Raw genomic sequence first — 144,179 nt, forward strand, 5'->3', positions numbered from 1 at the left:
CCAATTTCCCATATATATATATGCATATATATGATTAATTTGACATTTAAAGTCCATCACCTATTTTTCTAGCCTATCTTTCAAAATGTTCGCATTATTAGCTTCTCTATACTCTAAATCAGTGACTCCCAAACTTTTTTGGCCTACCACCCCCTTTCCAGAAAAAATATTACTTAGCCACCTGGAAATTAAATTTTTTAAAATTTTAATAGCAATTAATAGGAAAGATAAATGCACCTGTGGCCATCACCGTTCCCCTGGATCACTGCAGCACACACCAGGTGGCAGTAGTGCCTACTTTGGGAATCACTGCTCTATATTCTAGTCAAACATCTTTGACCATTTGTACATACTGTTTCAATACCTGGAATGCTCAATCTCTTTAACTCTGCTTGCTTAAACCCTTCAACATTTAGCTCAAGTGATACTATATGAGGCTTCATCTAATTGTCCTAGGTATTATTGCTCCATACCTCCAAATTACTTTGTATTAATATAGTATTAACTTACTTATGACCATGTTATTTACTCAGAGTAGAAGTGGAAATCAACTTAAATATATCAATTTGAATGCATATCTTGTAAATTGATTATTTAAGTTATTTTTCATTATCACTCAACTTCTGTCCATTATATTAAAATTGATGTTTAGCTTATATTTTTTAAATTATCTAAGGAAGATAGCATCATTCCATCTTTAGACATCTCCTGAGATACTCCTTCACAGGCTGACTCAAAAATACATTGTCTCTTGTATCCAAGGTTCCTTCAGGTACCACAGGTTAAGCTCTTTCCATTTATTTGATTTTTATTTTAAGAACCTTTTTATTATCTTTCTGTTTTAAGTCCATCATATACTTAAAGATCATCATTAAAATTTTTTCTTAGCCTTTTACTATAAAGGCTAACTGAGCAAAGTTAAAAGAGTGTCTATTTGATCTTTTTTTTCTTTTTTATTTCCTTTGTGTTCTCAGCATTTGGCACAGCTCTTAGCACCTACTAGACCTTTAATAAATGCTTGATAAGTAATGCTGAATCTATTGTACATCAGTGATATATGTTAAATTAGTACATGACTATATAAAGAAAATTGTTTCTTAAAAGAATGGCTTACTTTTAAATTGTATGTTAAAGAACACATAAAAACAAAAAGACATATTCTGAACAATTTTTTTCTTTGAATGAGATCATTGAATAAAAACCAAATTAAAAAAATACCTTTAGTTTAGCAGGGTTTATTGCTAAGAGAAATTATTGGTAATATTCAACTTGATATACTAAAACACTTTTCAGACTTCCAGGAGGCAAGATGGTGGTTTAGAAGCAAAGCCTAGTCCTCTGTGAAAACCCTTCCATACCAATCAAAAACAAAACACTTTGAGTGGCACACAAAAACAAATTCAACAGCAGGACAGAGCCCAGGGACCCTCCAGCTTGATTCAACTTAAAAGGTACACAGAGAAGGTTGAATTTGTGACTTTAAGGAAAAGAAAGAAGGAGAGTCCTAGGACCCTTCCCCACCTACTGTGTTAAGACAACGGCAGTTGCTGGGGTCTCTGGGCAAAGGCTGTAGCCCAGAGGGAGTGCTTTGTTGCCTCAGCCAAACTCAGCTCAGTGCTCTGACCACATCTGGCAGGGAGGCAGCTGGAGGAGAGGGAAAGAAGGGAAAGCATCCAGATTGCTCAGGCTTCAGCCACTGCTCCTCCATCCTGGGCTTCTGACTCTGGAGGCTTTGGTCTCAGGGCACATCCAGCTCTGGGGCCAGGCTAATCCAATCTAGCAATAGTGCAGATAAGAAGCCTTCCAAAAACAGGGAAGTCTCCAACTCCCCTCCTCCATCTACTGTGTTCAAATCTGCAGTAAGAATCCAGCTGATTGGGATCCCAGGGTGAAGCCTACAACTGGGACAGAGTACCTTAGTACCAGGACTGGAAACTCAGGGCTCTGACTAGGCACAGGGCAGGGAGGTGACTGGCAAAATGGAAGAGAGGAGCATGAAAGCAACTACTGTTCTGCGTCCACACCTTCACCTTTACCTTCAGCTTCTGCTGATAGCTAAGGATGATCTGGCCTCAGAGCTCATTAATACAACAGACCAGCTGTACCAACCTAATCTAATTAGTTAACTGATCAGAGAAGAAGTGCCTACAGAACAGAAGAGCCCAAACCCACAGATCCAGCAAAAAAAAAAACAAAAACAGAGAAGCAAGAATACAGCCAATGACCAGGGGAAAGAAGGAAAAAATATGAGCAAACAACAGAAAAAGAAAAAAGAAATTACAATCCACAGCATCTATCCAGGTAATGAACAAAAAGCAAATGGAACAGAGGAGGAACAAGAAACACCAAACAGAAATGCAAAAAACTCCAGTGAATTGGACACAAGTTTCAGAAGAGCTCAAAACATAATTTAAAAAAAAAAGAAAACTGGGAAAAAGACTTAAAAAGCAAAATAGGCCACCTGGAAACAGAGGAATATGAATTATATAACAAGAAAATAGTGCCCTTAAAGCCAGAATTGACCAGTTTGAAAACAAGGCAAATAATGTGAAAGATGACCTACAAAAAAAGAAAAACAGATGAAAAGGAAAAAGATGACCAAAAAGCCAGGGATGAAATTCAGTCTTTAAAAATTAGAATAAGACAACTTAGAAGCAAATGACTTCACAAGGCAGGAAGAGTCTATAAAACAAAATCAAAAGAATGAAAAAATTGAGGAAAATATGAAATACTTCATTGATAAAACAACAGATCTAGAAAATAAATCCAGGAGAGACAATTAAAGAATTACTGGACTATGAGAAAATCATGACAAAAGAAAAAGCCTGGACCTCATTCTACAAGAAATTATCCAAGAAAAATTCCCTGATATTCTTGAACAACAGGGTAAAGTAGAGATTGAAAGAATCCACAGATCACCTCCTCTATTAAATCTCAAATTGACAATTCCTAGGAATGTTATAGCCAAGTTCAATAACTTCCAGATCAAGGAAAATATTTTACAAGCTGCTAAAAAGAAACCATTTAGATATCATGGAGTCACTTAGGATAACACAGTACCTGGCTGTATCCACACTGAAGGACCTGAAGGCATGGAACATGATATTCTGGAAAGCAAGGGAACTGGCTCTACAACCAAGAATTAACTACCCAGCAAAATTGATTATATTTTTGCAGGGGAAAGTATGGTCATTTAATAAAATAGAAGACTTCCAAGCATTCGTAAAGACCTGACATAAACAGAAAATGTGATGCTCAAACACAGAACTCAAGAGAATCACCAAAAAGTAATTAAGAAAGGGGAAAAAAATTTTAAGGGACCCAATAAGAGCAAATGATTTGTATTCCTGTAAGAAAAGATAATATTGGTAACTCTTAAAAATGGTATTATCAACAGGATAACTAGAAGAAGTATATTTAAAGGGTACAGGGACAAACTGTATGGGATAATATGTCAAAAAATATATAGAAAACTAAGGGCAAAACACTTTTGAATTCAATAAAAAAATCTACTAGGGATCACTATTATGCTAGTTGTTAGTGATATAAATAAGAGATTCTGCCCTTGGGGACCTTAAAATCTAATGAAAGAAGACAACATACAATAGTAAACTGAAAATCAAAAGTATGGGAATGAAAGGGAGGCCACCAATGACTAGAGGCATATTGTTTTTCTGGAACTGAAGCCAAAGAGAGAAAATGATAGAAAAGAGCAAAGAGAAATTTTGTGAGCTCTTCATAAAAGAAGAGATCTGAGAGGAGTTTAGTGCTCTGCCCTCCAGCCCTTTAATCAAAGGGGAGAATATCATATGATGTTTGAAATTTCAAAAGGGTCTATATAATTATATTCTAGCATATCTGGTTCTTAGAAGTATTAGAGAAATTCTTTGATAAGGCTGAAGTGTACTAAAATATTTGGACAATAATCACCTATAATTAATTTCCTTTAAAAAGTTTTGTTTAATTCATAAGTAGTAAGTTATCATAAAGATAATTTCTATAGGAAATATCCTATTGAGTACTATATGTTTCTTTTGTTTTAAGAAGATAAATGTGGATTTGTCATATAGACATCCTGAGTGATGTGTGTGCACACATCTATGTACATATAATATATATGGGAAATGTTTATTTTAATTTATATTCTTTATCCACATGATGCTAAATAGATGTTTACCATCTTTAGAGAAATTAATATATATGTATGTATATACATACATATATATATATATTCTCCTTGTGTTTCTACCTTCATAAAAATCATTAAGTTCAGGGTTTAGAAGGGATCCTAGAAATGATTCAATGAAAAACTTATTCAAGATTTCAATCTTTTCTGCATCTGACAAAGAGATGCTCCTACCTCTACTTGAAGGGCATATGAAGGCAGAGAGAGGCATTTTAATGTTGAACATCATGCATAAAATAAATAAGAAATTTATCATCTGTTACATGTATCATTGAAGAAACTCTTTATCACTTTGCCTACTAGAGCTCGACACATGAGAACTAGGAGGAATTTGAAGAAGGATGAAAGCCTTAGTGATGTTTAAGTGGTTAGAAAATATAATTTAACATAAAAAGCACTTGGTTGAGTCAACTTCTTGAGAAAAAGGCTAGAGAAAAACTTACTGATGGCTAGATAATTGAAGTTCCCCATCACTACTATATTATGCTTTTTTCTGAGTTATTCTGTTCAGAAATTTTGTATTATACTCCAATGATAAAATCACTTCTATCTCTTCATTTTTTTTACCTTTGCTAAAATGCTCTCTTTTGTTGTTTTCCCTTCTTATTCCTGGATTTTCTTATATGAACACACCTTCTTATTATATAATGCCAACCCACTCTCATTCAAATGGATTGTCTAATCGTGAGCCTCATGTCACAAAGTTTAAGCAAAACATATGAGAAGAGGCACATGGAGGACTTAACAGAGTTATGCTCCATATGTAATGAGGAGTAAAGAAAAGGAAAGAGCTTAACCTGTAACTCATGGGCAACTAAGGATATAAAGAATAATGTTATATTAATTTGGCTTTGGAGGATAATTTTGAAACATATTTAAATAGAGAATGACATATGATCTGTCTCAGATGGTTGAAGGAAGTTAGTCTCCAGACTTAAATTCTCTGACAAAGAGTTTCATAAAAGTGGACAATGGTTTCAAAATAATGAAAAAGGAACTAGGAAGATATATTTTATATGAGTTCTACATATATACATATATATGTATATATATTCATTCAAACAAGTTGTTATGGGATTATCACTATTCTTTAGAAAAGGATGGGGAAATATTTTGAAAGGATTCATAGAAGTTGAACAAATCATTGCTTTGGCACTGAGTTTCCTAATCTATAAAATGAAGGTGAAAATAGTACTTGTAAAATATATTTCACAAAGTTCTTATAAGGATTAAATTCAGTAATGTTGACAAAATACTTTGCAATGTGTTTTCTATATAAATATCAGGTATTATAATTCACGTAGTCAGAAAGACCTGATTAGTAAAAAGGTTGTTATTAAGTTCTTTAAGTTGAATGACATGCTTTTTAGATTTAATACATATAAGAGCCACATTTAAATTAAAAAAATGTTAATAACTATTGCTATGAAGGGGGAAAAAACTTGCCATCTACAAGATAATACATAGCTAGAATACTGAAGATGAGGGGAAAAAAGGGTCATCTTAACTTTTGAAACATTCATTTAAGCTTATTACAAAATCATTATCATAAAATGTTCAAACAGGTATGTAAAATTTGACTTTCTTCATCAAATTCTACAATGAGAGAGGGATATATATATATATATATATATATATATATATATATATATATAGAGAGAGAGAGAGAGAGAGAGAGAGAGAGAGAGAGAGAAAGGGAGGGAGGGAGAGGGTGAGAGAGCGAGATAGAGAGGCAGAGAAAAAGTATTGAATGGGTACTTCAAGTGTGCATGGAAGAGTGGCCCTCATTGAAAAAATATTGAACTCTAATAAATATACTTATGCATTGAAAAGCAAACTTGTTATGTGATTATAGAAGTCCCAAATGTGTGTGGAAAATTGAAATATGGCCATGTACTATGGCAAATATCACAAAAAAGGTAAGAAATATAACCAAAATAAAAAAATAAATAAACATACTTTAATGGCCTGGGAACTCACTTGATTTAAATCTCATTTAAAATCTATTAGTCATCATTGAAGCTGAATTTGGGAAATATAACATTTGTCAAAGTTATGCTTAATATCCAGTGTGATATATAGATTTTTGATGAATAATTAACAGTGCATATGCAATTAATATTAGAAGGTCTGGTGGCAATTATTTGTCAGTTCGTGGTGTTCCCTGTCCTCCCTCTCCCCACTATTATTTCCTGTTTCATTATTGGCTTGAATGTTCTTTGAAAGCCTTAAATTCCTCACACCAAAAGTATTTGCAAACAGGCACCAAAGTAAGCTCTTTAAGAGCTATCACTTTTATTGCTTTCCTTAGAGTAATGTCCAAAAAATCCCTAAGAAACCAAAAACTTAAAAAGACAGCAAAAGAGATGAATAAAACATTTGTGTAGGCAAGATCCACAACTCAAATGAAAGGAAACTAACTCAAAAAACCAGATTATTCTGATCGCATTAGGTGAATGTAAAATGTAATGAGCCAGTTCAATATCCATTTCTTTGACAAATTTAAAACTAGTCAGTTACTCAATAAATATTTATCAAGTGCCTACTATGTGCCAGACACTGTGCTATGTGCTAGGAATATAAAAGGAGGCAAAATCAAAAGCATATCAGGATTATTGCTTGTCCTAAGCAGTCTTCATAGAACTGAATCTAATACATGATTTTGTAATGAAAAAAAAAAAACAGATGATTTCGCTCTGTGAGATTTGAAGAGTAAGCTATTAATGGATGAAAAACAACAGCTTCTTGTAGAATGTAGCATTGGGATGGGCTCTAAAGAATATTTAGAAATTTTGCAGGTGAATATGTGGAGTGAATATATTCCACATTCAGAGAATGTCTCAATAAAGTAAAAAAGCAAGACATGTGAAGAGTAGTTGGGACAGAAGATTATGCAATTTAATGGAGTATATAGAGTAGAATAACAGGTGATACCAAATTATAAAAGCTCTTCAGGGCTGAAGAAGTCGTAATTTTTTCCTGGCTATAAAATTTAAAATAAGCCTTCCAAACTCAAATGGAAACAACATACTGAGCACAAGGGTACTTCAAAAGAAAACATGAAGATGAGAAAAAGATTGAGAGTTTCACTCTGAAGAATGAAAGATATAAGTGTAAAAACAAGAAAAGGTGGAACATCTTTTTGAATGACTAAACATCACAATTTTTTTCATTAAAAGAATCAAAAATCCAAACAATTTTAATAAAACTTTGCAGTGATATTATAGTCCCTTACTTTTGAAAATGAAAACTTTTCAACCTAAAATATTTTCTAAGATAAATGACAACATTAATATTTTCCATTTTCTGAAAAAGTCAAGGAGGCAATTTAGAGTACAAATGTCGGACAGAACCAAATTTTACTACTGGCAGTTATGTTGCAAATAACCCAAGTTGACATTTACTTTCCCAAAATTACTGAGTAGTATTTTCATAAGGATAAATTGTTCTTCAGAAAATTTCTAAAGCACTATTCACAACAATAAATAGACATGTTGTTTTCAAATGCTATAGCCATCAAAAATGTTTTCTATTATTGTATGTCAAAAGAAAAAAAAATCAGGAAACATTTCTGCTTGATCAATGTTGCTTTTTTTATGCCAGGAAAGGGGAAGAAAAGCATGCATTCATAGAATCTTAAAGCTGTAAAGGACATTAGAGACTATCCACTTCACACTTTTCATTTTACATGGAGAAATGGGCCTTCTCTCATCCTTGGATCTTCAGAAATCTAGCCCAAGATCTAGATACAATACTTGGTGCATTCATCTGAATACTTTCCAAATAATAATTCAAGAGACTCCACCAATTCATACTTCTAGAAGAGAAATTCATAGAGATCATACCTAGGATATGCATATGTAGAAAATATATAGTGACAGATATCATGCATACAGGAACATATACCTAAATAATGTATGTGTTTAGGGAACATTCATGGAGAGGAAACTCATGCCTCTGATGGTGTACAGCTTCCAATATTTTCTGGTTATATATATATTTTTTTTCTATTCAAAAGTATATGAATTCATTCAGAGATGGTTAAATATTTATCTTTGTTTTCTGGTGTCTAGCATCCATTCTCTAAGGATAAATGAATGAAAAAAAAATTCCGCACTTATCTTAAGCAAAGCATTATTCTAAGCACTATAAAATCTTTGTTGGTTTTTTTTTCCTGGCTTCAAATCACTTATATATTAATAAAAGAGACAATGAAACTGGGGGAGAAGTGGCCAGAGAAGAACACTTTTGTCTGACTCTCTATGTTCAACTCTTATTTGACTTATAGACAGGAATCCATTTTAACTTCCAATTCTTATATCATTTCTGATTATGGAAAGTATTCCAGAGTCAAAACTTTCCTAGATGGCAAAAATATGCTGTGATTTTTCAGTGTCTCCTCATCATGCTCCTTTTTTTTAACAGTTGAGAAATATTACTATCTAGCCTGATTGGAGAAAACATTAATAGCTGGTGACTTTTGTATTTTTCCCAACTAGAAATCATACTCTGATATCTATCTGGTTTTTCTTCATATAAAAGAGGAAACTGAAGCCTACCTAAGGCACAGAAAAGAGTATTTGAAGGGCAAAAGTTTCCAGACACAATGGTCCTAATTCATTCAAATTTCTTATCTTTAATTGCTAATGTGGACAATATTTTCTAAATATTAGTCTATGTGTATGAATATGGGGAAAAGAGTGACATATGATCAAGATGAGGATAACTGGGCTATGGGAATATGGAAGGGTAGATGAGTAGGTTAGTTTTTAGTATTCTGAGTCTCCTCTTGTTCTTTGTTAGATAGTTCCTACTTTCATTTTTGGGGGATAGACATGTAACACCACTTGAACTGTTAACAAATTTTCCTGGATCATCAACACTATCAAAATCTCCATTTTCTATGTTCTATATCCTCAGGGCTTCCTTCCTGCAGACCATCCTCCATACTTGAAACATACTCCATTTAACTACCTGCTAAAACCATTTTTCTTTCCAGGCTAAGATTATGTGACTTGTAGGATTAAAAATTTATTTCTGGAGAGATATCATCAAGTAGATATGATCAAGCACACCTCCTTTATTTTTCCAGATAGAAAAACCAGGGGCAGCTGGGTAGCTCAGTGGATTGAGAGTCAGGCCTAGAGACGGGAGGTCCTAGGTTCAAATCCGGCCTCAGACACTTACCAGCTGCTGTGTGACCCTGGGCAAGTCACTTGACCCCCATTGCCCACCCTTACCACTCTTCCACCAAAGAGCCAATACACAGAAGTTAAGGGTTTGAAAAAAAAATGAAAAAAAGAAAAACCAAAGTCTGGAGAAGCAACATGACTTGCTCAGAATTGTATAGCTTCTGAGTGTTTAAAGTGGATTTTCCTTGTCTTCCTGCTATGAAGTCTAACACTCTATCCACTATGTCTGATTATCTCTTGGGGAAATAAAAATAATATTCAATAGACTTCATGAGAAATTAATGTCAAGAAACACATGCTTATAATGTATGGGCTGGCAATCAAACCTGACCCTCAAGGATTCCACCCCTGAATACCCTTTCTTTCTTTTTTTATCTTTTTTAAATTTAATTAATTAATTTCGAATATTTTTTCATAGTTACAAGATTCATGTTCTTTCCCTCCCCTCCCCCCAACCACCTTCCATGGCCAACATGCAATTTTCCTGGGTTTTACATGTGTCATTGATCAGGACCTGTTTCCATATTATTAATATTTACAATAGGGTGATCATTTAGTGTCTATATCCCCAATCATATCCTCATCAACCCATGTGATCTAGCATTTATTTTTCTTCTGTGTTTCTACTCCCACAGTTCTTCCTCTAAATGTGGATAGCATCTTTCTCATCAGTCCCTCAGAATTGTCTTGGATCTTGACATTGCTGCTAGTAGAAAAGTCCATTACATTGGATTGTGCCACATTGTATCAATCTCTGTACATAATGTTCTCCTGGTTCTATTCCTTTCACTCTGCATCAATTCCTGAAGGTCGTTCCAGTTCACATGGAATTCCTCCAGTTCATTATTCCTTTGAGAACAATAGCATTCCATCACCAGCAGATACCACAATTTGTTAGCCATTCCCCAATTGAAGGGCATCCCCTCATTTTCCAATTTTTTTGCCACCATGAAGAGCACAGCTATAAATATTTTTGTACATGTCTTTTTCCTTATGATGTCTTTGGGGTACAAACCCAGCAGTGGTATGGCTGGATCAAAGGGCAGGCAGTCTTTTAGCACTCTTTGGGCATAGTTCCAAATTGCCATCCAGAATGGTTGGATCAACTGAGTATCCTTTCAAGAAGCATTTATTAATCACTTCCTATGTTCAAGGAAACAGGCTGAGAAAGGTAGAGTTATGACAGAAACAGAGAGAAAAAGATATGATAGACACACACAGACAGGGACAGGAACAGGGATAAGTACAGGGACAGAGAGACAGAAAAATAGAGACAGGGAGAGAAAGAGAAGAGAGGAGAGGAAGAATACAGTTTTAATGTTTTTGGCCTTCATGAAACCTTTCCTGATATACCCAAGCTAAAAGAGATATCTCCTTAGCCTTTCTTTTTTGTCCTATCACATCTTCCTTTAATAATTTTATTTCATTTGTGTAGTTTATGAAATTCTACTAATATAGGGCAAGCTAGTTAAAGGAAAGGACTGTATTATTTTATGGCTTCTTTATATCACTGCCTAGCACAGGACAATGTATATATTTAGATTTTAATAGTGTATGTTGAAAATTTTATCATTTCTGTCAAAAATTAGATCCATACTTAAACTTCCTTCTACTACTAATAGGCTAATTTTTTCACTACCACTCTCCTTGAAAGACTATAAAATTTTTACAGTTAAGAAGTTCTTCACTATTTTTTTTCAAGTGATAGATTATTATCCTGTTAACCTAGAACAGAGTTGGGCACTGGAGGACAACATAGAATTTACTGATTTCCAATAAACTTAAGATTTAGTGCTGTGATTTTATAATGATGCTTTCTCCTGCTAATTACTTGTTCTTTCAACCACTAATGACCCATTGCATGAAGACATTTCTCATGAACTCCCTTAGTGTACTATCTTTTCTTAGCTTTGGTTCATGGCCTCTTGTTTTTCAGTTCATTAGCTCCTCAAATCATTTGTGGCTTATACTTTCTCTTTGACCTTCAAAATGGAATTCTTCTCAATTACAATTTTTAAGATTAGCAAATTGGCTTTTTATTTAATTGAATGTTTTTCTATGTTTTCATAATTATGATTTCCCCAATTCTCTCTGATTTTTCATTGAATTATCTAAATCCTATGTGATCCAAAAAATATCATAATTTAGTACAAGCTTGACTAACATGTTCTCTGTAAGACATTAAAATGTGTTGAGTTATACAAAAATTGTAATGGGGATAATTTGGGAAAGGTGTGTGGTAAAAGGAGATTTTGAAGGGAGGTTGTCAGGGACTTGCTAGGTAAGTAATATGGGTTACAGGTAGACTGGAATAGGGAGATTCAGGATATAATATGGGGCTGAAGTCAGGGAGTATAGCACTGAAGGGAACAAAGATCTTCAGGGAGAGGATGAATTAATCTAAATAGGCAAAAACAGCAGGGTTTATAGACTAGGACTTAGACTAAAGACAAACTGAGGGAAATAGACTGAACTGAAATTAACTACAGGCTTTAGTTAATTTCACAGGAAGGGACTTGTTTTGAAGTTACACCTTCCTTCAAGATGGATACCCCGGCTTCCCTTCAAGCCCAGAGTATGTTGGTTCTTTCCCTCTTCTTCCCTCTCTTACTAATTAACTAACAAAGTAACTAACAGGTCTGTTGAAATACAAAAGGGTTTATTGTCTTTAAGGATGATTTGTCAAGAAAAGTGGATTGAGGAAGCCCTAACAGTTGTTTAAAGAAACCTCAGGTGGGGGAAGGGAGGCAGAGATGGAGTCTGAGCAAGGTCCTGCCTTAGCTCAACTCTCAAGGTGCTCTTGATGTCTAAAGGGAATAAAATGATGACTAACTAACCTTTCTAGATAAGATACTGCCAAATTATAGTTAAACCCCTCACAGATTTGACCTACTCTCTGATTTACTCTCCTTATTCACTTCACAGACATTTAAGGTAAGGGAAGGAAGGTAGGAAATGAGGTAGGGTATGGGGATACAAAGGGTTTATCTAAATTAACAATTCTTAAATAAAAATTCCAAAACTAGACTCAATTTTCAATTCTACAGATAGGCAAAGAAGCAGCTCAGCTGGTCTGACTCTCTCTCCACGAGATCCCCAAACCAACTGAAACTCTCCTTCAAGATTCTAAACTCCTAACTGATTTCAGAACTCAGCCAAAGCTTGAAAAAACTGTCATGACCCCCCTCTCTCTGTACTACAAGTGCCCCTTTTCTTTTCAAAATGTGCAACTAGCACCATTTTAATAGTTACTAAAGTCTAAGGGATTACTACTCTTATACTAAGCTAAATTCTAACTAAGCTCTTATCCCTAACTAAGTTTGCAAAATAATAAAAGGTTGCTATCTCCTAAACTATGCTAAAACTAAACTAAGCTAAAACTAAGACGGGTTAAGGTAAAAGCATAGGAAAGGAATGGGGATTTCAGTTTTGCAAAAAAAATTTTGAACAGAAAGGAAACCAAATTACATTTTAAACATTCACAAATATTCTTAAGGCTAATTTTTGCTAACTAGAACAAAGTAATGAATCCTATCTATGCATCTATCTAATTTTATGAACTAATCAGAAAATATTAACGAAGAAAAGTTTTGCAAATATTTTTGCAAATATGTTTCTAAATTCTAGTTCTCTTGCTAAAGTTAGTGTATGAATAAGTTAGTACACTTATGCCTATGTTAGAAATGTTAGTAATAATAAGTAAGACTATATTTTTGTAAGTCTATTGGTTAAACCATAGACCTTTGCTATGTACAATATTTACAAATAAAATATAGGAAAATCTGTACCTGTACTAACTTACTAAACTAACTAAACTGTCCCTGTGTGTTAGTAAAACTTATTGCTAATGGTTAGTAAGCAAAATTACATATTTACATGACATGTCAGGTGATTTGAGTAGAAGGTGTCTGAACCAGAGTAAGAGACATTCTTTACTAAGGTAGATATACCCTTCTCTCTTAAGTGTAAGTTTTTTGTTTCACATGTAAATGTGAAGTCAGGAAAATGTTTTATGTGTTGACTAATGACTTATCTGTGTAATGAGGTGTTACATACTTACTCCTCCGGAATTCTTTTGCAAATAGCATGTACTGCTTGGATGGAATCTAGGGTTGGGTGCAGTGAGAATTTTGTTGGGTGTAAGTTCTCTCTTTCCAAATACATGTGTCCAACACTGATCCGATGTTCCTCTTCACAGTGTGGATGTCCTTCTTACAATAGATGTATTTGGTCATGGATGTCTTTGTAGTTCTCAGGTTTGCTGTCCTCGTGAAGATCTGCAAAGTCAGCAATGCCTCACTTGTGTTTGATGCACCAGCACTTGTCAACTTCTACTTGTGTTTTTTGATGCACCAGCGCTTGTCACCTTCTGACTTGGGTCAAGAACAAATTTTTAAATGTCTATCATATATGATTATTTTCTCTTCTTCTTTCCTTTTGTGATTTTAATAAAGATGATTATTATAGGTAACAAAAAAAAAGTTCATGATTAAGTCTTTGTGCTTTCATTCATTCGTCGTCATCAGTTTCTAGATCTGGTATTGATTGCAAATCAAATGCTGTGTCTTCTTCTTTCATTGATTCTTCTCCATTGTCATAATTGTTTACAGATGATTCTTCTAAGTGATTGAGATTGGGATAATCATTTGGGAGTAAAATTTGATTGTTTACTGGCTCTTGATCTACTTCTGATTCTGACTCATGCTCTGATTGTTGTTCTGATTGCTGCTCCGTCTCAATGGTCTTATGTATAGATTTTGGATTTTCTGAGGACTTGATTGATCAGTTGGTGCTAATTGATCTTTGTGTTGTATAGTTTCTGGTTCTTGTGGTTGTTGTTTGGACATGTCTTTTGCTGGCGTGACATGAGTGACATGGAACCACAGATCCTTTCCTTCAATTTTAATTGCACTTGGAGTTGTTAAAATTATTTGGAAAGGTCCAAGCCACTTGGGTTCTAACACAGACTTCCTAGCGAAGTTTCTGGTGTAAACATAATCTCCGGGTTGAAAGTTGTGTAGATAAAAATCAAAAGGTACTCTTTGATGTATCAAGCCTAATTTGTGAAGTTGATTTAATCGTTGCTTGAGCAATTTGATATATTCGTATAGTTTGCATTCCATACCTGGGTATGATAATTTGTGAATGCTTTGAGGTGCTTTGCCATGGAATGGTGGATGTCCATACAGCATTTCAAATGGTGAAATATGTGTGATGCTGTTGGGTTGGCTTCTTGGGTGGAATAGTGCTAATGGCAATGCATCAGGCCATTTCATGTGAGATTCTGCACATAATTTTACCACGAGATTTTTCAGAGATTTATTAACTCGTTCAATCTGTCCGTTGGACTGAGGTCTAAATATTGAGTGAAGATGTCTCTTAATTACTGATGTTTCATAAACTGTAGCTAGAATCTTATTTGTGAAATGGGACCCAGAATCTGATGCAATATGTAATGGTATAGAGAATCTAGGTATTAATTCTCTTAGTAAGATTTTCACAACAAAAGCTGAGGTGTTACACTTTGCTGGAAAAGCTTCTGGCCATTTAGTTAATCTATCCACTATTACTAAAGCATATCTATAATCTTTACTCCTTGGCATTGTGATGTAATCAATTTGTAAGCATTCAAATGGTGTGTAAGCTAAAGGTTTTCCTCCTAGACTATGAACTTTTGTGATTGTCTGGTTGTAATGCATACAAATTTTGCACCTCTGTGAAATTCTCATAGCAACTTCATATATGCCCCTTGCATTCCAATATCTATTTATAGAATCTGCCATGCTCAGACTTCCATAATGCCCTTTCTGGTGTAGTTCATTGCAAAAGATGTAATATAAGGATTTAGGTAACATAGGTTTTCCATTTGCTCCTTACCAAACTCCATTAACAAGGTATGCACCGTGATGTTTCTTCCAATCCTTCACTTCCTTTGGGGAGTATGCATTTTTGAGATCTTCTTCCTCCACCAAAGATAAGTTCAGAATTGTAAGAGGTCCATACTTTGCTGCGTATTTGGCTGTGATGTTGGCATGTTTATTCCCTAATTCCACTGGTCCTTGGGTTTTTGTATTAGCTTTGCAATGGATAACTGACACTTGGGCTGGTAATTGGATTGCATCCAACAACTGATTAATTAAATTGCCATTCGCTATTTGTTTGCCATTTGATGTAATGAAACCTTGATTTTTCCATATTCTAGCAGAATGATGGACACTCAGAAAAGCATAACGAGAATTGGTAAAAATGTTAGATTTGAGATTCTCTGAAATTTTTAGAGCGTAAATCAGACCCACCAATTCTGCTCCTTGAGCACTCATGCTAGATGGTAATGATAAGTACCAAAGGGTCTCAGAGGCTGTCACTACGGCTGCTCTGGTATATCTCTGATTGTCTACTATATATGACGATCCATCTGTGAATAAGGTAATATCGGGGTCTTTCATTGGCTTATTGTCTAAATCAGGTCTTGTTTTATGCATAATGTTAAGTGCATCTTCACAGATGTGTAGACTTTCTCCTTCCAGAGGTAAATCTGGAATCAGAGTAGCAGGATTTAAGTTTCTGCACCGGTGAAAAGTTATATTTTCACTAGCCAACATGATTGCTTGGTATCTTGATAATCTCTGAGAAGTGAATGCCTGCAAGTTGGTGTTTCTTAAAGTAGATTCCACTTGGTGTTGGGAAAATACTTTCAGTTTACTCCCTAATACCAAGGATGAAGACTTTCTAATCATGATGGCTACAGCAGCTATGGCTTTTAAACAACTAGGCATACCCGAAGTCACTGAATCTAACTTAGAGCTGAAGTAAGCAACTGGTCTAAGTCTATTCCCTATTTTTTGTGTGAGAACACTGGAGGCTATCCCTTTGTCTTCATGCACATAAAGTAGGAATGGTTTGTCATGATCAGAGATACCTAGGGCTGGAGCTGATAGAGTAAGTGATTTCAATTTCTCTAATGCATGGATATGTTCTTTAATCAGCTTTAATAGTTCTGGAACTTCCTTCTTGGTTAGCTCTTTCAGAGGTCTTTCGATGTGATCGTAACCTGGAATCCAGTTTCTACAGAAGCTCATTATTCCTATGATTGCCCTGAGTTGCTTTTTGGTCTTAGGCAAACTCAAATTTTGTATATCTTGTGTTCTCTTTGGGGGAATTTTTCTGGAGCCTTTCTCTAGGATGAATCCTAAATAATTTACTTTTCCTTCACAAATTGAAGTTTCGATTTGGAAATTTTATGGTCCCCTTTGCCTAGCTCTTTGATCAAGTGTATGCTATCAGTGTAACAGACTTCAGCAGACAGTGACATTGGACTGGCTTCATAAGTGCATTATGTAATTTGCATGGGTTTTTTTGTTAGAGTAGAATGAAAAAATGTATAAGCAACATGTATCTTCTTTCACAATATGAGAAACATGGAAATTTATGTTATATGATAACACATGCACAACTTATATTATACTATCTGCAATACTGTAAAACATCAGGGAGAGAGAGAACATGGCCACAAAGTATCAAAAAATGATTATTAAAAATTGTATTAACCTGTAATCAGGAAAAAATACAAAATAAACCAAAAAAAAAGTATAAGGAGTGGGATGGGGGAAGAAGGGAAAATTTTGGGAGGGAAGAAAAAGCATCTTTGAACTGACATGTCTAGACAATTCCCAGGAGTTAGTCACAGAAGTACTCATGGATTCATTAGACATAGAAAGTCTGTGAGAAATGATTGGCTCAAACCTCTTCCGATCTACCCTATGACTGAGATATGACTGAGCACCATTTGTGTTGATACAACTGTAGAAACTTGGAATCAGAAGTTGAAAGTTTCCAGGATAAAATATTGTCAAAATGTGGGCAAGCCATCTACATACTCACAACCATAGTATTCCCTAGATTTCAAAAGTAATAGAATTCGGTTAATTTAATTTATATATCATGACAAATCTATAATTTGTAGTACAGAGAGGAGGGGCATAACAGTTTTGCAGGCTTTGTCTGAGTTCTTATGTCAGTTAGGAGTTTAGAATCTTGGGAAAAAGTTTTAGTTGGACGTGGGAACTCGTGGAGGGAACCAGGGTCCAGCTGAGCTCCTTCTTCTCCTTCTTGATATTGAAAACCGAGCCTAGCTTTGGAGTGTTTTTTGAGATTTGTTAATTTAGATAAACCCTTTGAATTTCTCTACCCTACCTCACTTCCTACCTTAATTTCCCTTACTCAAATGTCTGAAAGGAGTGAATAAGAAGAGTGAATCAGAGAGTTAGTTCAAATCTGTGAGAGTTTAGCCCTACCCTTGCAATACTTTATCTAGAGAGGTTTTATATCTATCATCCTAATCCCTTTTGATTTCAAAATCACCTTGAGAGCTGAGTAAAGCAGAACCTTTCTCAGACTCCATTCCTGCTTCCCTTCCCCCACCTGAGGTTTCTCTAAGCAGCTATTAGGGCTTCCTTGATCCTTTTACCCTGACAATCTAAACTGAGAAGATAATAAACCCCTTTGTGTTTAAACAGAACTTTTGGTTACTTCATTAGTTAATTAGTAAGAAAGGGAAGAAGAGGAATAGAATCAACATACTCTGAGTTTGAGGGAAGCTGGGGTATCCATCTTGAAGGAAGTGTAACTTCAAAACAAGTCCCTTCCTGTGATATTAACTAAAGCCTGTAGTTAATTTCATTCTATTTCCCTTCAATGTTTGTCTTTAGCCTAAATCCTATTCTGTATTCCCTACTAACTAGTCTATTCACTTGATTACCTCCAGCCTTGGATCCCTTGTCTTGTCTTATTCCCTGATCCTACCAGTTATTACCCCTAGCTTCAGCCTCATATTATATCCTGCATCTCCCTATTACAGCCTACCTAATCCCCATATTATCTCCCTTCCAAATCCCCAATAACAACTTATAATTTCAAAACTCCAGTATTTATATAACACTAGGAAGTACTTTACACACTGATTTTTTTTATTAAATTGGTGATATAATCATATATGCAAGGAAAACAAAATAATATTAAACAGATGTGTATTTAGTTGCATTTGTTTGTGTTTGTATATACACATATACATTACATATTTTTGTTGTTGTTTATCTTTTGTTTTCCAAGAGGATGTATGAAGGGGATCCTCTCCCAGGATCACGTGTCCCTGTGTTCCTGGAGTTAGGTCACAGGACATGATTGAATTTGACCTGGGTGGGAGAGGGAAGTTAAAAGGTTCAAGGTAAGGTAGTAGGCTATCTATCTTAGGTGACCACAGTGGGGGAGTTGCTGCAGTGACCAGGCTGAGACCACCCATGTGGTAGTTTAGATTAGGCTATTTTATTTTTATCCTTTTATCTAATTCTGATCTTTTACCTCTCAAAGTAATCCCAAATCCTTTAAATTTAACTCTTACAAGGACCAATGTCAATATGGGGTGATGCTGACTTGCATACAAATTGGATTTAAAGTGAGGCAGAGTTGCAAAAATTTGTACTTTCCCATCCAAAGTACCTGAATTCCAGCAGCAAGTCAAAAGTCAGAACTACTGTCAATAGCCCAAGATGCAGAAGATGACCTTGGTGTCTTTGTTGCCTGAGCAAGCTACAAGTGCTGCACAGGTGCTTCCTTCATGGCTTTTGGAACAAATTTCTCTCATCAGTCCCTTAAACCAGGAGAAATTTTTGCATGCTTGAGGAAAAACATTTCCCTTACTCACCTTTGGATTTGAGACCTGCCAGTTACCTTCAACCTGAGACTACTAGTCTTAGCCTCCTGCTTTAATAATTTACAAACTGATACTTGTAATATCAAGTGAAAATATATAAAATATGTATTTGTATATCAGTAACTATTGCTTTACTTTGGTTGAAGCATAATAGATTCTGCTCCAAATTCTTCCTTTTATCTTATTTTACCCCATTTACCCTTTCTCTTTTTCTTTTTGACTTTTCCATATTCACAAAAGTTTTGCTTCTAAACACTGCCTTCTCCATTTCACCTTCCTTATTTCTCTACTTCCTCCACCTCTTATTTCTTTTTCCTTCCTACTTCCCTATAGGATAAGGTAAATTTCTACAGCTGGTCAGAACTATGTGTTATTTCCACTTCGTACTAATTTTGATGAGAGTAAAATTTAAGCATTGCTTGTCTCATCTTCCTTCTTCTTCTCCACTGTACTGATCTTAGATACCCCTTCATATAAAATAATTTAACACTTTCTATCTTTCTTTTTCTCTTTTCCCCAGATTGTCTTCTTTCCTGTTCCTTGATTTTTTTTGCTCCTATTCAGCTTACTTCCTTCTTTCTTTCTATGTATAATCCTTTTTATTCTCCTAATAATGATAAAATTCTTAATTATTTTAAGTACTTTATTTATCTTGATTACATTAAGCACCTTAAATATCTGAAGTATCATAGATATCTTAAGTATCTTAATCATCACCTTCCCATATATAAATGTTTTCAGTTCAGCCTCATGAAAACCCTCAAGTTTCCTCTTCCTGTTTACTTTTCTATGCTTCTTTTGAGGAGTGAATTGGGTCATTGTTTCTTTTGTGATTTTTTTAATAGGATAACTGAAGTCCTCAATTTCATTAAATATCTCTTTTTTTCTCCTGCAAGATTATTCTTAATGTAGTTGAGTACGTGATTCTTGGTTATATATGCTTTGTCTTTCAGAATATTATATTCCACATCTTCCAAGCTCATAGATCTTGTGTAAACCTTACTGGGGCTCCACAAGTTTTGATTTGTTTCCTTCTGGCTGCTTGAAATTCTTTTCATTGGTCTGGAAGTTTGTTTTTTTTATATTTTGCTATGTTAGTCATGGGATATTTTATTTTAGGGTCTCTTTCAGGAGGCAATTTGTTAATTTGTTCAATTTCTATTTCCTCTCTTTGAGGATATCAGAACATTTTCCCCGGATGATTTCTTGTAATGTGATATCTAAATTCTTTCTTTGTTCATAGATTTCAGGTATTCTGATGATGCTTAGCGTAGCTATTTTGGATCTATTTTCCAGGAAATTTGTTTTTTTTAGGGAGGTAGTTAATTTTTTCTTTTATTTTCTCATCTTTTGATTTTGCATTATTGTTTCTTGATGCCTTATGGAATCAGTAACTTTAATTTTCTTTATTCTAATTTTAGGTAGTTATTTACTTCCTCAACCTGTGTATTAACAATAAACAGAGCCAATAACCAATGTTATGATAGAAGGCAGAGAGAGAAAGTCTATGTCGTGAGACTCTCTTCTAGCTCTCCCCTCCCACTGAATATACACTGGGAGACTTTGAGGGGGTATCACCCCAAAACTGGGGACCCAGATGGTCATGCTGCCCCACAGGAGGTGGGGGCAAGGCTTCCCTATAAGATGAGGTATGTGTTACCCCCAATCCGATTCTGAATGAGGGCAGGGTTCACACAAGCCTCCCCTGAGGTGAGTCAACTTCCCAGCGGGTGGTCTGGCTCCAAGATGGAGGCAGCCAGACCAAGCTGTGGTTCCCCTCTCCCTTGTTGTCTCTCAGGCACTCTGGAATTCTATCTGACTAATGAATGGCTTTTATTATTTCACAATTTAGGAATTGGGGAAAGGGGTGAAGGGCAGAGGGATATTGGGTGTCCTCTTCTCTGTTCCTATGGAGTCCATCGCTTACGTGGGAACCTTATTGATTCCCACTCCTAAGCTTCTCCTCTCGCTCCTTCTCCTTCTGTTTCTATTTCTTTCCCTTTCTATAATTTTAAGTTTTGACTGAAAGAGGGTCTCTCAGCAAGGTTGGTAATGGGGGAAGGAGACTAAGAGATCACTACCAAAATGGACTCCAAAAACTTAACTGACTTGATGATTGAAGTCTTGCAGGGTGAGATGCAATGGAATTTTTGACCAGAAAATCGGGGTTTCAATGTCCAAAGAAAGATCCTCAGGAAGCCCTCAGGACTAGACCCTAGCTGGGTTGTTCTCCCTCCTCAATCCTCCATTGGATGCCCTTCCCTCCTTCCTCCTCCTCAGGAGCCTTCCCAGAATTCTCTCTGATCTCAACTGCCAGCCACCCCTTCTCTGGCTCATTTTGTACCCTCCCCCTTGCACAATTCCCATCCTTACACCTGTTGTGTTTCCTTATCCATTTGGCCCATTCTAATCTTTAAGGAATTATTTTCTTCATTGGTTTTTCTTTATTATTGAATTGTTTTCTTCAGTTTTCATTTATTTATTTATTTTTGTTGACATTTTCATTTGATCCATTCTAGTTTCCAAGTTGTTGAATTTTCCTATTATTTTTAATTTAATTGTTAAACTTCTATTCAAGTTCTTCCAAGAGTTCTTTTGGCTTGATATCCTATCTCATTCACATTTCCTTTTTGCCATTGTTGTCCTCTTCTGAATTTATACTTTATTTTTACTTTCACTAAATCAACTTTCCCAAGTTACATTTTTCTATGACTTTTGTTTATTTCTATACTTATTATTATTATCCCTCTTCCCGTTGGGGGTCTACTCTGCTCCTGGGGTGAAGGGAGTGATATTCCAAGCTTGCAGTGTTACCTTCTGTGGTGTTTGGGTTCTTGACTATTTATGAATCCCTCTTTTTGCACTTTGAGGATGTTGGGACTGGCTAGCTTCTTTTGGGGAGGCTTGCATCTGTTTTGTCTAGCTAGATTATGCTCCCCCAGCTATTGATTTCTCTGTTATCTCTTCTGCTGGGCTGGTCATAGCTCTTCAGCTATTTGTCCATTATTTGTTAGAGCAAGATTTGGTAGAAAAGGCTTTCCTTCAATAAAACATTACTCATGCATGTGTTAAAATAATACATAAACATTTGAAACAACAAAAGAGCTAACTTTGTGTGATATTATATTAATGATTAGCATTTAAGGAAGGCAGAAGACAGAGGAATGTATACATGCTCAGCCAAAGGAATTTGGCTTTTTCATGGAGGTTATCAAATATGGATTCCAAATCAATAGTGTAAAGCAAAAATTGCAATTAAATGGCTTCTGATCATTCTTGTTAATTAATCTGTTCAGTTGTAACTATTGGAACTAACAGTAACTGGTAGATCTTATTATTAGTTGACTAAATAACAAAGCATAAGAATTAAGAATTAGTGATCATGTTATAAATTCTAGGAATAAAATTACATTTCTTGTAAATAACATTTTAGTTCCTTTATAGCATGCTCTTGACACAGAACACTTTTGTATCAATCTCCAGGGACCTGTCACAAGAGAAAACCTGATATAAAGTACCTGACTATAGATCTGAAATAAAGATACCTAACCACAAACCACAAACCTGGTACAGTGGCATTTGATGTCAAAATTAGACCCTTTTCTGTTCTGTTTCTTGTCTTGCCCTCATATAAGGTATCTCAATATTAAATTCCTTTGCATAAAATATAAATATCTATAAGTTGTAATGTTCAGTGTCAGATTATGTTGAGTGTGTCTGTAGACCCTGGCTTTTGTGACTTGTGGTTCTCACAATGAAGTCAGTTTGCTCAGGAGAATTTATTCCAAGTCTTTTTATTTTGTAGTAGATATTTTTCACAAATGGAGAGGTTCTTTGCTGTCATTTGTGAGCAAATAACCTTACAAAACCATTTGAATGAGATCTAAAAAGACTCAAAAAATTAGACTACTTATAAACAGTGGACAAAAGATATTATAAGCATGGCTATTGTCTAGATCAATAATCTAAAAACATTTCTGGTGCTACATATTATCTGTAACAACAAAAATGAGCAGTAAACCCCAACAAATATTCATTTACAAGTTGCATACAGGTGTTTATTATTATAAGAATTATAAAATGAATACATTTAAAACAATAATGTAAAGATGAAATAAAAATATTAAATTTTATTTAATTAATTAATTATTCAAAATTTTTCTGTGTCATTAATGGTACTATTTTAATGACTGAAACATTGGAAAAGCTGAATTATTATTTTTTGTAATCTTTGTGTAAATCTTGTGAGATGAAAACTTTTGTAATAACTTTTAACAATTATTCAGTTGATATCATCAGTGAAGTTGACCAAGCATATCAATTGCTTAACAACAGCTTAATTGAAGGACTCATAATTCAACATTCACATAATAGATCATAACAGTGAATATGGCAGTTTTCCAGACAAAATCTTTTTTTCTGCATGTAGGAGGAAAAAAGGAGAAAGAAGATGGGGAGAGGAAGAAGTGGAAAGAGTGAGAGAGGAAAAGGGAAAGACAGATGAGGTAGTAGAGGAGAAGAAAGAGAGGAGAGGAAGGAGGGAAAGGAGGGAGAAGAAGTGGAAGGTAAAAATGACTGACCAGATTTCATGTTCTAATTGTTGTGTTTTGGCTGGTCAAATTTTTCTCTTCTCAGTGTTCTATGTAACTTAGAGTGGCATAGATAAATAGATAGAAAGACAGAGATAGATAGATAGATAGATAGATAGATAGATAGATAGATAGATAGATAGACAGACAGGAAGTCAGAAAATAGACATAGATAGATAACTTGTGTGTTATTATGTGTCTTTTTTGCATGTGCTTTTTCTGAAAAAAAAAAACAAGTTAAAAGATTGAGAAATCCACAAATAAAACTAATTTTATTCAGACAATTCAGCGGTATGGTTTTTAATATTTTTCTGATATGTTCTAAAAGAAGTGGTCCTTCATCTTTTCAATAGTAAAGTACAGAGAACATGTGATAATTTCACATTTCTTTTTTATAATATTCATAAATAAAGTATGTAGTAGTCATAGAATGAAAATTTGAGGGAAATGACTATTCCTAGATTATTTATGTGCATGTTAGTGTGTATTTTTTTTAAACCCTTACCTTCCATCTTGGAGTCAATACTGTGTATTGGCTCCAAGGCAGAAGAGTGGTAAGGGGAAGCAATGAGAGTCAAGTGACTTGCCCAAGGTCACACAGCTAGGAAGTGGCTGAGGCCAGATTTGAACCTAGGACCTCCCGTCTCTAGCCTGGCTCTCAATCCACTGAGCAACGCAGGTGCCCCCTGTGTATTTTTTTAAAGGTGACATCTCTCAAGAAAGTGATTTTTCTCATTTTATGATGTGTGTGTGTATATATATATATATATATATATATATATAATTTTTTTACTTGCCCTTGGTCCTCATTCTTGCTTTGGGATTTTCTTTTCTTGCTGCCTCTCACCTTGTATCTCTGTCTCTGTTTTGTATGTGTTAGTATGTGTGTCTATCTGTCTGTCTATATGACTATTCTACATATGTTTCTTTCTCTTATTCTATCGGGTCATAGTATATAGATTTCTTCTGGCCTAGAATGACAGTGTATATATTTAGAATATGATTATAATTTGTTGGCTTATGGGTTAATTCACACTTGGCAAAGTAGATTTCCCTGTTCTTAAGGATTATGAAGAAACGATTCCAAAGATTTCAAAAAAGGAATTAAGTATAAACGAATCAGTAAAAAAAAAAAAAAAAAAGGCATATTTTCCCAGAGTAGTGTCAGAAATCCAGCTAAGAAAAGGAAATGGGAAACTTCAAAAATAAAATTCCCACATTTTTCCTTATTTGCTAAACTAACTTTCCTCTTGATAGATCCTCTGAATCTTATTTATAGGTTACTAATTACATAACTGGGGCCTTATGTATTAATTAATCCTCCTAAGCTCTAGCATCATAATTATCCAAACTATTCAGTGATTTCCAGTAATTACATAATTTCCAATGATTTCTATGTTTGCCAAAAGTGAGTCATAGATTTAGAACTTAAAGGACTATCCAAGTCCATTCCTTTCAATTTCCAGATGAGAAAACGAAGGCTCGTGAACATTTCGTGACTTTTGGTGTCCATCAGAGGTTGTATTTGAAGCTAGGCCTCTGACTTCAAAGCCAGTGCTCTTTTTCAGTAGCTTCAAAGCCACTGTACCCCACTATATATTGCAGAAAATGTGAAGAGGCTAGCTTATTTTTTTTCCTTAAAACCAAGCAAAATAATAGGAAATGATCATGTGAATTTCATGGATAAAATACTCATTGAAGAATAAACCATCCCTTGGCAAGCCTGCTGACAAGAAGGTTATTAGTGGTGCCCACCCACTAGTAAGATTTATTTCAAGCCAGCTACCTGATACTAAATTGTCCATGACTGAAAAGTGCACTATTGCAGAGCCAGCAGGAATGGGATTTGAGAGGGTAGGCTAAAAGCCAGTTGAGCCTCATGAGTCAGCAAGAAAATAGGGCAAGAATTGAATAAGAAAGAATATCTATATGGTTAGTGTAAACTCAAGACCAGAGTAGCCCCAAATGGATTTGGCTACTTGGGTGAGTTAGCTCATATATTTTTAAAGGTCTAGCACTCACTAGATATTGATCCTAACCTCAAAAAAATTTTCCCAAGTCCCAGGGGATATAAAGCTTTATATAAAGGGTAAAGCTTCACACTGATGTAGCTCATAAATACAGCTAGTTGAGCCTCTCTCATTTCTGTCACTTCTATGCAATAGAAGGCAAAAAGGTTGCTAGCTAACACAATGTTTTTTTAGATTATGCTAAGGTAGACCTGTACATATCCAAAAACAATATAAATAGGAGGAGATGGAGCTTTACTCATGGTAATCCATGCTATAGCTCTCTTAAATTAATTTCTTTATTTAAGGCTTAAATAAATGTTGAGAAGAAAAAACTAATTAGATGAAAATGTCTGCCTCTTTCCTATAAGAATATCAGCTTTTTGGGGCATCTGGGTACCTCAGTGGAGTGAGAGTCAGGCCTAGAGACAGGAGGTCCTAGGTTCAAACCCGGCCTCAGCCACTTCCCAGCTGTGTGACCCTGGGCAAGTCACTTGACCCCCATTGCCCACCCTTACCAGTCTTCCACCTATGAGACAATACACTGAAGTACAAGGGTTAAAAAAAAAAGAATATCAGCTTTTTGAGGGCAAAAAGACTGTTTTAGCTTCATCAGAATTCTTTTTCATCTTAAATGTTAAATAATATAATCACTAGACAATCCAGATAAGTTTCTATTTTTACAGGAGAGATTAAATTCCAAACATTTAAAATTGGAACATTTTTCAAGAGGCTTTTTTAAAAGTTTAAAAAATGTAATTTGGCATTATTTTATAGCAGAATAAATTATAACTTAGAATCAAAATTAGTTGTTTTTGCCAACTAGACTTTCTTGAAAAACTTAGTCTTCTTAACTAAGAAGGAGTTCAAGCTACAAACCCACAAATGGGAATTTCCAAGACAATCTGAAAGAAAATCTCAAAATCCAGGTACTGGAAAATAATTGCTAAGCATAAATTATGAACATAGTGTAAGAGAGAAGAAATGTATAAGGGGTAAAAATAAAAGTTTGGACTAAATTTTTCAGAGTAGGGTCACCAGGAATGAAGTACTTAATTCAAAATGAAAGCCTCAAGTCAGAATGACTTTTATGATAGTTTACTTACAAATAGGAAGAGAGAGTGAAAGTAAGAAAATCAGAGAGAGGATATGGCAAGATATCTACTTAACACACTAAGTATTTTGTTCCTGCCCCTGACTCAACCAACACAGGCAGGGCTAATTATTGTGCTGAGGGCCCGGTGATGAATAAAGCAAGGGCTTCAACCATAAAGCCTTTCATAAGAGGGAAGGCCTCTCCTGAGGATAGTCCCTTCAGAAAATCCATGAAGGAGTCAGTCTTTTTCACTCACCATGTGGTAGTTCAAAAAGAAAGCAGTGCAAGGTCATCAGCTAGAGCTCCTCCAGGGTCTAGTTCAAGGTGAAAGAGAGCATCCCAGGAAGTTCTGGCCACTTTTAAAAACCATTCCTTTCATCACTTCATGTGCCTTCCTTCTATTTTACGTGCACCAATTATAGCTAAAGCTTTGCTTAGGACTGCTTAGGGGGCAGTCAGTCAATTTTGATTCATCAAAATTGTGTCACAGACTGTGTCACAGACGTTCCCCACTTAGGATAAGTGGGGTGTGTACACTTTTGGTGATTAAATTTTAAAAAGGGCAGGGGGAGAGTTAATCTCATTTTCACAATAGGAAATAAGTTTTTTATACTCATAAATTGTAAATTATATGGAAATGTATAATTTTGTGTTATTAATGATGGAAATATTGATATAATAATCATTTTATTGCTTTGACTCTTGAAAGATCCAAACCATGTTTTCTAACAAAAGTACATTTTAATGACTTGGAAATCCAACTAATCCAAATAATCCAAGGCATGTATGTGTGTGCTTATTTAAAATTTCTGCCAAAATGATATGGAAGAATCAATAACTTAAAAGTTCTATGCTAATCTGAAACCTATTTCCAAATAATAGACTAGTGTATTGTTGAAAGAATAGGTATATTGCTTACTCTGAAAAAGATATGTAATTTGAATAATAAATAGGATTACTTTGAAAGTAATGTTTGTTTTTATTCTTTTCATGGGATGTGGGGGAGAGAGATTAGGGTTGAAAAAGAGAAGGGAAATAATAGGGTTACCAAGAAAAACAGATAACAGAAAGGGATCATTATAAAGTATTATAAAATACACAGAAAGAACAGAATTTCCAGAGGAAATATGTTGTTGTTACTATATAACTGTTTTTATGGTTTTTCTGAAGTTGCTCTGTATTACTTCACAATGTTTCTCTAAAATAGTCCCTTTCAGTATCTATGACATCATAATATTCTGTTGCCTTCATATACTACAATTTGCTTATTTATTACTCAAATAAGGGGCATTTTTTGTTTCCAGTTCTTTGATCATAAGGGCAAAAAAAAAGATGACATAAGTATTTTTGCACTGTCTTCATCCTATGAGTTATAGGGATGCTATGCAAAGTGCTAGGCACATAAATACTAAGAAAAAGAAAGATGGTCTGGGACATCAAGGATGTGGAATTTTAAGAGGAATGTTCAAAAAGAAATGGAAAGGTTTAAAGAAAAAGCTGGAAGGCCAATGTGGAATGTCCATCCTGTGACCTTTCAAAAAATTGATTACCTGGGAAGAGCTCATTAATAGTAAAAAAAGTATCTGAGAGGTAGAGAGATATTCTCATGAGAGAAGGTCCAGGCACTGACAGAATTTCTAGGATAGCAAGAAAACTGAGGCATGGAAGTAAAGTTAGCCTAATCAGAAAAGGCCAGAAAGAAGAATGCATGGCTTACCACATCCTCACCCCATTGTGCCAATCCCCTCTCCCCCATGCCCATCTCACTAAACAATAGAAACCCTTAAAGAAAACAGGCATTGAAGGAAGTTCTAGATTAAATAGGAGCGTAAATTTCTAGATTTATCTCCACTACATATTTTTCTTTGATCTCTCTGAGTTTCCTTTTTTAGAAACATCCTCTCTTTTCTATTTCAATTAATGGAAGCTAGATAGAGACAGAGAAGAGAATGACCACCATTACCTTCATCAATGCACACAGGGCAACTCCTCTATAATCTACAGTCTTATAGAGTTACCCCAAGCATAGAGAAGTAAAATAACAATAATAAAATAATTACCAGTGACTCCACAACAAGTATTTTTCAGAGGCAGAATTTGACCCCAAATTTTCCTGACTGTAAGATCAGTCCTTTACCTACCATGTCTTGAATCCTCTTGGATTAGAGGTCAATAGGCTACAAACTCACAACCCCAACACCATCCTTCTTTTCCTCCTCCTCATCTATTCTCCAAAGGAAGTGAAACAAGGAGGATAAGTCGTTTCCAAGACAAGAAAAAAAGGAAAAAACAAAGAAAAATATGGAGACCAGAAGAATTTATAACAGTTGGATGTACATATTAACCTTCAGACTCCCAAGGAAAATGAACTGGACACCTGCTGTCTCCTAGGCTGTGGCAGTAAGAGAGGAAGATTGAGGAAGGAGTGCACAACAGTGAGTGTGGTTACAGAGGGCCTGGTACTTCATCAACTGTGGTCACTACCCGGAGAGTAGAATCCCTGGTTGCAGTCATAGAGGGATCTGTACTGGCTGCTTGCAGTAGCAGTGGCAGAACTGCCCACAGATTCTGGTGACAAAAACTAAGGTCAGTCATTGCCTGGGGCTTGAATAGGAAACCAAGGATTACATCAGACCTTACATTATAAAAACTGGAAAAACTAAACAGGACTCATGTAAAAATAAATGTTATTTGGTTTTTCTACTATATAATCTTATTCTCAAGTTTTTATGATTCATAAGCCAAATTATGCAAACATTGAATGATATCTTCTAAAGTTCTTAATTCTTAAAGCCTGGGGTTGACCAAGAGACATTGAGTACTATAGTGCAAATTGCATTGTATTTAGAGTAAAAGTGTGGGTTCAAATCTTTGCACTTTCTCTTTTGACCTATGCCACAGCATCTCTGGAGACCTTTTGACTTCTCAACTATGACACAAGAGTTGGGCTTAATGTCCTCTAGGACTCTTGAGTTCTAAATAAATGCTGCTTTAATTTACTATGAAGCCATTGCAATTATGTTGTTTGAAAAAGAGGCTCCACTAATCACTCCTTAGGCACCAGAAAAAAAAAAAAGCTCTAAATATTGTTAGAATTTTTAACCAAAATGCAGGATGATAAGGAAACCTCAAATATTTTATCTATAATTTTCATACCTTATACTAAGAAAATAGTGATCTATGTTGATATTTAATGCTAAACAAAGCAAATAAATGTCTCTAAACAAGATTCTATAAAATTAAAAATGATAAAACAGTTTCAAGAAAATGGTATTAATGATGGAGGAAAATAACATAAAATTTGTTATTTATGCATAAATATTCTTGTTCCATGATCTGTAATAGATGTGGGATAATGGATGTGATTCAAAAGAGAGATATTTAAATTCCATGGGGTTACATACAGAATCTACTAGAGGTATTACATTTAAGCCATATAATTAGACTTTTTAAAAACAAAATTAAACAGGTAAAAATCAGAGAACAGAAGCATTTAATAGTCAGTATTCGAGTCTCCATAGCATTGTATACAAGAAATAATAAGATGAGGAACCCTTTATAACGTTGTAAATTCAATCACCCAAGATCGAGGTACCCACATGGGAGTTGAAAGAACAAAGGCATGGTTGTTTATATTTAATAATCAGCTCTCCCCAATAAAATAATAATAATAATAATTATATATAATTTAAAAATTATTTTTCAATATTAACACTTTCTTCATCACTTTCTTCAACCTATAGAACCAATAAAACAAAAATTATTTTTCAATATTAACACTTTCTTCATCACTTTCTTCAATTGATAGAACCAATAAAACAATCAGTCAACTGTATAAGTGGAGATTTTGTACCTTTGAACCACATAAGAATTTCATTGTATTTCCCAGAATTCCTTTTGATCTCTCCACCACATTGCATGGTCATGTTTTGTATATAGTTTGCTGTAAGTGCTTCCTCTTCCTCTCTTCTCTCACAACCCAGGCTGAGTTAGCTAACTTTTTTACTTTAGTTGTTAGTAAACTTTAGAAAATATAATAGTTATTGTATGTTAATTTTAATCTTTATACAACCTTGCCAACATTTTGAGATTTGGTGGGTATAAACTCGATAAAATTTAACATTTTATTCTCAAAAGCCAATATATTACTTTTCCAGGAAACTGATTCTAGGTGAAGATATTCTTTACTGGCCTACCAAGTAGATGGGAGAAGCCTCTTCTCACTGGTTATGTAGCTTTAACTGCTTGCATCTTTAAATCTACATGAGATGAAGTTGCTCTCTTTCTGGTAGCATCCAGGTATAAAGAACTCATTCACACAAATTAGGGGCACCATGCAGTAAGCTGTAGAGGGAAAAGCAACATTCCCCTTTTTCTTAGTGCCCGCCAAACTGAGAAATGTGTATAGAGTTTTGGTCTTGTTTTATTTATCCTTTTATCATTTCTAAGTTCAGAAAGGGAACTACAAGCTTGGAAGCTTGAGCTATGGGGATTTTGAATTCCAATTCTCCAGTCTATGTATTTTTATCAATGAAAATTGTGACTGACATGATTTGTGGGAGCTTAAGTAAGAGAAAGAGATGAAAGACCTCCCATGATAATGAGAAATTATGAAGGAAAGTTGAAACTTTTGCATACCTGATTTTCAGGCAATAAGAGACAGAATAATAACTGTCATTTTGGGAAAAATGTACAATAATGTACTAGGGTAGCTAGGTGGTACAGTGGATAGAGTGCCAGAACTGAAGTCAGAAAGATTCATCTTGCTGAGTTCAAACTGGCCTCTATACTTATTAGGTATGTACTATGTGATTCTGGGAAAGTCATTTAACCCTAATTTCCTCAGTACCTCATCTGTTAAGTGAGCTGGAGAAAATCTTAGAGATAACTATCTTTATCAAGAAAACCCAAAATAGAATTACAGGCAATCAGATATGACTGAAATGACTCAATAAGGGACAATAAAGAATTTCTCTTATCTGTCTTGGAATTATCTGCTCTCCTTGTTAATACTTGTAAAAAATTTGTTTGAGGTTTTTTTTTTCTTTTTTGAATTTGAAACATTCCCTTCTTCACTAAATGAACTTAAAAATCTAGACTTTTCACATTTTTAGATTTTTTTTTATGGAACTCTTTTAAATTCCCAAAAAAAATTATGAAAAGCTCAGAATCCTGAAAAAGGGCTAGAGAAGAAAAGACCAAAAATTAATTTGAAATCAAATAATCTTATATTAAAGAATGAATAGCTCAAAGAACAAATCATAAAAACTCTCAACAATCTCATTAAAGATAATAACAAGCATTAAATATCTCAAAATTTGGGGATGCAGCCAAAGTAACACTTAGGCAACAATTTATATCTCAGAATACTTTTATCAATAAAACAGAGAAATCATAGATTAATGAATTGGGTGTGCAAGTAAAAAAATAAACAAATTAAAAACCCCCAATTAAACACCAAAATCAGAGGAGAGATTAATAAAATTGAAAGTAAGAAAACACTGAATTAATTAATAAGACAAGAAGTTGGTTTTATGAAAAATCAATAAAATATATTCATTTGATCAAAAAAGAAAAAAGAAACCAAATTAACAATATTAAAAATGAAAAGGATGAAATGACAACCAACAAAATGAAAATTAAAGCAATTATTAAAACCAAATTTTCTTAATTATATGCCAATTGGATAATCTAAATGAAATAGACAGGTATTTAAAGATATACAAATTGCCCAGATTAACAGAAGAGGAAATAGAATACTTAATCTCATATGAAAAAAATAAATTAAACAAGCCTCAATGAATACTCTAAGAAAATGCCTAAGGATCAGGTGAATTCACAACTGATTTCTGCCAAACACTTGAAGAAAAGTTAATTCCAGTACTATATAAACTATTTNACTGATTTCTGCCAAACACTTGAAGAAAAGTTAATTCCAGTACTATATAAACTATTTTGAAAAATAGCTTAAGAAGGAACTCTACAAAATTCCCTTTATGGCACAAATATAGTTTTGATACCTAAACCAGGAAAAAAACAAAAACAGAGAAAGATAATTATAGACTAATTTGTATAATGAATATTGATGAAAAATATTAAACAAAATATTAGCAAGGAGACTACAGCAATATTTTCATGAAGATCATATACAATGACCAGGGAGGCTTTATATTCAGAATGAAGGGAGGGTTCAATATTAGGAAAACTATCAGCATTATTAACAATATCAGTAATAAAATCATTAGAAACTCTACGATTATTTCCATGGATGCATAAAAATAGGTTTAGACAAAATGACACTGCCCCTTTCCTATTATAAAAAAAACCTAGATAAAATTGGAAATGAACATTCCTCAAAATAATAAGTAGAATCTATCTAAAACCATCAAAACACATACACACACACATATATGTGTGGGTATTTGTGATAAGCTAGAAGTCTTTAACTAGAAATGCTAGCTATAGCAATAAAAGAAGAAATTGAAAGAAGTAAAGTTATAACTCTTTGCAGATGATATGATGGTCTACCTAGAGGAGTTATGGCAAATATTTTAGAGATGGAGTGCCAGGCCCTGCCCCTATTTCACCCTCTAGATCAAGTGTCGACCCCACCCATTGGTGGGCTCCCATTGGGCTGCTGGGCAGAGAGGCAGGTGATGAGAGGTGAGTGTGGAGAGAGGGTGGGAGGTGGCCCAAGTGCTCTGCTCCTCTTCAGCTCTGCTGCCTGTGAGCCTCCTACCTTAACCCCTGTGTACATCCATTGAGCTTCAGACAAGAGGGGTGGGTAACGTGAAATAATGTCCTCAAGCACAGTGGATGGGGGGGAGGGGTAAGCAGCTCTACCAGAGCCCCTCTGCCTACCTAGTAACAAACTTCAGGGAGGGAGTGTGTGGGGAGGGTGGCCTGTGTGCCCATAGAGAGAGCTGTGTGCCATCTTTGGCTTCATACCATAGGTTCACCATCACTGACCTAGAACATCAAAGAAAAACAACTGAAACAATCAACAACTTTAACAAAGTTGTAGAATAAAAAAATGAGCCTATAGAAATGATCAGCAATTCTCTATACTACTAGTAAAACCCAACAGCAAGATATAGGAAGAAAAATCCCAATTAAAACAACAATGTAAACATTATAAAATATGTGGGAATCTACCTGCCAGAAAAAACCCAGGAACTACATGATTATAACTACAAAAAATTTTCACATAAATAAATCAGACTTAATAACTGGAAAAACAATAATTGCTCATAGGTAGGTCAAACCCATATAAGAAAAAGACAAATTTGTTTAAAATTTATTTTTCATTAAGTAATTTTATTTATTCAGTGCCTTGCCAATGAAGCTATCCAAATTTTTTGCCATAGAGGTAGAAAAAATAATAACAAAAGACATGGAATATCAAGGGATTTAATGAAAAAATATAAGGAAGTGGTTTAGCTGTACTAGAACTCAAACTATATTATAAAGTGGCAACTATCAAAACAATCAATCTGTCACTGACTAAGAAGTAGAGTGGAGGATTAATGGAATAGATAGATCACTCAACACACAATGCTAAATGATTACATTAACTTATTGTATGAAAACCCAAAGATCCAAGCTTTTGGAAGAATAACTCCTTATCTGACAAAAATTGTTGGGGAAACTGGAAAACAGTATAGCAAAAATGATTCATAAACAAACACCACATATATGACAAGGAAAAGTCAAAATGAATACATAAACGAAGTGGGGGAGCAAAAATAGTTTCTCTATCAGATATATAGATAAGGGACGAATTTAGGTCAAAATAAGACAGAGAACATTAGGAGATGTAAAATAGATCTGACTACATTAACTTTTTAAAGTTCTGAACAAATGAAATCAATGTGACTAAGATTAAAATGCAAACAATAAGCCAAAAAAAAATGTTTATAGCAAATCTCTCTGATAAAGGCTCTATTTCTAAAATATTTAGAGAACTGAATCAAATTTATAAGAATGCGAAGCACTTCTCAATGGACAAATGGTTGAAGGATTTGAATAGGTAATTCTCAGATAAAGAAATTGTTATCTTTAGTCATATAAAAAATTCCAAAATGATTATTAGAGAAATGCAAATTAAAACAATTCTGAAGTACTGCCTCATACCCAGCAGATTGGCTAACATGACAAATAGAAAATTATAAATACTTTAGGGGATATGGAAATATTGAGACATAAAGAGACTGTTATTGGAGTGCTGAAATGATATAAACATTCTTGAGGATAATCTGGGACCATGCTCAAAGGACCATCAAACTGTACATGCCCTTTGAACCAACAATACCCCTACTAGCTTTGTGTCCCAAAGAGACTAATGGTAGGGGAAAATATTTATAGCAGGTCTTTTTATGGTTTCAAAAGGAACCTGGAAACTGAAGGGATAGCCATCAACTGGAGAATGCTGGATCAAGTTTTATATCCTTATACTAGAATACAATTATGCCATTAAAAATGGCAAAAAAATGATAAAAAAAAAAAACTGAAACCAAACCTGGAAATCCTTATATGAATGATGCAAAGTGAAGTGAACAAAAAGAGAATAGTGTATGTACCTACAAAAATAATGTATTATGATCAAATATGAATGACTTAACTATTATTAATAAGACAAGGATCTAGTACTACTCCAAGGGACTGATGACAAGAAAGGATATTCACTGTTATAGAAGAAACAAAAGTAGTCCAAATACAGATTGAAGCTTATCATTCTCTACTTTTTTGCTCAATTAATTTTTCTTTAGTGTAAGCAATATGTTCTTGTTTCACAAAATAACAAACATGTACATACAATGTGTATCATATTACCTGCCTTCTTGAGGAGGAAGAGAGAGAACTTGAATTGCAAAATTTCAGAAAATGAATAGCAAAAATTCCATTTATATGTAATCTTGAAAAACATTATTATTTTTAAAAGCTTAGCATCCTGGACTGTTTTTTTGACATGACAATATCATAATGGACAGATTATCAAAATGGATTTTACTAAGAAGGTAAAACCCAGGTGGTTGATATTGATTAACAGCAAAATCAAAATTTTTTCAAGGTGGATATTGATTGCATGGAGAAATTATCATAGATCCCTTTCAGTTTATTTTTGAATCCTTCAAGTGTATTTCTCAAACTAAAATATGTTACATATACATGAGCCAATATTTGCAAACAGAATAGCTACTGACAATTTCATTAATTAGAAATATATTTTCTTATTTTATTAAAACATTTTGTTTAAAATGAAGATTTGAAGTCCCTCTTGCTTTTAACATTCATTTTCTGCCTATCTCATATAATTTCATAAGTATTCATAAATTAATTTATTTGCATTTTCATGGTAGGAATTCAGAATAATTCAAGATTTAAAGAAAATATATTTTCCTAACATTTATTCTTATGTGCATGTTACTCTCCTCTGATATTGTAAGCTTCTTACCTTTAGCATAATGCCTTAATTAAAAATGACTCAATAAAAAATTTAAATTAAAATTAATTAAATTTTTCAATAGAATAACTTTTCAAGAAGGATCAAAATATTACTTTAAATTAATATATGGTCCTCCTTGGGTAGCTAGGTGGCACAGTAGATATTGTGCTGGATCTATAGTAAGAGAGACCTGTGTTCAAATCTGAACTCAGAAACTTACTAGTATAAGGAAATACTCTTTTACAGTCTTACCTGGCTGGCCAAATTTGTAATAAAAATTGATTCAGATGGGAGATGGTAGAAGGGAGAGAGAGACTGGACAGTGTGGTAACTCTCTCTTCTCCATACCCCTGGGGCCAAAAATTACTGAGGATACTTTAAGGGAGTATCACCCCAATATAGGACCACCTAGATGAATGTGCCAGCACCTAGATGAATGTGCCAGCCCTCAAGAGTTTAGGGGAAAGCTTCCCTACAAGAGGAAGTAGGTGGTACCCCAATCCAGTCTTGAATAAGATCCGGGCTCATATAAGCCTCCCCCTATGTTAGCTACCTCCACAGTGGATGGTCTGGCTCAAAGATGGAGTCAGCCAGACCAAGCTATGTTTTTTTGCTTCCTTGTTTTCCCCCAGGTACTCAAGAATGCTATCTGCCTGCTAGTTGTATTTTATTATTAACAATCAAGGTATTTTGGCAAGAGGTCAGAGGCAGGGGGATTGGGGGTGCAGTCTCTAATTACCCTATGGAGTCCATCACTTAGGGAGGAACCAAGACAGTTCCAACCACTAAGCTTCTCCCCCCCTTCCCCTTCTATTCTTATTCCTAATCATCTAATATGATTATAGTTTTTGTCAAAAAGGGTCTCTCTGAAAGGCCAGGTAAAGAATGAGGGAGTTTGAGAGATTTGCTCCCAGTGGAGTCCAAATCTCAGTTAACAGGATGAAATAGTCTTGAAGGAAGAGCAATGTCTCACTGGCTGTGATATCAGAATCAGGATTTCAATCTCCAAGGGAAAGATCCCCCTGAAAGGCCTTCAGTTAGATCAGAGCTCTTTTTTCTGTCTCCTCTCTCCCCCCCCAAACTGAAGACCTCTCTTCCTCCTCCTGCTGGGGTAAAAAACCCAGCATCCCCCCACTGGTTCCAACTACCATCAACTGTCTTCTCCTCCTTTGTTTCAATATTCTCTCTCCTCAAAATTCCATCCTTACAGTAGCTATCTGACCCTGAGCAAGTCACTTAACTTTGCTTCAGATTCTTCATTTTTAAAAGGAATTGGATAAGGAAGTGAAAAAAACACTCCAATGTCTCTGCTAAGAAAATCACAAATGGGTTATTAAGACATTCACAGGACTGAAAATAAAATGACTGAGAGCCTGAAATGGTAATCTTTGAAGCTATTACAACAAACAAGATCTAACTTCAATAGAAAAAAAAGAACAGAATTGCAATTTTCCTAGGAAAATTATAAAATGTGATGAAGTTGTAATGACCTCCTGGAGTTTCTCTGTTATAATCATATATAGAGCACAATGTGTTTGAATGCATTTATAAAAGCCAAAATAAAATAATGGCACAATTACATTCCTGTTGCTGCTTTAAAATCTTTTTCTATTGATAATTTTTAGTTTCCAGCTGACTGGATGAGTTTCATTCATTCATCACTAATCATCTCACTCAGTATAATTTAATGGTTTTATTTACTTCTGTAGTGAGTGATTGACTTTTCCTCATTTGCTGTCTAAAGACCCAAGTTGCACAGGTGCATGTATTCTTTCAAATCATTATAGAAATAGAAATTAAAAGAACTGACATGCCACCTCATACCTGTGGGCCTGGCTAATATGACAAAAAAAGAGGAAACCAGTAAATATTGGAGGGAATGTGAAAAAACTGGGACACAAATACACTGTTGATGGATCTGTGAACTTTAACCATTCTGAAGAGCAATTTGGAACCATGATCAAAAAGCCATCAAACTGGGGATACTCTATGATCCAGCAATACAATTACAAGTTCTGTAACTCAAAGTCATCAAAGGTAGGGAAAAAAGGACCTATGTGTAATAAAGTACTTATAGTAGCTCATTTTGTGGTGACAAAGAACTGGAAACTGAAGGAATGTTTATAAATGGGGAATGGCTGAATAAATTGTGGTTTATAATTGTAATGGCATACTATTGTGCCCAAAGAAATGACAAATGAGCTGACCACAAAAGGAAAACTGGAATCACTTACATAATTTTGTAGAAAGTGGAGATCAGAAACATTAGAACACTGTACATAGTAAAAACAATAAAGTGTGATGATCACTGTGAATCATTTAACTATTATCAGAAATTCAAGGAATCAGGACAGCTTGAAGGGACTCATAAGTAAAAAGGCTATCTAATACCATACAAGGAATGGAGTCTAAATGCAGACTGAAGTATACCATTGGTCATTTTATTTCTCCTATGAATTTTTCTCTATGGGGAAAGATACATGTCTTCTTTCACATTAATATGTATTATATGGTACTACATGGACAATCCATATCACATTACCTGTTTTCTTTAGGAGAGGAGATGGGTGAAAGGAAGAGAGAGAGAGAACATGGATTACAAATTTACATATAATCTGTGAAAAAAATTAAGAAAAACAATCCCTGTCTTTAAGAAGCTTACATTTTGTTGAGAGAAATACAAAAACAAATATAAATATATACAAAATGACAAGGTGAATTTTTGGTGTGACAATAGATTAAGTAGTGAAAAGAGGGAGGGACAGACAACCTATACAAAGTCTCAGAAATGGGAGATAAAGTGTCATGTATGAGAAGCAGCAAAAAGAGAGCTTAAAAGAAGTGTAGAGATCACAAGTAAATTCTAATAAGTCTGGAAAGGTGGATTGGAGCCAGATTGCAAAGGTCTTTAAGTATTTTTTAAAAAAGAAAAAAGAGATCATATAATTTGAATTAAATTTCAAAAGATCTAAAACTTTTCTGAAAAATGAATTCCTTTGTTTTGGTAAGGAAAAAACAAACATAGTAAAGCTTAACATATCCTAACACCTCGGTTTCTAAGTAACAACACAAAAATATTGCTAATAAGTTTTCCACTCCAAAGGCTTCCTCTGAATCTGTGTTTCTAAGATATAGCATCTCAAAAAATCTGGGATACTTAACAAAAGTTTCTTATACTATACTTATTTTAGAAAAAAAAAGTAGAGTACTTTGGAAAAGGGATTAGAGGTTGAAGCATAAATAAATATGTTATAAATATGACTATATGCATACATACATATATGTATGAACATAGACACAAGCTCATATGTACATGTTATATATATATATATATATTTGTGTCATTTTTATTTCTATATGTTCAAATGCATCCACTTCAACTCTCACCTGAAAAAAAATTTATTTAACATGCATTTTTTGATATCTAGAAACTAAATTCAGTTGTTTAATTAATTTAAGAGTTTTCAATGGTAGTAATTAAAATGTAAATAAACCATATGCTACAATAATTTTAATAAGAGAAACTCATTTACAAAACAAAATGGAAAGTCATTTCAATATTTCAAAGCTTTATTATTTTGTGCAGTGAAATAGAATTTGTTGTGCAAATGGGTGTTAAATATTTTAATTATTGTGATTATGAAATGAGTCATTAACTAATTTTCCTCCAGAAAGGATTTTTGATTCATACCTGAGATTATCTTTTCAGATCTATGTGCACTAATTTGGATCTCCAAATGTTGAAGAAATTATTAATATGCTCAATATATCGTGTTGGATAAATTTCCTCTCTATTTTTAGGCATTTTGAAATTCATGCTGTTTTAAGAACCTTGTTTTAGTTTGATTTAAAAGTCAAAGTAAAATGTTGATTGTTCCAGAGCAATACAAACTAGCTCCTTCACCCTTGTTTTTAAGATACAAACATACAGTTTGATATTGCATTATTTTGATTAAAAATGAATTTATTCTAGTAGTATTAAGATCTTTTTCCATTCAAGTGAACAATAAAAGGTGTATGATGATTTTATCTTGCAAACAACAATTTTGTTAGGGAAGTCAAAAGGATGGGAAATTTTCAAGAAGGAAATTCTGAAGTCATTCCCCACAAGAAAATCCAGTGAAATGGAGAATAAAAGAAGGAATTATCAATAACGATGTTTTCTATAGCTACCTTTAGATCACGAGCTCTGAATTTTATTGCTCTTGCAATATTTTTCCTTGTTTTTATGTCTAGTTCTTCATAAGATGATAGATTTGGCACTGAAAGAGATCTTAAAAGATATTTAGTCCAACCATTCACTTTCTAGTTGAGGAAATTTTTATCCAGAGAAGCTAAATGAGCTATCCATCATAGCATTGCCAGTAAGAGTCAGAGGTTATCTTTCTCACTCAATATCTAATGATTTATTCACTACCTCATGCTGTCTTTTTAATTTGTGGTTGTACATTTATTATGCCAAAAGTATTCTTCCCATTAAACTTTGAATTTAAGATACCTATCCTCTAACATACTCACCCTCAGTTTGTTTTTTTAATGCTTAATATTTCTTCATTGGAGGAGATTAAGATGTTTATAGGTATCATTTCCATCCGCCGTTTTAATCTGACTTCCAGATTAAACTTCATAGTTTTAGTTTTTGTTATTTTTTGTCACACATTAAAAATTTTACATCTATTAAATCTAAAAAAAACTTCCACAAGATGACTTACTTAAAGATTTTACTGTTTTCCAGCAGATCTATATAACACGATATCATCCATGTACAACAAGTGATTAATAATGATGCTTTCATACATCTCTCTCTTGTACTTGAAGGTCAACTCCCCCTCCTCTTCCTCTTATTTCACCACCACTACTACTACTTCTACTACTACTTCTACTACTACTACTACTACTACTACTNTACTACTACTACTACTACTACTACTACTACTACTACTACTACTACTACTACTACTACACTACTACCACTACTACCACTACTACCACTGCTACTACTGCTGCTAAGAAACATTATATTTTTCCTGCTATGTGTTAGGTGCTGTGATAGGCACTTCACAAATATTTCACTTAATATTTATAAATAAATCCACAAAGTTGGCATGATTATTATGCTCTTTTTATAGAGGAGGAAACTGAGATGAAACAATTTGCCCAAGGATTTCAGAGCTAGTCATAAGTATCTGAACAAAGCAGGTTGGTGGTAGAGTGGGCAGAGTACTGGCCCCGAACTTAGGAAGATTAATTTTCCTTATTAATTAATTAATTGATTAATTAAATTTAGTAATTGTCTTTATACTCTTACTATCTGTGTGACCCTTGACACTTAATCATGTTTGCCTCAGTTTCCCTTTTTATAAAATGAGCTTGAGTAGGAAATAGCAAACCACTCCATTTTCTTTGCCATAAAAACCCTCACTAGGGTCACAGGGAGTCATAGGTGACTAAAAATGACTCAACCTCAACAACAAACACAAGTGTCTGAGCTAGATTGCAACTTAGTGGCTCCAGCCTCCACATAATAACAATAGCTCTATGTTATATTGCTCTTTGAAGTTTACAAAGTGCCTTAGACATATTTTCTTAGTTTATCCTCAGAAAAATACTGGGAGATCAGTGCTATTATTACACCCCCGGGCACCTTGCCCAGATCATAGCTAATGTCAGAAGACCTTGTTTCCCAGCTACTGTACTGAATTCTATTCAAAAGTGATCATCAACTTAGAAAAAGGACTTATACTGTGGCCCTGAAATATATTCAGTTTTGTATCATTTGCCTTCATGTTGTTAGTAGTTGTGTTTTAAATAAAAAATTGGTTTTGTGTGTTTTTTTGTTATGTTTTGTTATGTTTATGTTATGTATGGTTTATAGGTGGAGATAAAATACTATATTGTTCTCATTATGACTGATTCTTTTGTTTTATGTTTCAAGTACATGACTAAGTCATGAAATAAATTGGTTTTATGATAATCAATGAAAATGTTAATTATTTTATGTGGCTGGTTCAATAATTAATGCATTGATAATGGATCGTATCCTCTTAACCCAGAGATTTTTGGAATATCCTTTTTGTCCCTCAATAGCTGTAATGTTTTGATTTCATTTTTAAGGATTTGTCGTTTTGTTTTTTTTTAATTATCAGAAGCTCTGAATGCTTCAAAAGAATAAAGACATATCCTTTACTTTAAGAGCAGTTGCTGATAGTCTCATATTTTGTTCATAAGTAAATCATAACTTTTACTTAGAAAGATGAAATTAAATTTATATCATAAAAAACTTTATATTATTTGATATAAATTCTGCCACCATTATGATTTTTTTTGAAATAATTTCAAATCTTATTTGGACCCATCACTTTCTAATTTTAAGGAAAACCCAAAGTTTTAGTCACCTCCCTTTGCCATCTATACGAATAAAGTTCTGCTGATAAAAGTTGAGAATGTTAATGGTTTTATTGTGTAATGATCACAATAATAATAATAATATATGATCTCTTATAGTTTACAAAGTAATTTCTTACAATGCCCTAAGTAGATAATATATATTACAATTGTTATTGTTGTTTTTGGTAGTGATATTTAGTACATTTGGAAAATGAAACTGAGAGTTCAAGGGACTTTATTTTGGTGACAGAGCTATTAAAAAGCACAGTTGAGATTCAAACCTAGATCTCTGAACTAAACACTATTCCCAGTTCTTTTCACTGAATCTCTTGGATTCATCTACCTTGACTTTTTAAATAAAAGACTTTTCTTATACTCTCATCTTGAACCTACACTGTGATTTCACTATATTAACACTATTGGATTCCTATAGTCACTGAAGTCCTTTCCACCATTCTTTTGTTAATATTTTGGTACAAAAAAAAACTAATTTCTAATTTCAAAACCCATTTTCCCCCTATTTTCTTCTATGTATTCCTAAAACATTAAAACAATCATTTGCCCTTCAAACATTGAAAAAATTAATAAAGTAAAATTTTAAATATTCTCATTCCATTTCTTGCAAAGGTCCATCTCTAGTATGAAAAGCAAGGGAAAAGTCAGGGCGACTTCTATTAATGGGGTGGGCTGGGCTGGGAGCTTCCTTTTGATTTGTAGAAGGATTACATGTTTTCTAATGCACCAGGAAGTAAGTATTGGACCTTTTTTTTGTCTCCTTTATTATTCCTTTCAGAAAGGGTGAGTGATGGAGATATCTCAACAACTCTGATATCCACTGGGAAATTTCCTTATGAGCAGACTGTGAAAGCAGAAGTGCCAAATATGATTCCAGAAGTACCTGCAGTCAGAGCTGAGAGGTATGTTGACAAAAAGAAGGGTATTGATAGAAAAGTTATGCGCAAAAATAAAAGGAGAGAAGGACTCTTTACCTAAGAGCTCGAGGTTAAAAGAGAAAAAGGACTGAAAATGACATCAATTAAGAGTAAGGGAGGAAAAAAACAATCTGAATATATTCTAGGACTTCCAGTGGGCTTAATGCTACTCTAAAAGCCTATCATGGTGTTTGTATACATTATTGAGGATCATTAAAGTGTATTGGTTGGAATATTGGGCTTATGGTGAAAAAAAGAAGCCTTTTTATTTAATTGAGCCACTGTTACTAGGTGCATGTCCATGGTCAAGAAGTTTAATTCTTATGGATCTCACTTTTTTCACTTGTAAAATATAGCTATTGAAAGATACTTATTAGGGTCATTAAGTAGTTCACCTGTGATAACATATGAAAGATGGATCTTGTTAGATAAATGTCATAAGATCATAGATCTAGACATATATGGGAGATTTTTAAGAAGTCTTTTAGTGCTTCTTTAATTTTACAACTGAGGAAACTAAAGACCAGGGAAGTGAAGGATTTTGACCAAGGTATAAAGTTATTACAAGAGGCAGGATTTGACCCCAGCTCCTTTGACATTACATCCAATTCTCTTTTCATTTGCTGTTGCTATTTTAAAGAACTTTTAATCAAAGATATCGTTGAAATCTGTGGTTTTAAATATACATGAATCAAGACTACAGCAAAGATCTGTTATCTTTCAACTCAAGAAAAAATATATATCCCAAAAATATGTGCACTTGTTATTCGCTCAGAGTTTTTGCAAATTTTAAGGGTGATTGTTAAGAGGTGAATAAAGATTTTGAGGAATGGACTAAAAAAATCAAATATCATTGTCTTGTGTGAGAATTAAACTGTCTCCTCATGTGACATTAAGTTCAAGTCTGGGTGGGCATATAGATAAATAGATAGAATTAGAGTTATATCTATCCATGTTTATCTGTACACATATCTATTTAAATTTAGAGAGTACTATGCCCTTCAAAAATGAACATTGGGGGGGGGTAATTGGGTAGCTCAGTGGATTGAGAGCCAGGCGTAGAGATGGGAGGTCCTAGGCTTAAATCTGGCCTCAGGCACTTCCTAGCTATATGACCCTGGGCAAGTCACTTAACCCCCATTGCCTAGCCCTTACCACCCTTCTGCTTGGAGTCAATATGCAGTACTGACTCCAAGATGGAAGGTAAGGGTTTAAAATTTTTTTAAAAAAGAACATTTCCCCAGAAAAAGAGAACAGACGATTATACATAAAACCTTAAATATATATTATTTACAGTTAAACTTTTTATAGAATATAATATATTCAACATATTATTTTCAGTTTTCCTAATTATGTATTTCCTTCTGAACTTAATTCTCTTCTTTTCTATGAATATTAAATATACTTCAGTGAATCTTTTCTTCATTTTTATTGTCAATACTATTATTAGGTTTACCCCAGCCTCCTTACTCAACACAAAATAAAATGACACAAGTCTTGTAATAAATAAACATAAGTAAACAGAATAAATTAATACACTTACCATGTCCAAAACATGTATCATTCTACACTTTGTGCTAAACCTCCTCTATCAGGAGAGAGTAGCATGTTTTGTATTCAGGCCTCTGTAATCATGAACATGAAGTCATTGCATAGATCAGAGTTCTTAATTATTTGACAACTATTTTTCTTTATACTGTTGTAGTTAATATATTCTTGTTGATTAGTTCTCCTATAGTTCTACTTCCATACTTCATTATGCTTTGAAGACTACTTGGGGCTCTTGAAGGTTATGCCAGAATATGTCTTCTATCCCCTGACAAGCTGGCAAAACATTGAGTATGGGATGAATAAAAAGATTTTCCTACCTTGAAAATATTAATAAATACCAATTAATAATAATAATATTAAAAGAGTAATAGATGAAATAATTTAAAACTCAGATGAAGAAAAGATGATTTCTCTTTAGGATATATACCATTTTTAAGGCTGCTTTTGCTGACAAAAAAGGATAAACAAATAGAAAAAACTGATTGTGAATGAATCTGATTTCTAATACTAGACGGATGACTCATTTCATCCAGAATTTCATTTTCTTTTCTTTTTAATTTTTATTTAGAATATTTTTCATAGTTACATGATTCATGATCCTCCTCCCCACAGCCCTCGCTTCCTGTTCCTCCCTCCCAAAGCTGACAAGCAATTCCACTGGGTTTTACATGTATCATTGTTCAAAACCTATTTCCATGTTATTTGTATTTGCAGTAGAGCCATCCTTTAACATCAAAATCCTGGTCACATCTGTATTGCACTATGTGGTTGACCATATACTTTTCTAATGCATTTCTGGTTCCACAGTTCTTTCTCTGGATATGGATTGCATTCTTTCTCCTAAGTTCTTCTGTCCTGCATCATTGCATTGCTGGTAGTAGAAAAGTCTATTATATTCGATTGTACCACAGTGTATCTGTCTCTGTGAATAATGTTCTCCTGGTTCTGCTCCTTTCACTCTGCATCAATTCATGGAAGTTGTTCCAATTCACATGGAATTCCTCCATTTCTTTATTCCTTTCAGCACACTAATATTTCATCACCAACAGATACCACAATTTATTCAGCTCTCCCCAGTTGATAGAAACCCTCTATGTGGTGAGCTTGGCTATGAATATTTTTGTACAGGTCTTTTTTCCTTATTATCTCTTTGGGGTACAAACCCAGCAGTGGTAGAACTGGACCAAAGGGCAGGCATTCATTTAAAGCCCTTTGTGTATAGTTCCAAATTGCCCTCCAGAATGGTTGGACCGACAGAATTTCCTTTTCTAATTAAAAAATGTGTAAATTTTAAAATATAAATAAAATATAAATATAAAAAACATAAATTTTAAAAACTACGTAGGTATTCAAATCATGTTTAATACACAGTCTTCATCTTCCTTTAAAGAACTAACACACATTACTAATCACATTTCCATGGAGCTTTTTTGAAATAATTTTTACTTTTGAAATAGCATTTAATACAATTCTAAGCACATTGTAGATGCCTAATAAATGTTTACTGAAAGAGTAAGATAGGGATAAGTTAATATATTTGAATAGTAGGAAGAAGTACACAACTGAACTCTCCCCAACAATCCTTTCCACAAAGATATATATATTTCTTTATTTGTTTGTTTGTTTGTTTGTTTGTTTACACCTAGATTGTCAACATAGCTAGATAAACAGGTCTGAATACATGGGGAAGGAGAACTAGCCAGGAGTGCACTTTGTAGTGTCTTCTACCATAGAGGTTGAATGAGGGGTTGTCCTAGAGATATAAACTAAGGATATAAGTCCCAGACCTACATATAAGTTCCTTGTTCAGGGAAGAGAAACAAGGAAAAACTGACAGCTCTGTTGCACAATACTCAAAGGAGAGTTAAAGATCCTATAGAAAGTGAAGAGTGAATCTAGGCTTAAGGCTTTGCTCTAGTGCAACGGTAGGCAACCTTTTTGGCCATGAGAGCCATAAACACCTGTGGAAGGAGGAGGATGGAGGCAGAAGCCACTGGAATATGGGGGGGGGGAGCTGAAGGACTCCCTGGGGCACATCCTGGGGCTCTGCTGGGACTGGTCTGTCAGGAGGTGGAGCCAGATATGGCTAGAGAGCCATACCTAGAGGACCCCTGCTCTAGGGCAAGGAGTGGTCACATCTCCTAGCCTGGGTACTGAGCAATGAAAATGTGTTTAGAAAGTAGCAACTATTTGGTGCTAACCTGGAAGCCAGAGCAGAGCCTACTCTTGTCCATCCCCAGTCAGTTTGAATACTGTTATAATAGGCCAATGAACTCAAACAAGAAAAAACTTCACTTCTGCTGCTCTGAAAATTCAATTCTTTTCATTTGGCAGAAAGTTCAGCAGTCATTTACTGGAACTCTAACTTAGAGCAAGCCCACTGTTCTATTGTACAGACACAAACACTGATAACATATTTGAGGAGCTAACACCAATAGTGAAGCTCTCAAATTTCATACTGTATCAGAAGACTTTGGGGTAATGAAAGCTTACAGATCCCTAACATGAATTGTCCTTTATATACTAAAATAACACAAGATTCAATAACCCCTAAAAAGCAGTAACAAAACTTATTAGGTCACAAGTTTTGACTAGATCTTCCCTACAGAAGTGCAGAGAAATTGACTTAAGGGAGTCATAAAGACCCAAATGAGGAAGTAGCCTAGAAGAATGAACAAACAAAAATCCCATGATAAACAGCAGTTATAGTGCCAAGGACACTGAAGACACAAAACCAGTAGAAGAGAATGCCTCCGATGCACTTATGAGCAAAATCTCTAAGAAAAAAAAAGTTTGAACAAAAAATTAATTACAATTCCTAAAAGACTGAGAAGAGCTTTAAAATCTTTAAATAATTCTTTTATAAAAGAAATTAAAATGTTAGAAGAAAAATGTAAAATTAATGTTATAGAAGAACTGAAAAGGTAAATTAAACCCCAATATGAGTTAAAAACCTCCCCAAACAATAGAATTATTTAAAAAATAAATTGAATACAACTGAAGTTAATGACTCCATGAAACGAAAAGGAATTCTGAAACAAAGCCCCAAAGATTGAAGAAAATAGATATGACATTTCATAACAAAGTTAACCTATCTAGAAAGAAATCAAAGCAAAATCATTTAGGAAACACTGGCATATTTTGAATTCCAGAAACCATCACTCCCTCACCCAAGTTCCAACATATTATTAAGGAGCAGCAGGCAAAATGAGAATATTAAGAATCTAATGATCCCTTAATGAAAGTAGTCATAAGGCAGAAAGCTAGGATAAACTGTTTTTGTCCTTGCACAAAGAAATGAAAAGTATGCCTTCTCAGAAACCTCTCATTAAAAGGGAGAATGGATGGAATTAAACAATGTCCCTTTTGTTGTTGTTGTTATATTTTGATCATCATAAAAAAAAACCAAAGAGATATGAAAAGTAATATGAGACTGGAAAGGGAGAGGAAGGCTGGGAAAATTACAGCACATAGGTAAAGCATACAAGTTGAAGATTACTATTTTGAGATCTTGTTTACAACACCGATTTTTTTTGTGACCACTCACTGGCATAAAATAACCCCTCTAAGGAACATGTAGGGTTCAACTATAGATCCTTGATTTCTATAACTGGGCTTGAAGTTCCATCCTCTCCCATTGTAAGTGTGACTGTCAATAGGTTTAGTCCATGTTACTATATCCAGTTTATGTCTAAGGAAAGGCCCATGGATTGGTCATAGATATCAGGGAAAGCTGCTTCTTGATGGATTCAAGTGCTGATAATAAAATGCAAACTAATAGGAACCAGTTAAATACAATTTTTTTTTACAAGGAGAGGAATTAGTGAAGGAGGAAGAGAGGAAAAGGGTACTCAACAAAAACTGGGACATATACAGTAATATAGAGTATAATTCACATAAGGATAGTGCTGCATTGGAGAACACAGAGACATGAAATCAATTTAGCCAGAAAGGAGTACTTCTGCTGTAGGGGAAGGTAGGCTTCAATCTACCTTTCTAAAAGTAGGATTTTTATATCATGATTTTAGATGGTCTCCCTGGAGTTGACTGAATTACTTATCAGAGGTCAGGGCAAACAATTATTTTTGGAAGGTTATCATTAGAGAGAAAATCAACCTGGTGGCAGACAAAATATTATTTGGGAGACACAGCTGTAACAATCTTCAAAAATATTGTCAGTAATTTTCCAGGAATATGTGAAGTGGAAGAGCAATGGAATAGCTTAAGCATTCAATATGTAATGGTAAATGACCTTGGTAACCTAATATTTTCCAAAGCCAAGACAAAGATTTAAACTTTGGGGAGAACTGTTTATCTGACAAAACTGCTGGGAATACTGGAAAATAGCATGTCAGCAACGACACACAGACCAATACCCCACTCCATATACCAAGGTAAATCAAAATGGATACATAATTTAGAAATAAAGTGTAGTACCACAAACAAATTAGGGAAGGCAAAATAGTTTAACTGTCAGGCTTATGGATAAGTAGAGAATCAAGGTGAAAACAATACACAAAGGACAATATGAGATATAAAACAGATAACTTTGACTACATTAAATTAAAAAATTTTTTCACAGACAAAATCAACTCAACCAACGTTAAAATGCAAACAACTAACTGAGTAAAAAAAAAGTTTATAGTGAGTGTGGCTTAATTCCTCAAATATTTAGGAACCAAGTGAAATTTATGGTCAAGGCATATGAAGAAGCAATTTTCAGATGAAGAAATCAAAACTATCTTTTACCATATAATAAAATGTTCCAAATCACTATTAAATAAATTCAAGTTAAAACAATCCTGAAGTACTACTTCACACCCATCAGACTGGCTAACATAACAAAAATAGAAAAAGACAAATTTTGGAAGAGGTGTGGAAAAATTGTGACATTAACACACTATTGGTGGAGCTATTCGTGATACAATTGTTCTGGAAAGTATTCTGGAATCATTTCCAAAAGGGCATAAAACTGTGCATGCTCTTTAATCCAGTAATACTGGATCCATTACTAGATCTGTATCCGAAAGAGATCAAAGATAGTAGGGAAAGACTCTTTTTACAAAAAAAAAAAAAAAAAAAAAAAAAAAAAAAAAAAAAAAAAAAAAAACAATAACAACAAAAAAAAACGGTTTTTGTTTTGTGGGGTTTTTTTGTGGCAAAGAACTGGAAACTGAATGGATGTCCATCAATTGGGGAATGGTGGAATAAATTGTGTTATATGTTTTTAATGGAACATACTATTGTGCTGAAAGAAATTACGAACAGGATGATCACAAAAAATCTGGAAGAAATATATGAAGTGGTGCAAAGTGCAGACCTAGGATAACATCAAAGAGAGTAATAGAGTAACAATAACAATAATGTATGATGTTCAACGTTCAACTGAGTATGACTTAATATTATCCACAAGGCAAGGATCCAGGAAGCCTAGAGATCTATGAAGAAAAATGATATCTACTACCATATGGAGTTTGAAAGCACATTAAAACAGTTCATTTTTCCCTTTATTTCCTCCACTAAATTTTCTCTAGTGTTAGCAATATATGCCTTGTTTACAATAAAACGAACATGGAAATATGTATATATGATAATATATGTACAGCCTTCTAGGGAAGGGCTTGAGGGAAGAGAGAGAGGGAGAGAAGACTGATGCAAAATATCAGAAAATGAATATTAAAAACTGTATCAGCTTATAATCTGGAAAAAATAAGATGGCAATTGAAATTTAAATAATTAAATCCTAAAGACTAGTTAGATAAAAGTCAAATAGAAATATATTACTTCATTCGAGTTGTCTTCATGTTTAGTTCAGTGTCTGGTACAACATTACTTTTTATCATACTACAAGTATTATATCCTCAGCTCTAATTTTGTACTCATCAAGGGCCCACAATATGCCAGGCACTGCACTAAGTACTGAAGATACAAAGAAAAAGTAACAGTCTTTGCTGTCAAAGTATTCACAATATAATGGGGGAAACAACAAGCAAATGACTATATACAATAAAAGACATATACAAGATAAATTATAAGACACCTAGTTCATGCTCAGGATCTGAAATCAGAAAGTCTGAATTCAAATCTAGCCACAAACACTAGCTTTTTGAACCTGAACAAGTCATTGTTTGCTTCAGTTCAGAATATATCCTACCTCTTGGGGTGATTATGAGGAAAAAATATTAGATAATATTGGTATGGTGCTTTGTAAATTCAATATAAAATATAAATACAATATAAATAAATTCAATATATATTATATACATATAAATATATGAATACAATATAAAAATATAAATGTTATTATGAGACCTGGGGAAAGTTTTTGGCAAAAGTTGGAACATTAGCTGAAAGACTGAAGGAATTCAAAGATTAAGGTCATAGATTTCTTACTGGAAGGCACATTCATTTAACTGACTCCATTTTTAAAGGTATTGAGGCCAAAATATACTAACTGACTCATTCCAGGTTACAGAGATATTTTTAAGGTTTTCTGAGCTGCAAAGGAGCTTAAATATCAGCTAGTCTAACCCTTAAGGACTAGAGGTAAAATAATTTCCTTAAGATCACACAGTTAGTGAGTGACAACTTATGTCTTCTAAATCAAAATTGTTAAAAGTTATTGTTTAGGTAAAATTATAGATATGATTTGTGAATTGATTCATATTCACAGACACAAGCAATATAAACCACAATATTTTTTGTATATAAAATTATTTTATTTTTTCTTCTCATTCCTCTCTCAACCCTGTTTCCCTCAACAGGTTCTAATTGGGTGGAAATTATCTAGAATGTCCTTGACTTAGTGATCTACAAAGATAATCCTTACCATCTGTAATATTGGTCAATAATAGACAAAAATTTTATAGCACTTACTCTGTGCCAGGCTTTATGGTAAGCACTTTATAATTATTATTTCATTTGATCAGCACAAGAACCCTGGAAAGGAAATATTATAATTATCTCCATTTTATATGAGATAACTGAGATAAATAGGTTAAATGACTTGCTTGTGGTTATAGAACTAATGAGTATATAAGGTTAAATTTGAACTCTTCTTCCTCCCTGCCAATCCAGTGCTCTCTCCACTGTCACCCACTGCTTCAATGTATATACAGTTTGTGAACACTTCGCCATTCTGTGGTACTGATAATACATTGGGGGGAAAAAAGGATTAACAAAAAAGTTTGTCACATTAACCTCTTTGTATTTGAAGAATATTACAGTTTGAACTTAAAAATAAGGATATTTTTTGTGCCACAAAAATAGAATTTGAAATGTAATTGAATCCTCATTTGTATAATGGTAACTGCTATCAATATTGAGAAAAAAAAACTTATTTTTCAGAATTTTATTTGTTGTTTTAATAATCTGTATCATCTAAGAAGAGTCCTCTAGCACTGCCACTCTCTTATTGTTGGTAGGCTTGTCTAATGAGCTGAGGCCACATCAGGAAATACTTTTTTTGACTATATATATATATATACACACACATGTATTATGCTCTTTTGATTGTTCACCACTTATTTCTGAGTCTACTTACATTATTTATCTATCTTTGTATACATATAGACATATATTTACAGAGTATAGGTAGAAATCTCATTTATGTGTTCATGAAGTATAACAAAAGATGTTATTGAGGGCATTAATGGTCATCTTGTTGTAAACAAGGCACATATTGCTTACACTAGAGAAAATTTAGTGGAGGAAATAAAGGGGAAAATGGACTGTTTTAATGTGCTTTCAAACTCCATATGGTAGTAGATATCATTTTTCTTCACAGATCTCTAGATATAGATCTATGTCAGAGTGGAGTATGAAATGAAATGTAAACATGGCACAAGCCTCAATTAAATCAGATGAGCATAAGAAAATTTAAAGATGAAAATGGAAGGACAACAGAAAGAAAAGAAAGGGGAAAGGTATATAAAGAATATACAACAAATAAACCTTTTTGTCTATAACAATGGAACAACCATATTTGTACTCTAATATTACAGACCGTAGCATACATTATGAAAATGTAGAAGTGACACTGTAGAAAATAAAGACATGGAAAAATAGGTGGATCAGACCAAATGTTTTTAGAAATGAAAATTTTTGAAAAAGTGGAATTAAATAGACATTGCCAAGACATCCCAAAAGGGAACATAATTAGACAATTTAGTAAATCAAAGATATTATTTTTAAAATGAGGGGCTCAAAATTATAATAATTATATATAATAATATTATTTAATAATATATCATATACATGTCCTCTTCTTTGAAAAGTATTTAAGAGACTAATTCTACATATATTTTGAACATCCATGATGAAAATATGTGAAAAGAATGATTAGGCTTTCATAAAAAAAACAAAACAACCTATTATATACTATACCACACCTTTAGAAATACACAGTCTCCTCTAATGTACTTACAAAATAAGATTCCATTATGCTTATATTTATTTTTTATCTAAACTTGTCATTATGTTGAATATTTTATTGTCCAGTGAGGAAATTCTGGTTAAAAAAGAGATAAGCAACCTCTACCAAACTGTGAAATTATTCATCATTGTTGAGTTGACTTATTTCAACTTTACAGAGAATTCAACAGGGCATTGAGAAGTAGACTGAGAACACAGTAAGCATGTGTAAGAGGAAAGACAAATCTAGATAATTTTGATTTAGTTCCCTATCTAATAAACCCATGTTGCCTCTCCCTAGAGTGACTGTGTGTTAACTATATTGATTCAGTAAGTCAACGGGCATTTAAGAGCTGGTCTAAGAGTTTGGAATATAAGGGAAAAAATTAAAAACACTATGAATACCTTCAAGAAGCTGACATTATAAATGGGAGAAAACATGCACATAAATATGAAACATCAAGACAGAGCAGATAGAAGATATTCTCAAAAAGAACGCACTGCCTCAGAGTTCAAGAAAACATAGAAAATCCTTAAGGATTCTTCTTCAAAAATGTTCCATGACATTATTAATACTGTGCAAAAAATTTAAACCTAATAATTAGAAACCCCTGCTTAGTAATCTTTAAATTATTAATATAGAGTAAATCATAAAGGGGAAAAATAGCTCTTTAAAAAATTTGGAATCGATCTGTCTAGAGGTAGTTGATGTCATCAGAATTCTCAAAGTCTCTTTTCTTTGTAAACCTTTTGATTCACTGACGTCCTAGAATATCCTGGTACAAATGATTAGGCAGTATATACACATATTTAGATATATATGTATATTTACACGTGCAGAAATGTATATATAAATGCTTCATGAACTCAAATAACAAGACAGAATTGAAGGATGATTTATTGCATAGCTTACATATAGAGATTAGCTCTGTACTCTCCTGCTATTATCCTCTTTCATGGTAACTTTTGCCTTATAAGTATTTTTCACTTCAACCATTCATAACATTATGGACTGAAAACATAATATTCTAGGCTTGCCACTGGCAGATACCGATTTTGTGAAACTGAGCAAGGCTCAAATCCTTAAGCAATTTCTGAACTCTCTGTATTGCAGAATGGTTCTTGTTTTGCCTCAGTAAAAAGAAATTTTATTATTAGGATCTAGTTCAATACTTTTGGTTTACACCAGAAGAAAACAGATTCCTGGAAGGATAAGTGATTTGCCCAATGTCATACAGAATAAATAAAGACTGATTAGTTGTACCATGTTGCAATAGTAATTCTTACTGGGTGTTCCCTCAAAGGGAAGCTAATGAGCTAAGGAATCTCAGTAGGCATTTCTTTCCAGCTCAGAAAAGACAAATATTATTGAATTAGAAATGAGGAGTGGAGTTTTCAGGTATGGTGGCTGTTTAAAAATATCTTCGGAGGGGGCAGCTGGGTAGCTCAGTGGATTGAGAGTCAGGCCTAGAGACGGGAGGTCCTAGGTTCAAATCCAGTCTCAGACACTTCCCAGCTGCGTGACCCTGGGCAAGTCACTTGACCCCCACTGCCCACCCTTACCACTCTTCCACCTATGAGCCAATACACAGAAGTTAAGGGTTTAAAAAAATTTTTAATTAAAAAAACATATCTTTGGGGTGACTATTGGAGCATCAAGAATAGCCATATTTCATGAAACATGCTTTCTAAGAGATTGATTTGGAAGCTGGTAGCTAGAGCCTTTTCTTTTTCCTTTTTTTTTTTTTTTTCTTTTTGGTTTATTATTATCCTTGTAAAGAGAATCCAGAAGAAAATAGATGAATTACAGCTGATAGAAAAAACTGACTTAATAAGCAAATGTTGGGGTCAGCTGGGTAGCTCAGTGGATTGATAGCCAGGCCCCAAAACAGGAGGTCCTGGGTTCAAATCTTACCATTCTTCTGCCTTAGAACCAATACATAGTATTGATTTTAAGATAGAAGGTAAGGGTTTAAAACAAAATAAATATCCTACACTCCTTTTCTCCTCTTTTATATTATTGTTACATGTAATGAGCAAACAGAATTGTTAATAATTAAGAGTTCCTTTGCTAGTTACATTTTTCTTATCTATTTTGGGCATTTTAAGAATATTTTTTTAAGCTCTTGCCGGATTTGAACCCAGGACCTCCCATCTCTGGGCCTGACTCTTAATCCACTGAGTTAATCAGCTGCCCCCAAGAATACTTCTATAGATGAAGATTAACAACTTTAAATGAATCATGGATTCATTTTTGCTATGGAATGTGTATGAAAGAGGATGGGAAAATAGTATAATTTATTACATTTAATTCAATGGGCAAAATCTTCTTGTTTGACAATCAGCAATTGGTAGGAGGCCAGCAAATTTTATAAATTTTATATACAAGCAATTTTTTTAGCCTTTCTAACTTTGCAGAAAAAAGGAAGGCAATATTCTATTTAAGATTTTTGCATCTATGTTCATTAGGGAAATTGATCTTTAGTTTTCTTTCTCTGTTTTTGATCTACCTGGCTTTGGAATCAGTACCATATTTGTGTTATAGAAGGAATTTGGTAGGACTCTTTCTTTGTTTATTATTTCAAATAATTTGTATAGTATTGGGATTAGTTGTTCTTTGAATATTTTATAGAATTCACTTGTGAATCCATCAGGCCCTGGCAATTTTTTCTTAGGGAATTCTTTGATGGCTTATTCAATTTCTTTTTCCAATATGGGATTATTTAAGTATTCTATTTCTTCTGCTGTTAATCTAGACAATTTATATTTTTGTAAATATTCAACAATATCACCTAGATTGCTATATTTATTGTCATATAATTGGGCAAAATAGTTTTTAATGATTGCCTTAATTTCCTCTTCATTAGAGGTGAGGTCTCCTTTTTCATCTTTGATAATGTTAATTTGGTTTTCTTCTTTTCTTTTTTTATTAGATTTACCAGTACTTTGCCTATTTCATCTGTTTTTTTTCAAAATACCAGCTTCTAGTCTTATTTGTTAATTTAATAGTTCTTTTACTTTCGATTTTATTAATTTCTCCCTTGATTTTTAGTATTTCTAATTTAGTTTTCATCTGGGGATTTTTACTTTGCTCGCTTTCTAATTTTTTAAGTTGCATGCCCAATTCATTAATCTCTGCCCTCTCTAATATGTTAATATATGCACTCAGGGATACTTATAGCCACGCTTTTTTGTGGTAGCAAAAAACTGGAAAATTAGGGTATGCCCTTCAATTGGGGAATGGCTAAACAAATTATGGTATACCCTGGTGATAGAATACTATTGTGCTCAAAGGAATAATATACTGGAGGAATTCCATGTGAACTGGAAAGACCTCCAGGAATTGATGCAGAGTGAAAGGAGCAGAGCCAGAAAAACACTGTACACAGAGACCAATACATTGTGGTAAAATTGAATGTAATGGACTTCTGTACTAGGAGCAATGCAATGACCCAGGACAATTCTGAGGGACTTATGGGAAAGAACGCTACCCACATTCAGAGGAAGAACTGCAGGAGTGGAAACACAGAAAAAAAGCAACTGCTTGAACACATGGGTTGATGTGGACATGATTGGGGACATAGACTCAAAACAACCACACCAATGCAACTATCAATAATATAGAAATAGGTCTTGATAGATGACACATGTTAAAACCAGTGGAAATGCCCATCGGCCATGGAGGGGGTTGGGGGTGGTGAAGGGGAAAGTGCGAACATGAATCATGTAACCATGGCAAATTTTTCTAAAAAATTTAAAAATTTAAAAATTAATATAAAAAAAAAGAAAAAAGGAAGCCAAGTAAAATTGGCATCTTTGCCCTAAACTAAGAATCTCATGAACAGATCTTATCTGTAGTTGACAGGCCATCCTTTAGCTGAAACATTCCCCCACATATATACAGGGGAGAAGAATTAGAAGTTTCAAGAAAAAAATCACAAATAGTTGGATAAGATAGTCTTGGTCAGGAACAATCAGTTTTTTCCAATCTTTTTAAAGGCATGGGGAAGCGAAATAATGCCCTCTTGCTTTAACATGCCCACTACAGTGATGAATGCTAAACATCACAGAAACTCAAGTCCTTCTCCGCCAACTACATAGCAAAGGCGAGATTCAAATATGAATTTTGATTCCAAAGTTATGTCATTTCCATTTAACACTCATATAAGTAATATTGGTGCAAAGAGTTGATTTTTAAAAAATTGTGTCATTTCACTTCCTCCTCTGTTTTCAAAGAAAGATATTCCTCCTATCTTTGCCAAACTTGACCTCTCTAATTTTGTTTTTTCTCCTATTATTTCCTATTATTTCCTATCTCTTCTAAAACTCTGTTAATTTAATCATCACATCTCTTTATGTCGACAAATATCTTAAAATGCTTACTGAATACAAAAAAATGTATTTTTAAACTTCTGTGCTCAACAAGGTCAATGTTATGCATTATATTATTTAAGGCATATAATAATCTTTTGAGGTAAGCACCAATTATTTTTTCCCTCATTTTAAAGGTTTGTGGTATAGTTTTTATAGGGCCAGCACTGAAGTTCAGAAGACACAGAGTCAAGCTCTGTCTCTAAGCAAGTCATTTAACCTTTCATTATACCAATTATGTCTCTAAATTTTAGAAAAAAAGCTGATTTAATTAAGTGTAAGAAGGTTCCACTCCATAAGTTATTTTCCCACACCAATGAAATCACAAATGATAATCAAAGATATAGACAGCTAGGAGGTACAACGGATAGAGTACTAGGTTCCAAATCAAGTAAACCAGAATTAAAATCCAGGTTCTGGCACTTCTTAGGCACGTGGCTCTGGGCAAGTCACTTAACCTGTTTGCTTCAGTTTCCTCCACTGTTTTCCCCATTCCCATTGCAGATTATATCAACTACTTTCCAGATTTTTCGAGAATGAATGAGACATTATTTGTGGATTACTTAGTGTCTGTTGGTTTATAGTAAACACTGTATAAATTCAAGTTATTATTAATTATCATTGTAGAACAAACAGGAAACAAAAACAGATAAAGTAAATCTTAATAATAGGTCTTAATTAGGACTCCAATGCAGTACTCCCATGACTTAGGTTAAGTGACCTACAATGGTCACAGTCATTATTAAGTATATACCATACACTCTTCAAAGTATTAGGAATGTAAGAACAAAAGGACAATAGTCTCAGCACTAAATGAACTTACTTTCTAGTATAAGAAGTAAATAGTAAATCAAGGATTTGAATCCATATATCCAGGAACTCAATAAAGTTCTCAATTTATTGTTTATTTTTGTTCATTCTTTTGTTATGATTTTTGTGTGAAAAAATGTTATTTTATAATACCATCTATTGTTTCTAATTATTTTCTCCCTTGTTCCTATGTTTAGGAATGATATTAGTTATAACATTTTTTCTTCCTACGGATCACTGTATGTTTGCCACAATATTGCCGTTCATAGTGGTGGAGACAAAAGAATCTATGAGAATTTCCCATGAAGGAAAAGTTTATAGCTAGCTAAAAGCCAGCATAGAACTATTGGAAAGCAAGTTTAATACATATAAAACTGCAAATATAGTTGCAGGAACTCAAGTCTATCTGGGAAATATAATGATTTATAGATTTATATCTATATTTGTGTGCATACACATAGACACACACAAATATGTATATATCTGTGTTTATATGTATATGTGTGTGTGTGTGTGTGTATTCATTGTTGAACTCATTTATGAAACATTATTAAGCTCTATATGCAGCTTAGGGATTGTCAGGTAATCAAACACCAAAGAAAATTTTCTTTCCCTCAAGGAACTGACTATCTAGTGCAATTCACAGAGGAAGCAGATAGAAAATATATATCATATTTCAGTAGAATTTTTATGTTTAGTTCATGTTTGTGACAAGAGATGAGAAAAGGTCTTTGTATGAAAAGAAACTGAAGCAGTACCATCTGCTCTCTTCACAGCAGCCAAATCTCCAGTTATCCTGCTCCCAGCAGGAAATGTCAAGAGAGAAGGGCTTATGGGTGTGGGAAAAGATGAGAGGTTAAAAGCATTCAACTTGCAACATTCCCTCATTAAAAAAATAAAAATGGAAATGAAAATCTCCTCTTCCTCTGAGCACAGAGGGCTAAGTTTTCTCCCTCCTGTCCATTCATCACCAGTATACCTGTCCAAATATTATTCTACTTACAGATATTGATACAATTCCCAATCCTTTCTTTCCCTCAGTTTAGACAAACAAAAAAGCTTCTAGTTTCAAATTATTTTGATAGGACAAGCTTCCTACAGTTAGAGGAAGCTGGAAAGCTACCTTCAGCAACTTCGAAATTCATGAAATAAATATACAAAAATATTTTTTCTATTCTTGGCATAAATACATTTCTTTTAAAATGAGTAAGCTAAAACACCAATACTTCCCCCTCATCCTTACTCCCACATGACTACATGATATTTCACAAGAACAAGGTAATTATCTTCCCTATACCTGTGAATCGAGTGATGGCCCATAGCAATCATATCCTTGGTACTCTTGATAAAATATTTTTTGTTAAAGTGGAAAGCATTGCATCAATCAATTTATTTAGTTCCATATTGAAAATAAAAAGGGATACTTTATATAATAAACAGAATTAGTTTCATTTGTATGAACATCCCTTCCACTGTTCTCTTTTCTAGGCTGCCTACTCCACAAATTAGAAACTTGATTTCATTTTAAATTATTACTTTTCCCAATCTTCTCATTTTCTGGATTTCATCTATACTTGGTTCCTTCAAGTTTATTGGTGCTATTTCATTTAGGTCATGTCCAGCTCTTTGTGACTCCATTTGGGGTTTCCTTGAGAAAGATGCTAAACTGTTTTGCCATTTTTTAATACATTTCATTTCACAGATGAGGAATCTGAGGTTTACAAGGTGAGAAACTTGTCTGGAGTTACACAACTATTAAGTTTTTGAGGTCAGATTTAAACTCAGGTCTTCCTGGCTCCACATCCAGTGCCCTGTTCACTGACCACCCAGGTTCATCTTCCATAGTCATTCTTTCATGTACTCAATCCACCCAATTCATTGGTATAGGTTGAAATTTTGCAATACTAGTTGTTTCCCATTGGCATTTTCAATGTTTTCTTCTTTGACTATCATTTAATAATATCTCTCCTTTGAGATGCACTTAATCCATATCTACCACGCAATCAAAATGCTAGTAATGTTATGTCCTAATCTACAGAACATCCCCTTTTTCTTTCTTGAAGGAGTTCAGTGTCTGATTCAATATTTCTCTCTACCCAACTTCTTTTCTAATAAAAGGAAACTTCAACATATATTCTGATGCTCCTTCAAACATCATAGCCTCCATCTCTTTTGAATTGCTCATATATGTTTATGCTCTCTCTGTTCTCAGAAGACCCTTACTTGATCCATATATTTCCACTAGTTATCATCCAATTTTTCACCTTTTTTTGTTGCTAAACTCCTCAAGAAGGGCATCTACAGTGAATGATTCAATTTCCTCTCCTCTCATTTTTCCTTTTAAGTCTCTACAGTCTGATTTCCACCCTCTTATACAATCAAATTGCTCCTTGAAAAGATATCAATTTTATCTTTTGATTTATCAGTGGCCTTTCCTTAATCCTCATCTTTCTTGACCTATCTGTAGCCTTTGATATTGTTGATACTCTCTTCTCCCTAGTTTTTTGTGACATTCCTATCTCCTAATTCTTCTCCTGTCTATCTGATCCCTCTTTCTTACTCTGCTTTGCTGGATCTTTAACCAAATCATGCTCATTAATGAGAGATTAGCATTTTAAGGTGCCTACTATGTTGCCACCTACTCTGAAAAAGATGGGGAATATACAGAAAAAAACAACAAATGAGAAAAAAAAATAATAAATCTATTCCCACAACGAGGTCACAATATAATGAACTAAAAAACAGGCAAATAACTTTATTCAAGTACTTTTTGTTCAGAATAAATTAGAAGTAGAGTTAGAGAGAGAGGCCATTACATCTAAGGATTATTTCAAAGGCTTCTTGTAGAAGGTAGGTCTTGTAATAGGGGATTCGGAAGAGAGGTAATATGGGGATTAGGTAGGATGTAATAGGGAGATGCAGGATATAATATGAGGCTGAAGTTAGGGTTAATAACTGGTAGGATCAGGGAATAAGACAAGACAAGGGATCCAAGGCTGGAGGTAATCAAGTGAATAGACTAGGTAGTAGGGAAGTTAAGGCAATATAGTGGATGAGGAAGGTTCAGTGATAAAGGATGGCAGTTGAGGTGGTAGGAGAAATAAGGGAATGTCTGAGTTCAGGGAGTATAACACTGAGGTAACAAGGATTGCCAGGGAGAGGATGAACTAATCTAAACAGGCAAACATCAGTAGGGAATACAGACTAGGACTTAGGCTAAAGACAAACACTGAAGGGAAATAGATTGCTTGAAATTAACTACAGGCTTTAGTTAATATCACAGGAAGGGAATTGTTTTGAAGTTACACCTTCCTTCAAGATGGATACCCTGACTTCCCTCAAACCCAGAGTATGTTGATTCTATTCCTCTTCTCCCCTTTCTTACTAATTAACTAATGGAGTAACCAAAAGGTCTGTTTTAAACACAAAGGGGTTTATTGTCTTCTCAGGTTAGATCGTCAGGGTAAAAGGATCAAGGAAGCCCTGACAGCTGCTTAGAGAAACCTCAGGTGGGGGAAGGGAAGCAGGAATGGAGTCTGAGAAAGGTTCTGCCTTTACTCAGCTCTCAAGGTGATTTTGAAATCAAAAGGGATTAGGATGATGGATACAAAACCTCTCTAGATAAATTACTGCAAGAATAGGGCTAAACTCTCACAGATTTGAAATAACTCTCTGATTCACTCTCCTTATTCACTCGTCTAACACATTTAGGTAAGGGAAATGAACGTAGGAAATGAGGTAGGGTAGAGAGATTCAAAGGTTTTATCTAAATTAACAAATCTCAAAAAACTGCAAAACTAGGCTAAGGTTTTAATCCCCAGAAGGAGCACAGCTGGCCCTGGTTCCCTCCATGAGTTCCCAGGTCCAACTGAACTCTTTCTCAAGATTCTAAACTCCTAACTGACATTAGAACTCAGCCAAAGTCTGCAAAACTGTTATGCCCCCCAACTCTGTACTACAGTCTTTAGTTGTAATCTGAAGGAAAAGAGGAATTCTAGGAGGCACTGATGAAGAGGAAAAAATATTGCAGCCTTAGTAAATAATTAAAAATGAGAATAATTTATCAATGGAGCAGGTTAGGTACACACTTTTCAGAGATAAATTAGCAAAATAGGATAATCCTATAAAACAAAAGACTACAACTTCTAGAGCAAGAATTCATTATTCCACAACCCAATGAAAACCAGAAAGAAATTTGAATTTAAATTTAGATTAAAGTCTCACAACATTTATTACAGAAAGCTCCAAATGGTTATATGACCTAGATATCAATTCTCACATCATAAATAAATTAGAAAAAGGTAGGAGGTGCTTTTTTCCATTTATGGATAGGGAAGTATTTTTATTTTAACAAATAGAGGATTAGATAGACTATTTTTATTACATAAAATTAGAAAATTTTGCAGAAACAAAATCAGATCAGTGAAATCACAAAGGAGACAAGATGGTTTAATGGAAAAAAATCTTTGGGGCGAATTTCTCTGGTTAATAACTAACATTCAGATTACAGGAAAATAATTTTATTATATAGGAACAAAAGGAATTATGAATCAGATATATAGAAAAGTAGTTATTAAATGAAAAAACAAAGTTATCAATGACTATATTGCAAAAATTTTAAACCACTAATAATAAAAAATGCAATTAAAAAATTCTGCAATTCCAAAACATAACCATCTAATTGGTAAATATGATCCACAAAAGGGAAAATAGCAATTATACAATGATTTCCCATCAATGTGATTTTATGGCGTTCTGAACTGGTCTAACCATTCTGGAAAATAATTTAGAACTGTAACCAAAAAGTCATTTAAATGTCCATGTATACAGAAAAACCATATACATCTTGAAAAGATTTTTTAAACTAACAAAAAGAACCTATTATACATAAAGGTCAAAAAACTTTGCAAATAAGTTGAACTTATTATATAGTTTGTAGACATCTAGGTGGAGAGAGCATTAGACTTTTAGTATGGAGGACTTGAGTTCAAATTCTACCTTATATACTTTACTATCCTTCACTATGTCTTTGTCCAAAATCTCCAAAAAATGATATTCCATGATGAATTTTATTGCAGTTATGGCCAATGCAAATCTGACATATCATAAAAGCCTCTAAATATGTGTTGTTCACTAGTAGTGATATAATTTACATAGTTTGATAATAATTCTTATCTATCCATATATACATTAATCAAATTAATTTAAATTGAACAGCTTGTCCTTACTTTTAGAAATATTGCCAGAGCAAATATCCAAACAGCTTTAGTGATCAGATCAGTACAAAGGGTTATGGGAATGTACATTCATTTGATCATGCCTACAATTTCAGAATTATAAGTAAAAGCTGAAAATGTTTTCAGAGACAAGAATGCCAACTTTCAGTTATGTATATTTGATCTTATACTATGAATATGTGTAGTGATACTACTAGTTTAATCTAATATTGTGAAGTAGGGTATTTTAAAAAGAAAGGCTTAAAAAGAGATAAAAATACCAATGAACCTAGTTTAATGCTTTTTTAAATTAATTTATACAGTCTATATATAATTTTTTATTAATTTATACAGTCTGATAAATAGTAATGTTGAAAGGCTGAGGAAGCATATATCTTAGCCCAGTAATGCTAATAATGCACTCTATATTGTTATTCAATTGGCTTAAACTTCAGGGCTAAATTTCTATTACTTGATATTTTTCTGCATAATAAAGAATTAATGAATATCTGAAAATGTCTTTCTTACCTTCAGGCATGTAGTATTAATGGATTTCCTAAAATTAAGCTGTTTTAAGTAAACATCATGGATCCTACTCAGCACCTGCTATTTCAATTACAGTAATGGACCATGATGTGAAATGAGATAACTTAGCCTAAGGTCTTTTGCAGCACTACATACTTTAACAGCAGAGAAGAAGTAGGGGTCATTTTGAGGGATAGAGCTGACTAAAACTAAGAATGTGTATAGCCAATTGGTTATCATAATTAAATATCAATTCTTCTAACTAAAATGTTGGAACGCTAGGCTCCAAGAATGTTGGCATAAGACACAGTAGTAGAAATTATTCCATTCCCTGATTTTACAAATGTGGTATCTGGGATCTATAGAAGTATTTATCACTATGTATTTTATTTCTACCATTTTTTCCATCTCATTATTTCTGTAAACTGGGTTCAATAAAATACAAGTGGAACTTCATGGTAAGAACTTTTAAATGGTATTAAATATAGACTTACCCAACAATAAATCCTATGAATAACCAAGCATTTTCTCCTAGTAGCATGAAATGAAACAGAAATAAATTTTTATACTCTGGGAAGACTTTAATTGAAATTGATAATAAATCATTAATCATCTTTCTATAAGTAAAGATTATCAGGCAGAATATGACAAATAAGATAATTTCAAACAATAAGCCAAAACCAATGACTACCTTGCATTAGATGATAAGAATCAATGTTGGTTAGTTTTAATATTTTCCTTTAGAAAGAGACATTTTAAACTTTTCAATGGTTGTACACGTTTCTTTAAAAGTTTTCTTAAGGCATATGCATGGGAATAGTTTCCACAGACAATCATTTATATCATGTTAATGAATGATAAGCATGTGTTAAGTTCTATGTGACAAGCTCTATGCTAAAAATATGTAGAACACAGAAGAGAATGAGTATAACCGGAGAAGTAAGACAATCCTTGTTTTTAAGGAGCTCACATTGTAAAGAAAAAGAAAACATATGGAAGGTTTTGATTACTGCATATTTTGAAAGTCCTATGGTTCTTAGGGAAGCAGTGGCCAAGCAGATGGTATTTGCCTCTTTAATGTCATGACTACTGATAAAAATCATATCATTCTCTGACATTGTACTATTTCACACTGTTAAGGATTTTGGTGGTAAGAATTTTCTTTTCTGAGCCTTCAGTATGTGTGAGATTAAAAAATGAGCACAAGTGCTCCACTCACTTAAATAAACAAAACTTGGAGTCAGAAGGTAGGAGTGAAAAAGAAAAAAAAGAAAAAAAGACCGTCCTTTATTCCTTTTATGAAAGGGGGCCCTTCAGTGATGGGCTAAGAAATGCAGGCAATATATACGTCCCTGACGCAAGACCCTGCCTCAGCTCCCTTCCCCAAATCAGTTCCCCACTCTGACCCTTGACTTCCAGTAAAATTCGTGTGCTTCTGACCCTGTTCAGGTGAGGCAAGGGTGGTAGGTAAGTGGTTTATTGCCCTTGAATGAGGGGCCTTCTATTTTTTATCAGTCTCTTTCCCAAGCTTGTCCCAGAGTCTTCAGTCAACAAAGGGTAACAGACTAGCCTTCCACATCCCTTTCTCAATTGGGGGTGTTAATTGGATGTTTTTGCCTTGAGAAGAAGCATGGGGTGGGGGAGGGGGGGCGCCAGGGCTGTAAGCTGAATGAATGCCTATTCTGAGAATAGCACACTTAATTCTATCATCAAAAAGAACTATTAGGCTGTATCCCCACAACAATTGTTTCTTGCCCTGATGGATGTGTGTAGGAAGCATGGCTATTACTGAGGTTCTTGGGTTCAAGATCCTAGGCTGTCCTAATTATTTTAAAGGACTAGTAGAAATATTGGCATACTAATATGGGATACATCATGTAATTAATTTATATTCTGCTAATATGGATTTATTTTTTAAACTTAGATAATATATGTGGCTAATATTTAATAAAAGGGTCAAAATAACATTTTATGGTTATAGCATATAATATAGTATTAAATATTAAAGGATTATAATTTTTCTTTCATATGGTTCATTTAAAAGGTTACTATTAATTAACCTTTTAATTTGTTGTATACATATATTACTCAAAAGTGATTAAATTATATATTTTTAAATGTCCATCATTAAGGCTTTGAAGCAATTAAGAAATTATTTCAAATTGATGTAAAATGAGCCATCTCTGTTCCACTGGCAAACTGAATTAGGCCTCTAGTTATTTTAGACTTTCTGTCTGGTTTAGCCATGTGTCTTTTTGTCAGTTCCAAAGCCTGCTTTCCATAAAATTAATTTACAATATTTCTTCTCTATTTCAGCATAAACCAAATAAAAGACACTTATTTTTTAACAATAGTATTGATATCTAAATTCTGATGTCAGTATATAGATTGGAAATCTGGCTGTTATAGCACCATAGCAGTATTCTTTGGAGCAAATGAATTCATATAAACAATTACTATGTATATGAAAAGAATTAAAATTTCTCATAAATTTTATTTCTATACGAGGGCTTCCCAAGGTTAGAGTGCAATTTTAAGCTTTATTTTCTTAAAATTACACTAAGACTTTTGGAATACTCTGTGTTAAATTTTTGGGTTCTTTATTATAATGTTGTTGCCTGATTACATGCTAATCTAATAAATCTTTTATTTATTAATAATGTAAATATTGGTATAGAACCATAAGTTTAAATAGTTTATGGAATAAAAGTATTTTTACAATTAATATTATACATACATGTATATATACACACAAAAACATACAGCTAGCTAGCTACATTTATATTATGAAAAGAAAATCTGAGATGAGAGAGAATCTTAATTAATGACATTTCATTTAGTTAGATTGATAAATATAATCAACTTAGTACAAGTTATCTTCAGACTATAAGATGTCCAGTACTTGACTTTTATTTCAACCACCTTGGGATCCTCACTATATTAACTAAAGACAATTATCACAGCATATAATGCATTAAGACTCAATCCTGCAGGATACTTTCAACTGTGTTAGAGACAGAGAAGCAGTGATATATCTCTGACCAAATATTTGGAGTAGTAGGTGTTGTGAGAAGCAGCAAAATAGTGGGGAAAACATTAATCTTTGAATTAGAATATGTAGTCTAGAATTATGGGTCTTCTTACTCCCTATGTGTATTGGGCAAGACATTTTCTTCTTTAGTTCTTTCCTTCATCTAAAAATATTAGCATGTAGGTCTAGGGCTGGGATGGTGAACTTATGGCATATGTGCCAAAAAGGGCATGCAGAGCCCTCTCTATGGGCACATAAGCTGTGGCTCACCAGAGTGCATTACTAGAAGGGCAGAGGGACTGGGGGAGCTGCTTCCTTCCCCTTCTCCACCATGCTGAGGACATTTTCTCACTTTACCTGCCTCTCTGCCAGTAGCCCAATGGGAGCACTTCACATGAGGAAGAGCTGGGAAAGGAGTTGAGAGCTCAGGTCACTCCCCACCCAACTCCACAAATATCCTCACTTCACCCACCCACTGGAATGAATTGTTTTCATCTGCCCATTCTCCCAGAAGGAACTCTTCACGTGCCTGGATAACTATCCCTCTGACTTACCAATGAGTTTGGAACCTTTCAGTTACCCTTAACCTGATTTAGCCTGCTTGCCAAAATAGTTTACCAGGGTGTGGTGGCTGTGCATGTTATAGCTTCTTACAGCCATAGATGAGAGCTAGGTGTCAGGTAGATACCAAAGAAGGAAAGCTGCCTGGAAAGGACTCGGCCAAGATTAAAATCTTCTTTAAAGACCAGGGGAACTCACTCTCTCGCTCTCTCTCTTTCTCTCCTCATATAGGCTAATATTTATATATTTTTAGATTTAGATTTAGATTTAAAATTAAGGAGATGATAAAATGTTCTAAGTAATAATAATTTTGGCTGTCTTTGAATACATACAATTCTGCCAAGTCCTATATTTCTTCTAAAAAGAATGTGAGCAAGGGCAGCTGGGTAGCTCAGTGGAGTGAGAGTCAGGCCTAGAGACAGGAGGTCCTAGGTTCAAGCCCGGCCTCAGCCACTTCCCAGCTGTGTGACCCTGGGCAAGTCACTTGACCCCCATTGCCCACCTTTACCAATCTTCCACCTATGAGACAATACACCGAAGTACAAGGGTTAAAAAAAAAAAAAAGAATGTGAGCTCTTTTTCCATTGAGTTTCAAATTTATTTTGTCTTCTTGTTTCATTTTTCCTGAAAATGTCAAGATTAATATATTTCAGGTCTTCCAGAAATATGAAGAGACTAATAGGCTACTAGATATATCAGATTATGCTGTGGGACAGTATTCCAGCTTTTGAACAAAATACTTGAAAGATTTTTTTCCTTTCCTTCCTTATGGGTAAAATATTGATTGTGGCCCACAAAGTCAAATATTTAACTGGTTTTGGAAATAGTTGAATGAGTGGAAGTAGTGAATAGTCATTAACAGGTCAACTTCAACTTGAAGAGAGGTATCTTAGGAGTCTCTACTCAGATATTTTTATCAGTATTTAGAATTTAGACTGACATTAGGTTACCTGGCACCTTTTTGAAATTGGAGGGGATAAGTAGGGAGGAGATATGAAAAGTTTCTTTTCCTTTCAGGAATGTTTATTTATCATCTCTAGTATGCAAATGACTTGTTAATAGATATAAACTGTTAAAACACTCTGATTCTTAGGACCTCTGCATACTTTTCTATATTTTATCCCTATCATTGAATTCAAAAAGAACCAAAGAAGACAGAGGGCTATTTTGTATGTTTGTTTTAAAGACTAACAGAAGCCGAAGAATTCATACCACCCAGGCTAACTGACTTTTAAGAAACTTCTCTATGCTAAGCTAGTCTGGTCTTCAGATGTCAAGAAATAGTCTGGTTCAAGGATCATATTTGAATCCTTTCCAGCATGGTAAATCCTGTCACAGTGAGCATAACTTTTGAGAGACATGAGAAGGATTTTAAAGTTAATTTTTATTCAGTTCTATAGATCATAATTTAAGAGAATAATTTGTAATCTTGAAAATATCAAGAGGATGACTGAGATAGTCACCCTGATAGGCAGACTTTGACATCATGAAATATAAGGATCACTTGATGGAACTGCAGATAGTTGCCCTGGAAAAGAGATATCTTAGGGAAATTATTATACCAACTTGTCTTCAATTTGAAGTCCTCTTTTGAAGAGCATTTGCCTCTTTCTATTTCATCTGAGGACAGAAATTGTGGCAGTGATTAAAAGATGTGGAGTACTGATTTACATGAAATTTCAGGGAAAATGAAATTGGATCCCAAACAAATAGAACAATCTAACATTGAAATGGACTGAGGTATAAGTAAAGGGTTCATCTTCAGTAGAATGCTATAAGAAAATCCTAGATGATTTTTTGTTTGAGTTCTTGAGGAGATTCTTGTTTAACAGTTGGCCTACATATACTCTGAGACAAAAAGACAAAAAAAGAAATAAAATAATAAAAAGAAAGAATAAAATAGAAAAAAACTAACAAAAAATGAAAATACAAAAAGATGAAAATAGAAGAAAAACAAAGACATAGGAAAAGAAGAAAAATAAAAGACAAACTATTGATGTTTACCAAGCAAGTGAGTGGCATAGCCAAACCTATACTTTATGTACATCAATTTGGCAACTATTTAGTGGATAGATTGTAGTGGAAAGTATCTTGAGAAAAGATGAATAATTGACAGCTTATTGCTAAAATCCAGAGTAGAGATGATGAATGTGTTAATTAATTAGTACTTGCATATAAGAGCTACTTTAGGGAAATAATTTCAGATAATTTGGAAATATTCATCCAATCTCTGATATAACATAACACAGTTGCTCTGAAATAAATTTTCCTCTATCATTAACTTTCAATAATGTCTTCTGAAGATTATCAGTATTAAACATTTCTGAACCTGATTCTTATATTCTTATGGTCATGGTTTTCATCTAGTGGGACAACAGATGAGAAACTTGCACTGACTGCAGTTAGGAGAATGTTACTGGAACTTTGGTTTATATAGATGAAATTTAGAGGATACTAAGTACACTTTTATACCTTTAGCTGGGAGAAATAACTGACTTTTTATACTAACAAGTATTAGGGAAAATAATTACTACAGGATTGATTAATTTATTTATTGATAGCAATTTCATCCCCCTCCATATTTACAGTTCAGATGAGCTCCTCCTTGGCAGGAATCTTCTAATGTCCCATTGTCTCATCTCTGTTGGACCTTGTCTCTCTACATAAGTTCTGACATTGAGCTCTCTCTTTCCCCTTTATGGTGAACCTGTGTAGAGGCCACTATTTCTAGGTATAACTCCTAGCTCTGACTATGACATATATTCTTCTAAGGGCAGTCTATTCCTGGTGGTGAATATAGGGTCTTGTTAACAGCTTGTCCAATCTTAATAAAAATTAATCCTGTAGCAAGAGCTTTCAAGACCATACAAATTAAGAACATAGCAGGACTAATTTTATATATTATATCCTACATCAACTATTTTCTTCTGAAATAATCTAAACAAATTTTAAAAGTGCACTTCTAGATTAGAAAATAAATAACTAATGAATGAATGGTTAATTTGCCACATCTAAAGAAAAGTGTTTAATTAGCAAAGTTAAAAAAATAAAACCTTTAAAATACCTCGAGAACCAGGCATACTTTTCCTGTTTTCGTCAGTGCTTGCTGAAAAATCGGCTTCATGTGGGAGGACTCTCAGTCTAGCACATAGCTCCATGTAATTTGATTGGAATTTAGAAGAAAAATTCCCATGGGCTGATACCAAATTTGCCTCCTCAGTTCATTAACACTGACTGTCAAAGAAATCTTCTATTTGAATGTAGATGTACTGACTTCTCATCTCATTTGCTTCTTCACTTCTGTTTTGACTTTGGTTTAGTTGGCTGGCTTTTAAAATTGTTGGCAGAAGAGTATGCATTTGCATATTCATCCTTTTAGTGTTCCTTCATTTTAGTCCTAGAAAAGAAAAAAAAATAAGAAAAGTACGCTGAGCTTTAAGTAGCTTACTGCCTCTTATTTCAAAAAAAAAAATGAATGATTCATTAAAATAAAGGTTAGCTGAGCAGGAGGTTAAGTGATTTACAGAGCTGGTCACAACAGTATGTGTCATTTCAGTCATCAGTGAGGAAGACACCAAAAGACATGACCTTTCTTGCAACGTGCGGCAAGAAGCAAAATGTCAAAGACTGTAAATGTGTTTTCATATCTCCTTGTGTCTCAGAACTGTAAGGTCATTCTTATTACTAAGATGAGGGATAAGATGAGCCATCCATCAACTTCTTTCTTGTTCTGGCCCAGAGGAAGGAGCTAGGAGCAATAGGAAAAAGTCACATAAAGACAGATTTAATAGAAATAAAGGAAGGAGTTCATCAAAAATGGAAGAAGATAGCTTAGGAGGTAGTGTGTCCTCCATGACTAAGTATCTAGATGACTACTTTTCCAAAAATAGTCACTTTTTTGGACCCCATGTTAACAAGGAAAAAAAATATTGACAAGAATCAAAATAGGTTCTAATTGTTTCTGTCACTTACCTTGTTGACCTTCAACAAATAAGTTATTACAACGTTATGATTTTATTCACATATTTATCTTAAGTTACTACTTACTATGAGGAAGTAAAGGGGGGAAAACATTTCCCTTAAAATATTTTGTCATCCTCCTAATAGATTTGATTTTCAGGAAAGACCAAAAATATTTTTATTCTTGTTTTTAATGTAGCTAACTTGAAAAATGGCCTAGAAAAGTTATCTAGACTAATCCCATACTTCCCACAATTTTATAGGGAAGGAAAATGAAGTCTATACTTAGGGAATAGTAAAATTGTATGTTCTGACTCCAGAATAGAAGTAGGTATGACTAGGAATTCTTTCTTATATTATCAGAGGAATAGAGTTGGAAAAAAACAAACAAACTTAAAACAACATCTACTCTAACTCCCTTATTATACAGATGAAAAAAAATGAAAATCTTCTTTAGTGAGGGAGAAAGAGTGAAAGTGTGATAAGTGACTTGTCCAATATAATTAGGATAAGAGAAGCAAGATTGGAACCTATGTTCTCTGGATCCCATCAATACTCTGTCTCCTTTACTTTAATGTCCAGAAAAGTGACTCTCCTTTGAAAATGACATTCTATTTACTATTTCATGCTGCCTCTTAAGTGATACAAGATGTATCACTTTAATGAATCAAATTGTACATCAAAGTGCCTCTCCTAACCTCATAATTTATTCTTAGATATCATGGAGGGATCTTATCTTATCCCAACCCTCCCTAGCCCATTAGCCTAACAAATATCATAATTCTTTTTATTCCCCTGAGTTCATTGAAATATATTTTAATAATGTCCAAATATTGAGATAAAAAATTATTTTGACATTTGCTGGATAAATCTGTAAATATATGTCTTTTCTAGACTCTGATGACTCTTGTTGAACTTGAATTTGGGTGTGAATATATCTTCACATGTATTATCTCCTACAAGAATAGGAATATTTGCTAGCATGTGAAAGATTAAGTAGGCTTAAACTTACTCACTGTGGCTAAAAATCTACTGAATCATGTCAAATTAATGTCATTTCACAATCTACTTTTCTTTCTTCTTTAATCTCTGCAAGTACATATTTCCTCCCATGTTTTGCTTTTTGCTTTTGGTAATAACTGTAAAATTGAATAGCACTTGCCAATAGAGTGCTCACAAAGTGGCTTTTCACTGTTTCTCCTTCCCTGCCTCCAACCTAACCTTTCCATCTGTGATAATCCATCAAGCCCTGGGAGGAAGAGAAATTGTTAAATTTATGTTTGCAAAAAATTTCAAGAAATATTCTGGCCACACCAAGAATGTCAGCTACTAGAATCGAATGAAACACTGGAGACAGGACAAGTCTTTGAAAGGGGACTGTTACCGAGAGATTATAGGCATACATACCTATTTACATATGTATATATGTGTGTGTATGTATATGTATGTATGGGTATAAATATTATAATATGTATTATAGAGAAAAAGGAAGAGAGAGTGAAGGGGAGAGAGAGAGACAGACAGAAGAAGAGAGACAGAAAAAGAGAGACAGAGTGAGAGATAGACAGAAAGAAAGAGAAAGAGAGACAGAGAGGAGAAAGAGAGAGATAGAGAGGCAGAGAGAGAGACAGAGAGACAGAGACAGAGAGATATGAAAAGAATGGTTTTATTTTTAGGAGTTAATTGATTTAGAAAACATTGTTTTCCAGAGTTATATATTCTGAGAAATGTCTTTCCCTCCCTTCCTTTCTCCCTCCTTCTCCCCTCTCCCCCTTGCCCTAAGGAAATTCTCTTCCATTTCATAAGGAGCTATAAATGTGTTTTTGTACTGAGCTCCAAATCATATTTTTTCTTTGAATAAAAGCAGTGTCAGTAACAAAACATATGGAAAGTTTAATTTGGGTAGCCAGAATTGAAGAAATATCACATACAGGGTGGCAGACACACCAATATTATATCCAGAGAACTATACTACAAGCCTCAAAGAACCACATTTGTTTAGAAAATATTGTCAGAGAAGAGATTCGATGTTAGGTAATCCAGATAACCCTAGAATTCAACGTGTAATGGACCACAATATTACTTTATATTACTTTAAAAATGCAGGGCTCAGCTAGGTAGCTCAGTGGATTGAAAGCCAGGCCCAGAGTCAGGAAGGTGGTCCTGGGTTCAAATTTGGTCTCAGAATTGCATAACCCTCTCCACTCTTCTGCCTTGAAACCAATACACAGTATTGATTCTAAGATGAAAGGTACTTTTTAAAAATACAGATATCTTAATTCCAGAAATACATTCTTTTCATGGCACATAGGATTTTATTCTGTGAAGTAATATGACTATAATTACAGTGAAAGTTTGAAGCCTCTAGAAGATCATAAAACAAAGGAGAAGATTTCAGATCTTTCCTAAAGTATAAATGCCTTCTCTAAGCAGGATTTTTTTAAAAAATAATTTTAAAATTTAATTTACAATAATAAGAGAATCAAAAATTTCCTTGGTTTTATTTGTTAATGTTACTACATATTTATTTTTAACATAACAAACATTATTATGAGCTCTGACTAAAATATTACTACTATTTTAGTGAATGTTGTCCTCTTCAAAGTAGTCACCCCAGAAGGCTACACACTTATTCTGACAATGATGTCATTGCCAAAGATTATTTTTTAACTCCTCATTTGCAATTGCATCATAGCATGATATGAGCTTTTTATGCACCTTACACTCCTTATACACAGAATAGAAACTAAAAAGTGAGATTACTGATTACTGATGAGGCATAGAAATTTCATTCTGGTCCTCTTAAGTTGATAGAATTCTGTATTTTTCCAAAATGTCTTTTCTACACAAAGATGATGCATGCAATTTGAGCTGTTTTTCTTATTTTCTCTGAATCTCCTCTCCTTTCATTTTGTTCTGTTTGAGAAAAACAAAATGAATTTTTCAAAGTGGTCAGAGTTCATCAAGATTGTGACATTAAACACCTTACTAATCTTACATTATTTTTTATCTAATGACATAAAGCTTAAATCAGAAGAAAAACTTTAAATATAAAACTAAGTGTTTGAAACTCATTCACACATATTATTGTATTTTATTTCACAGCTTCCCTAAATTAAAGATTTTTTTTGAATGAGAAACAATGAGTGTGTATTAAAAATCAAAAGAAAACAAAAAACACGGGTCCCATAATTGGAAAACATTTAATTTAATATTTTCGAGAGAAATCTAAAGTAGTACATTTCTGCTTTTAACATTAAAAATTAGGGATATAAAATTATTAAACAAATACATAATGTTGTGTGTATATACTATGGCTCTATATCATTGTTAAGGAAGAGAAAAAGAAGGAAAATAATCAGTAGGGGAAGATAATCAAAATAATGCCAAGCATTATGTAGCACATTGAGATTTACAAATGATTTTATGAATGTTAACTCACTTGATCTTCATAACAGCCTTGAAGAAGGAAGAGAGAGAACACACACACACACACACACACACACACACACACACACACACACACTCACAAGGACAAACAAATATAAAGAGAGCTTATGAAATACTCACATCTACCCTGACCTAAAGAAGTAACTTGGTATTGAGGAAAAAGAACAGAACTTGGAATCAGGACAGATGTGTCTGAATCTTTCATCTGACCCTCACTAACAATGTGATTAGTTAAATAAATTAAATTCTCTGAAACTGTTTCCTCATCTTATAAAATGATTACAATAATACCAAGATACTTGTCTCACAAGATTGTTTTACACAAAGGAGCTACTAAGTATAAGACATCTTGTGTACCATAATGGGGCAGTACCTTAAAGAGCCATATACAAATGCAACTTGCTTTTGTCATTGTTGTTACATAGACACCAAAAGATTTGAGTAAAGTCACAAACACACATAGAGACTCAGAGAAACATAAATCAAAAGATAGTGAGAGACCAAAACTGCAATATGAACATAACTAGAAAAAAAAAAAGAAAAATAAGGAGAGATAGACAATGGTGAAAGAAAGGGAACTGAACTGTGAAATCATATTAACATTAATAAGCCCTCCAGAGAACCCCTGGATACATGCAAGGCCTTGAGAAAGAAAGTGGTTTAATGTCTTTGATCTTCAATTTCCTCATCTGTAAAAAAGAAGTAATTTTATTATCTCTAAGAATCCGTCTAGAATTGCATTTCATTAATTTAACTGCCATCTGTTCACTGCAGATCGTTTTCTTGGCTTTAATTTCACAACTCTTAGTTTTATTTTTCCATAGAATTCAGAAAGTTTTGCCCATGTATGATTGAATAACTTAGGTTTTAGATCAAAATAGAGACAAGAATTTTGAAGGGGAAATTCTACTAATATCAGAGAAATTTTAAAAAAATGAAATATCTGCTAGTACTCTGATTATTCATACAGAAATAAATCAGCTTGTAGTTGAAATAAGATCTACATGTGAAATGTCTGTTGAAAATTCATAAGTAAGTGAAATCTTTCCTAAGAAAGAAACTTCAAACCATGTCAGAGAAGATTCAGAATTTAAACCAAATTTAAATGCTAAGGATGTCTGTGTTAAAGATTTAGACATTGATCTATCATTTGTTGTGTCATAAATCTAAGCTGATTACTTCTCAAAGGAACAGTAGGAACACTACCTTTTGCTGAATATAATAGGTAGTGAGCTATTCTCCTCACTCATTTGCACTGAATCTTTGCCTGAAGATTGATTCTGAAACATTGAATTGCATTAAATTCTATCGCACTGAGTCATCCTGCCAGAATCTCTTTTTTTCCCTTAGGAACATTCAAAGACCTGCATTTCAGGGATCTAAATAGCCCACTCCAATGGAGGTAAAGTCAGACGGTACTCAGATTTTCTGAATTACCTAAGAACTTGGGATAGGGAGAAGCCGGTGGCCTTCATTATTCAAACTCCCAGACAGGAAATTGTATAGGCAGGCAAGGAGGAAAGGTGGAAGGAAGGAGGGGAGGAAGGAGGGAACTAGGGAAGGAAAAAAAAATGATTCAAAGCATTTAAAAGTCCACTTTCTTCCAAACAAAATAACTCACCTAGGGTCACTAAGCTAATAAGAGGTGGAATTTCATTTTAGTTCTTCCTCATCCTATGTCCAGTGTTCTAACAACTATGCCACTCAGCTGCTTCTAGGATGAATATGTTCTAAATACACACATGGAAATATTTTTCAGGGGTACCTTTTCTTAGAAATTTCAGCTTGAAAAGTAGGCCCATTTTGCTGCAGTGATTGAGGCTGTATTCAATAATACCTTACCAATATTTTAATAAATATGTGGAAATGGGGAGCAAGGGAATTTCTCATAAATAGTTAAGAGTTCTAGATTTTGTCCATGTTCCAAAAATGAACAAAACTTCTTGGAGGAAATGAAGGACTAAATCTAAGAGAGCTATTCTTTTTTTTTTCCCTTTTGTCCTATGACAATATAGTTCTGAAATGAAAGTGAGAGAGAGAGGAAGGAAGGATGGAAGGGAGGAAGGAAGGAAGCAAGGAAGGGAGGGAGGAAACAAGGAAGGGAAGAAGGCTAAATACACAAGGACATGGGCATTGTGCAGAGAAGGTAGGGACCCTGTATCCCTTAACTCAGGCAGGCTGTGAACAGGGATATTCCCTTCAGCCTTCCTGCCCTTGTGATTCCCCAGGCAAAGACCATTATCCTTGGACTTCCTTTAAGTTGAGATAGACAAAAGAGATACATATCTGGTACACACTTGGATAGCCTAGAGGGTCTCAGAGGGACTGGGCACTCACTGAATGCCTACTGGAAAGGATACAAAAAGGCCAGAACTGGGGCACTAGGGAGCAGAAGACTTATTAGTAAGATAGAATTAATGGCCAGCAAGACAGCTTGAGTGGGACAACCCTGAGGGGTTTCCCTCCAAGGTTAGGGGTTGCTCCCTGGATGCCCCAGTTCTGGGATTTTTATATTCTTTCCAGTAGTGTGGATGTGACTCCTAGAACTCAGGTGGGTGGGGAGGGTCTGTCTGAGATCCTCCGGGCTCTGGCTATCTAGGTGTGGCTGGGAGGTGTATCTCTTTTGTCTATCTCAATTTAAAGGACTTCCAAGGAAAATGGTCTTTGCACAGGGGAATCACAAAGACCTGAAGGGGGAAGGGAATTTCCCTGTTCACAGCCTCCCTGAGTTAAGGGGTACAGGGTCCCTGCCATCTCTGCACAATGCCCATGTCAATTTCACCTGTCTTATTCTATGTGCATAATAAAGCTTTTTTCTAAGAAAATAAATCTGACCATTTAGTTATCTAAGCACACCAGTATAAGTGTGTTATTGTTACATTTACAACAAAATATCTGGTAAAACCACAAATGTTTGGCATAGAAATTGAGGGGACCTTGAAAATTCCAAAGTTTACCTTCTTTAACCACCGTTAAACAATATGACCAGGGAAATCCATCACTTAAAATAGAATGTTTTATTGAAAGAGGGAGAAATGGGTCATAGACTTAAATCATTGACCTAAGACAACTCCCCCCAGAGAAAGAGAGAAATGGCCAGGTCTGCCTCGGACTCCCCAGAGACAGCCTCACTGACTGACTTACAGAACAACCTTCAAACCAAAAATTCCTAATACAAAATGTTCCCTCTTGGTTTACGAAAATTAACATTTCAAGAGGTTGTACACAATCAAGCAAATTAACATCTTCAAGAAATTGGAGAATAGCTTTACTGTGGGTACATTGAAACAAAATCATATTTTAAAGAAATGGCCCAGGGTTGGAGACAAAGGTTTTTATCAAGAAATAAAAGAGCAGGAATATTATGCAAAGAGAGGAAGGTCGATCTGGGAGGGGCCTAGGTGTGGATCAGCCTGGCCATCCTACTTGATTTCCTAGAAGAAGCTTCCAAGTCAAAAGGATACTCAAGATTGGTCCTTGGGTCAGTCTGGATCACCTGCCTCAGGCAATTTCCCAAACAAAACTCCTAGAGACCCTACCCAGAACACTTAGAAATGGATGGGGTGAGGTGAGGGAGGGGGCACCAGCTTTTACTAACTTTTTGGTGATATTAATTAACTATTAATGAAACTAACACTAATTTCTCACTCCACAGACAAACATATACATACTCTAACATGCCTAGAGCGAGAGATAGCTAGAGATTCAAACTAATATATGGACATAACTAGAAAAATGAGAAAAAAGGACACATAGACAATGATGAGAAAAAGGGATCTAATTTATGAAATCATATTAACATTGATATAAGCCCTTTAAAGAACCCCTGGATATCTGCATGGTCTTGGGAAAGAAAGTGGTTTCATGTCTTTGATCCCCTATTTCATCATCTATAAAAAAGAGGGAATTTTATTATTTCAACGAATCCTTCTAGAATTGCATTGCAGCAAGAATATTAGAAACTCACTTATTCCTAATATTATTGGCAGCAGACCGCGCACTGGGGGCCTGGCCCACAGATGAAAAGTTAGACAAGTAGCCTATGGTAGGTTGGAGTAAAATAAAAGAAATTATTTTTCTATTAAAAATATTTTTCTCTCATACTGAAGTTTACTATCATACTGAATAAATATATATGTATATATACATATATATTGACAATATAGCAATATTTCTTTCTATGAAACTATGAAAGTGAGTGCCAATTGATTGGAACATACATAAATAAATTATGGAATAGTAATGCAATGGAATATCATTGTGTAGAAAGAAATTCTGTCCATGAGAAATACAGAGAAATGTGAAAAAATTTGTATGAAATGAAAATAGAGTTAACCAAATAAAATCAAATATATGTATACATGCATATGTAAAGATCACTAAAAAGAAATCAGAATAACAACCAACCAACCAATCAAAACAATTCTAGTGTCAATTGAAATCTGGAGACTCCAAGTTTGCCTTTCTTCACCTCTAGGGAGGTCTCAGATTCTCCAGTCTCAGACTGAACAATAGACCTGGAAGTAATTGATAAATCCAGTTTAGGTAGGACTAGCAGATCTAACCAAATACTAAGTACTCTTTTAGTCTTAGAAGTTTCCCCCATGGTATCAGAGATCCATTCCCAAGAAGACCAACACCTGGGCAGGCACCATCCTTTTCATATCTATTGTAATTAGACCACTCCCAGATGACCCCAGAGGCTTGCTAAGGTTTCTTTCCCTAGCCCAGTTGCACATTATCAGTATAGGCTGAACCTCTCATTTCCTTGTAACCTTGGTAATGTCAATCAATCATACTTCCTTGTCCTTTAGTTCCCTAAAAGGTATATAAATTCCCCAAATTCTATTGTTCTTCTGAGCATAGTCTAGCTTAGTGATCCTCTCAGAGATACTGTTGGCAGCTGAATACTGAACGCTCTCTCCTTCCTATTTTTGATATTATTTAAATTACAGAAAAATATGTTGTTACTATTCCATAGTAGATTCAAGAATTTGAAGAAGTCTCCCAAAAATCTCTAGATTTAGAACAGGAAGAGAGAGGTAAAAAAATTCACTAGTTCTTTATGTCCATAATAAGTGATTCATGTAAACATATGGATTTCATCATTGTGAAATAGGGGGTGAAAGCAGTTTAGTGAAATGAATATTCCCCCAGGTTTCTTTTTATCTCCAAATTTTTGCATATTTAAAAGACAAACACTATGATCCTAAAAAAAAAAAATAGGCATGCAAAGGGCCTTGTTTTCTGTGAAAATGGTTGTAGAGAAAGAGAAAAATCTTTTATAAGACTGTTTATTGTATGAGACTTAAATTAATATCAATAATTACAAGTATTAATTTTATAAAATTTATTAATAATTACTCTAAGTAGAAGAAATTTTAAAAAAGAAATGGAAGTATTAATTGGGATTAATTAAATTTGGGGGCTAATTAGGATCTGGGTAAATAGGAATAGGCTAAGTATAGTGCAGTTTTATCTTAAACCCCATATGGAATCCTGGGGAGAGATCTTGGAAGGGAATTCTGAGGATCCTTACAGACTGTTGGTATCCAACTGCCAGTGTCTCTCTTGGAGTGAGATATTATTCTGAGAGGCTGGTTGGATCTTGCTCTCTGGAAAACTGTGGAAAACAGATTTACATTTGAAAGAGGAGAGCAGGCTGTGTTAGGGACCAAGACTTTAAGATAAGATAGTCACTCTTCTAAGAATAGATATCATTCACTCTTCTAAGATAAGATATTGATCATAGGCCCAGCCATGCTTGGAGACAGTAAGAAGCCACCAGAGATTTTCTATGCTCCCTTTCCCCGTTCCTTTCCCCCTTAGTATCTGCCGACCCCCTTCTGCCCTCAGCCTATATATTCTTGTCATAGATCTGCAATAAACGAGCCTTGCTTCCATCAAAATGACTCTGTCTTGCACGTGAGGTCTCCCCTCTTCTTTCCCTATGGGTTCTTAGGTTGCCATTTCCCCGGACCCCTCGGTTGTGTCCGGCTGGACCCGGACAAGGCTGGAGTTTGGGGAATAAGTTTATGAAAGAAGACTAACTGAAAGAGAAAGAAGGACTATTTTCCCCTGTGTGGTTGCAGAGTAAGGCAGGCCAACTGAGGCCTACCAAGGCCCAGGTGAAGCCTACCTAGGCCTTGAAAAGACTGGGCAGTTGGAAGAATGATCTGGAAAGAATACAAGGGGACAGTGACTATAAACTATATATGGAGATTATTAATTAGTATAGGTTATTTAGAATAGATATTGGGGAATTAAGTGATAGTTTAAGGAATTTTAAGGAGGCTCAAGCCTCTCAAGCAGGAAGACGGTTCTTGTGAACAAACGGTGTGGGAAAAATTTAGTTTCCTTTTAGAATTAGGGACTATTTCCTCAATCCTTTGTTTACCTCTCCTTCCCTTCCTTAAAACCTTTCAAGAATTATTAAATAAATTTTCTTTAAGCTGTCTCTCAGTGAAATTTACTTAGCCATCTCTGAGTAGGCCAAACTGTTACCAAAAAGCCTCTGCTCAAACCAGCTGGTAGCCAGCTGGCTTTCAGACAACAACAACAACAACTAAAGTTAAGAAAGATACTGTGACCCAATTTCCACCCAACATTTCAAAACCTAATTATCTAACTAAAAGTAAGACCACGTGTGTAAATTCTCCTGCCTGGCTCAAAGCCAGCTTCAGCAGCCATGATGAAGGGAATAGAGAGAGAGAGAGAGGCAGGGTCATGGGAAAACTTTACCCTACATACATATCTACACACGAAGTGTTCCCACTCAGTGTGAGCATGCAAATAGGATGCTGGGTAAGAGAGTCCCAGGAAGCAAAGTCTATCCACACAATTGAAAATAATCAGGTAATAAGTATACCTCAAGTTCTAGGCCTGAGAAAAACTGAAAAAAAAAAAGCTATCAATTTACTCAAAATAAATTAATAAATAATATGAGTTTCAGGAGATCATACTTCATTTATTTATTTTCTTTCTATTTATATTATTGTCTGGCAATGGAAAATAGTAGGCCAAGCATATGAATGTGTTTGAATTTGAATCATGGCTCTGATGCTCAGTGGCTTAGAAAAAAAATCATTTTGTATCTCTAGTCCTCAGTTTATTTTATTTTGATTCAAAGATTTTTTTTATTTTCAATTAATTACATGTAATAATTTTCAATACATGTTTTCTAAAATTATAAGATCCAAACTGTCTCCTTCCCTCCTTTCTCTCCTCCCACTCAGAGATGGTAAGTCATTTGATTTGGGCAATACATATAGTGTAAAACACATTTCTATATTTGTCCTTATTGTAAGAACTCTCATACAATACTAAACGTCCAAAATAAAACCGTAAATACATTGATGAGAAATATAGTATGCTTTGATACCTCAGTTCATTCAGTGGAAGTAAATAGTATTTCCAGTCAAAACATCATAAGTCTCTCAGATTGTCTCAGATCATTGCATGGCTGAGTGTAGCAAAGTTTTCACAGATGAGCATCATACAATATTGCTTTTATTGTGTATAATGTTCTCTCCGATCTGTTTATTTCACTTTACATTAGTTCATGCAGATCTTTCCAGGCTTTTCTGAAATCATCTTATCATTTCTTATAGTACAATAATATTCTATCAACAACATATACCAGAATTGCCACATCTCCAAAACTGATCACTTTCCTTTACTGTCATATTGGCCAATCTGATAGATGTGAGGTGATTCTTCACCATTGTTTTATTTTGCATTTCTATAGTCAAGAGTGACTTAGAACATTTTTATACTATTATTGAAGGCTTTGATATCTTCTAGCGAATATTGCTATTCATATTATTCGAACATTTGCCAGTTGGGAAGTGAGTGGTTTGCATTCTTATAAATTTGACTTAGTTATCTCTAGATTTGAGAAATTAGACCTTTATTAGAGAAATTTGTTATAAAAATTTTCCCAGTTTGTTATTTCCCTTTTAATATTTGTTACATTAGTTTTGATTACACAAAATGTTATATTTGTGTATAATATAATAAAAATATTCATTTTACATCTTATACTGTTCTCAGTCTCTTGCTGGTTCACAAATACTTCCCTTTTCCATAGATCTACCATGTTAACTATTCCAAACTCTTCTAATTTAGTTATGGTATTACTCTAGGTCTAAATCATATGGCCATTTAAAATATTTTAAATTATTTTTGACCTAAATAATTGGAATATTTGATAGTAGTAAAGTCTAAAAAAATTACTTACTTTTCACTCTTTCTCATGCTTTTTCCCCTCAGTGTATACTTTGTTGAAACAAAACTGACTAGCTTTTTGCCCACAGAATTTTTCACATGTCATCTTTTTATCCTTTGCTCACTGGTTCTTATCCCCAGAATGTACTTTCCCCTCCCCCTTCATCTCTCGATTTATTTTTTTAATATTTGTTTTTATTTTATTTTAATAACAAATTTCTATTTAAGTTTTCCAAAGTTATATGTTTCATGTTGTCTGCCTCCTTTCTGAGTTGACAAGAAATTCAGTCTGGGTTGTACATGTAGTATCTCTTCAAACATATTTCTTATACTATTCATTTTAATAAGTGAATAATCTTATAAAACCAAACCCAAATCATATAGCCAAATAAACAAGTAATAAATCATATGTTTTCATCTACATTTATACTCCAACAGTTCTTTCTCCACAGGTGAGTAGCATTCTGTTTCATAAGTCCTTCAGAATTATCCCAGATCATTGTGGTGCTGTTAGGAGAAAAGTATCATATTTGATTGTCCCACAATGTTACAGTTACTGTGTATAATGTTCCCCTACTTCTGCTTATTTCACTCTGCATCACTTCACATAGTCTTTCCAGTTCTTTCTGAAATCATCCTGTTCCTCATTTCTTATAACACAATAATATTCCATTACCATCATGTAACAGAATTTGAAGAGTATCTCTTTAATTTCCAAATCTTTGCTACCACAAAACGTTCAGGCATAAATATTTTTTGTACAAACAGATCCTTTCCCATTTCTCTATCTTTCTGAGATATAGATCTAGATATTGATCTAGAGCACTATGAACTACTCAGTGCTGGTCTTGATCAGGTCAGACGCACTGTGGATTGACTTGTCCTGGGGCTTTAACTTCACCTTGATGCTCTGTAGGGGCCAAGTCTAGGCCTGGTCAGGGCATACATTGGCCAGGCCAGCTGCAAATTGTCTTGCATTAGAGTTTAGGTCCTCAACTTCAGGCTTGGAGCCATGGCCCTACAGGTGTACCACCTACTCTCATGCACTAGGGTTCAAGTCATCATTGCAAATATGGGTTTTAAGGGATTTGTGTGGGGTTGCACTGCTATTGCCTTAGTGCTGGTATGGGTCCAGGTTCAGAACTTGAAATAGTAGATGTGGGGTAGAGAAGATTGCTATGAGCTTGTCCTGGTATTCGTTGCTATGCTCCCCTCTCACCTCAGTGAACCAGACTCTCTCTGCCTATCTTTCAAGTTGTTATCTGCAAGAAATTTGCTTCAATCCATCTTCTTGTTGGTTCTTTCATTTGAACTTTTCCTGCTTCTTCTCCACCATCTTGGTTCTGCCTCCAGAAATCCCTTGTTTCTTCACTTAGAAAACAATGGGGCTGGACAAGATATGATTTCTAAAGTCTCTTTCTGCTACAAATACTATGATATAAAATGCTTCCCTCTGGAGTTTTTGTAAGCAAAATCCCAAATTCATCTCATGTCTCCAATTTCTATGATATGGATCTTTGTCCAAACAAAACTTGTGCCAAGTTCATTTTTGTATAGGTAATTTATTGACATGGTAAGTTCCTTTTGATGAAAATATTTAATATGAACCAGAAGAAATAATATTTCCTAAAATAGTATTTTTCATTTGTTTTATTTTAAAAGATCAACACATGAAAATATATCAGCTTTTAATTTCCTTTAGTCAAATTCCTCAGAGAGTAGACAAATAGAGTTATTGTCCCATGGCTCATAAGAAAGCCTAAAGTAGCAATGATATGAAATAATATGGTTCTAAAAAGAGCATTTATATTGAAGACACAGAAAATTTTGTATTTTTAAATGGAAAATTTTAAAGCAAAAGAAAAGAGTTTATCTGATGTGATCATATTAGTGAAAGTGTAAAACATTATTAGTGCATTATCATGATCCTCAGGGAAAGAGCTTAGTGGATTCAATAATTAATTTGCAGTCAAGTAAATCTGTCAAATGTTTCTTTTCTTCTTTTATTTACTTTTGTAGAATTACTTAAATTAACTCCATTTATAAGACTTGCAATTCACCTATTATGGGTCAGGCACTAGTAAGGAAAAGTGTGGAGAAAATTTACCATACCAATATAGAACTCCAAGCTAAATAATAGGTTTATTGAGGAGGCCCACCTCACAATAAAGCCGGACCCTGGTCCCATCAGAACCAGAGACTCCCAGCCTTAGAAGATGGTCTCATTTTGTAGAGAGAAATCTGTGACACTGATACTAAAAAAGAAAAAAGATGCTCATATCTTTCACATTGGCTGTTCTTAATAAGTGACAACAAGTGCTGATTAAGCAATTGAATGCAAAAGATCACTTTGGGTGTTAACTTAAGTCTATTATTATTGCAGACTTTTTAAAGGCCTTTGCACTATTGTTGTCTTTTACTGACAATATTAGGAGTCAGCAGTTTGTAGAAACAAGAGTGGTCTTTCTCCTGTGTGACCCTCTTGGGCTTCCACCCAAAGCAGGCCTCCACCTCTTTACCCAAGGCAGGCCTCCCGCTCCTTCCTGTCTGTCTTGATCTTGCACAAAACAGGGTGTGGTGGGCTTGCTAATAACTTATCTGATACCACCCTAAACTGTAACTTTTTTAGCTAATTCATATGAAGCAAACTATGTTATTTGACTATTAATTCAAAACTAATTATTGTATTATGAAAATAATCATAAAGGCAAATACTATTATAATTGTAAAGAGGGTAGAGAGCTTCACACTCACAAAGGACATGAGCATTCATTAAGTCTTTGTACAGGTACTTTGTTAGATGCTTTACAAATATTATCTCATTTGATTGTCATAACTCTGAGGTAGGTGCTATTTTTATCTTATTTTACGGTTGAGGAAAAGAAGTCAAGTTTCTAACCCAGCATTACATAGTAAGTATCTGAGTTTGAATTTGAACATGGGTCTTTTTAACTGTAGACTAGATGTCTATCCATTGCACTATGCAATAGCTTGAGAGATAAAAATATAAAGATTAAACAATCTCTACCTTTAAGGAATCAAAATTCTAATGGGGAAACAAGGATATATGTACACATATAAAAATAAGTAAAAATAGAAAAAGTACAAATATATATACAAAGAATTAAAAAAATAAGGAAGTTGAGCAGGAGGACACTCAAACTTGTAGCTTGGGTGCCCAGGCAAATTTACAAAAATCTATATTATCTAGCTCAGGAAAATCTGAAATCTAATTTTTAACTTCTCCCAAAAATGAGTCAGAAGAACTACAGGCAAGACTCAAATACATACAGTCCTTTGCTGCTTCTAAGAAATGAAGCCTTGATTTTCACAATGTAAATAATGGCTAGAATAGGGATACTTTGACATTTCCTAGATCCAGAAGAAACTAGTCTTAGAGGATATATGATACTCATGTTAAGAAGCAAGGATATCAGGTTTTTATGGAGGTTTCAATAGACCTGTGTTAAAATAGTTTATATTTTCATGCCTCTGGTGAGGCAGTTTTGGAGCTCTAATATGTTTGTCTGTGTGTGCAAAGAGAAATTCTGGGCTTGGTAGCTAATTACTGGAGCTATGAACATTATTGCAAGATAGGGCTATAATTCCCTAGCCTACTGCCCCAGAGAGTAGTAGCTCACCCTAATGGCTAATAAAAGCCAAAAAGAACAACCAGGAAGTACATTTGGTAATAGCAGAGAACAAGAACTGAGGATCCTAGAGAAACAGGTTCCAGTAACAGCAGAATCTCTGAATAGCCTGTTGGAGGACATTATTATGTGTATAACCTTATGCTGAGATTGTGACACTGAAAATAGTCAATTTAGATCCTACAGTACTTAGGTTACTAAAATTTACTTCTATATCCTTATATATTTTCAGAATATGATAATCATTGAGGTAGTCCCCCCCCACTCTTAGTGGGTGTTAAGTACCTGAGTTCCCACATTCTGGCATTTTAATATTATGTAGAGACCTCCTGTGGCTATTTCTACTGCTCAGTACTGGTATTTTTGGAAAGGATGCCAAGAGGGTGGCTGCTACTGTCCAGTTAAAAATGACATATCTTTTAGGGAGACACTTCTAAAACTATAGTTCACTAGCCCCATCAATGTTCTTTCTACTATCTGTCACTACACACAATTGGTTCAAAGCTAAGGCATTGGATAAAAAGTTGTTGCAAAAATAGTAGCAACTAAGTTCCTCTATAATGTTGGGGACATTCTCCCACAAATATGTAGAATTGCCGTAGAAAGTGTGAAATGCAGAGAATATACTAGTAGAGAACAACCCATATAAGAAATACATTTAGCTGAGGAAATATGAGGGACCAAGATCCTTTCTTTTCTCATAATATCTGCATATTGCTCCCCTGGTCATGGTTTCTCTATGGAGTGCTTTACTCATTTGGACTCCCTGGACCTGCTCCTCCCCATAGCTCACCTGGATTCCTTAGCAGAGCTCTAAGGGCATGATCATTACTGTGCTTAGCATCTGCCATGAGGAAGTTTCTCTGTTGCAATACACGTCTCCTTTCATCCCCCTGCAATCTGACAGAGGCACAAGAGAATCACACACATACCCATGTGCAAAGGGGACCCCTTCATCCCAGGGTTGTGAACTTTCTGCTCATCTGAGCCAGCCCATTAGTGTAGCTAGAAAGCTCTAAACAAAGGTCACAGGTTAAGAGCCCTAGGATCATGACCCAGAGTTACAGGTCCTGGTCAGAGAGACTTTGATTAGTTCCTGAAGTGTGATAGACGAGAGCATAGGGAAAAGAAGGGATGAGGAGAAGAAGGACTAAAAAAAGGGACCATAGAAGAGACTGGGTACTTCTCTGGAGGTCTTTGACTGGGGAGGGGGTGATCTTTTTGCAATTTGGCATTGGTGGCTCAGGAGGAAGACAATCTCATGGGCTGGTAAGATTAGGGTGGTAGGCTAGGAAATATTTTTCTCTTTCCTTCCCTCCTTATTTCTTTCTTAGACCATATTTATATTAAAATTAAATTGTTGGGGCAGCTGGGTAGCTCAGTGGAGTGAGAGTCAGGCCTAGAGACAGGAGGTCCTAGGTTCAAACCTGGCCTCAGCCACTTCCCAGCTGTGTGACCCTGGGCAAGTCACTTGACCCCCATTGCCCACCTTTACCAGTCTTCCACCTATGAGACAATACACCGAAGTACAAGGGTTTAAAAAAAAATTTTAAATTGTTAAAAGCTACTATCATCCTCATGAGTTAAGGGTTAATTATTTTATAAAAAGTGACCACAACAATTTTTTTTCAACTAATATTATATTTCCAAACCAATTTCTAAATATTACATTTGGGTTAATATTAATTTTTAATATTATATCCACATATGCACATACATATACACATGCACAGTTGTACATGCACACAAATGCACTAACATCTCTCTCATATTCTTGATTCTTCATTAAGAACGTCCTCTTTTCTCAAATTCCAGAGATGAATTTCTCTTAATTAGGCTCCTTTCAGAGTTTGCTTTTTTTTTTTTTAAGTCTATGAGGAAAGCAGAGCCAAGATGGCTGAATAGTGGCAAGAAAAGTTCAAACTTCTCTGAGAATCCTTTCCAACCAAATGGAAAATAAAGTTTCCAAAGAAATAATGGAGTTACAGAAAAAAAAAACAAAACATAGGAACAGGGTGAAGAAATTTTTCTTCAGAAAACAACTCATGAGATAGAAAGGGTCCGTTTCATTGGGGTAAGAAAGTATCATACCCTTTAGCAAGGCCCCACCAAGGAGCACCAGTGCAAGCTAACATCAAATCCCACCTCCAAACCCAACTTCTTGAATTTCTGGACCTGAACACAAGCCCAAATCAGGATTCTGAGATCCTGCCTAAGCCAAGAGAAGAGCATACTCATACATATCCACTGAAGTTCCACACCCAAGAGCAAGTTTGGAATGAGGCCCCAAACCTTAACATAAGGCAGTCTGTGGTGTGCCTGGCTTTTAGAGGTTCAAGGGTAGGCCTTATAAGTCCATAATGAGGATTCAAACTCTAGCACAAGGCAGCCCATACTGTATCTATTTGGTGAAAGTCCTAGGGAAGGACCAGGGCTACTGCCCAAGCTTTCAGTGAGGAAATGAACCTCAGTAGAAGGTGTTTCACAGTGCTCCTAGATAGTATAAGTCCAGAGTGAGGCCTGGAGCCCCTGCTCAAGCCTAGGCTAGAGTCCTGACATGTTAGTTCACAGTGCTCTGGGCCTTACAAGCCATCAGCAAGTTTAAGGGGAGATTGAATCATCAGGGTATCCAACCCAGAGGCCATTATACCACTTTGGAAAAGCTGAAACCAAAAGAGAACCCAGAACTAGAGCTGAGGAGAGCACCAAGGGAAAACTGAAGTTTTAGAGTGCCCCTTCCATATGGGGAACAGACCTCATTTTTAAAATAAAAATAAAAGTCAAGAAAAAGTCTAGGAAAATGAGCAAACAACAATAACAACAACAACAATAAAATTTATGTGGAGACAAAGAAGAGCAAGGCACAAATTCAGAAGGAGATAATGAGATAAAACAAGGTATATGCAAAACATCAAAAAAAAACAGAAATTATTTTCAATTTCTGGAAGAGCTCAAAATCAAATAAGAGAGACAGACAAAAAATAGGGACAGAAATGAAAGTGCTTAAGAAGAAAATAACAATTTAAAAAGCATATTTGTCTAAATGGAAATAGAGGTACAAAAATCAAGTGAAGAAAAGAGTTCATTTAAAAGTAGAATTGGCCAACTGGAAAAGGAGATTCAAAAGCTCACTGAAGAAAATACTTTGTTAAAAATTAAAATTTGACAAGAGGAAGGTAATGATTTCAAGAGACATTAAGAAACAATGAAACAAAATCACAAGAATGAAAGAATAGAATTAAAATATGAAATATCTTATTCAAAAACAACTGACCTGGAAAATAGATCCAGGAGAGACAATTTAAGAATTATTGGACTGCCTAAAAGTCATGACTACAAAATAATTAAAAAGCCTATACATTATATTACAAAAAATTATCAAAGAAAAGTGACTTTATATTTTTGAACAAGAGGTGTGAATAAAAATTGAAAGAGTCCACCATTCACCTCCTAAAAGAAATTCCCAAATGACAACTCCCAGCAATATTATATTCAAATTCAAGGGGTCCCAAGCCAAGAAGAAAATACTGCAAGTAGCCAGTAAGAAAAAATCCAAATTTCATGGGACCATAGTCATGACTATACAGGATTAGTAGCTTCTACATTAAAAGATTGGGAGTCTTAGAATATGATATTCCTGAGGCAAAGGAAGTAGGTTAACAACCAAGAATCACATACCCTGTAAAACTGAGTATATTTTTTATGGGAAAATATGGTCATTTAATAAATTAGAAGATTTCCAAGCATTCTTAACAAAAAGATATAGCTTAAACAGAAAATTTCATGTTCAAATATGAAACTCAAGAGAAGCAAAAAAGGTAAACAAGAAAGAGGAAATTAAAGGAATTAAATATTGTCACACTATATTCATCTATGAAAAGATATTTGTAATTTTGAAAAACACATATATTAGGGCAATCAGAAGGATTATACAAAGACAGAGGGTTTGAAAGTAAGTTGTCTAGGATAACATGATATAAAAAATAGAACCTAAAAAGAGGATTGCAATAAGAGGAAAGGGAAATGAAAGTTAGAATGGGATGAATTATCTCAAATAAAAATTTATAGAAAAACTATTATAGTGGAGAAGAGAATGAAGATAATGAATGACAAGCCTTAAATATTACTCTTATTAGAATTGGCTTAGAGAGAGAATAATTACCATTCCTCTTTGTGTTTAGAAACCCATGTTAGTAGAAGGGTAGAAAGGAAAGAGGGGGGGATTAATAAAAGAGAGGGTGATGTGGAGGGACAGATTAAAAGCAAAATACTTATGAGGAGGGACAGAGTGAAAAGAGAGAAAGATCAGGCTCAAAAGGGGAAAATGAGGTGGAGGGGACTACACAGTAATCACAACTATGAATGTGAATGGTATGAATTTACCCATAAGATGGACATGAAGAGCAGAATGGAACAAAAACCAGAATCCCACAATATATTGTTTATATATTTCTTATAATGAATATTGAATATTTTTATAAAAATATTTCTTATAAAAAACTGAAGCAGAGAATCACAGACAGAGTAAGGTTGAGGACCTAGAATTTTATTTATTACATTTCAGCTGAATAAAAAAAAAAGAGAGAGAGAGGTAGCAATCATGATCTCAAACATAGCTACAGCAAAAATAATAATAATAATTAAAAGAGATAACGCAAGAAATTATTTCTTGCTAAATGGTAACATAGACAATGAAGTATTCAAATTGGAAATGCTAAAAGTCATAGATTAGTTAATAAAATTGAAAAGGGAAAATTTACTACTCATAAAGAGGATATTAAAGCAATCATTTGGAGTTAATTTGCTTAATTATATGTTAATAAATCTGGCAACTTATGTGAAATGGTTAAAAACTTTTTTTAAAAAATGCTGAGATTAACAAAAGAGGAAATAGAAAACTTCAGAAATCCAATCTCAGAAAAAGAAATTGAACAATTCATCAATTAAATTCTAAGAAAAAGGCCCCAGGGTCAGATGTATTCACAAGTTTATTCTTTGAAACATTTAAAGAACAAATAATCCTAATACAATATAAATCATTTGGGAAAATAGGTAAAGAAGGAGTTCTACCAAATTCTTTACCTAAGCTAAGAAGAGCAAAAATAGAGAAAGGAAATTATAGGCTAATTTCCTTAATGAATAAATATGGAAAATATTAAAATATTAGCAAGGAAACTGCAACATTATATCAAAAAAGTATGATCATGTGAGAGTCATATGAGGAGTACAATGCTGGTTAAATATTAGGAAAGCTATCAGCAAAATTTGACCACATCAATAGCAAAACTGATATAAATCAAATAATATCTAAAGATGCAGAAAAAAATTGAAAAAATACTAACAATCATTCCTATTAAAAAACACAAGAAAGTTTAGGATTAATGGGCCTTTCCATAAAATGCTGATTAATATCTATCTAAAACCATCAGCAAATATCATGTCTTTCCATTAAGATCAGTGGTGAAGTAAAGATGACCATTATCACTATTATTTAATATTGTACAAAGAAATGCTATATTTAGCAATAAGAAAAGAAAAATAAATTGAAAGAATTAAAGGAAGAAATAAGGATACTAATCACTGAAGAAGTTATAATATTATAATTAGAGAATCTTAGAGAATCAACTAAAAACTAGTTGAAATAATACCTTTAGCAAAGTTGCAGCATACAAAATAAATTCATTTCTATATATTTCTCTATATTAACAACAAAGTCCAGTAGCAAGAGACAGAAAAATAAATTCCATAAATAACTATAGACGGTATAAAATATCTGGAACCTACTTCCAATACAAATTTGTGAATTATATGAACACAATTACAAAACACTTTCATGCAAATACAATCCAATTTAAACAATTGGAAAAATATTAATTACTGATGGGAAGGCTAATGTAATATAATAAAAATGACAGTTCTAATTAAATTAATTCACTTCTTCAGTGCCATACTAATCAAACTACCAAAAATTATTTTATAGAACTAAAAAATAAAATAATAAAATTCATCTAGAAAGATGAAAAGTGAATCTTCTGGGGGTGGAGCCAAAATGACAGAATAATCCTTAGCAGTTCTGTGCCACCAGAAGAATCCCCCTCAACCAAGATTAAAATATTGCCATAAAAAGAATACCAGAGTGAAAGAACAAACAAGGAGACAGAGTGAAACAACTTTCTTGAAAAGAAAAACCCCAAAGGTAGACAATGAATATCTATGGCACTGGGATGAGAGGAGAGTAGACCCAACAAGAAGCTGTAGCAAGGAGGGAAGAGCAAGCCAAGAGTGAGCCACAATCCCCCAGCCCACATCTGCTGTCCAAGGTCCAGTAACCTATGCCCAAGTCAACATCTAGACCCTGAAAGCCAACCCATATCCCTTGAAATTTCAAACCTATGGAGAAGTCCGAAATCCCAGTCCAGGGAATTCAAGTGTAGTCTTGAGACAAGTACTTAACTCACATTTTGGGGCAGATGATAATACAAATTACTAAGTATTAAGTACTGATCTTTTTGCCTAAACCTCAGTGCAGAGCTCCAAGACAGAACAATCAAAGGTGTGCCTTATTAGATCAAGTACATAGTGAGTCCAAAAACTTGAAACTTATATATCAGGATCAAGAAAGGATTAGGAGAGTAGGATTAAAAAATCTTATTCCATCACAAAAGAGGTATGGCATCTTTTTTGGCCAAAGCCAAGCCAAAGGCCTGGCCAGAAACATTCTTTCTGCCTATCTCTATTCTGTCTCCTAACTTAATCTAATGACAGATTGCAAAGTCTTGCTTTAGTTGGCACAGAGAGAGAAATTTCTCTTCAGCCTGACTCAGCATGTTTTCCAGGTCGAAACCCCTCCAGCCACCATGAATGTCCAGTCAGCCTCTTTGGTGGTTATCCAGGAGCAATACAGGTAAAATTTCAGGACTTCAAGGCAGAAGGAAAAGATTGGGGAAAGCCTCAGGTATTCAAGTATTGAATCCTGAGGTCAAGTAATCTCCTCCGTCCAGTACTGAGTCCAAAACCGAACCCCCCCTCCTCCAGTTCTATTTCCCAGAATTCTCTGTTGTACCTTCTAACTGTTAATCCTGTCCTTCAAGTTTTCCTTGCAACATTCCAAAGCTTCTCTCTGTGCAAAGCTTCTCTTATAATACTCAGGAAGTATGTATTTAAGGATTCAATTCAGGCCTTTTAGACTCCATGTCTAGTTCTATATTCATTATGTCACAGATAAAGAAAAATGATAAAATGAAGCTATGTCATATGGTTATTCTATTATTTAGACCAAATCTATGTGATACTAATCAGTTTTATCATCATTTTGTAATCAAGTAATAGGTACATCTTTTCATATGAAATCATAGGTACTAGAAGGAATGTTAGAAAGAATAAAGAAAGAAATAGCAATAGAGAGGGAGGGAGGGAAGTAGAAATACAGAGAGAGATGCATTTGTGTCTATGTACATATGAATAGATAGATGGCTATATCTTGATAATTGTATTTTAATGCAATTTAGTTTACTTATCTTTTTAGTTAAAACCATAAAGGAGAAGAGGAAGGGAACCATAGATAGTAAGAGGCTGCTAAAGTCTTACATTACACACAAAAAAGTGAAGAAACTCATCTCTAGACCAACACCTTCATTTTAGAGTTATTGAAACCTAGATCCCCAAAATGTCTAGTGTCTTGAGTTCCTACAGGAACTACCTGGAAGAAATGAAAATTAGAACTCAGGTAGCCCCTATTATTATGCAAAACCTTTTTCTCATTACATCATGTTGCAATGGGTTGGAGAGGATACCTGCTATGGTGATATTAACTTTATGACAGTTTCTAAAATCCCAGGACTAAAATGTATATCTCTATTTTCTTACTATTATACATTTCCCACTATATTTTGCTATTTAAAATGTGGTAGAGTAAGTGAAGGGAATAAACATTTATTTATTATGTCAGGCATTATGCTACATGCTTTACAATACTGTAACATGATCCACACAATGCTGAGAAAGGGGGGGAAAGAAGGTAATATTGAGGGTAAAAGATGATTTAGTGCAAGTGCATAAAAATTGGAGTCAAGAAAGACATGGATTCTAATCCTCACTTTGCTCCTTAGGGGCTGTATGACCTTGGACAAATCACTTTTCCTCTGCTGAGTCTTTTGTTTATTCAATAAAGTGGGATAATATTTTTGGGATAATATTTTTATTTGGACATCATAGACTTATTCTAAGAAAAGTGCTTTCTAAACCAATAAATGTTTTTGTAACTGAGTAGTTCACTCATTTTTGATGGGAAAAATCAATCCACAGAACAGTTTCTATATACTCAAGTATGAAATTGTCAATAAAATGAAGTTGTTGGCAAAAATTTGTAGTTACTCTTCACAAAAAAGATATTTAAAATGAAGTTTCAAATGAACCTATTGTATAAAACTGTGATTATACTACAAGAGAGGGAACTAGCAAAGCACTCCCTGTGGCATCCAAGTTGTTTTACCTGATGAAGGGGATTCTCGAAGCAGCACTTTCTAAAATCTCAAAGTAACAGCATTGCTGAAACTCTGATTGTATCCATATTTACAAGTCTCTTTCCTAATGCAAGAACTGAAATATTTTCTTCTGCTTGCCAGCTACATAAATTTATCCTGCACTCCCTTAGAAGCTGCTTATGATAAATGTGGGACCAGGAAAGGATAGGTCAAAACAAGATCAATTTTAGTGATTATAGACTTATCCCACCTATCACTGTTTACCCTTATTTTCTCACAAGAAGATTTCCAGTTTAAATGAACTGCTCTCCATATTTTCTGATTCTGAAATGTCATAGGATGATTGTGTCTATTTCTGTGCATGTGCGTTTGGTGAATGGTGAGAGAGGAGACAAAATGGAAGACAAAGGAGACAAGGGGAGAAAAGAACCAGGGTGGAATTGTGACTGTGTCTTCTCATCATATATAAAGAAGATGGCCTCAGTCATCAGCAAAAGATGCCAGTGCAGACCTCCTCATCATTAGACAGATGCTGCTCTCATTAAACATGAACACTGTTTAATTGATACACTCATTTCTAATCACCCTTTTTTTTTCTTTTGAAAAAGAACAACTTGGAAGTCAGTTCCTTTCAAATGAATTGCAGAAAAAGGAACTGGAACAAACATATGTTGAAAGCTTTGTTTTCCTATTTAGTCTATAAGGCTATAGCATGAAATATCTGTCAAATCTGTCTATTAATCCTACAACTATAACAGAGGTATGTTGGTCCATGTACATTCTCCCATCTTTGTTTTACATATGTAATGCATATTTTTTATCTTGATTCATTCAGGGCCAGGACAGATAGATCTCCCCTCAGAGTTGAAGGGATTGTTTGTAACTATTCTCTACTGCCATTGGCAATATTCTTCACATTTGTTGGAGGAGATGCTAACTAGCACCCAGGTCTATTTAACTACTTAAATTGGTATATTTTATAACACAATATCTACTTCAAATACATAGTAATCCTATGTTTTCAAACCACACACATCTATACTTATATTGTAGCTATGATATAAAAATGCTACACTTGATCTCTGGAAGAATGGACTCAAAACCTAGCTCAATTTCTGTATAGCATTGTTCATAAGAAGTTCATGTCCATACACAGTGTAATTATTAGGTGAATTCTTCTGCTAGACCAGAGTCATGAAGGTCATTCACAAAGATTGATCCTTATTTCTATGGGCATTGTTGTATATTAGGTCTGGAATTCAGAATCTGGAATGGTGGGAAGCTAAATAGCATGCTGCTAACAATCTTTCCAAGTTTAGATTGTGAAATTTCACTCTCTTCACCTGAAATAATGGAGAAAGAAAGGAAGAAAGGAAAGAAGGAAGGAAGGAAATATGGAGAGAGGGAAAAAGGAAAGAGGGAAAGGAAAGAAGGAAGGAAGAACAAATAGACATTTAAAAAAATCAAGGATGATGGGGCAGTTTATGGCTTCATAATTTAAAAAGGTGCAAAGATGCTTCCCCTTATACTATAGTATCACTGAATATAATAAACAAAAATGCACCAAATGAAGCAAAGAGAGAGACTATGAGAAAATAGTCTAAAATAACCTTTTTATGAAGACCTCTGAAGCCCTTTTAAGAGCCTCTCCATCACATGATTAGCAGAAGGTTGACTCATGCTCTACAATTGTTGAATGGAACTCATCAGACTTACACAGAAAGAATATATTACACAATAGAATTGTCAGTTGGCTACACTCATAGCATTGATTAGTATTTAAAATATAAAAATCAATTGCATTTCCAGCATATTGTTTAAATGACAGTCTATGTTTCAATAGTGGGGAAGCTAGGTAAAACCCTGGACAGAATGCTGAGCCTCAAATTAGGAAGACTCATTTTTCTGAGTCCAAATCTGGCCTCAGAGCTTTACTAGCTGTGTGAACCTGGTTGAGTCATTTAACCCTATTAGCTTCAATTTCTCATCTGTAAAATGAGCTGCAGAAGAGAATAGTCAACCATTCTAAGATCTTTGGAAAAGAAACTCCAAAGGTGGATATGGAGTTGGACACAATTGAAATGACTGAATAACAATGTTTTAAAAGACAACCTATATATAGGTTGTCTTTTAAAGACAACAAAGACAACAAAAGCAAATATGTATATACATACACATACTGCCATATACTATATTTCTATCTATCACTGTATTGATCTATTTCTCTCTCTATCTGCTTTCCATTGAAATGTTGTTGTTGATCAGTCAATTGAGTTGTGTCTGACTCTTCTTGACCCCATCTGGGGTTTTCTTGGCAAAGCCACCAAAGTGGTTTGCCATTTACTTTTCCAATTCATTTTGCAGATGATTAACTGAGGCCTCTGCCTCTCAGTAGCAGTTATTATAGATGTGTACTACCACAATCATTTGGAGCAGTATTTCAAAAAGAGAGAGAGAGAGGGAAGGGAGGGTGATCTATTTGTATTTCTCTGAAATATTACTAACACTATTTTGGTAGAATACATCTCTAATCATTGCTACTGAGAGCTTAAGGCTGGTGAGTTGCTTCAGTTTGGAAGTTCTGAGCTATATTCTAGAACTAAGTCAATCAGTTTGCTGGATTAAGTCTGATGGTATCTATATAGGACGTCTCTGGAAATTGTGGTGGTGGTGGTTTTTTTGTGGAATAGCCAATAACAGACTGTCTAAGAAGGAACCAATCCAATATAAACATATAAACATTTATTAAATATCTGGTATGTTCCAGGTACTATGCATAGGTTAATTTTGGAAAAACATGAAAAGACTTGCATAATATTATGAAGAGTGAAATACATAGAATCAAGGGAACATTATATATACAGCAATACAAATATTATTTGAAGAATAACTTGTGTGTCTGCCTCCAAAGAAAAAAAATGATGAATATAAATAAGATATAGTTTTATATAAAATATGTCATTTTGTCAAATGATGCTTTCTTTAAAGGGAAGAGGGGAGAGAGGGAAGCAATTAACTGTGTTTTTAATGTAACAAATAAACAAATTAATAATTTAAAATAAATGAAATGTAGTCTTTGATCTCAAGGAACTTGCATCTAAATGGAGGGTAGACATTACACAAAAGGAGGAAGGAAAGTTGGGTAGGTGAGTAACAGGCATAGAGGCATCTTTTTCCCTGGATTTGAAACCAGAGCAGTAGATGCAAAATAGATTTAACTAAGTGGGTCATTAAAATTAGAAAAGGGAAGGTCTAGGGAAAACTAGGAGGCACATAGATGGGAAAAAAGGTGCCAAGAGAGAGCTCTGCAGGGTTCAGGGTAGAGAGCATCAGCCAGCCTTTGGGCTGGGAGAGCTAAAAGGCGCCAAAACTTCTCTCTTTTACTTTCTCCGACACCTCCCCACAAAGGAAGTGAGAGGTGTCAGGGGAAGTTGTAGCAGGGAGCTCTGGGAGCATAGTCTCCCAGGGCTTAGAGTAATATTAAATGACATATTAAGAGTCTAGCTTCTCTCCACTATAAACCAAAGCATTGGGAGGAGTTTGGTAGTCTACCTTCCAGTCCTTCAGAGGAAAGAGGAGGCTGAGGGAAATGGTATCAACTAAGGCTTGAGTTAGCAAGATGGTGATGTTCTTACTTTGAGGAATTAATTAATAAAGGTAATTAACTTAATTTAAAAGGAGGTTCTTGTTCCCTGAATTGGAAACCAGGAAAGCAGCAAATAAAAAGTAGGATGATCAGTCAGTGAAGATTAGGAACAGAGTATGTCAAAGGCCTATGCATTCCAACTACTCTTCTAGCCAATGTGATAAAGAGATTCAGTCTCTAATAATATAAAGTGATTGATATAGGCAGACAGACAGACAGGCAGGCAGAGACAAAGTGATAGCGATAGAAACAGAAACAGAGACCCAGAGGGACATAGATGTAGGAAAAGACTAATAGAGATATACAGAGAGATGCAGACAGGGAGTCATAGATAGATAAATACAGAGAGATACTGACTCTTACTTCTTTTGTTTTTTTAGAATTTATTTACAATGCATTTGTTTTTCCTCTTTTCTCTCAACTGCTCTCCAGGGAAAAAGTGATCAAATTTCATGAAGAATTCTATTAGGGCAGTGCCAGGGGATGAGTCAAGATGGCAGCATAGTAGCAAGAGCCTTCTGAATCTCCCTCCAACTGATCATTACAAAGAGCCTCAAAAGGACAGAAATCAAAACCAGACCAGTAAAGGAGCTCTCCCACTGGATGCAACATTAAAGGTAGGCAGTGAGTGGAGATTCCCATGCTATAAGGGGGCAAAACTACATTAATCAAAGTGCAACTTGATCACCCCTCCCCCACACCACCTACCATGCCAGAGTTAGAGTGAGGGCCCAGGCAATCTCTAAATTCTTGGGGCTGGCTGAAAGCACCACAGACTTAGCCCTGAGGGAAGTGCAAGGCCTTGGGAGCAAGATTCAAGGCTGAAGAGTACAGAGCTTGGGTAGCAGAAAGTGGACCTTGAGCAGAAACACAGCTGGCCACAGCTGAGGCAGCAGGGGATGGAAAGAGAACCACAGGGCAAAATACACAGTAGAGCTAGAAATCTAAGCAGTGGAATCTAATGAAGATAGCTTAAGTTTAAAACATTTTAAAGCTCCAAAGGACATCACAGATCTACCTGCCCTCACTCAGGCATCTGACAAGGAAGGGAAGATAATACCAAGTATAAGGATGGGATTTGTGAAAGGGGGATGGGACAAAAGGAGCCAGAAGAAGGTAATTGGTGACATTTACTGACAGTTGATGCCAGGGAGAATTATGGTTATTTCTCTGAGGAAGAAGGAGGAGTGGGCTTCCAGCAGAGGAGTAGGAGGAGAGAGGAAGAAGACATCCCAGCTTGGATCCAGTCCTGATGGCTTCCTGATGATCTTTCTTTGGAAATTGAAACCCTGATTCCTGATTGAAACCATTCTTTCACATCTCACCCATCAAGACTTCAACCATCGAGTTAGCTAAGTGTTTGGACTCCATTTTGGGGGCGATCTCTTAGTCTTCTTCACCCATAACCCAACCTTGCTGAGAGACCCTTTACAGTCTAACTTACAATTATAGAAAAGGATAGAAATAGGAAATAGAAATAGAAACAGAAGGAGAAGGGGGAAGGGGAGATGCTTAGAAGTGGGAACCCCAAAGATTTCCACCTGAGTGATGGACCCCATAGAAATAGAGAAGAGGGCACCCCAAAATCCTTCTGCCCTTCACCCCTTTCCCCAACTCTTAAATTGCGAATAATAAAAGACATTTATAAGTCAGATAGCATTCCAAAGTGCCTGAGAGACAACAAGGGAGAGGGGAACCACAGCTTGGTCTGGCTGCATCCATTTTGAAGCAGGACCATCTGCTATGAATTTAACTGATTGGGGGGAGGCTTGTGTGAACCCTGCCCTCATTCAGAATTAGATTGGTGTACCATATACTTCATCTTATAGGGAAGCCTCACCCCCAACTCCTGTGGGGTGGCACAACCATCCAGGTCACTCGGTTTTGAGGTGACAACCTCTCAAAGGCTCCCAGAGTATATTCGGCAACAGGGAAGAGCTGGAGGAGAGAGTCACAAAGACTCACTCTCTTTCTCCCTTCCATCAAACATTGGTTACAGGCTCCTCTTTATTATTACACAAGGCAAAGCTCTTTGAGCCAGAAGCTAAGAAAGCAATAACCACCAACACAAAGGAATCCAAAAACACTAGTGGCAAAAGAAAAAACAAAAATAAGAAAAACTCTTGACCATGGAAAGCTCAAAATACAGAAACAACAGCAGAGGGTGAAAAAACAAGCAAACATCCAACCTTTAAAAAAAATGGAAACTGGTCACAAGCTCTCAAGGAACTCAAAAAGGAGTTCAAGAACCAAGCAAGAAAGATAGAAGAAAAATGGGGAGAAAAGTGGGAAAAAGAAATGAAAGTAATACAAAAAGAAAATAATAGCTTAAAAGACAAAATTGCTCATATGGAAAAAGAAGCACAGAAATCTAATGAAGTAAAATAAGCAAATTGGAGACCTGAATTGAACTGATAGAAGCCATAAAAAGCAGAATAGACCAAAAATAAAAAGGGAAATCAAAAAATCATAGCTGAAAAAAAGACTAGAATTTGGCAAGTAGAAACTAATGATTTCACAAGACAAAAAGAGTAAATAAAGCAAAATCAAAAGAATGAAAAGATAGAAGGAATAATGAAATATATCATTGAAAAGACAACTGAACTGGAAAACAAATCCAGGAGAGACAATTTGAGAATTATTGGTCTACCTGAAAACCTGGAACAACAACAAAAAACACTTTGATATCATATTACAAGAAATTATCCAAGAAAATTGCCCTAATATTCTTAGTCAAGAACACAAAATAGACATTGAAAGAATCCATAGATTAGACTCCATCTTAAATCCCCAAAATACAACCCCCAGGAATGTTATAGCCAAATTCAAGAGCTTCCAGTCCAAGGAGAAAATACTGCAAACAGCCAGAAAGAAACAATTCAGATATCAAGAAACCCCAGTCAGGATTACACAGGATCTGGCAGCCTCCACACTAAAGAACCACAAGGCTTGGAATATGATATTCAGGAAGGCAAGGGAACTGGGTCTAAACCAAGAATCACCTACTCATCAAAACGGACTACATAATTTCAAGGAAAATTATGGGCATTTAATAAAATAGAAGATTTTCAAGCATTCCTAAAGAAAAGACCAGAACTAAATGGAAAATTTGATGTCCAAATATAAAATTCAAACGAATCATAAAAAGGTAAATAAGAAAGACATAAAAAAAAGGAAGGACCTCAATAAGGTCAAATTGATTATGTTACTATATGGAAAAATTATTTCTGTTACTCTTAAAATTATTTTCATTTTCATAGTATATAGAAGAAATATTTATAGGCAGAAGTTATGGTATTAAGATTTTGAAGATGATATGTCAATAAAAGGTGAAATGTCAATCCAGCAGTCCCATAAACTGCTTCATTTTTTATGTTTTAAACCTCAACCTCCCACAAAGTATAACAATAGTTATAATTCATAACTGCTGCTTGTATAAATTTTGGTTAACACATGCTTATGAATCTTTTATGATAAACATTGTATATTACATATATTGCATGTATGTATATTATATCAATTATATTATATTTTAATTATATAATTAATACACTATAGTATTATATTATAATATGTGTATGCACATATATTAATATGTATTTATATGAAATAACTAACATACCTGATGTGGAAAGTATATTGAGTACCATTTTTACTCCCCACTTTTGGGAAGACACTAAACATAAACTTGAGAAGGAATGCATATAGGTATTTTACCCAGTAAAATTGTGAACATGTTCAAGCCTATTACGCATTTTGAGTTAATCAGCTTTCAATTACATATATGAAAATATTACAGAGAATTTTAAATTTGTAATACATGCATTTGCATTGATAGATAGATAGATGACAGAGAAATGGATATCTGTCTATCTAACTATCCAGCTTCCATTTATCACAGACCAACATTCTCTCAATTATTCAACTCCCCCAGATAATAAGAGGATAATCACCATTATCCTAATTAGTTCATATTATGAACTGCAAACTAATTCTGATAGTATCTTTAATTTTAATGGTATCTTAAAGAAAACAAAATTAGGAAAAATTATTAGCCAATGAATAGATCACTTAGATATGAATATAATTTCCTTCTCAACCATTCATAAACTATTAAGGGATCATACTCCTAAATCCTGCACTTAATGAGAATAATAAAATGAATAACATCAAATATTTAATCTCACAAAACCCATCTTTGCCTATAGATATAGCCTAATGTAGAGATTTATTATTGTCTTTTCTCTGAAAAAAACCCAGCATAGATTTCCAAAAACTACAAAATAAAAAGAAAAGAAAAAAACCTTACATTTCATTAATTGAAAAATAACCATATGTCTGATGGGAAAAAAGGCCTCATATCCTTTTCCTTAACTCTCGCACCATTTGCTCTGTTTAATGCAGAAGATCTTTTGTTCAATATTTCCATCTGCATTTTTATAATAGTCTAGATTCTTCTTATATTACCAACAGATAGTAGCTTACATTTTCTGCTATTCCTTGTGCAGTCAATAACTCTAAGAGGAGAAAACCAATTTCATTGTTATTCTAAAGAAATCTGAGTCATGTTCAGATCACTTATTTATTTTTATTATTTTTCATTATCCCTCAAGGACTAATTTCCATGCAACTTCCCAAGAAGGGTTTTAAGTATGAAGAAGAGACTTAAACTATGTCATATGAGCATCAGTTTTGGGAATGTATATTTTTACATTTTTATTTAGAATATTTTTTCATGGTTACATGATTCATGATCTGTCCCCTCTTTTACTCCCCCTTCCCAAGCTGACAAGCAGTTCCACTGGGTTATACATATATCATTGTTCAAAGCCTATTTCTATGTTATTCATATTTGCAGTAAAGTGATTCTTTAACATCAAAAACCTCATCTCATCCTTATCACACTACGTGGTTGATCATATATTTTTCTGATGCATTTCTGGTTCCACCACAGTCCTTTCTCTGAATGTGGATAGCATTCTTTCTACTAAGTTCCTCTGGATTGTCCTGGGTCATTGCATTGCTAATGGTAGAAAAGTCCATTACATTTGATTTGTGCCTTAATGTATCAGTCTCTGTGTACAATGTTCTCCTGGTTCTGCTCCTTTCACTGTGTATCAATTCCTGGACGTCATTCCAGTTCATGTGGAATTTCTTCATTTCTTCATTTTTTCAGCACAATAATATTCCATCACCAACATATACTACAATTTATTCAGCCACTCCCCAATCGATGGAGACCCCCTCATTTTCCTATTTTTTACCCCCACAAAGAGTGAGACTACGAATATTTTTGTACAAGTCTTTTTCCTTATTATCTATTTGAGGTACAAATCCAGCTGGATCAAAGGGCAGGCATTAATTTAAAGCCCTTTGTGCATAGTTCCAAATTGCCCTCCAGAAAGGTAGGACCAACTCACAACTCCACCAGCAGTGTATTAGTGTCCCAATTTTGTCACATCCCCTCCAACATTTATCATTTTCCTTTGCTATCAGATTTGCCAATCTGCTAGGTGTGAAATGGTACCCCAGAGTTGTTTTAATTTGCTTTTCTATAATCAGGAGGGATTTAGAACACTTTTTCATTTGCTTATTGATAGTTTTGATTTCATCCTGTGAAAACTGCCTATTCAAGTTCCTTGATCATTTGCTGATTGGGGAATGGCTTGATTTTTTGTAGATCTGACTTAGTTCCTTATATATTTGGGACATTAAACTTTTGTCAGAGTGTTTTGTTATAAAAATGTTGTCCCAGTTTGTTACTTTCTTTCTAATTTTGGTTGCATTCGTTTTGTTTGTACAAAACCTTTTTAATTTGATATAATCAAAGTAATTCATTTTAAACTTTGCAATGTTCTCTGTCTCTTGCTTGGTCTTCAATTCCTTCCTTTCCCACAGATCTTACAGTATACTAATCTATGTTCACCTAATTTATTTATGATTTCACTCTTTATATTTAAGTCAGTTACCCATATTGAATTTATCTTGGTAGAGAGTGTAAGATGTTGATCTAAACCTAATTTTCCCCATACTGTTGTGAGGAAGATTAATAAATTATTATTTAGGAGGCTTAGCAGGCAGGGCTGAAGGATTCTAAGTGGAATGGGAAAGCAGGAAGTGTTGCTTCTCTCTCTGAGATGGACTCCATGGTGGTTGGGGACAAGTTGTAACTGACCCCTGGGAGACCTCAGAGGAAGTGGAGTTTGTACCTTGATTTCCTGTGATCCAGAAGGAAGACTGTCATCTAGCTGTGGGAGATTTTTTTGGTAGAGACTACTAATCCCAACCTGAGTTGCTGGTTAACTTGGGCTGGGTTAGCTCCCAGGTCTGCCCACCTGAAGGAGTATAGATAGTGGTCCTGGAAGATCTGCAACATTGCTGGAGTGTGTCAGGACTCTGCTGTGAGGATACACACTTCAGTCCTGCTGTTCTTTGGGCCCTGTCTTGCTTTAGTTCTCTGTTCTGTGTAAATAAGTCCCTCCCTTGACCCTGTGGTTTGCCCATAGTCTGGAAGTATAAAAACCCCTATTCCCATCCTTTAGATTATAGTTTTCTTTAATTAAACCTGTGTTTATAAGCCCTCTTGTCAATGACATTTACCTGCTGGTTTCTCAGACTCCTTGGCTGGGTGGATCAGTGTGGCAGTTAAGGCCCAACTGTCACTCCTGTCAATTGCCATTCTCCAAACAGATAAACCCAGTTTCCCTAACTGATTTTGGTCTTAGAGTATTGTCCATTCCTGTCTCCTACTCACCTTTCTGAACCCAGATTAAATATTTAATTTAACTCCCAGGTTTTCCCTCATAAGAATACTGTTTTCCAATTTTCCCAGCTGTTTTTGTCAAATAACGAGTTCTTTTCTCAAAAGCTGAGGCCTTTGGGTAGTTTATGGAACATTTAGCCTAGAGAAGAAAATTTAGACTTCAGATATAAAACTATAGAGGTAACATGTTATATTAGAAAGAGAATCTGATTTGGAGTAATAGACAATCACCAAATTTTACAGTGGAAAGGAAAGAGAACTGGGGAAGTCCAAGAGTTGGTGGAGAAAACGTATATCTAGTTAAGAAATATTTGAAGGGAAGTAATGTGAACAAAAAATAGATTAATTCTATGGGCCCAATGAGTAGAATTTACTGGGCAGGAAATTTTGTCTCGGTAAATGGAACAAATTTTCTAATAGATCTATCCCCAAATGGGATGACTTGCCTTGTAAAAAAGTGACTTCTTGGTCTCTAGAACTCTCAAGGTTGAGTTTTAATTACTGATTTCCTATGCAAGGTATTGTGGGAAAGCATTTGTATTAGAGTTTGTAGTAGAGTTTTGAAGAAATGACCTTTAGGATCCCTTCCTACTCTGAGCTTCTCTTCTCATAAAGACATACAAAAGAATTGAAAACTGAGACTATGTATAATAAAAGTTGGACAGGAAAGGGAACAGTGGAGCAAATTAGGATGTTAGAGAAAAAGTGTTATAAAATAATTAGAAAATTTAAAAAATCCTAGCTACATTGAGACTAAAATAATTTAAAGAACATATTTGATAATGTCATATTCTGAAGAAAGGTCAATAAGGGTGAGAATTAGAAAAAAAATAGAATTGTCAGGGAAGAGGTTATTGGTGACCATAGAGCAACTTTAGGCATTTTGCCACCAAATTTAATGAGCATAATAATACTATTTTAGGCTATTTTGAAAGTATGTGAAAAAGATTTCTAACATCTAGAGTGTGTTGCCGTGGAGATCTGGGAATATTATTGGTGATTTTCATGACTCAGGATATAGGAAAAAAGAGATTCTTTCTATAGAAATAAGTGCTGCTGGAGGGGGAATGAATGCCACCCCAATCACTATTTTAGTCCAGGCACACATTCTTTCTTACTGGATTATATCATTAATGTACTAACTAGTTTTTTCCATACATGAGAAGGAAAGAGTTGAAACAATTCGATCAAATCACATTTGTTTTTAAAGTGAGTTGTTTCTTATGAGGTTCGTTTAATTTTTGCTATAACTGACCATGAGTTTTGTATGATAGTGTATGTGTTCTAACTGAACTCATCATCTTTCCCACAAAATCTGACTCTCCCTTTATTCCCCTATTCCTATTAACATATTTATGTTTTCCTAATCTAGAAGGCTCGTAATCTCAAGGTTATCAATCACTCTCCTTTTTTTCTCTCTCAGTCCACAATCCAATCAGTTCTTAAGGCCTTTATGGTAAAGTCATTTTTCATACTACCTCCTCTCAATTTCTTCTTTAAATACCTTTGCTCATATCTTATCTTTCCTAGATTGTTGTAATAGCACCATAGCAGTCTTTTATCTTCTGTCTATTCCCATTCTCCTTACTGTTGTCTTTTAAATTTTTGACTTTTTTAATAAAAATCTACTTTGATTTCCCAACATCTATGGAATAAACATAGGAGAAACTCTTAATTCTAACAGTCTAGTTCAGTGATGGTGAACATTTTAGAGATGGAGTGCTGGGCTCCACCCCCACCATAACCCCCAGACCAACTAATGTGCCTAACTCCCCAGAGACTGAGTGTTGCACCCTGTCCCCTGAAATCTCCCCTTACCACTCCAGACAGAGGAGGGAGGAAACATTCCCATTGGGCTGCTGGGTAGAAAAGGGGGTGATGTAAAGAATGTCCTCAGGTGCATGGAGAGGGGAAAGGGAATAGCACTGCCCTAAGTCCCTTTGGCTTTCTAGTAATGAACTCCAGTGGGTGGTTACAGGTATGCCCACAAAGAGGGCTCTTTGTGCCTTTTTGGCACACATGCCATAGGTTCGTTATCACTATTCTAGGGTATTTGTAATCTGATTCCAACACTACCTATCCACCCCTTAACTCTGGCAACTTATATGCTCTATTCTCAACCACACTTTTTTTCCCCTTCTTATCCTGTTTCAGAGTATTTGGTCACATTATTCTCTATTGAATAAATTCTCTATCTCCTTCAAAATAATTCCTGGCTTTAGAATTCAATAATTCCCCTCAAGACTCAACTCATATGCCTCTTTCCCAACAAAGCAATCCTTTTATATATGTTTCTCTAGAGAAAGCCAAGACAACTCAATGCATGTTCCATGGAATTCCCTCCGCTCTTCCTCCTACATTTGCATATCCTTATTATATATCCTATCCCTTTTATTGAAATTAAGTTTTTTTATTTTGCATTTGCAATAACATTTAGTTTAAATGTATGCCTCTATATTTTAGTAAATAAGGGATAACTGTTACAAAATATTGTACCTTACAATGTAAACTTGTGTGATTGTCAAGGGCACTGAAGAATAGAGTGACTTATTCGTAGTCTAATAGCTAGTATGTCTGAAAAGGGAGACTTGATCTACTGTTGATTCTGAATCCAATTGCAAGACTGGCACGGTGTCCCTAGCAATACCATTAAGATAGCTTTTTAAAAAATTGTTTACAAAAAATGTCATTAACCTTGAAGATACATACTAAATAACTTTTATATTCTTTTATTAGCAGCCTGTGCTGCGAAGATGAATTAAAAAGAGAATCAAGAGACTGTAGCATAAATATCAGTTTATATATTTCTTTTCTTGACATTCAGATAAGAAGGACATAAAACATATATCAAGAATGTGGTAAAAACATGTACTGATTAAAATGAGTAATTTCACTAAATTTTATATAAAAGCATGGCTAATATTTGAAGGAAAAAATGTCTAGCAATTAGTTACTAGAGTAGGAAGAGATTGTTTCTATCATATTATTAACTTATTCTGAAGTATTTTTCAGTCTGAAAGTTAAATGTGAAAAAAATACAAACATTTTCTCTATTTCAACAATTCATCAAGGACCTCATTTTGAAAATAAAAGAAAAATAACATTTCACTCAATTATTATTTTCACCATTAATAGAGGTGATTGATAGAAAGAAAAAATAAATCAGTAACTATTACAATTACCTTTATTTTAGGGATATATTTTATCTTGTTTATTTGAAAAAAATGTATAATCGTTTCCAATCTCTCCTCTAAATTTTGAACTGTTTTTTTCCTAACAAAGAAAAAAAAATAAGTAGAAAGATTATATATAGTCACCACATAAAACAATATATGTAATATTCTATTTTCGTGGTTGTCTCTTAGCACTTTTCCATCAGGGAGTAATTATAGTTCATTTTCTATTCTTTATAAACTTTTGCCTTCTTTGAAAGTTAATAAATCATTAGGATTTCTTCGTAAAAAACAGCAGATTGTACTAGTGGGAAGACCTCTTGACTCATTGTCAGGAGAGACTTGATTGTGTCATGTACTATCTATATCCCAGAGGCAAACCTTCAGATCTCCATTCCCTCATTTAAAAATGGTCTAAACAATTCTTATAACACAAACTTTATGGAATTTTTAGGGAAACATTTTCTAAACATTAAAGTGATATAAAAAGTTACAGATTGGAAGTCGGCACTGAAGAATCAAAGAGGTTAGCATTAGTGTCAATACTGTAATTCTATTCCTTGTAGTAGCTAATGAAAAATATGAAAAATATATCCTTGACTTAAGAAAGAAGAACCTTCAGCTTACTAATATTGTATGGCACAGAGTGAAAACTGTCTCACAAGTCATAACAGATCTTTAGTCTGAGAGAATGATCCAGCAACCTTCTTCCAAGAAAGTGAGAGAGATTGAAGCTCAGAACTCACTGGATTCTCTCTTTTATAATAGGCCTCTTAAAGTCACAGAGGGTGAGAGCTAACTCCTTTGGCTTCTTAAAATAACAGAATGAACTTGATAAAATTCCTTTAACATAAAACTCCTGCTCTTAATGAGACAGAATGGACTTAATAAAACTCTTTGTAACAGAAAAAAGAATAATTCCATTCTTTTCACATCATAATGCAATAAAATTATAATCAATAAGGATTACTGGGAAGACAAAATGAAAATTAATTAGCTACAATAGCCTAACATTAAAAATGGAGTAGATTAAAAAACAAATTTTATAAATAATAATTAAATTAACAAAAATGATAATAAGGAAACAATGCATTGAAATTCATTTGATACAGACAAAGCAGTAATTAGGGGGAATATATATCTCTAAATGCTTATCTCAATAAAATTGAGGGGGGAAAATTAAGCAATCAATTAGACATGCAACTAAAAAAAATACAAAAAAAGAAGAAAAAACCAACAAACCCTAACAAATCAAAGATCTCCAAATAAAAACCAAATTATACATTCTAAAAATCAAAGGAGAAATGAATACATTGAAAGTAAGAGAACCATTGAACTAATAAATAAGACTAGGTGTTGATTTTCTGAAAAAAAAGTAAAATAATTAGAACATTGGTTAATTTGACTTTAAAAAAGTAAAGAAGAAAATCAAATTACTAGTGTTAAAAATGAAAAGGGTGAAATCACCACCAATGAAGAGGATATTGAAACAATCATTAAGAGATATTTTCCCCAATTATATGCCAATAAATCTGATAACCTAAGTGAAATGGATAAATACTTATAAAAATATAAATTGCTTATTCTGGAATCATGTCCAAAGGACTATTAAACAATTTAATACCACTTCTAGGTCTGTATTCCAAGGAGATTTTTTTTTTTAAAAAAAAGAACCAATTTGAATAAAAATATTTATACCTGCTCTCTTTATGGTGGCAAGGAATTAGAAACTAAAGGAATATCCCTCAATTGGGAAATGGCTAAACGAATTGTAGTAGGTATATAATGATGATGGAACATTTTTGTGCTAAGAGGAAGGATGAACAGGATGATTTCAGAAAGAGTTAGAAAGACCTACATGAACTAATGGAGAGTGAAATAAGCAGAGCCATGAAAATATTGTATACAATAACAGCAGTATTGTAGTGTGATAGAATTTTCTACTAATAGCAATAAAATGATTCAGAACAATTCTGAGAGACTTATGAAAAAAGATGCTATCCACTCCCCCCCCCCCCAAAAAAAAGAACTGTTGGAGTAAGAATGGAGATGGAAGAATATGATTTATCACATGTTCATTTGATTACATGTTTTAGGGTTTTGTTTTTATAATATTATTCACTTGCAAAAATAATTAATATAGAAACATGTTTTGCATGATAATACATGTGTAACCTGATTAAATTGCTTGCCAGTTCCAGGAAATGGGAGGGAAGAAGGAAGGGACACTATTTGGATCACATAACTTTGGAAAACTCATGTGGAAATTTGTATTAGAATAAAATATATTTTTAAATCATATATGTCTACATACATTGCCTAGATTGAAAGAAAAAGGAAATCAAATGCTTAAATAACTCATCACAGAAAAAGAAAGTGAACAAGCCATCAATGAAATTGCTAAGAAAAAATTCCCAAGACCAAATTGAATCATAAGTTAATTCTATAAAATATCTAAAGAACAATGAATTGCCAGTACTTAAAAAAAACCATTTGGGAAAATAGCCAAAGAAGAATTGCTACCAGGTTTTTTTTGATGACACAAATATGGTGCTCATAGCTTAGACAGGAAGAGCAAAAAGAGATAGAAAATTACAGGTCAATTTCATTACTAAATTCACAATGCAACAATTTTAAATAAAGTACTAGTAAGGACACTACAACAATATATCACAAGGCTCATTCACTATGACCAGATGGGATTCATAGCAGGAATGGAGGACTGTTTTAATATTAGAAAAACTATCAGCATAATTGATCATATCAATAACCAGTCTTACAGAAACCACATAATTATCTCAGTAGATGCAGTAAAAGCCTTCCACAAAATAGAATACCCTTTTCTATTAAAAATATGATGGTCATTGAACAGTACTGTGTTATAATAAATAATGAGCAGAATGACTTCAGAAAAAGCTGGAAAGACCTACAAGACTTGATGCAAAGTGAAATATGCAGAATCAGGAGAACATTGTTCATAGTAATAGCAATACTGTAGGATGGTCAACTGTGAAACACTGAACTACTCTCAGCACTGCAATGATCCCAGACAAATCCTAAAGTTCTTATGGCAAAAAAAGGCTGTCCATCAGAGGGAAAAAAAGCTGTTGGAATTGTAAAACAGTTTAATGCATACTATCTTTCACTTATGACTATTCTTTTACTATAATAATCAATATGGAACTATGTTTTATATCATAATACATGCATAATCCAAAATCAAATTGCTTGCCCTCTCTGGGAGGTGGAAGGTAAGGGGGAGAGAGATAATTTGGATCTGAAAATTTTAGAAAATGTAACAGAAAATTTTAATTATATGTAATTGGGAAAGTAAAATACTTATAAAGAAAAGATCTCTAGTCCTTCCCATTGTATTATTTTGTTCTGTTTCTTTACATTGCTCACTTCAGAAAACCTTGTTTTCTCTCATTGTTAATGTCTGATTTAGAACTCAGTTGGGCACATATTTCCCTTTCTTCTTTACATTTCACTTTCCTAAGCTATTGATGAAATCTTTTCTGACGGCCATTTTGTTTTCCTGTTTTTGTTTTTGTTTTTGCATGTTTTTGTTGTTGTCTCCTACATAATATTATGAATCTCTATGTACATTTCTTCAGGTACTCTTTCTATCAGGTCTAATACCTTAAATTATTTACTTCTACTTCCTATTCATAAGAAATGGTTTTTAGGTCATGTTTATATGTTCTAATGATTTCCTCTATTTTCTTTAATTTTATTCTGAATTTTGAAATAAGAATCTCATGATCTAAGCAACACTGATATCCAGATATTGTTCTAACTGACTCTATAGAACTTCCCCACCTTTGGTTGCAAAATATATAATCAGATTTAAATATTAACCAACCTGGTGATTTCAGGTTGTAAAAACAGTGTATTAGTAGTTAACAGAAAGTTATCTTGACAAAACTTATCCTGTTACATTTTCTACGCCCAAACCAAACTTACTTGTAAATTTAATTATCTTTTTATTCCTTACTCAATCATTCTATTGCCTTATCACAAATGTGACAGTTTTAGGGATGTTACTTCTACAAGATGTAGGTTTCATAGAACTGATCAATTTTGGCCTCTTAGAGATCAGGTGCTAGAGTGTAGACTTTTATTACTGTGATATTGAACCATTTCTTTTGATTTTGAGATTCCACAGTACTATTTTTTTCATACATTTATTGGTTATGAGGCCTACTCCATTTCTTCTAAGGGATTCTTGCGTATAGTAGTATATATAATGATTACCTGAATTAAATTCACCCATTCCTGTCCATTTGAATTCACTGACACAATCTCTCCATCTTGTGTTTGACCACATCTATCTTACTTTGGTTCATAGATCTTCTATTCCAGGTTCTTACTCAATATTGATCTGTAAAGCATCAAACTTTCTGTCACTGGATATATAGACATCTGAGATTTCTTTCAGTTTTAGCTCAGCTGCTTCATTAGTAGTGGAGCTACTCTTTTTCTCATCCTGTGACATACATTTTCTGACCTGAGCAGCTCATGTGATCTCATATCTTTTTACCCTCTTAGTAGTGTGCAAAAGGTTTTCTTGGTAAAGATACTGGAGTGGTTTGCCATTTCTTTCACTAATGATCACCTTTTGTCAAAATTCTCCACTATGACTAGTCCATCTTACATAACCTCAAATGGCATAGCTCATAGTTTCATTAAGCTCTGCAAGCCCCTCCACATGACAAGACAGTGACCTAGAAGGGGATTCTATATCTGCCTTTATTTAAGTCACTGATGAAAATGTTAAATGTCATAGGTCAGGTATAGAATCATTAGGAATGTCCTTCCAAATTTGCTTTCACTTGATCCTTGGAACTAAATCACCTTAAATAAGCTCTTGCCTGATCCCCTTCAATCTACCTTCCCCACAAGAAAACCAAGATTAACTTAAAACTTTTTTAATCTAGTTCAAAAATCTCTACATAATATCCTTTTTCTGCCTAATTAATAACCTTCTCAAAAGGCATCTAGATCAGTATGGTGCTCTTTGTGAATTTGCTTACTTTTCTAAATGATTATTAACTATTCTTTTAAAATTATCTTCTAAAATTTTGGAAGGAATTAAAGTCAAAGTCACAAATGTTTGCTTAGCAAATATACTCTTCCCTTTTAAAAAAATGCCTCTGAATCTTTGATTTTTCAAAGATCACTAACAATATCTCTAATGAAAAGTAGTTTTTCAACAGTTATTATTTATTTTAGATTGGTGACTTTAATTATTTCTTTTAGGATCTCCCTACTTTGCTCTTATATCTACTTTTTATTAACTTTATTGTTCTGTCATATTCAAGGCTAAAAATAATTCTCAGGAAGAAAAGTAAAATTTGAGCACCAACAAATTAATTCTATTTATGATTGCCATCTTTATCTACCCTAAATCTCAATCTTTCTTTGATCCTTCTCTTTCCTTTGATATAGAGAAAAAGAATCAAAAGTAAGCAAAATAAAATCACATTTTTTTGGTCTTCAGTCTTACCTAATTCTGAGTACTGGCACTGTTGACACTATTCCTTTTTTTTTTTTTAATCCTTACCTTCTATTTTAGAATCAATACTGAATAATGGTTCCAAGGCCTATGGTGTAGACAATGGGGGTTAAATGACTTTCCCAGGACCACACTGCTAGGAAGTTTCTGAGGGCAGATTTGAACCCAGTACTTCCCATCTCTGGGTCTCACTTTCCATCTACTGAGCCACCTAGATGCCTCCTGTTAACACTATTCTTAGTGGGTTATTTCAAGGTTTTTATTCATTTCTATGACTTTATTCATTATTCATTGATTTTAAAATCCAAATCTTATTTAAATATTACATGAAATTTACATTTATATCTTCTGATAATATTTGCTATTTTTCTTCATCAAGAACAGTTTTAACCTGATTTATTAGCTAATATGCAAACGGGAATTTATTTAAAGGAGGTAAGTAGATGTGTTAGAAAGTGTACTCTGAAAGTTTTAGTTTAGAGAAGGAAAATTAATTGATGGAATGCCATTGGAGATCTTTGAGGAAGACTGTATGAGTGTTCTTAAATAATAAATAAGTATTAGAAGTTCAATAAAAACTTCAAGGTTGTGTTCATACTGATGTTTACTCATACTTCAGGGATTTTATATCTCTTGAAAAGTAAGAGTTTCTCTAAGTACTTCCTTCCTGTTAGATGTTATAAATGAATTTATCCTTACTTCACAAAATCCACTAAATAATCTGTCCATTTTGGTATTTTTTGGTGCTGGTACTATTCCTACTGTGCTTTAGTTATATGTAGAAAGTTGTAAGAAACTGAACACAAGGGATGTCCAGTGATTGGGAAATGGCTAAATAAATTGTGGTATTTGATGATGATGAAACATTATTGTGCTGAAAGGAATGATGAACTGAAGGATTTCTATGTGAACTGGAAAGACCTCCAGGAATTGATGTAGAACAAAAGAAGCAGAACCAGGAGAACACTGTACACAGAGACTGATTCACTGTGGTACAATTGAATGTAACTGACTTTGTGACTAGCAGCAATGCAATGACCCAGTACAATCCAGAGGAACTTATGAGAAATAACACTGTGCACATCCAGAGAAAGAACTTTGGGAACAGAAATGCAGAAGAAAAACATATGATTGATCATGTGGTTTGATGGAGATGAGAGTAAAGCTAGTAATCCCAGTCTAGGCTTGGGGTAAGGACATAATCCACAGTTTGGGGTGAGGACACAGTTCTCAGAAGGAGCCTCCCTAGGCTCTTTTTTGACCAAAACTAAGGGTGGAGCTCCAGAACAGGGCAATCAAGGGTGTGACTGATTAAATCAAGAGTACCTTGAGACCAAAAACTTAAACCTAAGCCTGGGGATAGAATATGATCTGCAACTGACCAGATCAAGTTCAGACTGAGATCAAAAGCTTACACTCAAGGCTTAGGAAAGTCTTTATTCTATCAGCATTTCAAGGGTCAATTGAATCAGCAGGGGGAGGGAAGTCTCAGAGCTCTCAACCCTCAGACCATTGGGTAAACTAGTAACAACCCATAAAATAAGCAGAAAATAGCATCAAGAAAGGACTGAAGTTTAAGAGAATACCCCAACCTCCCCAGAAAATAGAGCTTACCTATAATTAGATGGGGAAAATGAGCAAACAAATCAAAAAAGCACCTAACTCTAAAGACTTTTTATGGAGACAAAGAGCAAGGTCCAGACACAGAAGGAGACAGTGAAAGAAAAGGAAATACACCAAAAGTCAAAAAGAAAAATATGGATTGGACACAGATTCTGGAGGAATTCAAAAATACTTCAAAAACCAATTATTAGAGGTAGAGGAAAAGTGGAGAAGAGAAATAAAAGTGACACAAGAAAAAATGGGCCAATTGATAAAGGAGAACCAAAAACTGACAGATGAAAACCAGGCCTTAAAAATCAGAATTGACCATCTAGTAACTAATGATTTCATGAGAAATCAAGAAACAATAAAGCAAAATCAAAAGAATGAAAAAAAAAGAGGAAAACATCAAATAGCTTATTGAAAAAAAAGACCGACCTAGAAAACAGATCTAGGAGAGACAATCTGAGAATCATTTTATTACCTGAAAACCATAATGAAGAAAAAACCTTGGATATCATATTACAAGAAATGATCAAGGAAAATTGCCTCAAGATGCTTCAACAAGAAAATAAAATTGAAATTGAAAGAATTCACATATCACCTCCAGAAAGAAATCCTCAATTGACAACCTCCTGGAATGTAATAACCAAATTCAAGAGCCACCAAGCCAGGAAAAAATACTTCAAGCAGTCAGAAAGAAACCATTCAAATACCACAGAGCTACAATCAGGATCACTCAGAACCTACTGACTTCTACATTAAAGTATCTGAAGGCATGGAATATGACATTCAGAAAGGCGAAAGATTGGGGTTTACAATCCAGTCACCTATCCAGAAAAACTGAGTATACTTTCTCAGGAGGAAAAAATGATCATTCAGTAAGATAGAAGATTTCCAAGCATTTCTGAGAAATAAGCTAGAACAAACAAAAAATTTGAAGGCCAAATATGAGACACAAGAGAGGAAATTTAAGGAACTCATTATGGTAAAAATGTTTATATGTCTATATGGAAAGAGAATTTCTATAATTCTCAAAAATTACTCTCAGTTGTAGAGAAGAAAGAAGGAATTTACTCAGAAAAGGTGGAAAGAAGCTGATTATGATAATATTATGAATATGATAATATAGAACAATATGTATGTATGATATGATATGTATGCACATGAATGGCATATAAAAATCAATCAAGGGCTGAAAGAGAGGGTTGCATTGAAAGAAAAGATAAGACAGACATAGAATGGGATAAATGATATAACATAAAGAGGAGAGAAAAATAAATACAGATGGGGAGATAAGGGTGGTGATGGGCAATGCTTGAACTTTACTTTCTTTGTAACTGGCTAATAGAGGGGAAAATGAATATACTCTGTGGGGCATAAAATTCTATCTTACCCTACAGAGAAGTAAAAGGAGAATAATACAAGGGAAGCAGGGGGTAATAAAAGGGAAAGAGAACTGGGAGTGGGGTGGCAAAAAGGAAAATACTGGTATGAAGGAATAAAGTGAAAGGGAATAGAGCAATATCTAAAGGAGATAATAAGATGGAGGGCAATACACAGTTAGTAATCATAACTCTTAATGTGAATGGGATGAACTTGCTCATTAAATGGAAGCAGATAGCAGAGTGGATTAAAAACCAGAATCCTACTATATGTTGTTTACAAGAAACACGTCTGAGGCAGGGTGACACACACACAGATTCAAGATAAAAGGCTGGAGTAGAACATATTATGTATCATCTAAAGTAAAAAAAAAAAAAGCAGGAGTAGTAATCATGATATCAGATAAAGCCGAAGTAGAAATTGTCTGATTACAGGGGATAAGGAAAGAAATTACATTTTGTTAAAAGGTACTATAAACAACTAAGTAATATCATTACTAAACATCTTTGCCCCAAATGGTATAGCATCTAGATTTCTAAAGGAAAAACTGAAGGAGTTCAAGGAGGAATTTGATAGTAAGACCATACTACTGGGGGATCTTAACCTTCTTCCCTCAGAACTAGATAAATTGAACCAAAAAATAAATAAGAAAGAAGTAAGGGAAGCAAATGAAATGATAGAAAAATTAGAGTTAATAGATATCTGGAGAAAAGTGAGCAGGAACAAAAAGGAAAATACCTTCTTCTCAGTAGTACATGGTACATATATAAATATTTGTTAATGAAATATTGCAAACATATGCAGAAAAGCAGAAATAATAAATGCCACTTTTTCAGATCATAATGTGGTAAAAATTATAATTAACAAGGGTCCATGGAAAGGCAAATTTAAAGTTAATTAGAAATTAAATAATCAAATTCTTCATAACAGGTGGGTCAAAGAAGAAATCATAGAAACAATTACAGACTTCATTAAAGAAAATGACAATGAGGTGTTATCATATCAAAACATATGGGACACAGCCAAAGCAGTACTCAGGGGAAAATTTATATCACTGAGTGCCTATACCAACAAAATAGAGAGGACAGAGATTAATGAGTTTGGCTTACAACTTAAACAATTAGAAAAAGAACAAATTAAAAATTCCCATATAAAAACTAAATTGGAAATCCTAAAAATTAAAGAAGAAATTAATCAAATTGAATGTAAAAGAACTATTGAACTAATAAATAAAACTAGGAGTTGGTACTTTGAAAAAACAAATAAAATAGACAAAGTGCTAGTCAATCTAATAAAAAAAAGAAAGAAGAAAATCAAATTAACAGTATCAAAGATGAAAGAGGCACTTACCACTAATGAAGAGGAAATTAAGACAATTATTAAGAGCTACTTTGCTCAATTATATGGTAATAAATATGACAATTTAGTTGAAATTGATAAATATTTACAAAAATATAAATTGCCTAGATTAACAAAAGAGGAAATAGAATTCTTAAACAATCCAGAGGAACTTAGGAGAAAGAACACTATCCACATCCAGAGAAAGAGCTGTGGAATAAGAAATGCATTAGAAAATATATATGTTCAACCATGTAGTGTGATAAGATGTGATTAGGTTTTTGATGTCAAAAAATCACTCTACTGCAAATATGAATAACATGGAAATAGGTTTTGAACAATGATACATGAACTGCTTGTAGGCTTCGGGAGGGGTGGACAATAAAGTCGGGAGAGGGATCATGAGTCATGTAACCATGTAAAATATTCTAAATAAAAATTAAAAAAAAATTTCTGAAAGTTATTCCTCTTATAAACATTAGTAAGCCTCACTAACTTATGAATATTTAAAACACATATTTTTTCATAAATTCTCAAATTTTCATTATTTTTAATGATTAAACATAGTACTTGATTAAACTGATTTGCTGTTTTTTATCTAATATATTGTTTATTGGGAATGCATAGACTATATCTACCAATTATCTAGATTTAAAGGGCCCTAAGTGAATCAAATGAATTTTTTCCTGCATTTATTGTGCTGTATACAATGACCTTGGTATGTCAAAAGTAAGAATATTTAGTTTACAAGTGCAAGCATTGCTGTTTAAAGTATCTTTCAAATAAATATTGTTTTCAAAATCTATAGCGGAACATGTGACATTGCAAATAATTGAACAAATGTCATCTTTTCCTTTGATGTCCAGCATCTCTTCTCAATCTATTTGTGCTCATTCAATCTTCTGTTATTCTACATCCTATTCCTTATTTTCAGATGTTACCTTTTCTCTAATATTGCTTTCTACCATTCAATATTGACATTAAAGGCAATCAGTTTGATTTCGCATTGTCTTTTTCCTTTGAATTTTTTCTCACCATTATCCCAATTCACTTCATTCCTTATGAATCACATAACTGTTTATTCATACTCTCCACTGCTCTTATACTTGACATTTGGAGTCTTTCATTATTTGGCTCCAATACTTTTCTAGCCTATTTCCCAACACCTCCATCCCAAGAACTATATTCCACCCAAAAAGCATTATTTTGTGTTCCCCACAAATAACATTTAATCTCCCACTTCCTTTACACAATGTGTCCTACATGGCTGGTATGGTCTTCTGTCTTATATCTCTCACGAATTATTTTAATCCTTAGTTTCTTTTACGATTCAGTTCAAATGATATTTTTCTGATTGTCTCAAGTTGTCAGTGTTTTCTATATAGTAGGTAATTCATATTTATTTTTTATCTGTATGTGCTGTTTCCCTATAGTAGATTATAGACTTATAAAAGACAAGGGTTCTGTCCTTTGTGTCTTCCTATCTCATCATTTAATTTAATTCTTAGTTCCTGAAGAAGAAAGGAAAGGACCCAACATTTATTTAGAGACCAGTATGTTCCAGGTTTTATGCTAAGTATTTTTAAAAAGTTATCTCTTTTGAACCTTCCAACAACCCCTAGAAGTAGATATAATTAATTATAATTATTCACAATTTATATTTAACAAAACTGAAGTGTAGAAAGGTTAAGTGGTTGGCCAATATTTTAAAAATGAGTTATGTGGCTAAAGCCATATTTGAACTCGTGTAGGTTGTAGCTTTCTTGCAACTACAAGATAGTCTAGAATGTGTTGAGCACCTGAAAGGGAAGCTGGAGACTGAGGGAATGTGAGTGAAAGGGTAAAAGATTAAGATAGGAAGGACATAAAGAGAGAAAATAGACACAGAGACACAGGAATCATCAGCTTCATGTTCAGCTTGTCAGCCCTTACTCTGATGGTCAGGGAAAGTGTCCGATTGACACTGAATGAGGAAGCTGATCTCTTTATTAAGAGTGGTCGCACAAGGACGGGGTGGCAGGGTGTCCATCACCCATTTGGTACATAAAAATTTTAACAGTTTAATGACAAAACCAAAAGGTCTGATGATAACACAATAAGTCAGGTACCAAGTCAGGACTCTTCTTTCTGGAAAGCTGGCACCAGTCTTATCTTAGGAATACATGTATGGATCTTTGATATTCCAAAGGACCCTAAAACTTGTCTGTGATCTTACACACAAGAGATAACAGCAGAGGTTTGGCTTTTAAGATCAACTAAATTTAACCCCTTCCAAATTTAAGGACTCAGCAATCAATCATGTGAAATAGTAGAAGCATATCCATAAATCTGGTCCATGAGCACTTAGCTCATTAGAGTAAGCTTTTGAATATGTCTTTAATACTTTCATGATTCATTCATACCTGGAACCCTTCCTAGGTCTTCCTGCTCTAAGTTCAGCATGCCATGCATTGTGCCACCTAGCTAGCTCTAAAGAGAAATTCCCTCTTAATGTAATTTGAATTGAAATTTTTATAAGACCACTGAATACAATATATATTTCTAGTGCTTCATTCAGAGCTCTCCTTAGCATATAAAAATTCAGAAAATTCCCCTGAGTAATGCCTGTAGGTGATTTAGAGAGGGATGGAGTCAGAGGGGCAGAATGGCATCCATTTGCCTATTTGAGAGAGAGAGATTTATATATGTATATGTACATATAAACACATATACACACATAAAAATATAAATATATATATAAAACCTCAAGGCAAAGTATCAGATTTAGCCTTTTCTATTTTTTCTCCTATTTTCCTTCTCTTTCCCTTCTCTTTATCCTTTTCTTTCAATTTCCTTTTCCTTTTCCTCTTTCTATTCCTTTTCAGTCTCCATTTCCCATTCTCTTTTCCTTCCCTTCTCACCCCCTTTCCTTTGCCTTTCCCTACTTTTTCCTTTCCCATTCCTACTAAAAGAGCCTTCAAGACTTTCCTGGATCCCTTCATATTCATTTTAATACTTCTAAATAATTTGGAGTGAAGGAGAGGAAGGATGCTGAATTCATCATGATTTGTGTCTCTCACTCACTGCACAATCTTGATTCCATACTCATATTGGATTCTTAACTGATTTTGCTCCACTGAATTGAATAAAGATACATCTGAGTCCACTGACTAAAAGGACTTTGCAGAAGACTTAGCTGAGCCACAAATGTTTGAAAGGAAGATTTGGAAGAAAGGAAGAGAGAAGGAAAAAGAAGAGAAAGACAGTGGTGAGTACTGACACATCTAAAAAAGGGTAAATTCAACTATATCTATATGTACACACACCTGGGGCAGGACTAACATAACCAAGGTGAGTTTAGAATGAACAGTGAAAAGATACAGCAAGGAATATCACCAAGGAACTTTTGGCCTGGGTCTTCAGTCAATTACAGGTAAAGTGATTCCACGAAGGTTAAATAAACTTGAGTCCATTTTATAGGCCAGTATGAGGATAGCTCTATGATTAATTTGGTTATAGAAGATCCTAATGTTTTATTATCTCAAAATTTAGCACCTCAAATGTTTTTATTTTATTAAAGAAGAAAAGGTTTTTCTAAGGAAAATCTAATTGATTTTGAACTCCTTGAATTCAAAGGCAGAGTAATTAAGAAAGTTTAAAATGTCTAGAATGAATATTCCATACAGAGATTTTTCAGATGTTTTCAGTGTGAGAAGAGCATAAAGTTTCCATAAAAGGGGTCAAGTAGAAGAGAAAAGCATAAATCAGAAAGAGATAGTCTACTTTATGTGCAAATCAATAATAACCCAAAGAAAATTTCTTTTTTTTTCTGGGTTGTATCAGTAGAAGAAAAATAACATAAATGATCTGTTTTCTTTTTTAATTAAAATTTTTTAATGAATTAATTAATTTAGAACACTTTTCCATGATTATAGGATTCATGTTCTATCTCTCCCCTCCTCCTGCCCCTTCCCATAGCTGATGCACAATTCCATTTGGTTTTAGAGATCAAGATCTATTTCCATATTAGATATTTGAGCTAGGGTGCTCATTTTGAGTCCATAACCTTAATTAAATTCCCATTCACACATGTGATCAGGCAGTTGTTTTTCTTCTGTGTTTCTACTCCCACAGTTTTTCCTCTGAATGTGGATAGCATTCTTTCTCATAGGTCCCTCATAGCTGTCCTGGATCAAATGATCTGTTTTCTTAAATGACTTTGAACATCATTTCTTTGAAAATTTAAATATTGAGGGGGAGGGAGGTAGCTGATTTAGTGGATAAAGAATTATGTCTGGTTTCAGATTTGCTTTAAAATATTTCCTAGCTATGTGACCCTGGATAAGTCTTAACCCCCCTTACCTATCCTTTACTACTTTTCTGCCTTAGAAAAAATACATAGTATTGACTCTATGATGGAAAGTAATGGTTTAGAAATACATACATACATATGCATATGTATGTATGTATATATATATATATATACATGTATATATATATACATATAAATAAAAGGTCAAATATAGGAACAGAGCCAATGGTGAAGTAACAGACAACAACTCAGCTGAACTTCTTCAATGTTCTCTTCCAAATCACTTTAAAATAACTTCTCAAATAAAATGTTGGAGTACCAGAGGCAACAAAAGGTCAAAGTGAGACATTTTTCTCCATCCTAAGACAACACAGGAGGTTAGAAAGAGCTGTCTGTGACACTGAGGTGGGGGCTTCCTGGAGCATAGTGCCAGCACAAGCAGCAGGCATTGGATATATATCTGTGTCAGCAGCAGCAGCTTTGGGAGTTCTTAGCCAAGAGATAATAAGTAGGGTTAGGTAACTGGTCAGAAAGAGAATAATGGGGATCCACTCCTGACATTGGCCCAGCTGGCAATGATTAGAGACTACTGCAAAGGAAATAAAAAGTTCTGGGTCACAGTTCTAGGGTAAAAAAGGAGAGAGGAAGACTTCTCAGTCACAGGAAATCAGGGATCCTGGTTGCAGTTCCAAGGTCAAAAGGGGCATTAGAGCTTGCAATTACAAGAGGGCAGACTTCCAGAGCACAGACCAGTAACCATATTTCTCCTGATAGCACAGCATATTAGAAACACAGAAACCTTGTTCTCACAAAATTAACTCTTACACTGTTGGATTTAAAAATCAGTCTGGCAGTCTACTGAACTATTTCTGGCCTGGACAAGCTACCCCCAGCCCCCAAGGTTTCCCAGCACAGTCTTCCTTATCTCCCCCTATCATAAACCTAAAACTGAAGCTATCTTATCTGATGTCTTGAGGAATGTTTGTCTATGTTTGCCTGCTTTACAATATTTGCCTATTTAATGTATGTTTGCCAAATGCTTCCAGACCCCTGACCCTGAAACCCCCCTCCCCAGATGCTTCCTGACCACCTGTCCCTGACACTACCTTGATAATTATGTATGCACCAACCCCCTTCCCCAAACATTTCTATATAAACTCTTGGCTGAGAATTCCAAGGGGTCGTTCAGGCGTGCCTCTCTGCCTAGCGACCCTAGCTATTATTGCTAGTAAAGAATGAGCCTCTTCTTGCATATTGCATTGTCAGTGTGATTCTTCCTTCGGCCATGAACCTGGGTTAGGTATTAAAATTTGGGTACAACAACACTAGCAGCAGGAAAAAAGAAAAAGTCTGAAGCTTGGGACAGTGCCTCCCCACCCTGAGTTGAGAAGCACCCAACATTAACATAAAGTTAAAAGTCAGGAAAGAGGCTGGAAAATTAGCAAAGAGTAATAGAAAGGAACTTAAAAAAAAAGCTACCAATGGGCTGGGAATGTCAAGACATAAATACAAGGAAAGTCAATGTATAAAGAGCTATAAGCAAATCTAAGGGGAAAAATGCTATTTTTGACAAAAGTCCAACAAGAATTCTAAAGAATTAAAGAAAAAGATGAGTATTAGAAGAAAAATTGTCAAAAGAGGTACACGTATATGGAAGAAAATAAGCCTTAAAATAATTTACCTAATGGTAAGAAAAGTGCAAAAATTCACTAAGTTAAAAAATAACAATAACAACAAAAACCTTTTTAAAAACTGGAATTGAGCAAGTGCAGCCCTTTTGTGGTGGCAAAGAATGGGTAGTTGAAAGGATTTCCATCAATTGGGGAATGGCTAAACAAGTTGTTTCAATCAATTATAATGGAATACTATTATCCTATGAGAAATGATGAGAGTAGTTTCAGAATAAATAAAAAAAAATAAGACGAGGCCAACTGATTTATAGTTAAATGAGAAAAACCAGGTGATCATTTTGAATAGTAACGATAATGTTGTATTGATGATCATTTGTGAAAGACTTGACTACTCTAATCAATAAAATGATCTAAAAGAATTCCAAAAGAATTATGATGAAAAAGTTCTACCCAAATTCACAGATAAAACTAATGAATTCTGAATGCAAATTGAAGCATAATTTTCTCGTTTTCTTTACTTTTTTGGCTTTGGCTAAAAGGAAATATATTTTGCATGAATTCACATATGTAATTAATAATTCTTCTTTGAAAAATATGGAAATATGTTTTGAACAATGATACATATATATCCCAGTGGAAATGATTGTCAGCTCCATGAGGGGGAAGGGAAGAGGGTTAGGAAAAATAATGAATTTTAACCATGGAAAAATATTCTAAATAAATTAATTAATTTAAAAAATTGAGAAAATTTGGAATTCAAAATTTAAAATGAAAAGAATGTTAAAAATAAATTATTTTAAAAAGTTATATTCAATTGCTAGAAATTGAATTAATAGTCTAAAATTGGGAATACTTTATAGAAAACATTTTCTCTTACCTCAAAATATAATGTTTCTTAGAAATTGAAATGGAATTCCTGGTATTTCAATATTTGTCTTTGGAAAGTAAAAATTATTACCATGTCAAGTAGTCCTGTTAGTAATTTTCAGAACTTTGTGAACATGCCTTCAGATAGGAATACTCAATTTATAATGCTAACATCTGACCAGCACTATCTCCCTAATGTCATTTCTTCTGTGTATAGTTCTAAGATAGATCAGAGTGGTTGAAATATAAAATATTTTATTATTGCTCTCTGCCAGAGTGAGTACTCAGTAAATCAAAATGAGCTAGCATTTTAATTATACTATATCTTAGCAAACACTTTCTCAGACTCTCAATAGTCTTCAATAGACTTCCCAAATAAATTACAACTAAATGCAAATTTTGGAAACTTTATCAAATACCTTTGCTTTACCTAGGTAGAGGTGTGGGAGGTTGGGATGTGGAAGGAGTAAAAATGTATTGCAAGTGATTTCGCAGAAAATTCTAGGTTTATTACTTCGAATCAAAATCATATTCTAGATTTCCATTTCTTAGAAACTTTCTCTTAAAGGTATGTTGCTGAATTAGACTGGAAAAAACTTCAGGTCCTCCTCTCATTGAAAACAGCCTGTTCTAATTTGTTCCAATGCCCCATCCACTTAATACTCATCTCTTCCCAGGAACCCATTTCATCGCTTACCTTGGATGAAGATAATATTCCTACAATATTTGGGCTGTAAAAAGAAATGCTCATATAAATATATTTCCAGTATGTCCAGATTACAGGGATTTTTGGAACCCTGAATGAAACTAGTTGATAAATTGTGATATTTTCCCTGAAACAATGTCTTCTGTAACTCATGCTTACTTTTAAGTCGCATGCAAAAGCTATTCACTTATTCTAAAACAAGATTGTTACCATTTCTATAGGATTATATGGTTTATGCAGCACTTTCCAAGCATCTCATTTGATCCTTACAACAACACTGGTAAACACAATCTCCACAAGAAATGTCTTTCAATTTGGGAGCTAAGCAAATATTATTTGAATTGTGAAGATACCAAAAGATTCAATGCAGCCCTCTGAGATCTGAAAATAATTAGAAAATTTCAGATACTGAGGTGCTCTCATGATCTCCATTTTATAGATAATGAAACTAAGCCATACAAAATTGAAGTGACTTTCCCAGGGTGTGCCTCAGGGCACATTTGAACTCTGGGCTTTGGATTCCAGGTCCGCCACTATATGCTACTTATTTGGCTTTCAGATGAAAACCTATTTCTCTACATATCTTTTTTTCACCACATCTTTATACAGCTTTTCCAAATCCAATAGCTCCCTGAAGCTCACCTTCAATGTTCATGGCTCCTATAAGGGAAATAAATAAATAAAAAGCATATATCTCTTTTCCTCAGTAATAGCTTAGAAAAGTGATATTGATCCCTCATCAAATTGATGGGATATTAGGTACTACCTTGATCCCTCTCTTCCTTCCTGAATTCCAGACAATTGAATCAATTTGTCTTCTACTGTGGTAGTCTGGTGATTGTGAAACTGTGAAAACTTTGCTGAAATCTGGCATATGCTAGAGGAGGAGTCATTCAGCCTAAAACATTGACTCAGAATCCAATTTCATTCTTATTGTACTTTTTCTAATGTCTCTACTCCAAAACTCTTATCTTTAATCTTTTGCCTTTCACAGGCAAGATAACTCAGTTATTTTGTTTCTTGCTTAACTGAATGTTTGATTCATTTTCCTAGCCCTTTGCTTTTCAGCTTCCTTCTTTCTTTTATGTATTGTCAACCCCCAAAAGAAGATTGTGAGCTTCTTGAGGGAAGGAACTCCCTTTTTTAAAAATTTTTTTTCATATTTGTATGTCCAGTATTTAATATACCTGGAACAATTAGCACTTAATAAGTGTTTATTAAATAAAATTTATTTTATAAGATCTGAACCCTTTTAACTAATATATTACCTTGCTCTGATCTTCATTTCTTCCTTTGCTTATTTCTTGGAATCTAAATCTTGTCTGATTTCTTGGACCTGCTCACTTCTCTAATTTAGCTTATTTCACTGGATGGTGATTTTGCTAGCTGAAGTTCTGGACCTTCTCACTTTTGCCTTGACTTGTCCCTATAATTCCCTACATTTGTGAAGCAGGAGGCTTTTATTTCCCCTTTAATACAGTATTTTCCCTTAACAGAAAATGGACCTCCAGTCCTCATCTTTCTCTTTTAAAGAAATGTACTTTGAAAAAGTTGAATAACTAATTCTTATTGGATAAGTTTTAATAATGTAAATATTATCTTAGAATATTTTATCTCCCCACAGCAATCACTAAAGTTCTGTGGCTGTTTTAAAGGAATAATTTCAGTGACTGGATTTTTAGTTTCTCTGAATCATTCCATCATTTAGCAGCAAATGTTCTCTAAATAGATGGTAAGTATTGCCATCTTTTCCCTAAAAAGTGAAAGAAGAGCCCAAAACAGCTTTACCCATATACATATTATTGTTCAGTTGTTTTCAGTCGTGTCTGCATCTCCTTGACTCCATTTTGGGTTTTCTTGGTAAAGATACTGGAGTAGTTTTCCATTTCCTTCTCCAGCTCATTTTACAGATAAGAAAACTGAGGCAAACTGGATTAAATGACTTGTCACATTAATAGTAAGATAATGAGGTTAGATTTAAACTCAGGAAATTGATTATTCCTGACTCCAGACTAGTATTTTATCCACAGTACTACTTAGCTGCCTGCATATTTCAGTAGGATATCTTGAAAAACCTAGTAAGTAGAGGACCATATTCTGATATCAACATAACTGTAGATCTGGAAGGGACTTCAGAAGCCATCTAGTCCAACCCCTTTCATTTTACAGAGTAAGAAATGGAGACTGAGGAGGTTAAATGACTTCTCTAAGGTAAAAATCAACAAAAAAATTAAAAGCCTCACTTTCTGTTTTAGTAGCAACTTAAAAGCCAGAAGGTCAAGACTAGCAAATAGTGCTAAATGATATGCCCAGAGTTACACAGTTCTAGGAAGTCTCAGGGACCATATTTAATTAAAGCCCTGGTATTGTATTCACTATGTTATTTAAGAATCCTCAGAATATCTGAAAGCCACTACCAAAAAAAACCCCAACAAAACACAAATAGCCTGGATACCATATATTATCAAATAAGAGGACAAAATAAAAATTGGAATAATTCGATAATCACCTTTTGAAAGCAACCCCCCCCAAAATATCCCAGTAGTATTATAGCCAAATGCCAGAACTGCCAGGACAAGGAAAGAGTATTAAGCAGCCAGAAAGAAAAAAAATATAATGGAACCACAATCAAGATTACATGGAAGCTAATATTACATGGAAGCGAATATCTTCTATATTAAAGGAATAGAAGGCATAGTATATATTTTGAAAAGCAAGGGATATAGCACAAAAACCAAGAATTGCATACCCAGCACAACTGAACACAATTCTCAAGGGAAAAATGGATATTAATGAAAATAAGGGGCTTTTCATTTTTCCTCACAAAACAAACAGGAGCGGAAAAGAAAATTCAGTGAGAAAATTCAGTACTCAATAGAAGCATAAAAAAGTAAAATGAAAACTTAAAGATTTCAATAAGGTTGAATTGAATACTTTAATATGTGGGAAAGTGATATTTGAAATGTTTAAGATATCTATGCTATTTGAGATACATAAGTACTGCATCTATGCAAGATATCTATAGTACTTAAGATACTGAATTCATGGCTTCTAGTGCAATGGAGTACATATGGAAAGAAGGAAAGAAACTGAATGAGAAAGGATGATAGACAAAATAAACCCCCTAATACAAAAACGAAGGTTGTGAAAGAGAAACACAAGGAGAGAAAAGAAAAGGAGAGATAGAATGGAGTAAACTACTTTTTTCATGAAGAGGTACATAAGAGACAATATAATAGAAGAGAATATAGGGTGTAAAAAATTAGCTCAAAGTGAGAATAATACCTTCCTTATCCTATAGGGGAGTAGGCAAGTTGTGGAAATGAGAAAAAAGGAAGATAGATGAAAAGGAGGTTAAACTAGGGGAGGGATACTAGTGGGGACCTCAATGCAACCCTCTCAGAAGTAGATAAATGAAAAGAAAAGTTAAGGAGATGAATAGAAATTTTGAAGTGTTATATATTATAGACCTCTGGAGAAAACTGAATGGGAATGGAAAGGAATATATAATTTTTTTTTGTCAGTAGCACATGGCACCTTCATAAAAATTGACTATATAATAGGACATAAAAACCTTACAACCAAATGTAAAAAAAGCAGAAATATTAAAGGCATTCTTATCATACCATAATGCAATAAAAATTACATTAAACCAAGGGCATCAGAAAGAAATAAAAAGTAACTGGAAACTAAACAATCATATCCTATGAACAAATCAAAGAACAAATTTTAGGGGGCCATGCCTCTATATGATTTTTTGGGGTCCTGAGCGGCGTGGTGGCATAGGATGGTTAAAGCAGGAGAAAGAAAATGAGAACAACTAGACTAGTGGTTAGCCCATGCTGTCCCGAATTCTGCGGGCATCGAAGTTTATTATATATCTTTCTCCAGTAAAAAAAGTCACAGTTGATAAGGGGCAATAAATCACGTATAATCCATTGAAGTCTAAAGAATACAGATGCAAAGACAAATGGTCAAATTCCAAACCCCAATTCAGAGGGGATAATTCCAGGAGAGGAAATATCCCAGGGAGATGCTCACCAGTCAAATCCTAAAGGAGCCAGTTCTAATCTGAATATGCACTCTTATCTAATTAACATTTGTTAGGAAAGGAATCATTAACTCAGTAGATGCTGGTCTCCACTTCAAAGGTCTCCAATAAGAATTCTAAGAAAGGTGGGGATCAAAGACTGAGTCAAAAGAGGAGCCTCAGATTTTTATCTTAGATGGCCCATTCAGTCTGCATCCTGACATGCAGTGCAGAAAAATCATACACACAGTTTTACTTGCCGATGATTTTGTAATGGGATCCAGATAAAATATCTGTTACAGACTCTGTTTCTCTAAATGACTCCTAATAACCTTTTTGGAGGGATCAAGTTGATTTTGGATTAACCTACCTTCTGGTACCAGAGCCTTTTTGGGGCTCAAGTGACCAGGACCAAACACAAAGACTGCCTCAGCCTGGATTGGTCACGTAGGGAATCCAGATAACAGGCCCTAAATTTGATCCTATTTCTCCAAAGGTTTTACTACATAGAACGGCTTCCCACAACAAATCATAGAAACAACAATCTCATTAAAGAAAATGACAGTGAGGAGACAACATAAAAATATTTATGGGATACAGCTAAATCTGTACTAATGGGGAAATTTATATTTCTTAATGCTTACATTAATACAATAAAGAAAATGCACATCAATGAATTGGGTATAGTACTAAAATAATTATAACAAATTAACAACCCACAATTAAACACAAAATTGAAAATCTTGAAAAATCAAGGGAGGGATTAATAAAAATGAATGCAAGTAAGCCATTGAACTAATAAGACAAAGGATTTGGTTTTATGAAAAAAATTAAAAACATAAACTCTTGTTTAATTTGATTATTAAAGATGAAATCACAAGTGAAGAAGAAATTAAAGTAATTATTGGAAGTTATTTTGCTCAACTATATGCCAATAAATCTATCAATCTAAGTGAAACAAATGAATACCTACAAAATATAAATTGCCTAGATTAACAAAAGAAGAAATAGAATACATAAACTAGCACAATACAGAAAAAGAAATTCAGTAAACCATGAAAGAGTTCTCTAAGAAAAGACCCCAGGTCCAGATGGATTCACAAAAGAATAATACAAAACATTCAAAGAACAAATAACTCCAATACAATATGAACTATTTGGAAAAATAGGGGAAAGAAGAAAATTTTCATACTCTTTTAATGACACAAATATGATATTGCTACTTATGCAATGAAGAACGAATTGAGAGAAAACCATAGACCAATATCCCTAATGAACATATTTATGCCTTTACACCATTATCTCACATTGTACTAGTTTTGCTAGTTGTAGCTATAAGAGCAGAAAAAAGAAATTTAAAGAATTAGAAGGGGCAAAAAAGAAACAAAGTTATCATTCTTTGCAAATTGTATTCCTATAGAATCCTAGAGAATCAACCAAAAAACTGTTGGAATTAATTATTAAAGTTACAGGATGCAAAATAAACTCAAATGAATCATTAGCATTTCTATTTAATACTCACAAAGTCCAACAGCAATAAGTAGAAAGGAAATTAAATTTAAAATAACTCTAGAACATATAAAATAACTTTTGATATACATGCCAAAAGAAACCCAACAACTATATGAACACAATTACAAAACACTCTTCATTACAAATAAAGTGAGACCTAAATAGCTGTAAAAAATTAGTTGATCTCTGAGTGAAATTTATTTGAATTATGAGGGTGAAAGCATACAAAAGAAGGTAGATTAGAATATGAAAGAAACAGATTGTTAAAGGACTTTAATCAAAGTCCATTTGAAAGTTATGGGGCTTTTAATTAAAATTCATTAGGAAATGTAAAGTGTAAGTTTTAAACAAGTAGGGATTTGAGGAGTTAAGGTAGAAAGATATAATCTGCTTTAAGCAGAGGATTTGAAGGTAAAAATTGTGAATGTTTTGATGCTAAATGTTTAAGCTATTATCAGTATTTAAAACATTTAAGAGCATTTATTCATCTCTCAACTTGGCAGTTTTATAGTCAAACAATTTGTAGATGAAGCCATGATTAATTATAGAAAGATAGGTTTGAGAAGACAGAGTGAAAAAGTTAAACTGCCTGCAAATTTATTACCCCTTTCCCTACTCAAGGAAAAGGGAAAAGGTGTATGAACTAGGAAGTATCTAAAAAGTATTAGAATTTTAACAGGCTTGTTTCCCCACTACAAAGAGAGAATCTTTTAATGTATAAGGTATTTGGGGGACAAGTCCAGGGTCCTTGAGACCTCCCAGATAGATGAAATATAATAGTATGAATTAGAAAAAAAAAAAGAATGAGTAAAAAAAGAAAACAAGAAAAATTAAGAAATATCTGGAAAAGCTAAAGGAAAAAACCTTGGTGATTTCCCTTTATCTGTTAGCTTGAAGCTAGCTGTTGTGGTAAATAAAAAAGTTTGCTTGGATTATGGAATTTCAAAACAAGGAAACTGGATTATTGAGAATGCATAAGTTTGTTCATAATACATGAAGAATTTCTAATATTTTTTCTTTGTGCCAAGATCAGTTATAATTTAAGATAAGAAAATCAAGTAAAAATTGAGGAATGAAATATTTTCTATTTGTATGAAACCTGGAAAATTTCTAGCTCTAAGATGTTATCTTTGAGATTTGCCATTTGAGGTAAAAGCTTTTGGGACTGCAACTGATATTATTTTGAGTTTTTAATTCAGGTATATTTGTGTGATGGGTCATTGAACATTAAGCTGATAATTCACCATTCAAGAGAAAAACTGAGTTACTCAGACAGAATATGATCCTGAACTGTCACATGTGGAAATCTATATCTGGCAGAGGTCAAGGATATGGTTCTAAGTACATCTGAGGATAGAATCCCTTTGTGACTCAATATCCCCATTTTACCATTTCCTTTTGAATAGGAATGTTTATCACTTGATTATTCCTGAGTATCACTGGAAGTTAGAATTGTTCCTGTATGACTGATGAATAATTCTGACATTTACCTGAAGACAATCTTAAATCATTCTATACACTTGAGATTATGCCTAAAAGGACCAGTGTTGATGTTATAATCATGTCTCTACTTTTTCCTTTTATAATAAATTTTTGTAATCAGAGCATGCAGATAATGGAAGATATGAGCTGTAAAGGTTAAAAATTAAAGGGATGGACTAAATTTATATGAGCATGGTCGTTGAAATTATCACTCAAGTCAGAATGACTTTTTATGGTAGTATATTTACAAAACAGAAACAGTGAAAGTAGGGAGAGAGAGAGAGAGAGAGAGAGAGAGAGAGAGAGAGAGAGAGAGAGTTATTACGGCTCAGTCTGAACCAGGCAGGGCTTCAGAGGCCCCCCAGAAAAGGGGGGCTTAGAATTAATTAAATAAGGGTTCTAGCTATGAGGCCTCCTCCAAGATGAGGGGCTTTTCTGGGGGCTAGTACCTTCAAAAATACAGGAAAGGGAATCAGCCTTTCCACTCACCCACATGGCAATCCTAAGGGAAGATCCAAGAGCAGTCTGAGGTCCCAAACCAGAGCTCCTCCAAGACCAAGTTCTTAGGAAACAAAGCTGATCACAGGAAGTTGTCACATTTTTAAAGACAGTTCCTTGCATTGCTTCCTGTGCCTTCCTTCCAATTTTACGTGAACCAATTGCAGCTTAGCTTTGCTTTGGACTTCCCAAAGGACAGCCAGTCATTTTTGATTTGTCACTCACAAGCACATGTGGGTCATAGATCTCCCCTCACCACTTAAAGATTAAGTGGGGGTATATACATTCCTGGTGACTAACATCTAAATAGGTACAGTACAGTTAATCTCATCTTCACAGAACACAATGCAAATTGTAATATGGGACTCTTTTCAGTCTAATTTATAGTCATTCCATATCCCAAACAACCAAATGAACTGATAATTGTACTTTCTGTTTATGCTGACCATATATATATATGATCATATATAACTCATATATAAGATTAAATCCATAAAATTTAAATGTAGTTAATGATCATATATGTTTTACAACAGGCAACTCAATTGATATATACTTTTCTTTATACACAATTGGGAATTAGTTAAGTATAAGTGTATCTCAGCCCAAGTTTTTGTTTTAAATTGGAGTACAATTAATCCCATGTAATTTAATTCATTTGTGTAATTGAACTTGGAGGGGATATTTTTTTTTAAAAAGTGTTGTTGCTCATGCTTTTATATATAAGATTAGAACCCTGTAATAATGATATTGATTAGATATTGATAAAATAAGGACCTTTAAGAAAGGTGTTTCTGGGATTGTAGGCAAGGCAGAGTTCTGGGCATGAGCTGAGAACTTGGAAGGAAGACTCAACTCAGACCTTGCTCTCTGCTGGTGATAGAGAAGAGAGAACTTTTTAAGTTTTTAACATTTTTAACATTTTAAGAGGTTTTCTACTTTTCTGACTGAAAGAATACACCATGGAGAAGGAATGGTCAAATCTTCTGTGTTGGAGAACTAGTTTGAGGGAAGAAACATCAAAGGCCTGTTTGTCTGAACTCTGAGAGATATCTCAGAACTATACTCTGGTCAGTTAGCCTTTGCCATATTGGGCTAACTGACTATTTACGTGGAGACACTGTTAACAAAAGTAAGCTGTTTTAATAGGGAGTATAAGTTTTAGTCAGATAGCATGTTTTATGGGTTTTAGATAGTGGTAAGAAGTTCAGAGTAGCTTCAAGAAACCAAAGACTTTGCCAAGAGGCAAACTTGGAAAGTGGGTGGATATTTATTTTCTCTTTTAGTGTTAAGCTTACTAATTCTTATACTTATATCTGTTAAATATAAATAAATATATTTTTATATAATTATTTAGTCTCTCACCAGTTATATACTGGCCTAGTGAAGGGAAGTCACTCCTGGTCTTCCTTCAAGGAGGAGAGTTAGAAGATACTTTGTAATCATCAAAGTATTTTACCACAGCATCCTCCTCAATTAACATCATTTATAATCTTAATATATCAACCCTAATAACATTTGATCTCTCTAAAAAGAAAAGGAATTAGTTGAAATGAAAAATATTGAAAAAGTAACAGGTTAGATGATCCTATATGTCAAATGTAACTGATTATACTGAGATATGTAAAGACATAAAGATGCTGAATTTAAAGTAGATTGTGAGTTCCTGATAGTTTAATAATAGTTGAAAAACCTTACTAAGCTGTACTGAGATCTGATTTGTGAAATATTTAAGCAGGAACATCTAAACAATCTCTACAAGCAACATGAAATTTAAAAAGCAAATCTACTAAAGAGAGACCTATCCCTGACTGTTGAAGAAAAGATGGTTTTTGAAACTCAGATAACTACATGGGACAGTTGAGATCTGAAACAGAGTTTGTTGACAATGATAGACTACTAAACTATAAAGAACTGATGTTAGTTAATGTTGCTAATTACTACTATACATATATACTAATTTCTTTTGTTTACAAGTTGAGAGGAAAAACAGGGGGCTTAAGATCAGGATAATGACAATTTAGGCCAAAATCTATTTCAACTGGCTTATTTTTTTTGCCTTTTACCTTTCTTTGACCTGTGATAGGGACAAAAGTAGGATTGGTGGCACACAATTTCCTTACCAAAAGAATGGTTAAGAATAAAGGAAGGTCAGACATTTACTAATTTGTCTGTTCATCAATAAGGGCAATTCAAATTCATACTATCAAAGTCTTTCTGCAGACTCTCACAGGGATTCACATAATCTTGTAAGCCCCTATTACAAGTCAGGGAAGTTTTAGAAGAACAGATATCTGGAATCTAGAGATCCCCATGGAGCTCCTGGTTATTTTCCCTCTTGGACTCCTTCTTGATTCCTTTATTGATAATATTCCTCCTTTCTTGCTCCTGCCTCCTAAATCCACTAACGAATTTTATTTCTTCCTGCTCACATTCTAACTTTCAAGCCACAGTCTTCATATTCCATGCTGCTTTGCACCCCTAGATCAAGCCTATTAATCTTTTCACAGCCCCAACCAGGGACATATCCATGCTCCATCTTAGCTTGACTCAGGGCTAGAAGAGAAGACCTTCATCCCATATCCCAAGATATAAAGAGGGGGGATGACAAGAGGGGGCAGTGATAAATAGTGCATTGAAATCCTTTTTTGAATGGTATTTTTACATTTTATGCTTTTTTACTAATTAGCAGATGTAAATTAGAGTGCAGAAAAGCATATGTGACTCTGTGCTTTCCCTGTGCCTTTACTCCCAGTTGATAAGGATTTGCTTGACATTTCAAGCCTGAAGGAAGAGGGGAGCACTTGAGCTAACTTGAATGTCTGACAAAGAAAAAATGGGAGGGAAGACCACACAGGCTCACTGGAGATCTTTCACACTTTCAGCTTGGAACACCTCCTGGAATGTCCATGGTAGAAATAATCTAAGGGAGAGAAGAAAATTCCTAAGGGCAATACCCCAGACCCACAATAAATCTAATGATATGAAATTCTGCTTTTTACATTGCCCTGGCTACACTAACTATAACATTCTTGAATAGTTCTGTGCCTTAAGATGAAGCAATCTGAACTACAATTCTTTGGTCAAGAACCAACATTCTGTCTCACACACCAAAACTCATTTTCCTAGTTGTGTGAGCACAATGGGAGGCCCAGAGATCTTGCCCAAGACTACAGTGAGGTTGTGATTCTCAGATAGTAAAAGGCATGTCTAGCCCATGTGAGACCAGAACAAAGCCTGGATCCTTAGCACAAGTCTATAGTGAAGACCTGAACTCCCGGGCAAAACAGTCTGCACCACACTTGGTCTGTGTAAGCCCAGAGGGTAGCCTGGAACAGCTACCCAAGCACAAGGAAAGGTTATAAGTTCCAAAGTAATGAAGGCAATGGATTGCCTGACCTGATAAAGCCCAGAGTGGGACCAAAAGCCCTTGCCCAAGCCTAAAGCTAGACCTTTAGGCCCAGCAGAGAGTAGTTTACAGTGCTCTGAGCTCTGCAAGCCATCAACACAATCAGCAATGAGAAGTGATTTTTAGAAATCCCAGGCAAAAGGCCATTATACTACTCTGAAATAACTGAAACTTGCAGAAACCCAGACACAGAGTTCAGAGTAGGCACAAGGAAAAATTGAAGTTGAAGAGAATGTCTCCTCTATGCTGAGAACAAAGCTCACATTTAAGATAAAAGTAAAAAATCAAGAAAAAGGCTAGAAAAAAGAGCAAATTAAAAAAAATAAACACACTTAACTATAGAAAAATTGAATGGAGAAAAAGAATAAGGCACAGACACATAAAAGAAGGATGAAAGCAAAGCAAATGCATGCAAAATTTCAAAGAAAAAATATGAATTGGACTTGGTCTCCAAAAGAGTTCAAAAGAATTTCAAAAATTAAGAGTGGATGAAAAATAGAGAAGAGAAATGAAAGCAATACCAAAATAAATAAGTGTTAAAATTAGAAATGGACAAATGAAAAATCAAGTTGAAAAGTTCTCAAAAGAATAGCATTCCTTAAAAATTAGAATTGAGCAACAAGAAATTAATGACTTCATGAGACATCAAGAAACAATAAAAAAAAAGGAAAAAAAAAACTTGAAATATTTCATTGAGAAAACAAGTTACTAGGAAAATAGATCCAGAAGAGAATTTTAAGAATTATCGGATTACTTGAGAAGAAAGATTTAAAAGAAAAAGCCTAAGGATAATAATACAAAAAATTATCAACAAAAATGATCTGTTATTCTTGAACAAGAAGGGAAGATAGAAATTGAAAGAATCTACAGATGATCTCCAGAAGTAAATCCCTAGCTAGAAACTTCCAGAAATATTAAAGGCAAATTCTAGAGCCTGAAGCCAAAGAGAAAATACTGTAAGCAACAAGAGAGAAAAGAAAGGTCTACAGTCAGGATTATATAAGAATTAGGAGTACCTATATTAAAGGTTTGGAAGGCTTGTAATATGATATTCTGGAAGGCAGAAAATGTAAGTTTACAACCCCAAATCACCTCTCTACAAAAACTGATATTCTTCTTTCAAAGGGAAAAAAATAATCAGTTAATACAATTTAAGCATTCCTCATGAAAAGAATAAAACTAAATTGAAAAGTTGACAACCAAATTCAAGACTTAAAGATAAACCAAAAAATTTAAATAAGAAAGAAAATCTACTGGATTAAATAAAGTCATATAAATAAATGAAGTCAAACAGTTCATATTCCTCTGTGGAAAGATGCTGTTTGTAATTTTTAATATTTTTTTCAGTATTAGAGCAATTAGAAGAAGTATACGTAGAACAAGTTTATGGGGATAAGCTGATTAGGATAATTTTGATTTACAAAAAAAAATCAAGTGGTAAAAAAGAGGATTACACTGAGTCAAAAAAGGAAGGGGGAGTCAGAATGGGGTAAATTATCTCACTTAAAGAGGTATGAAAAATCTCCTCACCACGACAAACACAGGAATTATATGAACACAATTTTAAAACATTTTTTTTCATGCAAAACAAGGTTACATCTAAGCAATAGGAAAAAATTAATTGCTCATGGGTAGGTCAAGCTAATATAATAAAAATGAAATCTCTACCTAAATCAATTTACTTTTTCAGTGTCATACCAACTACCAAATAATTATTTTACAGAACAAGAAAAAATAATAACAAAATTTATCTGAAAGAACAGAAGATCAAGACTATTGTGTGTTTGGAATTCAGGAAGGTGCCATTTAAAAAAGTATCTTACAAACTTCCTGTGGACATGTGGGGAACTTTGAGACTACATTCCCCGTGATCCAATGGGTTTACGGGTTTTGGGACATGGGGACGTCTCTGACATCTCCAACATATAGGGCAGCTTAAATTCGGAGGTCTGGCTTGAGACGCTCTCTTTGGCTATGTAGCGAGGATGGGCACTGGTGGTATCTTTGAAGAGCTTTTATCAGGCATGTGGTCAAATTATATATTTTATCAACATAGCCATGGCTTTAATTAAACTATTAATTTCTCTTATAATATCAGCCTTAATCATTTTTAATCGTTACACTATCAAGGGAATTAATGAAAAAAAAATGTGAAGGAAGGTGACCTGGCAGTCCAAGATCTCAAATTGTACTAGAAAGCAGTAATTATCAAAACAATCTGATATTGACTAAGAAATAGAATGGTAGATCAATGGACTAGATTCGATACACAAAATACAGGAGTAAATGACCTTTACAATCTAGTGTTTAATAAATTCAAAGATCCTAACTTTTGCAATAAACTTACACTATTGAAAAATGAAAAACTCTGGGAAAATTGCAAAAGTATTGAAGAAACTAGGTATAGACCAACATCTCATTCCCTATATCAAGATGAGGTCAAAATGGGTTTATGATTTAAAGAAAAAGAGTAATATAAGTAACTTATGGGAATATAGTATAGTTTACCTGGCAGATTTAGGGAGAAAGGAAGAATTTCTGACCAAGCAAGAAATATAGAATATTATAAGATGTAAAATGAATAATTTTGATTATATTAAACTCTAAAGCTTTTGTATAAACATCAATGTAACCAAGATTAGAAAGGAAACAACAAACTGTGGGAAAAATTTACAGTAAATTTCTCTGAGGAAAGTCCAATTTCCCAAGTCTATAGAGAACTAAGTCAAATTTATAAGAATACCATCCATTCCCCAGGTGACAAAAGGTCAAATGTTATGAACAATTTTTAGATGAAAAAAATTAGAGCTATCAATAATCATATGAAAATGTTTTAAATCACTCTTGATTAGAAAAATGCAAATGAAAAGAACATTGAGGTACCATCTTACACCTATCAGACTGGCCAATATAACAGTAAAGGAAAGTGATAAATGTTGGAGGAGACATGGCAAAATTTGGACACTAATCAAATGATCCAACCATTCTAAAGGGCAATTTGGAATTATGCCCCAAAGTCCATAAAATTGTACATGCTCTTTGATCCTGTAACACCACTTTTGGCTCTGTATACCAAAGAGATAATAAAAAGGGGAAATGATCTACTTATACAAAAATATTTATAGCAACTCTTTTTGTGATGGCAAAAAATTGGGAACTGAGAGGATGTCCATCAGTTGGGGAATACCTGAACAAACTGTGGGACATGTTGGTGATGGAATACCATTGTACTATAAGAAATTATTAGCAGGATAATTTCAGAAAAAAGAAGGAAAGATCTACATGACCTGATGCAGAGTGAAATAAACAGAGCTGGGAGATTTTGTACAAAATAACAGGAATATTATATGATGATCAACTGTGAAAAACTTAGCTACTCTCAGCAGTGCAATGATCTGGGATAGTTCTGAAGGATTCATTACATAGAATGCAAAATCAAATTCTCACATCAATTTATTTACAATTTTATTTTGGGATTTTGATTTTGTATGAGTGTGCTCTTACAATGATGACCAATATAGAAGTATATTTTGTATGATATTTCATGTATAGCCCAGATCAAATTGCTTACCATCTTCAACTAGGGGGAGGGAAGAGAGGGGAAGTAGATAATTTGAATCTTCTAGTTTTGTAAATTATTATTAGTGTATTTTGGAAAATTAAATATCTTTGAATTTTAAAAATGGGTAGTGGATCAATTAAATACTTTAGGTAATCAACATAGAGCAGTTAATGTCCACAACAATTTCGTATTTGACAATAACAAAAATACAAGTTTTAGGGGAAATAACTAACTATTTTATAAAAAAAATGCTGAGAAACTGGAAAATAGTATGGCAGTTCAGAAAAACCAGGATTTACATGATGATGCAAAATGAAGTGAGCAGAACGAGGAGAATAACATATATAATAACTGAAGTAATTTATGATCAACAGTGAAGGAATAAAACATTTCAGCAAAGCAATTTTCTTAGATAACCACAGAGGACTCGATGAAAAATGCTATCCATAGCCAAAGAAGGAGCTGTTCTAATCTGATTGCATTTGGAAACATGACATTTTGCACTTTATTTTCTTCGTGAATTTTTTATTGCATGTGTGATATGTGTCTTTTATCATGACATCAGCAGTATTGAAATATGTATTTCATGGAAGTTGTAGTATAACCTATATTAGATTATATACTTTTTCATGTAAGGGTTAGTAGGAAGGAAGGAGAGAGAATATTTGAATCCTAAAATGTCAGTAAACAATCATCAAAAATTATTTCTCTATGTAATTAAAAAAGCATCACCTTCTCTGTTGTTTGGATTGTATCAATCATGCTGTGTGAGGAAAAATAATTTCAGTTTCTGGGTTTCATGGCATCCACAACAGCCTGGCGTCCCCTGATGACAGCCTAAACATCTAGCATCATCCCTAGTGCCCTCACTAGCCCTGATGTCAGCTTGAAAGTCAATGAACAATGTGGTGATGGAGGGAGGAGCTAGTTGAATTTAAAAAGGAGTAATGCTGAGAGGAAAGCCTCTTGGCTTCTGGGATGAAGATAGTTCAGAATCACAAGGCTGTTGCTACAGTAAGAAAGTCTAGGATTTAGTCAGCTAAATGGAGTTTCTATATTAATCATTACTTTGGAACAACCTACCTCTAGTCACTCACTCTCATCTCTCACTTTCTCTTTTCTGATTAATAAAAATATTAAAATCTATGGCCAGCCTCCAAATTTTAATTTTAATAACACAAAGCCCCAGCCAAGAAAAAGACCACAGATAATGTCAGAAAAAAATAGTTCATTGATAATTGACTTTTGGAAAATGATTTCTGGTCAAATTCCATGTAACTGAAAGCAAGTGGAATTCTAAATTCTTTACTTTTGCTGGAAGCTCATTATGCCAAATTATCTTGAAAGAAGCAAGCTAGTCCACTCTTACATAAAATAATTTTTATAGAGATGTTATTAGAATCAGATGTGAACCATATGAAATGTGAACATACTTGTATGTGAAACTATAGGGGTGACAAAGACAATCAAATGAGTTACCTTAATTAACATTAAACAGTGCAATAACAGGAACAAAGTCAAATTTCTCTCTTCTACTTTAGTTATTCCATTAACATGATGTGAAATTCTCTATTACTTAACCTTGTAGACTCCTATTTGACTTTAAGGCAAATAAATAAATGAAATTTGCCATAACTTGCATGATGGTTTGCAGCAAGCTATCAAAGCCATGACATTTAGCACAGCTCATCACCAGCTCTGACTATCCAGCACAGCAGGTTGTCAGGAGGATGGAAATTCCACACTCAGTTTACCCTATGTGATTCTTTTTATAGTGAAATTCACTTGCATTGAAACTATTGCAATCAGTATCCTTATTTGGTCACAGGGAGACACAGAAAAACAATACAGGTTCATGGCAAGAACAACCACAGTCACAGACTACCCACTATCCCAAAATAAAGCCCTATACAAACCCCCAGAGTATAGAAATTTCCCCTTGAATCAGCCCAGCAAAAAAACAAAACAAAACAGCAGTTAGTGAGTTAATGCAAGTTTCTAAATTCCCCAGCAAGAATGTACCTGGCCTGGGTTTGTTCCCAAACTCCCACAGACCAAGGAAACTGTGAAACACAAGGAAAACAAGGCAATGACAAATTAGCACAGAATCACCCTTCCAGAACTGCATTCTTATTAACCCTATAGCAGAAAGAACAGCACACATACTTTTTAAAAATAGTGAAAAAATGAAATAATATAATGGGAACAAAATTTGGACCAGACTGATATTATTGTATCTTATTTGATATAACCAACTACCATAACTATCTTCTTGATTGATGATAGGTATGAATAGTATAAAGTAAGAATATGCATGATTTAATTAGTTAAAATATAATCAACCATTATGCTTAACTAGGAAATGATGTTCTTGTACCTTACAGATGGCTGAAAATCATAAGTTCCAACTAAGCCATTCCGTAATGAATAATTCTTGACAAGGGGGAAGCTGGGTAGCTCAGTTTATTGAGAGCCAGGCCTAGAGATGGGAGGTCCTAGGTTCAAATCTGGATTCAGACACTTCCCAGTTGTGTGACCCTGGGCAAGTCACTTGACCCCCATTGCCTACCCTTATCACTCTTCTGCCTTGGAGCCAACAGTATTGACTCCAAGATGGAAGGTAAGGGTTTAAAAAAAATTCTTGAAAAGCTTGCTCCTTTGTTTAACCACAGTAAGATAATTAGTAAATGCCAATCATATGATGTTTCAAAAGTTAACATGTGATTTTGAATGTATGGGAAAATCAAAACCTATATGAAATCATAAAGAAAAAAAGGGTATAAAAATAAAAATCAGCAGATGGCAACAGAGAACAGCCTCTGCAATTCCACTTGCATTCTGGCTCGTTTTCATTTCATTTTCGCCATGCCATCCCACCTCCAGAGACCCCCCAAGTGAAGAGCGGGCTCTTCGCAATCGTTGTTATTAATTAGATTGTTTAAAATGGATTATAAAAGATATTTTTGTTACTATA

The sequence above is a fragment of the Gracilinanus agilis genome, chromosome 1 (genome assembly GCF_016433145.1).
Source record: "Gracilinanus agilis isolate LMUSP501 chromosome 1, AgileGrace, whole genome shotgun sequence".
NCBI lineage: Eukaryota > Metazoa > Chordata > Mammalia > Didelphimorphia > Didelphidae > Gracilinanus > Gracilinanus agilis.